Source organism: Ananas comosus, linkage group 18, assembly GCF_001540865.1.
Source record: "Ananas comosus cultivar F153 linkage group 18, ASM154086v1, whole genome shotgun sequence".
NCBI lineage: Eukaryota > Viridiplantae > Streptophyta > Magnoliopsida > Poales > Bromeliaceae > Ananas > Ananas comosus.
This window is the reverse complement of record NC_033638.1, coordinates 7,356,307-7,497,656: the sequence shown is the minus strand read 5'-3', so window position 1 is coordinate 7,497,656 and position 141,350 is coordinate 7,356,307. Positions and strand designations below refer to the sequence as shown.

Sequence of the window (141,350 nt, the reverse complement as noted above, 5' to 3'; positions counted from 1 at the left end):
TTATAATAAGGTATTATTCCCTGTGTAAAAATATCAACTATTACAATCTAAGTATCAACTTCATGAATGTTCATATGAAACCAAAGAGCTAAAAGTAGATAGTAGTCAGAGAACACATTCACCTACCCAACAATACAAAAATGAGAGGGAAAAGGGAAGAAGTATGCAGTAACTTCTACATGGATAAGCAGTGAAGGGTAGATAGGTGCACATAGTGAGAGCAAGCAAAGAGTAAAAACCCTCGATCAGGGCACTAAGCTGGTAGGAAACAAGAAAATTCTGCCTCTTTTATTTATAAGTTGGCTGATGTGATCTTTTTGGAACTTGTCAAAAATTCACTCGGTGTTGTGCGTGCTTGGGGAGCATAAATAGAGAGCAGTGAAAAGAAACAAACATCAAGGATGAAAATATCTGGGAAAGGAACATCACATAAGTAATCTTAAGTGCCAAATAAGAGCGATTACAATGTCAACCAACTGATAAATCACTAACACAACCATGGAAAGCATGATTCAAGGGAACTTCTCGAGTACTATAATGGATGAAAAAGAATGACAAGAAGAAACAGTATTAATTAGATTGAAAATTGAAATTGCATAATAGTAAAGACATGGTAGCCTTGCTAGAACAAAATTTTACTGCACATAAAAATGAGAAGAGAGAGTACCAAGCAGCTGTATGCAAGATCGCACATCTGATTTCCCAAAGTCGACAATTCCCAATCAAGTACACCAATCACTCGATCCTGTAGAAAGAAGTGTCACTCAATTCTTTCTATCTTGTTCTTATGAATTACTTGAATAGCCAGATTGTAGATATTTCAAAACCACCTTTTCAGCTACAAGACTTAATTGCGCAGCAAGTTGAAATAAGCAGGTTATGTCCAAACAAGGAAGGAATATTAAGCATTCCAGAATGGAACAAGGACAAGCCAGTAAGTGTCCTCAGACAAAATGACCAATCAGGTATACAAATGCAAAGGATACAGAAGAACTCTCTGGATACTTTTGATGTGAAAGTTGAAGCATAACATATTATTTAGATACGATAATACATATGCTCCCCTCTTGATTAATCCCACATTTGTTGCCCAGATAAAAAATATATGTTCTTGTGTCATTTAATGTCGTTTAATACCACAAGACTGTTTCATGTTTCAAAGTGATCAAGTCATCTACGAGTCCCGAGATGACTAAGGCTACAAGGGCTTAGCCAATGACAAGGAGGCTAAGCAGTTGTGCAGTTGGAATAAGCAAAATTGTCAATTAAGCTCACATAACTGTTGTTTCGCAATCAGAATGTTATATATTTTATCACGGCAAAATAATTGATTAATAGAATGTACACTTTAAGATATTTAAAAATTGTTGAAAATCTACCTAAGTTCTTTAGAGCTCTCACTTCGACTCTTTCACTATAGTCAACTGCAGAAAAAGTAAACTTTATTTTTTACTGCAGTCAAATCTCATGTCAGACTACTAAACCTAAAGCAGCTTTGCTAGTTCAAAAGAATGCTAGAACAACAAAATTGACGAGAAGGTCCGTAATCAATGTGATTTTGAATTCGAAATTTATATAATACACATAAGCAAATATCAATACCGACCTCTTCCGGATGGAAAACCAGATTATCAACACGGAAATCACCATGAACAAGACCAGTGCCTGATGCTCCTGAAGAATCATCTTTAGGTATATGCTGTTTCAGCCATCCAGCCAGATCAAGCATCGGCTGATAACGATCAGGTTTCCCTTCACCAGTCGAAGCTAGATACTGTCTCTCCCATCTCTCAACCTAGGAGAGGAAAAAGTAATTCATCAAACAACGCTCCATCTTGTTGATGTTACATCTACTAAAAGTACCGCACAAGTATGTTGAGGATCAAAAGAGACAACCTAAACAATGACTGAATCGTAAGCAACAAGTAATGACAACAAACAAAACCTAATCAGAAAAATGCTAGTTGAATCCATTCTAATGTCAGTTGTCATTTATTTTCTCCATAGAAAGGTCTGATAACTTGAGTGATATTATGCCATTTGCAATTTCGTCAAGGGAATAGCAGCCATTTGACAACAATATTCCACATAAGCAGAACAAGCCATTGATCAGATAATATTTAGAGCTGGTAATAAGAGGGGCCAAAAAAAAAAAAAGATTAAACATTTAAACTAGCTCACTGAACTTGTCTCTTGCAATAATTGTCCCTCCGGCCAAACTTTTGCAAACCAATAGAATCTACATCAACACTATGCAATGCAGCTAGTGTTTTCGCGGCAGCAATATATATTGCTTTCCTTTTCTGTGGACTAACCCCCTGTCCAGATAAAAAAAAAATGTAGATTTATCAAATTGTTCACAGAAAAACAAACAATAAAAAGCGTTTCAAGGAAGAACAAGAAATCACATCTGTTCTATTTGATTACTACTAAAGTTCACACAGATTACAATCAAAACATGAGCAATTAAAGTAAAAATATAATTTGGTCCCTCCTCCCTATCAAGTTATGACTCACAAATATTCTTGTAGTTAAAATAGACCAAGCAACGTTGGTCAACCATAAAATGATTGTAGAAGAACCAAAGCAATGCAACATTAAAAGAAAGGACCATATAATGCTCAAATTATATATATCTTACTGGCAGTTTGTTATCTGAATATATCCATCCCTCCAAATACTCCATGATGTAGAATGGTGTTCCAATTATGCTCGCGTCAGTGCACAGGCAAAAGACTCTAGGTACCGGAACATCAGTATGAACACCCAAAGCCTTAAGAACCTGCCCCAAAATAAAACATAATGAAGAGCTAAGATTGATGTGGAAAAGTAATAGAGGCAGAAGGTGCAGAGAAGTTTGTAAAACATAAGCCACTGCAATCAAGTAGCAAAACAAAACTCGTGGTAACCTAATGCACAGAAACACGGAAATAAAAGGGTATATAAGTTGGGGTTGATCATGGTCCTGAAGTGAATCCAACTCAGACACGACGTCCCACTGATTGGGTATGGGTGAAAAATTATAGCCACTTTCTGATACAGGTTCTTGTTATCTCCTTTATTCTCTTAAAAATTTGTCGTCATACAAATTCACACATATATAGCTTCCATAGTTGATCAACCTAGATTCTGGTAGGCTCTCATGTCTTTCCCTTTATTTGATCAGTGACCACTCTCCCTTCAAGCTTCGTAATACAATTCAAAGATTGATTTAGCGACAAATTGTACCACTTTTTCTCTTTCATACAACTGCAAGGTTCTCTTCCTATACTTATCAATGACCATAGGGCCCATTTGGCACCCAGGATCAAATTGGATAGGATAATGACAACACGGATATATGGGAGGGGGAGACTGCGAATCATAGATGTCGAGGGGTCAAACAATTCCACTTGGATGGAATTGTCAAATCCCACACGAGAAATCAGAATTAAATGGATTGAATTCAGAAATATTCCATTGAATCTTACCAAAACCACCTCCTACAAATTGGGACCTTCGGCTCCTTTGAGTCACTTAAACCCTTCTACCTTCCCCAACATCGCCCTCTCTTCTCCGATCCAACCCAATCCTAGGTAGCAAACTGGCCGAACTAGCACTAAAAACTTCAACTTTACCACGATTTCGCATAATGCTACACCATTAAACTCCCAAATTTCGCACTCAAATCCCAAACATAAAACACAAAACCCTAACCAACAATCGATCGGTTAAACTAGGGACCGTAGAAAGTGGGGGGACAAACCTCGAACTCCCTCTCGACGGCGTGGGCGGATTGGAGGATGACCCCGGGGGGCTTCTTCCGCAGCACGTAGCGCTTCACGGCCCCCTGAGCGGCGCACTCGAGGCAAAAGGTGGGGTTGGATTGGCCATGGCCGAACTGGCGCACGGCGAACCCGGCGAGCGGCGCGGGGAAGCCCTCGACGTGCGCCGCGGCGTAGCGGAGCAGCGCCGCCTCGTCGAAGCACTGCGCGGGGTGGACCTCGCGGAGGAGGTGGGAGGTGAGCTTCGCCATGGGCGAGGAAGAAACCCTAGATCGATCAATGGATCGCTTCGATCCAACGAAGACGAAGACGACGACGACGAAGGGGAGCGAGGTTTGGGGGTGAGGGTGAGAGAGTTTGTCCTTCGCAAGGCAAGGTTTCTCTACTTCCTAATGGAGCGGAGTAGGAGAGGTGATTAATGGGGTGGGGCCCAGTGCTGAATTGACAGGTGTCGCGATGTGAGTGGACGTGCAGGGTGTTTTTGCGTGCGTAATCACTTATCTGATTAATTTGAGATTAAGAGCATTACCATGCAGTGTGGATGGAGATGCGTTAGATACGGATGAAAAAGGTCTCGTGGGGGACGTATAATCCAATGGAATAATGCAAAATATCCACTTAAACTTTTATTTGATTAATAATTTTTGGATTAGTTACACCGTTGATCCCAATCTTTTTCTAATTTTTTACTTAAATCCATAATCTTTTCTTTTTACCGGTTGATTCTCCGATCTTCATAATTTATTTCAATAGGACTCACATATTTATTATTTATTATCTATTTTTTTTTCTTTCTGTTTTGAGAGATAGATAGCACGTAACTCGCTTCGTTTATTTTATTTAAAAATAAATTTAGTTAAAAATATGAATCAACTAGAATTTGAAATTGAGTCTCGAATACAAACCGTTAAGCTCTTTGTCATTTGCTCTAGGACGGTCCGTTATTATCTATCTATTAAATATTAAATATTAAATATCATGAATTGAGAGGCGGAGGCCACGTGCCGGGTGGGGCGGGAGCAGGAGGGGGAGCGGGACGGGTGGGGTTGGGGGTATGTGGGGTCCACTAAAAGTGGGCCCATTGTTTAAAATTTTTTATTGTATTTTTTTTTTATTTAGACTATAAAGTTAGACTTATTTTTTAATCCAATTTAATTTTTTCCTCTTTTATTATAAAAAATTAAAATATATAAATATTTAACATTATTAAATATAAATTTTAGTTTGATAATATTAATCAATTACATATAGATTAATATATTGAAAAATAAAAAAAATTGATAAAGTTTAAGTTAATTATTTATTTTAATAAATTTAGTTAAGAAGATTATATGGAGCATAGTAACTAAATCTGTAAAGCTAAAAAAGATATTCAAATTTTAAAGTAAAAGTATAATTCATTAATTTAAATCTAATATTAAAATTTATTAGATAGCTTAACATATTCGTACGCGTGACAAAACCGATCGATACTCAACTCTACCTTCATTTAGAATAAAATTAAAATATAAAAAGAACAAATTACACATTTGATCCTAAAACTATAAAACACGTGACACTTTAGTTCTTGAATTTAATGGATTATATTTTCTTACTAAAATTATAAGGTATGTGACGCTTTGAGCTTATTAAAGTTGCAATTTTTGACTCGAACTATGAGACATATGACATTTTAATCTTCAACTTTTACTGCTATTATAAATATAATTTATTATTCTTATAATTTTTATCCTTTTTATATTTTTATTCTTATGTCTTTATTATAGCAGCTGTTTTTTTTTAGTTTCTTTTATTTTTTGACTTTTTTTTATTCATTTTATTCATTTTCCTTTATTTCTTTTATTTTTTCCTTCTTCCTTTTATCTCATCATCACCATCATCTCCTTCTTCCTCTGCCTTTTTTATCATTTGCTTCCTCTCTTTATTTTCTTTTTTCTTCTTTCTTTTATGATAAAAATGTACAAAGCTTATCCGAATTATTGACCGTCCGTTCTGAATAAGCTACATAATCTTTCAAAATTTTAATTTTATTATCATTATTGCTGTGAGAAATATGAAGTATATATATATACTAACTAAATTTGTAAGGATAAAGGACGCATTCAAATTTTGAAATCAAAGTGCAATTGATTTATTCATATCAAACAAATTGAAAGGTTGAATAGCAAAATTAAAATTTTGAAATTTTGAATAGTCAATTTAAAATAGTTCATAATTCAGATAAGTTCCGTACATTTTTACTTTATTGAATATAAGCCGGGTTGATAGGTTGAGTGCATTGAGTGGACTGATGGGTTTGGATTAAGTTGAGTTGATAAATTAGATTGTCTGGTTGATTTCGGGTATGGACCCGGATAATGGATTGATAGTGGAACCACCCGAACCCAATCTATTTTTCACCAAAAATTTAAATTTACATTTTATGTTCTTAGTCTGAAATACTGACAGATAATTTTTTTTTTCTCATCCTTTAGTATTCGGCATTTTTGGCTACTCAAAAGCTTTGTATTTTAATAAGTTTCAAATTTAATTCGAATTTGATTTTTATAGAGGTACTACGGTTATGACTCGAATTGAATGAGTTTTGAGTAGTGACAGATAGATTAAGTGGAGTTAGGTTCTACAAATTATAAGGTTTAAATGTGTTGGATAATAATCTATCAATTTAGAACTTTTTGATGATTCGACGGTCACCCATGACAAAGCCTAGTTAATTTAGAATTAGTTAATCTTTTAGGCGAAATGAATCAAACTGATTTTAATTTGCCCCGTATAAGCATTACAATATGAAATTAGATTATAATCTATGTTCAAATCTGAACCGACCCATCGCCACCCTAAAATGAAATTCAAACAACTTTTCTCATCATTCTTTAAGGGCCCGTTTGGTTCGAGTTATGTAATATTACAAAGTATCTCGACATATCCAGGTATCTTGGATTTCGACGTGAGATTACTACTGATACTACATTAGAGCATTTGGTTTAATACAGTAATGTAATACTAGATTACAGTGTTTGGTTCAGTTTATAAAATTTAGTAATCCTGACATAAAAGTATCGTTTTTTCTAAAATTGCCCTTATTGTTGTCATTTGAATATTATTTTTTACGAAAATGACGAATGGAGGGAAGGAGATCGTGATGATTACTTGGGAGGACGACGCAATAGAAGATGGTAGGTGTTCGTGCGCGCGCGAGAGAGAGAGAGACGTTGAGAGAGAGAAAGCGAGAGAAAGCGGCGTACGAGAAATAGGGCCAGGGGGAAGGCGAGAGAGATGAAAATAATACTGTTAATTAGATTTTGGGTTGTTGGAGGGTAAAATTGTCATTTTACATAATATGTAGTATTAACGGGTTTCAATAATGCAAGATACACAACCCACCTCCCGTTAATATTTTCGATGTAATCCTGCTCAATTTGTAATACTACATTAACGACTAGATTACATAGCGGATTAACCAAACACAGTTATCCTGGCAGGATTACCTGTAATACTGCCAGGATAAGAACCAAACGCACCCTAAGATTAATATTGTGCTTACAACAAACAATTTCACAAGCTTCTGGCGTTTTTGATCCAATCCAATCATCGGTGTCGAATGAGTAAGCAAAGAGTATATATTCTCCTCCCATGAAAAGAATAGGGGACATATTCCTTTGAAAATATCCACACTTTCTCACATTCTCTCCCCTTTTGTCCAATCCACTCCACTCCACCTGGCTTCCTCCCAAAAAATCAGGAGATTAGATAAGCTCAAAACATGCAACAAAAGAGTCACAAAGAGAACCAAAGACCATTGACTTAGGTCAACAAGTCAACACATTAGCCCCCTATAAAGAGTATCATAATCACCCTTAGCTTCTCATCACAACTTAGTTCATAGCTTCTCCTTACTCTCTTCATCACATAATGGCTCCTCAAAGAGATCTCTACAAGGTGGGTGCAGATGCTTTTGATTTGCTCGAGTATTACAAACCCAAGAACCCGAAAAAACCGCCACCGATCGATAACAAGAATCGTAAGAAAGAATCAGAAGCGATCGATTGCAACGAGGCGGCGAAGGCTTATGGCGGGCTCGTTTACACCGAGTATCCCGCAAAGAAGGTCGGCAAGCGTGCTAATAATAACAATCAAAGAAGCAACTAGTATTGCTTGGTATCTCTTTTTTGGCTTCTGTGAGACCACTCTTTAGTAGTATAAATATGTGTGTGCTTGAGCTTAAGATATGTATCAGGTAGTGTCATATGGTATGGGTTTATGTATCCTTGTAAGTTGTGAGGTTTTAGTCTCATGCTATATGGAGTGTGGTCTATGTAATTAGATATATATGTAGTTAAGTGTTCTCAAAGCAAATAGAAACTAGCAAGCTTAATTACATATGTATATACAAAACTGTCATAATAAGTGTGCTTCTATTTTGATATCAAGAGGTTGATAATGTTAACATACCTATAATTTTGCTCACAAAATCAGGGAAAAACTATAGCCAATTAGCATACTTAAATACATGCAAAAGACTCATCTAAATGAAGGATCAGAAGGTGAAATTTTAGGTGGTAATTGGCTATAGTTTTTCCCTGATTTTGTGAGCAAAATTATAGGTATGTTAACATTATCAACCTCTTGATATCAAAATAGAAGCACACTTAAATACATGCAAAAGACTCATCTAAATGAAGGATCAGAAGGTGAAATTTTAGGTGGTAATTAAATTCCAAAAATCATAATTCAGATCGATCACTATTTAACGAATAAATCATTATTGCTGAAGACACCTTAATTAGCAGTGATTTAAGTACTAAAATATTAGGATCATATACTTTTTGAAAGGTACGGCTCAATATTTGCATACACTATAACAATTTTATTCTATTACATCATTTCAATGGCATCAATAATTAAATTAAATTATTATAAAAAAATATTTTATTGCAACAGCTTATGCTGTTGTGATAATGCAAATCATATTATTTAGTCATTTATTACCACAAGATTTATAGCAACTATTTGCGACGATTCTTATTTGTTGCAAAAATTATTATATATATATTGCAACAATATTTATTGCGGAGAAAGAATGAGTTTTGTCGGGGCATGTTTCAGATCTTTTTTCGGCTTTCTATTTTTCAAAGACATTAAAACAAAAAAAAAAACATAATTAGAAGTTTCTTTTTTTCTTTTTTGCTTACCAGTTTCTATCAAATAATAGTAAAAAAGATATACAAGAAACCCTGCAACTCAACACAATTTCAGTATCAGTTCTTTTTTCAACCACAAATAGCGATGTCAGATAAGACCTTAATTTACTTAAACATTCTGTAGGCATCAAAGTTTAAAGTGGTTTCACCATTTTCGCAAAATTCTCTAACTTTATTTATCTATATCTTATGTTTCTTTATCAATCCACAACCGTCTACGAAAGGGCCAGATCATCGAGATTAGCATGATCTCTTGATTAATGACCGATGCGATTCTTTGCAAAGCATTTCCCTACTCGAATATGTTCCAATGTGTTGCATGGGGCGCTTTTCGACCTAACTTAGACTTGACCATAGACTAATTTGCTTTTCACCTAGTTAATAACACAAGTTTTCTTTACCAGTTTAACAATATAAAGGATTTGGATATGTATATTTGGTTCGCGGTTATTGCAATAAATAAAAGCATTATTAGGTGCTTTTAATGGCATTAGAATTAATCCACCAAAGAATCAAATTAAAGTTCGATCACGAGCTGATTCAAGCTCAGTCGAGACAATTAGCTCGGTTAGTGTCAATTGGTTTCTTTCGCGCTATATATGATATAGGAGAACAATATGAAAAAACTTTGGTATCAAACAAATATGGAGAGATGTGATATTCGATCCAAAGAGCGAGGGAAAGAGAGGAAAAGGGAAAAAAAAAAAGAACTGCTTAATTTCTCTACTACCTAAGTGCTCGGTGAATGAAATGACGAGAACATTTAATATTTGGAAAGCTGAAATAAGCGTCTGAGTACCAGAAAGAAAGCTCGGATTAGCTTCCTATATACTAGACCAAGTAGTATTGATGTTAAATAAAGAAAGCATAATGTTTTTTCTTTTTGTTCACCTCTATTGAAAATAACACTTCATCTAAAAGCTCGATCGATCCGGATTAATCATGCATGTCCTATGACTCAATTGTTGGCTTAAAGAGACCATCATCCTACCCTATGGCAGGAGGCCAAGTTGAGCTGAGTCACATTTGAAATGGCAGAAAGTCGGATTGAGCTGAGTCATATTCGAAATGGCGGGAGGTTAGTTGGACCCTGAGTCACAATAAAAAATCATGAGCGTTATGTTTGTACAACATTAAGTGAATTGATTGTATCTTTCTAGTAGCTCAAATTTTTGGAATTAATGATTAGCGCCAACAATCTTACATCGATAACTAAAATTTATCGAAATTGATTCATGCTTTAAGCTCGAATATAAGCACGTGCGTGGAGCCCCTGCGGACCACCAGGATTTGTGCAAGAAATTAGAGTTTGATGTATGAGAGGTTGCACAACATCCCCTTTTCACCTTCCTCTATTTCATATATGCTTAAAAATATGTAGAATATTTTTTGTCACATAATATTAAGAAGCCATCTACTACTCAGGATTCTAAATAACCTAAACTTTATTAGTAAGCTAATAAATATTGAAAAAGTGTTCAAAGATTCACCACACAAAAGGGTTTATTTGTTTCAGTAAAAGTAGTAGCTTCAAGAGGAAGTGTGATATATAAAAGCAAAAATATCTACTTCATATATGCTTAAAAATATGTAGAATATCTTTTGTCACATAATATTAAGAAGCCATCTACTACTCAAGATTCTAAATAACCTAAACTTTATTAGTAAGCTGATAAATATTGGAAAAGTGTTCAAAGATTTACCACAGAAAGGGTTTATTTGTTTCAGTGAAAGTAGTAGCTTCAAGAGAAAGCGTGATATATAAAAGCAAAAATATCTACTCATATTAATCATGAGATTCTGGTAGAATATAGTGTAGTAGATGCTACATATTACATATATGATTAAAATAGGAGAAATAATATCTTTACACTACTTGGTCCTCTTCAAAGTGAGATAAGAACATATCACCAAAAAGTGAGAACTAATAATCTAAGCTCAATCATTACATATAAAAATTAAAAGAGAATAAGAATTTAAACTAGGAAATATGGGCCCTTTTGGTCTAGCTATTGGAAAAGCGATTTTTATGGTCTAGCTATTGGAAAAACGATTTTTACAGAATTAATTTTGATTATAATTTATAGAGCGTTTGGTTGAGTTTAGATGGAAAACGATTTTTCTGAAATAGTTTATAAAATTGTTTAGCAAAACTTTTTTGTTGTTTGGAATAATAATTTTTTTTACTATATTTATTTTAAAATAAGTTAAAGTTTAAATTTGAATTTGAAATTAAAATTTAAGTTTAAACTTAGAATCAAATTTCAAAAAATAGATTTTAGCTATTTCTGATTTTGAGCCTCTAAAATTAGAAAACTGATTTTATAAATCAGAATCAGATTTTGAAAAACGATTTACGAACCGCCCTATTAAAGAAAAAATTACTTTTGATCCTAAAATCACTTTTCAGAATCTAAGCCAAACACGTGCTATACCCTAAAGTCCACACAAGTAACCCTATAAGAAGGGGTACTGTTTAGTATATCATCTTCTCCTTAAGAACCACCAAATTAACTAACAAATAATTAAGCTCTTTATATAGCTTAATCACCTCCTACATATTCATATATACATATAAGCTTTGACATGGCTTATCATGCAGATCTTGTGAAGGTAGGGAGGGAAGGGTTTGACTTGGTGGAGGAGTACTTAGCCAACAAAAAAAGGAGACCACCACCACCACCACCACCACCAACAACAACAACAACAACAACAACCTCTTCTACTGATCATTCCTACAGAAACAATTCTAAGTACTCTCAGATGAAAAATACTCCTCCAAAGAAAGAAGCAGCAGTGATTGATAGCAACCAAGCTGCTAGGGCTTACGGTGGCGTCCTATTCGTCGGTTATCGTCCTCGGAAACCGAACATCTCGGCTTTTTAGTCCCCAGTAGAGCTTCATTGATGATGATGATGGGCATCCAAAAGGCCAAACTCAATGTGTTTGTTTAATTTCCTAGCTAGTCCACATAATTAGCTTATACATGTCCAAGTGTGTGACTAATTATATGGACCTATGTATATATATTGGCTAGTGAAGTATTAATATGTGTACTAAGTAGTATACTTGCAGGGAGGTAGTTTAATTTGTGTGCTTTTTGTTGTTAGCTTGAATGATGTAANATATATATATATATATATATATATATATATATATATATATATATATATATATATATATATATATATATATATGTAGTTGTCATTTGTAGCAAAGTATCTATATGATGTGTTTTGTGAGTTAATTTCTTGGATTTGTCTTAACCATTAATTGGGGGTGATCCATCCATCATATATATATTTATGGAATGAAATTTGAGGCATGTTTGGTTTAACCGGAACTTAAACAAAGTATTATTTGAATATAACTATTTATATATACAAAAAAAGAATCAAATTTACAAAAAATGGATACCTAGCTATTACACTTTTCCTTTTTATCCAAAAAAAGAAAGAAAAAAAAAAAGACAAAAAGGAGATGCCCAAATTAGAGTTGGAATTGATAGAAATTAGTTGGAAAAGTCATAAGAAATGCGATTTTGAGAGGTTGCTCTATATATTTAGGTTAAGTCAGAAACAACCTCCCAAATCTTGTCATTAACTATAATTAGTAGCAATTAGGTTAATTACATTAATTGGGAGGTATATATGGAGCAAATTTGCTTGAATCTCATCTTTTTTCATCCTCCTCATCGTCGTCGGCCCCATTAAGTCCGGTCGGGGCCTGCGTTTGTTGTCGGAGGGTTCTGAAACCGCCTCGATCCAACTAGGAAATGATTCACAGTTATGGAGTTAGGAATGGGCTAAACCTAGCTTGTTTTACTTGCTTGGTTATGTGCATGGTTGAGTTCAGCCGCGCCGAGGTCGTTTTCGACGTAACCAAGTATTCTGCGTCGCCCAATGGAACCGCCGACATAAATAGCAAGGTAGAGTTTCTCATGAAAACGAACTAAGGGTTTATATGCATAATGTGCCTAATTAAATCATGGTGTATAAGTTTAGTGTTATGTTTATTTCTTGGATTAATGTTTATATATATGCCACAGAAGCTAAAATTTTGAGCTATATATATCATATATATTCTATGATTCTCAAATTAGCTTCATTGGATTGAGTTAAGAGAAATTTCCACTGTTGTTTCATTGTTGCAATATTTATAGCTTTTTTTTCTTTTCTTTTTTGGAGTAGTAACAATGATAGCTAGCGTGTGTATATATATATTTGTATATTTTGAGTTCCATTGCAAATAGGTGAATATAAATTATTAAAACATCAAGCTTTGTTTGAGTATTATAGTTCGTGAGATAGCAAATTCTCATATTTAACATTTAATTAATAGATTAAATTTTTGTATTATATCTCGCATATCTTTTATATGATTGTACTACGTACATAAATTATATTCTATCTGATGTTTTACATGAAGCACATATATACGCACACATATATACAAACGTGTATAGAATACGTATGTATATACGTACATAGACTTATGAGTTAGTATATATATCAGGCCTTTTTAAATGCATGGGACGCAGCATGTGCCCAAAATGGATCTGCAACCTTAGTGATACCCCCAGGGAACTTCCTAGTAGGCCCAATAAGCTTCAAGGGGCCTTGCATGGGCCCGTCGTCGCCGAGGATCCAAATCCACGGAACCCTAAAGGCTCCGGGCCTCGCCGGCGTCCCCGGGCTCTACTGGATCGAGTTCCGCAATTTGCAAAAGTTGGCGGTCGACGGCGGAGGTGTCGTCGACGGCCAGGGCGCCGACGCATGGACGGCCGCAACCGAACTAAAAAGCAAGAACCGTCCCATGGTAAGATTTTCTTGAGAAAATGGATGTAGAGAGATAATTTAACGTTCATCACAGGGTCGAATTCGGGACTTGTAACTTTCATTGTTCTTCAAAACTCTGAAAGCTGGTAGAAAAATATGCTTTTAATATTTATATTTAGCACTCTCACTCACGTTTGGACTTGAGACATTTAGATAGGCCAAAGTCGAGAACTTAAATTAAATGGTAGAAAATTAACAATGCTAGAAGCATGATGAGATTTGATCTCATGTTCTAATATCATATTATATTTTTTAAATTTTACACTCATCTTATCTGGTCTCGAAATTGTGGATGGTAAATGCTAACTAACTATTCTAAAAGTACGTGCTGATAGGAAGCACGCACCCATCACACTTAAAAGCTCAACTACAGCGCTTGCGAACTTTTGACCTGATTTAACTCATCTGGATATTGGGTCTATTATTAAGCCTCTTGTCATTAGATCTCTTGTGGACCACACATCCACTCAACTCAACTTATTAGTCTCCCGAACCTATTGTCACGGGACAGAAAATTGGTGCTATTTTAACCCAATAATAAATAGCCAACAAAAATATTTTGATAAGCCGAAGATGTGGGCTTCAATTAAATGGAAGAAACTTAAATATCTATAAGAGTTTGATAGTATTCGAATTCGAAATCTCGCTACTGTGATATCATATTAAAATTATATAAAATAATTATTTATCTCCAATAACTTTAGATACCGAGATTAGTATTTTTAATATTTATGTTCAGCACTTTCGGACATCCTAGTGGTGAGCACTTCCGCTGTATTACTGTAGTCGCTGCGGTTCATAAATATCAACAGCGGGAGGATCGCCGATCTCGCCGTCCAGAACAGCATGGGATTCCACGTGGCGATCCAGCGCAGCACGTCGATCACCGTCCACCACCTCAACATCTCCGCGCCCGGCGACAGCCCCAACACCGACGGCATCCACGTCAGCCGCTCCAGCCACGTCAACCTCACCAGCCTGACCGTCGGGACCGGCGACGACTGCATCTCTATCGGCCCGGGCTCCACCAACATCACGGTGTTCAACGTCACGTGCGGTCCGGGGCACGGCATCAGGTAAAAAGAAGCAAATCATCAAACACCTTATCATTCCTATACTCAAAACTTACTTTGGCCCTCGAACTTTTAAGTCGGACATTCGACATTCCAAACTTTTATAGTAGTATTTTGATGAAACCAAGCAAAACATCGTGTCGACCGTCAAATTGAGATTCTCAACATCGGCATAAAAATAAAATGTTAAAAAATATGTATGCATATATACAACATTACTCATATTTGTTAATTATATGCGCGCGGGCATATATACTTCAGATGAAGATATTTAATTAGTTTATACATGCAGCTCAATGCGCTATATAGATCCGCCAAAGTTGTGATTGTTCATTGTTATTTCGATCAGTGTCGGGAGCCTCGGGAAGTACGAGAACGAGGAGGACGTGGCAGGGGTGCGGGTGCGGAACTGCACGGTGGTCGGCACCACGAACGGAGTTCGAATCAAGACGTGGCCAGGCTCCCCGCCCAGCGCCGCCTCCGACATCACCTTCGAGGACATAGTCATGCACAACGTCACCCGCCCCATCATCATCGATCAGGTCTACTGTCCGGTCCACAACTGCACCACTCTGGTACTTGCCCTTAACCTTCAGTTCTTTTTTCTCTCTCTCTCTCTCTCTTTTCACATGTCAGTAGGTCACACGTACTCATACATTCACACTTGCTCGTGATATGATTTGAATCAGAGAACGACATTTCGGCAGAAAAGATATAGGACCTGTTTGGCCTGATGGTATGGCTCACAAGCGAGCCGCGCTCTATGGCTTTCTGAGAAAGCTACGGATTCAGAGCTTTATCGAAAGGCCGCATTTTTGCAGTCGCGCCTAGATTTGGCTATTTAGTGTCAATAGCTTATACCTATTGTTTAAATTCTGGCCAAATTTGCATATCCATGGAGACAATTATTAGAGAGGGTAAAATGAAAAGCTCAAACCCTCCCCTCCAAAAATCTCTAATGTGGTTTCACTTGATCATGATCATTTAAACTTGGACAATTTTGAAAAAAAGCTAGAAAACCTTTTTTTTAACTATTTTACTCGATTTTTGTTGTTTCTTTAGGAACATTGTGAAATTCATCAAGAAATTTTTTTAAAAAAATGATAAGATCTGGAGTGTTGGTGAATGTGATTGACAATTTATTTATATAATTTTTTAATAGTTTTTTATACACCGGATTTACCGTGATTTTCATATGGGAGTGTTTGAATTGATGTAATTATAACTCGACTGTAAAATAAGTTTATTAGAATAGAAGTGATACTTTTAACGTCCACAACAATGATTTAATCTTAAATATTGGCTGCCGACCGTCTCTAGAACAAATGACAAAGGACTTGGTGGTTGGTACCCAAGGTTTCAAGTTCGAATCTTAGTTGATTCACATTTTCAGCTAAGTTTATTTTTAAATGAAATAAACGAAGCAGATAGCGTGCTACCTATTTTTTTTAAAAAAAACCTTAAATATTTAATGTACGGTCAAAATACTACGTCAATCCAAACATCTCGTAGGGCACATTTAGTCCGACACCTATCTCTCAAAAAAAAAACCTTAAATATTTAATGTACGGTCAAAATACAACGTCAATCCAAACATCTCTTAGGGCACGTTTAATTCGACGCAATTGTAAATACAGTGTGTATATATGTATATATAACAGTTATGTTACATAAATCTTAGTTAGTTGGATTTAGTAGAAAATGCTACAACTATAACTATTTTGTTTAATTATATACGGTTAAGATGTGTATTTACAAATATCTATTATCTTATAATATGGTGGTGAGATTACCTCCTGTGTAGGAAAGGGGGAAAAATATTATTAGAAAGATAAGCTTATCTCTGTTGAACATTACTGTTTTCAAGTGCTATAGTTGGAACAGTGGCAAATTTTGGCGTAATTTTAATTGCTGCAGTTGAGCCTCTTAATGCAGTTGAATTCAAATCTACCAAAATAAATACCGAATTTAAATTTAGATACAGTTACAACTACGTACAACCAAACATGCCCTTAGTGTAATCTCTGATAATTTTTTGTTGCCTTTCGAATTCAAAACTCGCTGAGAACTAACAAACTTGATGCAGCCCTCCCATGTTAAGATTCGGGACGTGGCGTTCCGACGGATCAGGGGGACGACGAACAGTCCGGTGGCGGTGACCTTCTCGTGCAGCCCGGAGGCGCCGTGTCAGAACGTGCAGCTCCAGGACATCAACCTGGACTCTGCGGGCACGGATTCAGATTTGGGTTCGGGTTTGGATTCGGATTTAGTTTTCGGTGCTTCAACTAACATCACCTCCTCCTGCTCCAATGTTTTAGGGTCAGCTTTTGGAATGCAAAAGCCCCATCCATGCTTTTGATTGATAACGAACCTTAACCACTGAAAAAATAAAAAGGGGGCAAAATTCATGTTGAAAATCGATAATGTGAAATAGGATTATGATTAGGGATGTAAATGGATCCGGGTTGGTGGAGTCCCCGCCTCAATCCGTTCCAAATGAAACGGTAAGGGAGCAGCATTTGGATTGACGAATCTGTAGATCAAATGTAAGTCAAGTACTGACCATCCCTAGCGCAAATGAAAAAGGGATTGGTGGTTGGTACCCGAGGTCCCAAGTTCGAAGCCTAGTTGATTCACATTTCTAACTAAATTTATTTCTAAATGAAATAAACGAAGCGGGTAGCATGCTACCTATCTCAAAAAAAAAAAATTGTAAGTCAAGTGCAGTGGTGTTTGAGTTTTCTTAAAATGTGATTATTTTTTTTTTGTTTGTTTTTATCTAATTAGGTGCTGGTAAAATTAATTTTTTGAGTTTTGTTGTTTGTTTTGATGTAAGTAAGTGGATTCCGTTATCTCCTAAATATAATGATAAATTTACCGCTATAAAATTTAACCTATTATATAATTAAATTTTTTATTATTATTTAAAGGTAATCCTAATTTATTATAAATAAGGTAATTCTAACCTATTATAAAAAAAGTAAAGTTTAGATTTTACTATTTAATAAATTTTTAGAGGAGGTTGAATGTGGCGGAAGTCGAGTTCGGCATTTTAGAGAAGGAAGTAGAGAGTAGGTGAAGTAAAGTTCTAATGTAACTTCAGTTACATTATATTTTTGACTTACACCAAAACAAATAATAGAAGCGATGGAACTTGAGTTCCACCACTCCGCTTACACCAAAACAAATGGACCCTAAATGGAAACAAAAATATCGAAAGATGTAATGGAGCGAGGGGGGGATGATTCGTTTTGATCGAATCAGTTAAAAATTCGCTCCTGCCTCGAATGGATGATAAGTAGAAGTCAAAGATAGAACTAAAATTAACCCACCCCTAATTTGTTCCGATCCGATAACAAACGGAGCGGGAGGTGGTGACCATCCTGACCCCGAATCAGCCCCATTTGCATTCCAAATGACGGTCCATTAATTGCATAATTTTAAAAATAAAAATAAAAAAAAATTATGGAGACTCCAAGTTAAGTACATTTTGAGATATATTCTTCATTTTTTGATTTTTTTTTTTTTTTGAATTGATACTCCTGCAATAATTTACTGAGTTATTTTAAAACTACCATTTTAAGATAAATTAAATTAATAGCCACATTAGCTATTAATTATCATTTTGTAAAATGTAAATTTTCATCGGGTCAAAAATGCTCATGACAATTAAGTCCTTAAAATTGATAGAAATTAATTTAATTAATAAAAATAATGTAAATTAAAAGAACAAAAATTGAGAAGGGTAATAGGCTCCATTATTGGAGAAATTTGCCTGCACCCGCTATATACATGGACTTCATACGCTGCACTTAAAATTTAATAATCAGTATTTTAAAATTTAAAAATAATTTGATATATATGATTTAACCATTTAAAAAAGAAATCCGTGCATGCCCAAATACTTATGATTTTTTATATATACAAAATTTGAATATTTAAATTTAAATAAAAAACTATTATGTTAATAAACATAAGAGTAAGTACAAAATAATATTTTATCATAAAGCAACTATTCTTTAATCATATTATTTTAGAAAAATAATATTTAGAACTCAAATAATGTTTTAAGAAAAAATAAAAATTATTTATAATTTAAATACTTATTCGGAACAGAATCAAAATAACTTGTGACATTCCAATAGTTCTGCATCGGATGGAAATTGGATTGTTATTAGGTTTATAAAAAACTTCATCCTAATAAGAATAACTGGGCTTAAGTATTTTGGGCTAGTGTTTGAGCCCAACGAGTTATTATTGTTAGTGGGTTGGGTCGTTACATTTGATATCAGAGTCAATTTACCAGCCGGAAGTGGGAATCTAAAGACTAGCGGAGATAAGTCTCACAACCCCTGGTGATCTTGGGCTTACAAAGTTCAACTTTTTATATTTATCTCAGCAAAAATTTTAGCATTTTTAAATAATTTTTTAGAGGATATTTCTGTATTATTCTAACAGTTGAAATTTTTTAATGGACATATTTGTGAAGACAAAAATATTATTTCACTTATTTTCTATTAAAAAATAAATAGTGCTCTAACAGTAGCAAACTAAAGAAATATATATGAATATCACTGAACTTTTATAAGGACAAAAATGAAAATTTAAACTTTATATAAATATATTTATTATTCGATAAATTTATAAAGAGCTTTATAAAATTAACCCATAAAAATAACACATAGGTGCAGTGTCATGGAGTGTAATTAAGCCTAATTATAAATCCATTGTGGGCAATAATTTCAAAAGATTTGGTAATTGATATTCAAGATTTTAAATTCAAATTATAATTAATTTATATTTTCAGTTAAATTTATTTAAAAAAATAAATGGCCAATTTGCATAAAAAATCCACTACTTTTGCGCTTTTGCAAAAGTGGGCCACCTTTTTAGTTTTTGCAAATTCGGACCGAATTTTTAAAAGGATGACCAAACTACCCTTCTGTCAAAATGCATAAAAATTATATGCTTTAAATGCCTAGAAAATACAACTGTTAAGTCACTAAGTGTAAAACTTCTTGAAATGACAACTACTAAGTCATAATTACATGTACCTTTCTCGTGAAACGAAAAACCTCATTCAAGAGAAAATAAAAAAAAAGGAATAATTAATAAGACGAAAGAATGCAACATCCTCTCAAATAGTGCAACAAACTCTCCAAAATAGTACAATATTTGTATAAATAGTACAACATATGCATTGTTAATACACATTTTGCATAATTTTTACACTAAATTACGCATAATTTAGTATATTACGAAAAAATAATATATAATATTACAACATACTATAAAAATTATACAATATATGTATAAACGGTGCATATTTTACACTATTTGTACAGATATTTACACAATTTGTGTAAATGTTACACTATTATGAGAGGATATTGCACCATTTAGATGTGTGTTACACTCTTTCTTTTTGAAAATTAAATTTCATTCCATATTAAATAAAGTGTAAAATTTCTTGGAAATGACAACTGCTAAGCCATAATTACATGCATGTACCTTTCTCGTGAAACAAGAAATCTCATTCAAGAGAAAATAAAAAGAATAAAGAATAATTAGTAAAATGAAAGAGTGCAACATCCTCTCAAATAGTGCAACAAGCTCTTCAAAATAGTGCAATATCTGTATAAGTAGTGCAACATATGCATTGTTAATACACATTTTGCATGACTTTTATGCTAAATTACGTACAGTTTAGTATATTACGCAAAAATAATATAATATATTACAATATATTATAAAAATTATACAATATATGTACAAACAGTGCATATTTTATACTATTTATACAGATATTTATACAATTTGTGTAAATGTTGCACTATTATGAGATGATGTTGCACTATTTAGATGTGTGTTGCACTCTTTCTTTTTGAAAATTAAATTTCGTTGCATATTAAATAAAACGTCAAACTTCTTGGAAATGACAACTGCTAAGCCATAATTACATGTTCCTTTCTCGTGAAACGAGAAACCTCATTCAAGAAAAAATAAAAAGAATAAAGAATAATTAATAAGATGAAAGAGTGCAACATCCTCTCAAATAGTGCAACAAGCTTTTCAAAATAGTGTAATATCTGTATAAGTAGTGCAACATATGCATTGTGTATACATTTTGCATGATTTTTACACTAAGTTACATACAGTTTAGTATATTACGCAAAAATAATATAATATATTACAATATATTATAAAAATTATACAATATATGTATAAACAGTGCATATTTTACACTATTTATACATATATTTTCACAATTTGTGTAAATGTTGCACTATTATAAGGGAATGTTGCACCATTTATATGTGTGTTGCACTCTTTCTTTTTGAAAATTAAATTTCATTACATATTAAATAAAGTGTCAAACTTCTTGGAAATGACAACTGCTAAGCCATAATTACATGTACCTTTCTCGTGAAACGAGAAACCTCATTCAAAAGAAAATAAAAAAATAAAGAATAATTAGTAAGATGAAAGAGTGCAACATCCTCTCAAATAGTGCAACAAGCTCTTCAAAATAGTGCAATATCTGTATAAGTAGTGCAACATACGCATTGTTAATACACATTTTACATAATTTTTACACTAAATTACATACAGTTTAATATATTACGCGAAAATAATATGCAACATATAATATAATAAACTGTATGTAATTAATTTAGTGTAAAAATCATACAAAATGTGTATTAACAATTCATATGTTGCACTACTTATACAGATATTGCATTATTTTGAAGAGCTTGTTACACTATTTGAGAGGATGTTGCACTCTTTCATCTTATTAACTATTCTTTATTCTTTTTATTTTCTCTTGAATGAGGCTTCTCGTTTCACGAGAAAGGTACATGCATGTAATTATGGCTTAGCAGTTGTCATTTCCAAGAAGTTTTACACTTTATTTAATATGCAATGAAATTTAATTTTCAAAAAGAAAGAGTGCAACACACATCTAAATGGTGCAACATCCTCTCATAATAGTGCAACATTTACACAAATGGTGTAAATATATGTATAAATAGTGTAAAATATGCACCGTTTGTACATATATTGTATAATTTTTATAGTATGTTGTAATATATTATATTATTTTCGTGTAATATACTAAACTGTGCGTAATTTAGTGTAAAAATCATGCAAAATGTGTATTAACAATGCATATGTTGCACTACTTATACAGATATTGCACTATTTTGAAGAGATTGTTGCACTATTTGAGAGGATATTGCACTCTTTCATCTTATTAATTAATCTTTTTTTTTTTTTATTTTCTCTTGAATGAGGTTTCTCGTTTCACGAGAAAGGTACATGCATGTAATTATGGCTTAGCATTTGTCATTTTCAAGAAGTTTTACACTTTATTTAATATGCAATAAAATTTAATTTTCAAAAAGAAAGAGTGCAACACACATTTAAATGGTGCAACATCCTCTCAAAATCGTGCAATATTTACACAAATGGTGTAAATATATGAATAAATAGTGTAAAATATGCACCGTTTGTACATATATTGTATAATTTTTATAGTATGTTGTAATATATTATATTATTTTCGTGTAATATACTAAACTGTGCGTAATTTAGTGTAAAAATCATGCAAAATGTGTATTAACAATGCATATGTTGCACTACTTATACAGATATTGCACTATTTTGAAGAGATTGTTGCACTATTTAAGAGAATATTGCACTCTTTCATCTTATTAATTAATCTTTATTTTTTTTATTTTCTCTTGAATAAGGTTTCTTGTTTTACAAAAAAGGTACATGCATATAATTATGGCTTAGCAGTTGTCATTTCCAAGAAGTTTTATACATAATGGCTTAGCAGTTGTATTTTTCTAGACATTTAAAGTATATAATTTTTATGAATATTTAAAGAGGGGTAGTTTGGTCATCCTTCTGAAAATTCCGCCCGAATATGCAAAAACTAAAAATGTGGCCCACTTTTGCAAAAGCACAAAATTAGTGAATTTTTTATGCAAATTGGCCAAAAATAAATGATACGGATAATAGTATGTTATTTTAAATAAAAAAAAAAACACTTCTTCAAACTGTACTTTTTGCAGCAGTACATTTCGTACAAGCGCGTTTTTGTGATCCAAGGGGCGTGGTTGGTCCCAATCCAGCCCATAGATTCTTGGGGGGTTAATTTGCAAAAGTCACCATCAGTGTTGGTCCACAACCGTATTTTACAGATTAGTCCCTTGCTTTCCAATTAATTCACTTCATATTTATGGTTTACACATTTGCGCCAATCTTTGTATATCTTTCTATTTAAATTTTATTCTTTTAATTAGGCACAAATCTTCATATATAACTACTTGAATTTTTATTCGCTCTTTTATTTTTATAGATATATAGTTTGAATATATTGTAAAATATATAGACAAAAATTGGCATTAAAATGCGTGTTTAAAGCCATTTTACTTTGAAGATCCCCCGAGTTTTTGGAAAAATAAAATACGTGACTAGTCAAAAAGAGTTTGCTAGAGAGAGAACGGACTTATTCAAAGTGAGAATAATAATAATTTTGATTTCAATATTTGGATCAAAAAATAAATTTTGATAAATTTTAAAAGATAACTGGCAACAACTATTGCTTTGCATAGTCCAAGAAGTTTGTGTTTTTAAAAGAAAATAAATAAAAGAATGACAACGATACGACACAAGATCTAAAATTATTTTGGGCAAATATTCTATTAATCTGCGACTATTGCTGAAAATAAAAAAAATAAATGAGATTAAAAAAAAAGATAAATATATTAGTGGGAGCTGTTCCTAACGTGAGACATTTTTATTCATCGTTCATAAGATTTTGAGATTCGTGTTGTTCACGTAATTGACGACGTACGAAGTGCTCTAAAATTATAGACATTTCGTCTCTATTTTTGTTAAAAAGAGATAAAACTTTCTTAAAATTATCCTGAAGAAAGACACTGATTAAAAAATTTGATGAATACAGTCTCGAACTTGAGACATGCGCTGTATCATAAGACGGTCTCGCTAGGATACATTTTAAAGGGAAAAAAAAAAAGAAGTCGACCGTCTAATTAGTCATTCGCACGGTTTCAAAATTCATACAATTTACATAACAAATGGTAGACGGAACAGTCTCACTATTAAAACCAACCCCCACCAAATTTTTAGTTCAATTTCAGGTCCCTATCAGTAGGCACTCCCTCGTCTTAAGAAGTCGGCGACGACACTCCTCGGCAGGACCCAAAGTCGGCGATGCATCCGCACAAGCCGCAGTCGTACACCCGCGCGGGCCCCACAGGCTATAAAGAAAGTCGTTGACGACACCGGTTTCCTTTCACGCTTCCTTCAATCCCAAGCCGTTGAATCTGTGGACCGGGGGAGTCAAACCAACGGCTATTAAAGAAGGAAAATAAAAACAATGTGCGCGGGAATGTGGTGGTGGTCCACGGGTGCACGTTAGTTGGTGGGCTTTGGTCCACGCGTGGCATCTTATGATTGGTTGGAGTTGGTAAAGACGAGTGGCTTAACCCGCTGGGGTTGGTTCAAACATTTTTTTTTTTTTTTTTTTTTTTCAAAAAAGTCATTTTGGCTACAGCTTATGTTTAGCTGTTAGAAGCGGTTCTAGAAAAAGTAATTAAATTTTAGGGTTAATTTCGTACAGATTTTTATAAATATAGTGAATGATAACTATATTTTTTGTAAAGTTTAACTTTTATATATTGTATCTGCAAAAATTTTAATATTTTAAATATATCTTTCTAATTTGTTATCGTTAAAAAATTATTTATATTTTTAATTTTGTAATCATAAATATATCTCTCTAAAGATCATAAGTCATAACAGCATAATATAAAAAAATAAAAATATCAAAAACTAATCAGGATTAAGTATTTAACCTATGATTAATTAAAATTTTATAACGAATTCTAATAACAGAAATACATTTGAAAATATCACAATTCTTTTAAAAAAATATATAAAAAATTAATCTTTATTGAAATATATTTATCATTTACTAAATTTGCAAGAATACAAATGAAATTAATCAAATTTTATAAGGGCAATTTTCCCGAAATGCCCCTCCAGATTCTAGAACAAGCGGAAAAAAAAAAAAAGGATAATAATAATCACATGGTGGAATCCGAGGTAAAGTTTTCCGTTTTGCAGCGAAGCGCGTTTCCAAAAAAAAACCCGCTATAAATAAGTCCCAACTCTCTCGTCCCTTCCATCTAATATAAGCGCTTTTCTGAAGCAACCACTATAAATTTTACGTTCTTCTATTAGATTCTCTCGCTTCGTATTTTTAAAAAAAGCTCGTTAAATTCGTTCCTTTTTTTTTTTTCATAGAGATAGAGATTAATTATCATTTGAAAAAAAAAAAATTAAAATGTGTGGCGGCGCGATCATCTCCGACCTCATCCCGCCGCGCAAAAACTCTCGCGGCGGCGGCGGCGGCGGCATTTGGCCCGATTCTCTCTTCTCCGGCGGATCCGACGGCTCCGATTTCGCAGAATTCAATCCGGTTTCAACGGAGAAAGGTGTGTAAATTAACTGTTAACATTTCTCTCTCTCTCTCTCTCTCTCTCTCTCTCTCTCTAAAATATTCTTCTATATATATTATCATCTTAAGTTTTACATATGTAGCTTAGATTAAAAAAAAGAAAACGTATATAAAATTGAGTTGAGCTTCTGTTGTGTTTTTATGTGCTCGTGAATTTTTAGCTGCCAAATTATTTTAATATTTGTAAAGATTTATTAACAGTGTATTCTATTAAATTTTTTTATTAATATTTTACAAAATTTAAATAATTTGACGGTTAAAAAATTACAAATAAGAATGTTTTTCTATATTTTAAGAAGGATAAACTTTAAATATTTTCTGTGGTTTCATATTTTTTTATTTTAGTACTATGTGGTTTAACACCCAGTAATTTTATTTTTTATTTTTTATTATCTATTTTACTAATTTTTTTATTAAATCAGCGATAAAGTTAAAACTAAAGAGTATTAAAGTGGATATTCAATAAATCTAGATAAAATATCGAAAAAAAAAAATTTGTANAAATAAAACTTCATAGATGCAAGTTTGAGTACATAAAGTGATATTCATGTAGAAATTTCTTTTGCGGCACATGAGAAACTTCAATGTTTAATTGAGAATATTAAATTAGTATATTTTAAACGACAGAATAATAAAATAAAAAAATACGGTACGACGGGAGTGATATTTGAAGTTCGCCCTTTATTTATTTATTTATTATTATATATGATAATATAATATAAAATGCACGGACGCAGGGGGGCGGAAGAAGAGGGAGAGGGAGAGGGAGAGGGAGCGGAAGACGCAGTACCGGGGGATAAGGCGGCGGCCGTGGGGGAAGTGGGCGGCGGAGATCCGGGACCCGGGGAAGGGCGTGCGCGTCTGGCTCGGCACCTTCGCCACCCCGGAGGACGCCGCCCGCGCCTACGACCGCGCCGCCCGCCGCATCCGCGGCAAAAAGGCCAAGCTCAACTTCCCCACCATTCTTTTTACTAACCAACAACAACAACAACAACAAGAAGATCAACACCACCACCACCACCACCAACCCCCTCCTCCTCCTCCTCCTCCTCCTCCTCCTCAGGATCATTCTTCGATCCCCTGTTGCAGTAGTAGTAGTACTAATACTGCTACTACTACCAACCCTAATAATAATGATGTTAATGGAGGGGGAGGGGAGGTGGAGAGGCTCTGCGAGGAGCTCAGGGAGTACGAGAGCGTGATGAGCTTCTTCCAGATACCGTACATGGAAGGCGGAGTCGTCGTCCTCGACGAGGATGAGAAGGAGGAGGAGCTCCCGCCGGCCCCGCTGCCGCCGCCGCCGCAGTGTACGCAGCAGGCGAACGCCATGGGAGGGCTCTGGAGCTTCGACGACGCCCACATTTCTTCCATTGCGCTGCTGTGAATTGTGAATTGTGAATTGCCCTGTTGGGTTGTATATATCCTCGTAATTTTGGCTAATTTTGCTCTGTTTTGCTTTTTCTAGTCGTGAAATTTTTTAGCCGGTATTTGGTGAACGATTAGGATTTGGTGGTTTTGGGGGTCGCTATTTGATGCTATTTGATCTCTAATGTTTTTGTGATTTTTGTCAGAACATTGAACAACTGTAAGTTTCTTAGTTTCCAAAGAGGAGAAATTGTAATCTTATTATTTATGTGTTTGCCAAGTATTCTTCTATTTTACTCGTGAGACAAAAGAAGCAAAACTATCGTCCCAAAAGGCAAAAGTTTGGCCCTACCTGGCATAGTTGAAGTGTTTTTTTTAGTTTTAAAATACAGCTTAGCTATATAATGATTAATTAACTTAAAATGTATCTGTTATGAAAAAAAAATTACCCACTTAATAACTGTATAAGGAGGTTTCGCACCAACTGAATAGGAATGTTTATATGCCGCACGTCCATTTCACCAACTGTAAAGCCTGCTATGACTTGAGCTTTGCTTTGCCTACTATCAGAATGTTTACAAGCAGTGCTCTTACCAAAAGCAATATATTAAATTTATTTTTTTCCACAGATTCTTTCAACAGCAGAAGTAAAAGCACCAAATTGAAGATTTTGCATTGGTATTTCTGCTTACCCAACGCTTTGCTAGCCATATTACTGCCTGGACAAGATCCACCACATCAGCTGCCGCATGAGTAATCTGCTCTTTATACCATCTCTACTTTCTACCGTCCTACAAATTACATCTTCTTTTTACAAATTTGAAATAAATCCTTTGAAAAAAGGGGTGAAGACCAAATGGAGATGTTATCGCGGGCAGTTCAAATGATATAAGATTGCTACTGCGAAAGATTAAAATACAATACATACTTCACAAGAAAGATATAACCATTGCTTCCTCAAATAAGAGACATAACCACGGTACTTAGCTGCTTCAGTTCCCGGCTAACGGTACATGCATAAAGGGAATAAGATACACAGGGCGGCCCGGCATGAGGGAGGGAGAGAGAGATCAGAAGAATTGGTGTGAGCATCAGCTTCACGGTCACCCAGATTTGAATAACAAGACAGCTTTTGAGTCTATGTAGAAGTAGATGAAGTGATTGGTCTCGTGCGTCACGTACGAGCCTGGCACCACCAAGATATGAAGCTAATGTTAAACGATGATTGCACGAGATATTACAGGTAGATGAAACCATCATCAGTCGTTATGTTCCGTAAAGAAGCCAGATAGAACCATTCCAATTTGTCAGCGGTAATTTTTCTAAAAAATTAAAGAGGGAGCTGATAATGAATGTAAGAAGATCTCTGTGGGAACAATACAGCAACAATAACATTTGCTGAATTTCTGGAAAAGAATAAGATCTGCCGAAGCTACAAGAATACTCGATTCAGAACGTGATTCAGTTGTCTTTTAGCACCTTCAGAAGTGTTTTTGTTTATCTATCTAAGGGTTTATACATATTATGTTTTCTTGCTCCAATTTATTCCATACAAACTAACATAAAAGTTTGCTATAGTTCCTCAAAAAAGTAACAGTCTTACATATCAAAATTTGGCTACTAGTTAACATTTTTCCAATTTTCTAATTTTATGATGGTCCAGAACTTTTCAACAGCTTTTTACCAAGCAACTCTAGCAACCACGGAAGCTAACAAAGTTGAAACTTCAGGAGCTAGTCAAAACCAAACTTTGAAACCAGCATTTCGAGCATTTGATACAACAAAGCATAGGACTATAAATGGAGATATTTTGCTATAAACTGATTATGAAATGAGAGAGGCCATTTGATATAGTCAAACCTTAGACATGATTGAGCAGAAAATTCACTGTTAGGAATTGTCAAATTATTAAAAAAAAGGTTATGCCAGAAAAGTAGAAGGGGGCCGAAAATGAAATGGTCGGAGGCAGTTATGAAAGACAACTAATTTAAGAGAAAAAGCAGCTTAAATTAAATTGGAAGAAAAGGTTCAGAAAACAGATCCAGCTTGATTTCTTTTGATTAATCACATACTTAATCCAACTTTTAGTTGAATTGAGTTGATACACCAAGCAATAAGATCTATGAACTTTCTGCATGAGATAAAAGAAAAACATAACAAACAACGACACATAAGATACATCAGATCAGATACTATTAACAGCTTTTGGAAGTGTTCAAGAGAAATCAAACCGCACATTTTATTTGTAAGTGCTGATACAAGAAAAAAGGTTGGGTTTTAACAGTAAAATGATAAAGAAACTATGCAAAAATTTAGTTAATAACAAACATGCATACGTCAAGCCAGAGAGTCAAAGTAAAAGAGCGGGGAGGAAGTTTAGCAGATATTACAAAAGCCTGGGATTTAACAAGAGAGCCTCAAAGAGAAGACTTCATAGAATGGGTAGAAGAGTATGCCAAACTGGTTTTTCAAAAGACTTTACTATGCCAAACTGATCTATCTTCTTTCAGTAAGCAGGAAAATTATAAACCTTTAATGATTCTCATTCTCAATAGCTCTTTTACACTCTCCTTTTTAATCCAACAAGAATATAAAACAATAAAATTACCAAAAAATATTACATCTTAAATACCCTCAAACTACAGTACCTTACCACAGGAATTTGATTCTATTCTCGTGTATCTAATCTACACCGTGTAGATGAAATTTTGCTAGAGAATTTTAAAATTAATGAAAATAAATTAATTTTTTTAAAAATAAACTTAGTTTTAACTTCAAGTAACTTACCTACATCGAAGTATCTCAAATCCGACATAACATAAGAATAATTGACTCACTTAGGAAAGGAACCATCCAACTCAAATCAACTAGATTGAACTTAATCAAAACTAATCTGATCCAATATATTAAGATTCAATGAAAACAATTTGCTCAAGTTGTGTGAATACCCACATGTTTCATCCATGTTGCCATCGATCTGTATACCAAACAGACACAGTTGCTAAAGGATTCATCCAGTGAAAATGACGTTCTCATGTCAATCTCTAACCCAATCAATTCGAATTGATATCTTGATTCATCATGCCTGTTTTATAGTATTGCTACAGTTCCAAGCCATCCTTCAAACTGTTCTTCATCTCTATCATCATTGTCAACTAAGTTTCATATTGGTTAGAGGGATCGACAGGAGGACTTATTTGATAGCTAGAAAAATTAATTTGACACCATCTGTTTCTTTCATAACCTATTAAATAGGATCACTGATCAATGACTTCCTTGCAAAATTGAGAAACATCACTTTGATTTTCATTGTTTGGTTCCTCATAAACAAAGGTGTGACTTGAGATATTAAATAGCATTACCAAATAAGACAGGATGTGTCATTCTGTCAAATGAATCTATCATAATGAAACCTGCAGATGCAAGGTACATAGAGATCATCACTTGTAGTTTTGTTGAGCTATATGAGATTGATTATTCATAATTGTCAGAAGGAATGGATTAAGAATATCATTTAACATCTTCCATGTAGAATCAGATGCTCTGTTTTGAATTAATTCATTATATTCAGTTGCAATATTCAGAAAAGTGAAAGTTCTACTGCAAATTCTTGTGTTTCTACAACAGCATTCTACAGTTTCTACCCGAGAAAAGAAAAAAGCAAAAAGAACTAAGACTTAAGAGGAACGAAAAGAAAAGAAGAGTTTCCTTTTGTTTAATAGAGCAGAATTCAGTTAGATGTGGGAATTGGGAAATAAGCCTAATCTTATCCCAATTTGTTCAGGATGTGATTCCTTACATCATAACCTCGTCAAGATACAATTTTATATTTAACCAATTCCCTTAAAAACTTCTATAATTCCTGGAATTTACCATTCTTAAATAATCTTTCTTTGAAGGACATTTTTGAAGAATCCTTAATCACTTCCCATTCTAACCCAGGACTCTTTAATGAACAAAATCAAATGGCAAGTTAAAAAATCAGCCATCATAAAAAAAAAAAAAAAAAACAAAAAAAAAAAAACAAAAAAAAAAACATACAATCATAGTGCCAAGTAAGCACAGCAGATTTTTGGTAAGCAAAATATTTTTTAAACTGGTGAAGTACCTAACTACTGCCCATTAACAGATACCTAACCAGCTTAGCAACAATCTATCTACCTAGAATTAATCTTCTTCGAGACATCACATGGCATGGCATCTAAAGATCTAGGGCATGAACTAGCAAGAATAGAACCTTAACCTTAATTTCCTCCAAGTCATTCACATTTCTTCGAATAGCAAATTATAAAATGAGTTCAAATAGAAGAAGAAAAAGAGCAAATACCAAAGTTCCTGCCGACAATGCAGTGCCAGGTTGGGCCATGGTTCTTGTCGAACTCCTTCTTGATGTACTCCGCAATGTCCTTCTCCACTTTATGCACTCCGAACGCCTATAATAGATCGTAGAACACGATTATAGAACACACACAACTAAACCCTAATCAAGAACCAAGATTAAAGCGGAGAGAGAGAGAGAGAGAGAGAGAGAGAGAGAGAGGATCGTTACGGCGCGGGCACAGTCGAAGACCTCCTGGCGCATCTCCTCCTTCATGTCGGCGCTCTTCAAGGTGATCTTCAATGGCGCCGCCGCCGCCGAAGCCATCGCCGTCGCCGTCGCCGGTTTCCGGTCGTCGGAGGATCCCCGGAGGATCGCCGCCACCGCGCCTCCGCCTCGCTTGGTTTCCTCCGCCATTCCCCTCCTCCTCCCCTCCGAGATCGCACCTTCAACGAACCCCTCTCTCTCTCTCTCTCTCTCTCTCTCTCCCCCCCCACACCTCCGCGAACCCTAGGAAGAGGAGAGGAGACGAGAGGTGATCGCTGTTCGAGGTTGCGAGAGAGGTATAGGGAGCCCTAAATTTCGAATTTAGAGAGAGAGGTGAGTATGAGGGGAGGAGAGGGAGGTGATGCTGTGTACATCACTGCGGTGAATTTAAGGCAATGCTCACCGTCCTCGAGGAAAAGGGGAGTGACGTCACCGGAGGGAACGGCTTGGAACAAAATTTTAATTGTCTGTCGGCCCGGGCCGTATCCACCATGTCGCAGTGTGCGTATAAGATACCCGCACGATACAGATTCTCTGCTGATGACATAGCGTAAAAGCTTTCATTCTTTAAATTAGTAAGTAATTTTTTCAATAAATTTCAAAAGATGTGATAAAAAGACATAATAAATAGTTAGAATATTTTATTGCTTAAAAAAAATAAATATTTCATGTTATTATGTATCGGTAGACAAAAAAAATTTTGACCAGCACGCATCGGCATGGCTCGGCACGTACCGTGTTGTGCCATGCCGGCAACTTTCCGGCACGATCTCGTGCCACGGCACTTAAATCCTTACATAATAGAGTAATTTTATATTAAAATAATATTTTCAAAAATTATTTTTTAAAATTTTATGTAATGTACAGATATTTGATTAACTATGAGAGAAAAAAACATTTCTTAAATTGAAAATTAAATATAATTTAAGATGGCCGAAAAATTTACAAATATTTTGATAGAGCAAGTCAAACAATTTTTTCCTTATTTATTTACACATTTTTTGGTTATACCGCCTGTTGATAAACAATATTATTCTACTAAAACAGAATAAAATTACGAAGTGATCTGTACTAGACCAAAAAAAAAAAAAGCCCAATACTTATAGAACCCTTTTGAGAGGCCCAAAGCATTTTTCATGTTACATATCAAACATAATACTTTTTGTTTTAGTAGATTGATTTTTTGGATCATATGATATCAAACTAATTCCAAACTCCCACCCATAAGGTTGTGAGTTCAAACATTACTTTCAACAGTTGAGTTTCTCGAGATTGACAAATGATATTAGAGATTGAGATAAAATATTGAAGGTAGAAACCAAATCCACAGCCTCACGGAATGGTGAAAGTTTAGAATTAGCTCTGATACTGCTTCGGGTTAAACATCCACCAACATTCCCTAGGAACTTCAAAGTAACATTATGTAATTCAAACAATACATAAAATTCTAATTGTTGCATTTCTTTCTTTGCAATCATACGTTCAGTCATGATCTACAGAGATTACCAAAAATCACAACCATCTAATCCTTTTCGCCATCAAAACTTATAGCGTAAGCACCCTACACTGTAAACAAGCATATAATAAATTCACATTTTATCTTTCCTCATCTGAATCTTGAACAATGTTGCTCTTCTTAGCTCTCTTCCTTCTCACTGACACCTCTTCATCTTCTTTCTCATTCTCAGAACCTTCACCAGCAATACTACCGCGCAGTTCATCCGAAAAAACCGGTTTGCATGCGTTTTCTTCGTCTGGGCCTTCGGAATCTCCACTAGACTTGCCCTTGGATGACGCAGAACTGCCCTGGCTTAGCTCAGCTTCTTGCTGTTCTTTCTCTACAGATACATTCTTTGCCTGAAGTATCCTAAAATCCCTCGAAATACTGCGCTTTGCGTGCCTCAGCAGGTTGATCTTTGTAATTTTGCTGAGTTGTATCAGATATTTTTCGTAGTCTTCAATGTGGAATATCAGTTCAGGGATACACCTGTTCTCCCTTTTGATCTTGCTAAGGATTCCTCTAGTCCTCCCGTTCTCTTGCTGGTTCTGCATTGCGATAAAACAGAAGAGTCATAGCAGGGAAATTAGAAGTGAAATTTTGTAGATCTTTCAGTAAAATCCAAAAAAAGTGACGCTTTTTTCCATTTCGAAAATTGTCTACTTCTAAACTTCCAGGAAAAACTGCTCTTCAGTTTCCACTAGAGAACTGTGATGTACAGTTTGAATGATCAATGCACAATTTCAAAACTAGGCAACTGTAGTTCAAAAATGTTCACTGTAGTTCTTTTAGCTGAGAAGCATGCGGTGATTTAGCTAAAGTTGCTAAGAAGAAACATGTCCCTCTTTCACAGATTCACAATAAGTGCATTTGTTGTTTTGCAGAAAGGCCAAATCACCAAGTTAATGTACTAATGGAAGACAAAAGCATACCCTTTGCACAAGAGCAACAAAATTATAGAGCGGAGCTGTAAGCATTGTGCAAGTCACTTCTGCTAGTGTCTGAAATTTACGACCAGGTAATGACTGCTTGTATCCTTTTCGAGCAATCTGAAGCTTTGTCATACGAGCGAGATGCTTGTAAAACTTTGTGGTTATTTTCAAAAACTGTTCTGCTTGAGAATCTGCATTTTTACCATAAAAACATATTCTAAGATGATGAATGAAACAGCAAGATGCTGTCTCAGAAGATGTATAATTAGAAAATTACCTGTAAGGTTCATTTCCGCAAAAGATGAAAGCAGATGCACGATCAACTCCGACCTGGTGAAAAGTGCTTCCTCCAACTCTAGCCCGTTTGGTCTTTCACCGGATTGTTGCGACTTACCAAGGCTAGTGGATTCATTGCTGACGGTGAGGATTGCTTTAATTTTCAGTAAAGTCCAATCCAATTCGATAAGAGAAGATTCAAACACCTGAATGAGAAAAGTAGAAAGTGCATTCTTTGTCGAATGATTAATAATTGGAAATGTCTCAGAAGTCTCTAGTGGTTCTTTATCTTCAGAACCCATAACTTTTCGTAGCTCAGAAGATATTTCTTGTAGAAAAACCATGTCATTTGGGCTTGGTAGAAGATAAAAGGCAAGTGCTACTAAACCACGTGCAGCACTAGGATTTTCAACTGCTTTGTTCTGACAGATACGTGAAGCCCATATTCCATGAGAATTCCTTTGTTTAGGTGGCAGCTTTCTTCCAATGTTTGAAATTAATTCACTTAGGACCTGTAAAATATGAAGAGCTTTAACTCATTTAGATGAGTGGATGCCAGATCAAAAAGAAAATTACCAGAGAAACTTCACACATTTTATTTCATTTTTCACGTACAATGGGAAAATTGATATAACTAATTGTATGCTTCGAAAAATATACAAGAACAAAAAAAAAAGCATGTTCATCTAGTTTTGTTTTCAGAACTCATTATGTTCTTTTTTCAGTCTCATTCTAAGGGTTGTCACCAATTAGGCCATAGAGCTGAATATGAGGAAAAAAACATAGACCATTAACGCTGATAGCAAGAAAGACTCTCATGATGCTATAGTGATTAGTTCAAACTTCAAACACTGAAAGAAGGATTGGAGAAAATATTCTTTACTTTTTTTTCTGAAAAGAAGGTATAGGGGCCCCTGCCCTATATGTTTGTATCAAAACATTACACATTATAATTCATAAGACCCATTTCAACTTATTACACAAAAGAGAGAATAAGAGTTACCTCGGATTCACGGGGGAGTGACAACATAAGAAGCTGGCAATACAACGGCTTCATTTTGTTATCCAAAAACAAATGCAAATTTCTTAGGTCCTGATCATCCACTATCAACTGTTCCTGCCGATTGATACCTTCGGCAGCATTTAATGTATCTTCTTCACCCAGCTCTGAGGTAGACAGAGTAAGCAGATCCTCAATCACTTCTGTAATTTGGCCCTTTGATAAACTTACCATAAATAACTCTTTTAAACACAATAATGCTAAAAAGAGTTGAGTCCCTTTGCTTTCGACATTTCTCTTCCCTTTGGCTTCTTTCTTCTTTGAGTCCTTCTCAAGCTTCGGTAGTGACTTGAGCAGCCACACCAGCTGCATTATTGGTCGTCCGAGCTTTTTTACATCTCCGTAGAAGAATGTCTTAAAAGAATCATCACTTAGTCCACTTCTCATTGTAGCAACAGATTTTAAATGGTGGAGACAAGCCCTCAGTGCAAATGATATTAATATCAAACACTGTTCCATTTTCTTCCAACAAGATGATTGACTATGATTTTGAGATGCTGTAGGTTCATTTGAGTAACAGTCACTATACAAATTGATTGCACTGACTAGAAGTTCATGGAGACTTGAAGTTGTAAAGAAATGCCCCCCTGTTTGATTTAATCTGTGGTATGAAACATGTGAATTTTCTTTGGATTCGGTATTCCTTTTATTCAAAACATCATTTGAAGGCCCTTTTCTTTGGGCAATCTTATTCCTTTTACTTGATTCCTTTTCGAGAAAACTGTGCGAATTAGTGAGCTCCATTATTTCTTTTACAAGCGCAACTTTTGCTTCATCCGTTGCTTTCTCCAGCTCTGAAGCAGCAATAGAAATGAATACCTCAATCATTCCAAGCAAGGCCAGATGACGACAATGTCTAACCTCCACTCCTGAGGCAAGCGAGCTGTTATTCTGGCTCTGTAGTTGTTTATCTGATCAACGAGTAAGTTATCAACTCATATTGTGAAGCAATTTAAGCTATTGTGCATTTTTGACTTGGCTTCTACAATAGTTTCTTTACTCTAGCAGAAGATTCTGGAAAAGCTTCTCTACTCTAGCAAAAGATTCTGGAAAAGCAGACAGGTAGTCTAGTGCTTTTGCAATAGAGGAAAGCTAATATGAGCTTCATAGGTCCAAAAGTAAAAGATCCAATTTAAAGCTTTTACTTTTGGAGTGGATACTATGGAGAAGATATTAATGAAAAATTCATTGCTTCTTTGAATAATTCTACACAATAAGGGGGCATTTGGATTGACGAATCTCTAAATCCAACATAACTAAATTGCAGAGGTGTTTGAGTTTTCCTGAAGTATGATTATTTTTTTGTTGTTTGTTTTTGTGTAACTCGTACAGTTTGAAAGTTGAATTCAGTCACTTTTTCTGTTTGTTTTGGTGTAACTTGATGCTTGTGAAATTAATTTTTTGAGTTTTATTGTTTGTTTTGATATAAGTGGATTATGTTACCTCCTAAATATAGAACTAAATTTATTCCTATAAAATCCAACCTATTAAATAATAAAATCCCTCATTATTGTTTGAAAGTAATTTTAACCCATTGTAAAAAAAAGTAAGTCTAACCCATTCTAAAAGAAGTAGAGTTTAGGTTTTAATATTTAATAATTTTTTTAGAGAAAGTTGAGTGTGGTAAAACTTGAGTTCGGCACTCCAGAAAGGAAAGTTAAGAGTAGGTGAAGTGGAAGTATAACCTAACTTGAGTTACGTTATTTTTTTTTTAACGTACAACAAAATAAACACCGGAAGTGATGGAGCTTGAGTTCCACGCCTTCACTTACACCAAACCAAACAGCCCCTAATTGTTTTTTCAGAAGCTCTGGTCAAGCAATGCAGGCCTTAATTACATAGTAATTAAGCTAATTAAGCTTGAGTCAGTAAGTCAATGAGTGTTGTTACTCAACTAATGTTGAAAGGAATACACACCTTCACTAGTGCATTTTCTCAAGAATTTACGGATCTTGGATAATGCTTTTGAGAATGATTCACTGCATGATACTCTCCCAACCTGCATTTGGAATGAGTAAGAAGTATAAAAGAAAGAATTAAGTCTTTTAACTTCAGTTAGTGCGCAAGAAGGAAATACACAAAAAAAAAAACCTCGTGATTTTGTGAAGGAGAAAAATCGAAGCATGGCCAAGCAAAATTAGATGGATTATCTGATCTGCTTTGCTGCTGAAGTAGAAGAATCCACGATACACAGGACAGGAGGGAATCCAGAGGTTCAACAACGCAAATCTTGTCATTGTCAACCTTAAAACAACCATCCATTTTAAGGGGAGACGCTGCATCCTGCAAAAAACAAAAGCACTCTACTGTTTTTACTAATATTTGGTTTTATAAGACAAATATTATTGGTCAAAAAAATGATTTTAGAGACACAATTGCCTAAAAAAGCATGAACAAGAACAAAAATGAAGTACCTCATTGTAGAAGGGTGAGAAATGAGGCCACAGAAAACTGATGATACTATTAGCGACTAAAGGATCGTACAGAACAATTTTAATGAGCCCCTCATATAAGATCTCTTTTACAGTAGCCTGTCAAAGCAAGGTACCTATCAGGGAACACGCTAAAGTTACAAAGTGAGAAGGGATTGTTGTAAAGATGATTCACTTTTTGTTTGTATTCATTATTTTTCGTTTTTAGCGACTTTGGGATAGGATCTTTTGCAGAGCAAAATTTCCCATTTTTACCAGCTTTGGTCATCTGAAGAATATTTTAGTCCAAAATTGCAGAAAGGGAAAGGCGGAAAATCACTGCGTCAAAGCTGCCAAATCCTCGAACAGAATGCCTACAAAATGGCCAAGCGAAAAAGAGTAGTAGTTTGAAAGGGCAGACAGTTATTAGCCTAAATATCAAACCTGCTGCGATAGACACCTCCGAAGCAATCCACTGAGGTCTTGAAAAAGCTCTCTCCCTGACTTGAAGGTTATCTCAGCTTGCTGGCTGCAACTTGCTTGGCTGGATGACTCTTGCAGGGGACCACTTTTCTTGAACTTACTTTCCATTACAATCAGATCAACAATAGCATTTGCAGCAGCAATTCGAACAGTATCCTCTCTCTTAAACATGGCCTTTCTTACAACCAAAATTATGTAATCCTGCAGAGCTCACTGAACTTAAAACTACAGTAGCAATTCTATCTGCTTGAATTCATACAGAAAGGGCTTGTTTGGCACAGGAGCTTTTGCAAAAGCACTATTTGGGTATAGCTGTTGGGAAAAATACTAACAGCGTTTTCATTTGAAGTCCCCAAGCAGCTGCAACCGGAGCAAAAGTTACGAATTGAAACTTCTACTTTTTGGCTCATAAGCTTATTTAATCGCCCAACACAGTAAAGGCTCCAGATTTTTGTTTGCCAAACACAATTCTACTATTTTTCAGAGTAGAGAAGCTGCTGTCATAGCTAGGGACATCGGGCACAAAGTACAATACAGGAGCCAATACCTGCAAGTCATGGCTGAATTTGACAAGAGGCAAGATGCCATTGATAAGGTCAGTAGCAGTTTTTTCATGCATGAAAGTGAAGTAGTCCAACAACTCCTTTAGGTGTGCAACATGATCTAGCATTGGGTAAGGATAGCTTTGAACTAAACAACTGAGCAACCTTTCAAAATGAATTATAATGGAGAGTATTAGTCAATACCATACCACAAACTAGTCGGAAAGATATTATAGTTTGTGCAATCGTGTTTCTGTGTTACCTGATAACTGGCGTGCTTCGCTGAGGTTTCAATGAAAGAATCCTGAATTTGCACTGCTCAATTATCTGAAGACCGAGGACAGAAAAAGATACAAATCTTTAAGTAAAGAAACTCAAATGCAAAAAGATACAAATCTTTAAGTAAAGAAACTCAAATGCAATTCATTTTTTCATTTAGGAATAAAGCAATTTAGCTAAAAGCCAATCCAAAAAAAAAATCAAATATTACCTACCACGAGAAACATACAAATATAACTAGTTCATTTATCTGAGATAACTAATGCACCAAAAAAAAAAAAAGAAAAAAGATCAAACCTCAGCTCTCGCCATGTCGTGGACCTCAAATAGCATCTTTAGCATTTGAATACCAAGCTCCCCAATTCCCAACAAGCCTCCAGATGAAGATACACCATCTTCTTCTCTATTGTCGCTGTCGACAGACTCAAGTAGAAGAAAGGATAACTGAACAATGCTAGGTACTAGATGCTCCCTCCCACAGTTGCTCTCATTAATCTAAAATATATTACCAATTTAGACTTAAATTCCACCAAATTGAGTGCAAATATTCTTAAGATTGAAAACTCCTCACAGCTTTTATGAAGGCTTTCTCCACACATTTGGCCGTTTCAAGGCATTCTTCTTTCAGGCAATCAGGCAACCACTTGGAGTCCCTACAAATTCGACACTTTAGCTCATTTACCATAACAATCAGATCAAATACAGAGAAAGTTAATGAAGAAAATCTCTCAAAATGATTGCGAAGTAACACCTAGAGAGCTTATAATCCCTGTAAGAAGATACCACCACCGTTCGGAGAACTCCAATCGCACTCTCGTTGAACCGCCGAACCCTCGCGGCAGACAGCAGGACGGCGACGGCAAAGTGATTGACAGCGCCTTGATTAGATCGAACGGTGGCGACGATCTCCTGCCCTAGCGAAGGGTCCTGCTTCACGGCAAAGCTGAAGTGCATCAAAACTGTGCCTTCCACCTGCCTCACGATCGAAGGCAGCCCCTTTAGGGTTTCCCCGAAGAAACCCAACAATCCCGCAATCACCATCCTTTTGCAGATTCCCTTAGAAACCAAAAGCAGTAGCTGGTACACAAGCGACGGCAGATCCTGGAGATCGACCCCCATCATTCCCGCGAAGACCTTCTCGACGAATTCGGGGACGAAAACCCTAATTTTCGGTGGGAGGTCGCGGAGGATCGAGGCGATCTTCACCAGCAGCGCCTTGGACCAATCGGCGGCGAGGATCCGATCGAGGATCGGAGGGGCGATTGCCGCCCCCGAGGCGTCGATCGATAGGGCGAGGAGCGGCGGGAGGAGGTCTAGGGCGAGGGCGGCGTCGGCGGAGGCGAGGTCGGAGGCGAGGAGGTCGAGGAGGGAGAGGAGGAGGGAGGGGTCGAGGTTGGGGAGGAGGGGGAGGAGGCGCGGGGAGCGGAGGAGGGAGCGGAGGAGGGATGGGGAGGGGGAGGGGGAGGAGGAGAGGAGGGAGAGGAGGGAGGAGACGTCCTCGGCGGAGGAGGAGGTCGCCATTGTTGGGGACGATGAAGGTTGGTGGCGCCGTTGTTTTGAGCGTTTGAGGTAGAGGAGGATAAAACATCGCGCGGGAAATGGAGAGGGAACGGGTAGCGGGTTTTCGAATTTCGCGGGTTCGGTTCGACTTTCGAATCGATCGTTAGGATCCGAGTCCAATACAACGGCCCAGATTAATCCTCACCGTCCACGTGGCGTTCCCATTAATCCTGCCTTTAATGAACGGTAAAAATTTGTTTCCGTGCAGAAAAATTTTTGCGCACGAAATTACAGAGAATTACGCCCGTTGGATGAATCATTTCTTTTTTATTTAAATATTAATTCTGTATAATTTGATGTGTTGGATGAATAATTTTTTTTATATTATCATTGATTAGCTTAGAATATATTCTGCTAAGCAATTAATTTTTTAAAAAATTAAAGCAAAAAAATATTTTTAATATTTTATTTTTGTTATCAAATAAATAATTTGAACGAAAGAATTGTAAGCAATTTACTATCCATTCTTATACCTATTTATATATATAAAAAAAATTGTAAATAAAAAATAAACACAACATCAAACAAGGCCTTGGTCTTTATTTTTTTAATACGAAAATATTTAAAAAATTTGTGCATTCTAAGAGGAGAGAGATCTATTCAGCATCTTCGCATTATATATTGAGCAATATAATTAGTTTGTCATATTAAAGAGAATGTTTGGATTGAAATAGATTTCCAAGTAAACTAGAGTACTAGTAAAAACTAACTTTCTTCACAGTTTATTTCGTATAGTTGTGAAACTCAAGTTTTCACGATTCTACGATTTATTTAGTAAAAAATAATTGACATAAAATCACAAATATAAGAGATGAATTAATATTTATTATTGTTTTATATTTTTTTCACACAGGTGAGTTGACGTCAATATGTTATTTTAGAAAGTTTGAATTTTAACTGAAAAGTAAAGTTATAGTGAACTAAACAACAAAAGTGCGCATTTACGGACCAAAATTACTTTTATTTACTTTCGAAAAGACAAACACACCAAGGTGTGAGATGTACAATCTATCTATCCAAAGATTCTACTTCTTTCTCTAATCTTACCAACTTTTTTTTTTTTATGTTGAAACTCATTTGTACTTTTGTAAACTCTAAAATCTCATTTGGTTCAAAAACAAGTGGAAATAACTAAAATTATTTCGGATTTTTTGCCAAATGGAATGATTTTTGGTCGGAATATTTTTATTTCGGTCAAACTTTGCCATTCTCGATTATCTCAGAATAATTGAGATAATCTATTTCACAATTTGGTGAAAAAAATGCTACTTCAAAATTTAATTTCAAGCTTTATTAATATTAGATTGAATTAAAAACTAAATTATACAGATATAACATTTTTTGTATTATATTAAATTATTTTTCTATAAAATTATTAATTGTACTGTACTAAAACATATTATTTATATTTATATATTATAATAAATCATACTTAAATATTATAAAAAATTAATTTGATATTTTTATTAAATTATATTTATATGAAATTTAACTATTATTTTTTTACTGCTTTTTTGTTGTTCTATATAGTTAATCAAATATAATTTAAATTATTTTTGAAAATAACAGTACTACAAACTAATATAATTTTACTTTTGTTTTCGATTATTTTGCAATAATAAACTACCTAAAGAATTTAAAAGTTTTCTCAATATTTATTACCCCCTGACTAACTGGGACCTAGTAATTAATGGGCAAAAATTTTCTGGGCATCGTCCCCAAACAAGTTGTTTGGGGACGATGCCGATGGGCGCGCGGACGACCCTCGAAAACTCAAAAAAAAAAAATAATTTTTTTGCACGCTCCGTTTTTGAGAGAGAGAGAGAGAAGTTGGCGAAGGGGAGAGAAGGGTGAAGATGGGTGCACGCGGGCCACGCGGCACCCATCTGCATCCCTTAATTCGGAGAGGATGCCCATACAATTTTTACCCGTAATTATAAGACAAATTTTATAGGTATAGTTTACAAACTAATTAGTTTGGGACTATACAGATCGGCACAACGTGGCTGATTCGACAGTCACGAATCTCAGTTGCTTTTTCTCTCTTTCCAAAAATACAAAATTTTTTATTTTTTCATCCATGGCTATTGGATTGGCCAGGTGGCGCTGATCCGCATAGTCCCCAAACTATGCCCTTAAATTTTCTGTCCGCAATTATTCTCCTATATATAAATGTTCACGTAGCAATTTTCTCATTTATTTGTGTGGTCTCCATCGCACCAATCTCGGTACAGTTTTGTCGCATCCCAGCTCGCTTTTTAAACCGAGTCGGCGATCAAATTGTCTACAACCCTAGGTGTATCCGATGCTTGAAATTGGCCAATAGAAATGACCCACGTGGCTTCATACATGTGGCGACTAGGGTTGTATGCATCCAAGTTGTAGATAATTCGATACCGTCGTATGCAACTCTCTATCCGAATCCCATGCGACCATGTCCCAACTACCACTCCGCCGAGAATCCGCCACGTGTCCCAATCTCTCCACACGTGCCCCATTTTTTTCATCTATAAAAGTCCCCCATTTTCTAGTCCCCTCTTCTACTCCCCCCTCCTTCTCCCACACGTGCGACAAAACCCTATCGACCCCCTCCACCTCTCCAATGGCGCCCCTCTCCTCCTCCTTTCTCCCCCTCCTCCTCCTCCTCCTCCTCGGCGCCGTCTCCTCCGCGGCGAGCTCACCCCTCTCCTCCTCCTCCTCCTCGTCGTCGTCCAATCTCACCGCGTACGAGGTGCTCGAGTCCTACGATTTCCCCATCGGCCTCCTCCCCAAGGGCGCCCTCGGCTACGACCTCGACCCCAGCACGGGCGAGTTCTCCGCGTACTTCGACGGCACCTGTAGCTTCTCCCTCGAGGGCTCGTACCAGCTCCGGTACCAGTCCACCATCTCCGGCGTCATCTCCCGCGACCGCCTCTACAACCTCCACGGCGTCAGCGTCAAGGTGCTCCTCTTCTGGATCAACATCATCGAGGTCGAGCGCCGCGGCGACGAGCTCGACTTCTCCGTCGGGATTGCCTCCGCCAACTTCCCCATCGAAAACTTCTACGAGTGCCCGCAATGTGGCTGTGGATTGGACTGTGTGAACGCCCTCGCTCTTCCGGGCAGCGGCAGCGGGACTGGCACCGGCCACGGCGTGGGGAGGAAGGGGCTCTGGATGTGAGGCTGTTGGATTGAGGGATTAGGCCTTCGATTCCGTCGTCCTCGTCGGTAAAGTTGGCCCCTTTCACAATCTATTTATCGCTTCTCTGTAGTAGTAGTAGCGGTAGGGAGTCTCTCTGAGTTGCTAAATAAGCACGGATTTACGTTTATTTATGGATTTTTAGGGTGATGTACAAAACCCATCTAATCATTTCTCACTATGTTTATGATGAAATATTTAATATCGGCATCTTTTATCTACGATTATAGTATAGTTAATACCAGGTTTGTGTACTGTGATGCTTATTCAAAGTGCTCTGATCAACCCAAAAGCAGAAGATGATAGGTGGAAAAATTCTTGCATGTCATATACTGGGTAGGATTCTTGTTACTTAACAATGTAGTAAGAAGCCCCTGTTTTAGCTGGTTTTGGTTTTTCCATTTTGATACAATTGGGAGATTGTTAAGTGAAATGGCCGAAACCATCTTGGTTTTTCAGTTTTCTACTCAGACCGGAAATCGATTGGATGGTGGTTGTTGGGAGAAACTATATACTGGATGGTGAAAATGTGCCTAATGTGGTTTTGGGGTTTGTGGCATTCGAGGGGATGGCCATTCCTTTAGGTTAAATTCACAAGGGATCTGTTTTTGGTCATTGGTATTCCGTGCCTCTATACATGTACCCCTTAGTTAACCATTTGCTTACATAAATTTGCACACAATTGGATAAGCAGATAAGACTGGAGCGCATGCTTAGTGGATTTCTCAACTCTAGAATTGGACCATGTTTTTGTTCTTTTTGATTCCAGGAGTCAATTGGGATAGGCTTTCCACCTTTAAGCGAAAAGAACAGGACATTTTGGGGTGGAGATGATGGTTTCGGAGCTCTAAAGAAAGATTTCGGATTGAAAAGATGATATCAATTGACGATATCGATTGATAATTTTTATCGTTAATCTAGTTTAGTACTAGACTACTAGTATGCCTATGAATGCGCATATTGTCATCCTTTTATTTAGTAATAATAATTGTTCAGTGATTAAAAAGCAATTAGCAGCCTCCTGGTGGGATATAGATCAGGCTTCTTGAATGATAGGCTAACCTCCGCAATATTTAATCTCTTGAGGAACATGAAACTCTGACATCTCTTCTGAAGAGACTTAAAAGTCAATACAATTCAATTAAAGTCCACCTAATTTCAAAGCAACAACGTACACCTCTCATTGAATTCAATTAATTGTTCTGAACTAAAACCAATCAAATTCAATTGATACTTGGTTCTTGCAACATTACAAGGACGTTTTCCTTGGAAAGAAAAAGGAATTGATTCTTGCAACATTAAAATGATGTCTTTAAATGAGTTCAAAAAATGTTACGAGTAATACAACTTACATGTCAAGAATCATACTTCAACCAAGGTATGAATAAATATGGGACTTATCTTTTATACTGAATAATTGAAATCTCACTACTGATGCGAATCTAAATTCAAACCTTGTACATGAAATTAATTTCATGTCCAACTGAACTGCAATATGGATGCTAGACTGGAGGGGCAATGTACAGCCAATTTTTGCCCTAGAATAAGCTTTCTTGTCTGTAGATCTGCTGGATGGCTAGGAATAGCATGGTTGATTCTTCTTTTTGGAATTTTCCATTATTTTCCTATTTGGTGGCTGGTAAAATTTCCTGGTTTAAATTCCTTATGAATTTTCCAACACTTATTTCTTCTTTTGGATTTTTCTGTTGCTTTCCTATTTGATGGATGGTAAATTTCCTGGTCCAAATTTCTTTAAGAATTTTTGAATACTTTTCCCCTACCATAGCGACACTTCCTCGGATCAACCTATGCTAATCACCAATATTGCATATGATTGTCATGAATGGTTTTTCAGCTAAGTAGCTCATTTTCATTTTCTATCTAATGCATTGTTTTCTTAGTTACTCTGACATGCTGTATCAATAAAATTTTGTAGATTTGTAACATCTCAAGTTTTACTGGTGATTATTGTTAAGAAACTCCTGAAAGAGCCACTAGTTATGCATATGAAAACTAATTATCTGGTAACAACCTATATAGGAAGGGGTTTTTCCTTCGTGGCCGCAATATAGGTGTTGATTTGTTTAGCGATTCTTCAGTCTTAATAATTTTGATTTTTTTTCGCTAGTAGATTTAATCTACGATCTAAGTCGTGTGAGTTTCAAATTCGCAACGAGATAATCTTGCTCCTGTTCTTATTTACACATAATGAGAGATATGTTTGTGATATTAAATCGGCTTTTAAATGATTTATACGATATTTGGTGTATTAGTACCCTTTTCATTAAAATCCCTGCAGCAGCTTCCTGTTGCAGCAGCAAGGTTCTACTTTATGGGTCCAAAAAGCTCTTTATGGGGTTTCCACTGCAGCAAAGAACTAGTAAGTCATTATTCTAAGATCTTCTAGATGATGCATTGCCTCTTTTGCTTGACCAAATTGAGCCATAATGCTAGCATTGATTGATTTAGTCAAAACTCATGTTCATTACTTTGGTTAAATTAAAAAAAGTGTCTCTTTTCATAGTTGTTTATGAATAATATATAATGTTGCATATTTAAATTAATTAATTAGGTTGGAAAGAGTTTTAAGTTTTGAGAAACTTTTTCTAATGCTGATAATGACCATCGTTAAGTATGTCCTTATTTGCATTATTATTTGGAAAACTTAAATTTATTTGCTACCTTGTTTAGTTAAATACCGATTGTCCGATGCGGCAACACGGATGCTAGTTTTTCTTGTTTCTGAGTAATCTTTCGACGAATTTTACAATATTTCATCATATCGAGGATTTAAGTTGGATGAGTGTTGTATTTTACGAGATAAGCGGTTTAATTTATGGATAAAATGGTAATTTTAATTGACAATAATTAAAAATTGTCCTGTAAAACATGTGAATACTGAATTACTATAGTATTGCATGTGGTAAAGTAAGATTAATGTGGTAAAATAAACAAAGTTATAATTCAAATATGTAACGACCAAACTTGTTGGCAATAATAATTCGTTGAGCTCAAACTATCTGCCTAAAATGTTTATGTAAGACTTGTACTTTCGATTAGCTAATTAGCTCTAGTATTTACTAGTACTAATAATTCGTTAAATTCAAATTACAAATCTAAAATACTGAAGTCTAGTTATTATTAGGAGAACCTTTGGTTCTTACATTTTTATTTATAGCTTTGCGACCATCGAAGCTGGGATTATTCATTATTGGAGCCGCATGAAGTATCTATTTTACGTTTTATAGTTTTTTGACCATTTGATGCGGGATTATTGGAGCTGGGATTATTGGAGCCGCATGAAGTATCTATTTTAAAATACCAATAGTGTATTATAGGTAAGTTTTGTAATATGCTTCTTAGCATATAGAAAAATGATTTTTCGTTTTTGGGTGGGACTGGTGAAAATGTATAATAACTAATTCATTCTTTTTAATGACGCGTAATGCAATATTTCAATGACGCGTAATGCAATATTTTTACAACTCAAAAGGAATCCTAAGAGGGTTTTCCATCTGGGACTTGAATTCCCACGCTCCATTCAGGTACCTTTCCAGTGGAATACTTTTTAAGGTGAAAACATACTGAATTTATGTGAACTATGGGTCATTTTGAGTTAGGCTTAGTTTGGTATTAAGGCCTATCTAAGATAAAATGGAGTTGTGGAAAAAGTATATAGGGATATGTTTCTGCGTTCTCTGGTGGGGCCGCAGAAAATATAGCGTAACCAACTCATCGCAATATGCGGAACGCAATATTACGTACGGAAACAAACAGAGTATTTTTCCAACGTACTTTCTCCCCGCACGTAACGCAATCTCCCCGCAATCTCAAACGAAGTCTTAGCAATTTAATATTTTAAAATTTTAATTTAACTATCACAATTTCGATTTAATTAAGCTAAATGTACTTTATTTTAAAATTTAAGCAAAATTATTTTAATAAATTCATAGTTGCCAGAACAGTATGAAATATGCTAATTCAATCTGTAAAGATGAATAATTTACTTAAAATTTAAAGTTAAAAGTATCGTTAAGTGACTCAAATTAAATAAATTAAAAAATTAGATAATAAATCCAAATATTCGGAAAGTTGGGTAGTCGATTTATAATATTTCACAGTTTAGATAAGTTCTGTACGATTTTACCTTACTATTAAGTCATATATCCTTTGTGTCTTGTTGCGCTCTATAAGTAGTTTCAGAACAATTTAGGGGTGGATTGGGTAGAGAAGCTAGGAAAGCTAATGAGATTTTAGAGAGAAGACCCACTATTAAGGAAATAAAATTCCTAATAATTGTTGAGGCATGTGCTCTTGTTTCCACAATGTACTTGCTCACCTCATAGGATATACATTCATGTATATATCTTCTTGTCACCCCAACAACGATTGATGCCTAAGTAGCTTTTTAAAGCCGAATTTGGTTGGTTCTTGTCACGGGCTAAGCGCTTTTACTCGCAAAGCCCGTGTAATGCCTATCTTTCTGCTCGAAGATGAATAAGTCTAGTTCTTTGTTACTATTTTTGGACCTTCACGTTTTATGACTATATATGTAAAAAAAAAAAAGAAGAAAAAGAAAGAAAGACAGATATTTTTAAAAAACTAAGTATTTTACTACTTAAAAAAATAGAATTATAATTCAATTGTGTCTCGGCATTAAAGATGTCAATGGGTATGGATATCCGAAATTTTATCCGAACCCAAATCCGAATGAAACGGATATATCCGATGCTAAATGAATATGGATTCGAATATGGATATCAAAAATAGAAACCCGATGGATACGAATTCGGATATGGATTTTGACTGTACCCGACCCAAACCCGAATTTATTTGTATTATATATATATATATATATATATATATATATATATACTATATATATTAATATATATATTTGGTGTTATATTTGAATGTGTATTTTAAATTTTAGATTTAATATAATATATTTGAAATATTGAAAAAAAAATTATTATTTCATGTTCAAATTTTCGGGTTCGGGTTCGGTTTCGGATTTTTGGTCGGGTTCGAGTTTGGATATGGATTTTTAAAATCCCGGGTTCGTGATTCGGTCTCGAGTTTGGAGTCGGGTACGGATTCGGATTTTTAAAAATTCGTCCCGAATCCGACCTGTTGACATCTCTACTCAGCATGTGCTCTTGTTTCCGCATTGTCCTTGCTCACCTCATAGGATGTACATTCATGTATCATTTTGCCACCCGAACAATGATTGATGCCTAAGTAGCCTTTTTTAAAGCCGAATTTGGTTGGTACTGCTTTATTAAGTAACTAGTCGTTCACAATATCTGCATTGGATTTTATTATTAGTCACAAAATGGCATTTTGATCCTTAACCCCCCCCCCCCCACCCCCCAAAAAAATGGAGAAATATTGCTGGGGATTCAATTAACATTTAGATTATGTTCTCGCAAACTAATCTTAACTGATACAGCTCGAATTTGAAGTTCGTGCTTCTAACTACCGCCAAATTTCTTGTTTAAAGTATTACCATATTTTTCTTCTGCAACTCTTCTAGAACGATACATCTTTTTCTTCTTCATAATTGAGTTTTCCTTTACTTCTTTGCTTGAGAAGCAGAATGAAGTGTTTAAGTTCTTAAATAATCAAAATGTCTAATTGACCGTCTTTACGCTAGTAAAGAAGTTTCTGATGGTAGGTATCCAAAATTTTAAGGTTGAAAATAATTATTTTATATTTTTAATTAAATTTATTTTTTAAAAATAAATAAAGCCGGTAATATTTTACTATTCTCTTTCTCTCTCTCTCAAAAAAAAAAAGAGTCAAAACATCTAGAGCATTTAATTTTGGCAAAGGATAAAAGAGGTGTAAGTTTTAATTCGAAACTTTTATTTTTCATTTCAAGAAAAGGGGCCAACTTAGAACACCAATGAAATGTTATAACATATGGTAACTAATCAAATTGCTGAATAAAGATTTAAATTCATTTTCTCTTGGTTCCTTTGTTTGAAATAATATTGGTCAAGTTTAGCAATTCAGTGGGGCTTTTTTTCTCTTTCTTTTTTTCAATGTGAATGGTTGGAATTTGGTTATTTGATAGAATTTTTTTTCAATGTGAATGGTTGGAATTTGGTTATTTGATAGAATATTTTACTGTCCACTCGTTCAAAAGCTACTGCCTTTTTATTAGTCTTATCAAATTCCAAAGAGGCTTTTAGTCTCTCATGTAGTGAGTGCCATGTAAGATTTATATTTTTCTTATTTTTTTACTTAAATTTTTTATACTTTATCCTTTCTTATGTTTAGGCGGCGTGACAAATGAAATTGGTATTTTTCGACAAACTGATGCTCTTATGCTTTACAAATCCATACCGCAAAAAAGATCTATTATCCTATTTACCTATACTAAGGTTCTGTTTGTGTGTTAAAATAAATTATTTAGTAATAAATTATTTACCGTGATAGATTTTTTTAAAAAAAATTATTATAAGATTAGTCTAATTTCAACTTCTTGAAAGGATTGAAAACTTATAATTTGATAGAATAATATGTTTTATTTAGTAAATAATTAATTCTATTCTAAAAGAATAATTCGAAAGTTGAATATATTATGTTTTTCTAAATATTTCACTATATTGTATGTCTATTGAATATTACAAGTTTTTATGTAAAAAAGTTAAAAGATAAAAAAGTGCTGTAGGTATAACTCAAGAGCTGTTTTGGCATTATCAATAGAAGAAAAACACAATACCAAAATCTTCAAAGACATGAATGAAAATTAGAAAATGAGAGCTTCTGTTCTTAGAATTCATATGTGGATGATCTCCGAAATAATCTTCTATTTGTAGCACCGGTTTTAGTACACGAACATTTTGCGCTGATAATAGTAAATATTATATTGATAATATATCGTTTCCCACTACTTATCTCTAAAAATCATAATTCCCACCCAAATGTCAATAATCATCTCACTCCAATTACCGGATAAAGTTTGAAAATAAGTTGTCCAAAAAAAGTATCCATTTTAATACTCTAGAGATCACGACAGTTGCAAAGTTGTATCGAAATTTAGTACGAAAATTTTTAATATATTGATATTGATGTGTTTGGAGTTTTGGACAAGGTATTTTCAAACTGGGCCTAACAACCAAAGAAGGCTAATAAAGGATTTTGCGTGGGGATCTATTCGCGGGCCCTTCGAGGGAGAAACATCTCCCTCATCTCCGCCGCATCGACGGCCACCGCCCGGTTCCCGGGCCGGTAGTACCCGGTCACCGGATCCGGCACCCATGCCGCTTCTGCGGCCGCCGACTCCGCCTTCCTCCCTATCACCACCGCCACCGCCTTATCCTCCGCTGCCCTAACTTTCACCCCCGCTTCCGCCGCGGCTGCAGCAGCAGCATATCTGTTGAACATAAAAATATTAAAACACCGTTATCTAACAGCTTAAGCTTTCAGAACTTATCGAATTATACTTAAATTTTGTATACCTGCGCGATACAAGGGCGGCACCCTCGGCGAGGGAAGCGACGACGAGGCGGGGATTGAACAGAGCACGGGCCATCGGATCGATATCGAAACAGCTACGATCGGCGAGTCGATGAATGGCTCCGATTCTTTCTCTTTCTCTCGTGGATTTGGAATCGGAGGTTTTTGTGTTGAGGGGTGGGAGGGGAGGAGTATTTATAGGAAGGAGAGGAAAAAAAAAGAAAAAGAAAGTGGGGGAGGGGGCCGGGGAAGGGGGAAGGAAACGGCGGGGAAAACGGAGTGGGGATTGGAATGTTTTGAACGCGTCTAAAGTTGAGTGGGTCCACGCCGTTAAAGATCGCCGTTTAGTCGCCGACACGTGACAACGGGAAGTAAAACGGTCAAATTGTCCATTATGTGGGGCCCAATCGCAGGAGGGCAAATTCTGTACACGTGCGTAAGATTTTTTTTTTTATCAAATTATAATATGGTTAGACTTATACTAGTAAAATGTACGTGCAAATACACGTAATAATTTTTAGAAAAAGTTATAATTTTTTAAAATTATTTTTAAATTTTAGGCCATATTTTATATGATTGCCAAATATGTATCTGAAAAATTTAAAATAATAAATCACGCTATTAAGAAAGATATGCTTTAAATGATAAATAATTAACAATAATCTTTAATGCAAAAATTACTTTTGAAATTAAATAGAAAAATAAAATCTGTTAGGAAATAAATTTTTGAAATTAAATAGAAAAATAAAATCCGTTATCTTAAAAAGAAAATATATTTTGAAATTAAATAGATAATATCTAAAAAAGATATTTAAAAATAAATAAGAAAATATCTTTTATAGGATTTTCACACCTGTAATCTGTTATAGAGAACTTATTTTTGAAATTAAATAGAAAAATTTATATTTTAGGATTCCACATCAGTAATCTGTTATAGAGAACTTACGTATTCATTGCTGTTTCTATTTTTATTCTTAATTTAAAATTTTTCGTACGGAGAGAGAAAAATGGCGCTAATTTTCCCGCCGAAAAATGGGTCTGTCGACAGACCCAAATTGAATATACGTGCTTTTATATATATATATATATATATATATATATATATATATATATATATAATATATATATATATATAAAAATTAAAGTAGGTTAAATTCTCTACACATAGGCAAGATTTTTTTCATTTTTCATACAATAAATGATTTTTTTATTTTTTGTTGTGCATTGGTGGCGAGAATAAACAACCGCTTGATTTGTTTAGATGTAATTATAAATATAAAATTATTATACTATCGAAAATACAAAAAATTTGGTATTTTTAATTTTTTGACCCTTAAATTAAAAATTGTACGATTAGAATAATTATGGTCCTCCTTGGGATTAAATAGTACTCCTAGAATTAAGTGGTTTCTACCGAATAATAGTATTAATCCAAACGTTAGAAATAATCAAAGGAGTTGATCTAAAGGCCAATAAGTCGGAAGTATTAGATTCTTTATACTTTTGATAGTATAGTAACTCTACTTTTATATATATATATATATATACAGAGATATATAAAATTAAAATATAACTGTTATAATCATATATATCTTATATGTTTGAATATAATTAAATGTATTGTAATTTTAAATAATTCATTTAATTTTTTGCAATTAAAAGGTGTGTTTACATAACAATAGAAGTATCCTTTATGTTAAAAAAAGTACTATCTCAAAGGTCATTAAAGATGTAAGATTATTTTTTGTATAAAGTTATTTTTTTTCTAATTGATGTAGTTAGAATTACGGTTGGATTGTTTCAGCTAGTATAATTGAACTTCTTCATAGAGTTTGAACTACAATAGTTGAATCAAATGAATCAAACTAAATATTAAATTTAAATTTTTATTCACTAACAACTATAACTACATGCATCCAAACAATCTTTATTTAATTACGAAGAGCTCAAATTGATTCTGTTATTCGTGTACCCAAAATAATTCCGTCAAGGAAAAAATTTGCGTATAAAATTATAAAAAAATATTCTCTCCAAGCGGACTCAAATTTTTAAGTGAACCACACTCAAAAGATCTTATCAGTTTTGACTGAAACTGTTACTAATCTCGCCATAATTAATTTTCGTCTGAGACCAAAAAAAATGTATAACCACACAAATTTAATAAATAGGTAAAATAAATAAAAAGCTAATTATGTGATTGCGATAGCTAATTAGTTTAATTATTGAAAATTGGGGGGAAAAAAAAAGAAAGATTGGAACTAATGATGCTATTAACTTTTTATCTATTATATTTATTATATTATATTATATTATATTATATTATATATTTAATAATTTGTGGCGATGGGGTGTCCGACTGTTCGTGAGTGGAAGAAGGGCGGAGAGGTTTCGTGGAATCTGGAAGACTGGAATGGCTTCTGAAGTCGTCTAACGACGGCGCCACGTTTTTTTATTTTTCTTTTTTTTTTTACCGAATTATGCTTCAGGTTCCACAACTTTTAACATTCGTGACTTTTTAGTTCTCAAACTTGATGGAGGAATTCTACACTGTCACGTTTACACCGCGTCGTCAATAACAAGCTAATTAAATTTGATTGGTTTGTTACGCCACGTCACTAATATACCCGTTGCAAGGCACTGAAAAAAAAAATAATGAGGAATTTTCACTGTTGTCATATATTAATTTATTTTTATTTAAAAAATATAATTTTTATTTTTAAAATAAAAAGACTCAACGAATCAGAAGACAATCTTAACACATGGTAGCAGAACGGAACTTTGCGACGAGATGTCGTTGGGAAGCTTCCTGCTGAAATTTTATACATAGTTACAGCACCTTAATAGTTATTATTATATTATTGGTTATGATATTGATCAAAGATTGAAGTGTTCATCGGCACTGGTCATATCCATCGTACCGTATCGTGCCAGCAAGATATTAACACGATAACAGCCTCCGCGCAAATGGCATAACTCAAAACTTTATATTATTGAAATTAATAAGTAATTTTTTCAATAAAATTCAAAAAAAATAATAAAAATGCATAATAAATAATTGACATATTTTGTTGCTAAAATAAATAAATATTTCATACTATTATATAGTGACACACAATTTTTTTTTTTTATCGGCACTCATCGGCACGGCCTAACATGCATTATGTTGTACTGTGCCAATAAATTTTTGACACGATCTCGTACTACAACACTTAAATTCTCGATATTAATATACCATATAAGAAATACTGAATAGAGTTTTAAGTAGCTGTCAAAGGGTTGGATGGAATGATTCTACTACATTTGTACGTCAAGAAGAAGCAGAAGAGAAGAAGAAGCATCTATCGCATAATACGCCTCTCTCTTGACCCGGGAATGCGGGAGAAGGTGCCGTCTCCCACTATACTTCTTCTTTTTTTTAAGAGATAGGTAGCACGCTTCGTTTATTTCATTTAGAAATAAATTTAGCTGAAAATATGAATCAGCTACGATTCGAACTTAAATTTTGGGTACCAACCATCAAGTCCTTTGCTACTTGCTTTAGGGACGGTCGGCCTCCCGCTGTACTTCTCAACCCTAAAAAATCGCTTGTCCCTATTATACACACTACTATGTTCGTATGAACACAAATATAAAAAAATAAAATAATTTTGTGGAATATTTTTTTTTCCTTTCCTTTTTTGAAAAAAGTAATTTACTACTATGAAAAGTCATTTTTCCTGTTTCTTTTTTCTCTCTCTTTCCCTCTTCTCGAGTTTCAATTTAAACGAAATAAATTTTTTTTTTTTCTTGTAACCTTTTTTTTCTCCTCTTAAAATAATATTTTAATTATTTATACTTAACACTTTTCTTTACGTATATGCACAAAATTTTTTTGATAAAACCAAAACGTACGTTAAATTGAATAAAAGAAAAATTAGAGCTCAGAATATAATAGAATTACCATATGAAAAATAATATAATATAATCGATTCTCATCCAAATGATTAAAAGAAGTACTTACAAAGGGAAAGGCATTTTCAAACGTGTACACAAATTAATTAAAAGTGTATACATCATGCATGTCTACGCATCAATAGCATAACTGGATCGTAGTTTTCCTCGAAGAGCTTAAGACTTGGTTCTCGCTTTGCCACCAGAAAGAGTAGATGTGTTCGGAGACCACTTTTATAACATTTAAAAATATTTTTAATTTTCTCTTATTTTACGCTACAAAATTGTAGAGATGCTTTTCCGATGACGATTGCAATATCGCCGCTGTAATTTTATAATATTAAGAGAAGAAAAATTAAAAGAGTTTTTTAGATTTTTTAAGTATTCCAAAATAAAAAAATAACACTTATAGCAACTATATTATCAAACTAGAGATTTTTTAATTTAGTCATAAATTAAAAAAGAAAACAAATACTTAATTGAAACAAAGAAAAAGAGTCGGCTTGGAGCAGAAAATTAAAATGAGCTTCCCCACACACAAATAACAAATGAAAAAATTAAAGGGCGCGGCGCACTTTGGTCCTAAATAGAAAAATAAAATTCATACACAAATTTTTTTGGTTATAAATAATTAACAACAAAAATTATAATTAGGGTATTCTCAGGCAAATGAGAATTTTTTTTTTTTTTGAGGGGGGTGAAGATTACCATGCAACTTTTATAATTTTTATTTTTTGACTTCTTTATTAAAGTCAATGATTTTAATTAACTCGTAGCAAAGCAAATTGAGCAAATTAACAGCGAACAGCTGATTGAGCAGATAACTTTTAATAATCGAAAAACTGGAAAAAAAAATTAAAAAAAATTAAAAGTGTAAGGTGTACGATTAAAAACAAAGAGCTTGGGGACTTCGTACATTTTCTTTTACCAATTGTTGTCTAAGATAGGCCCACAAGAAAATAATAAAATATATATATATATATATATATATATATATATATATATATATATATATATATATATATAAACCAATTAAATTACGCAAGTGTTTGTTCTGATGTAAGTAAAAAAGCATGAGGAAGAGAAGTTCACTTAAACTTGACTTCCACCGACACGCTCCGTGTAAGTCAAAATGCACCCGTTCCACAGAAATTATATTACACTGTAAGTGAGGAATTTCGTAATTTTATTATAATAACCAAACCCAGTAGCTAGGATGGGATAGTACTCGATTCATATTCATATCCATCGGAATACAAATTCGAATAATTGATGAAATTAAAATCCATATCCCATTCAGAGATAGAGATAGAGAGAGAGAGAGAGAGAGAGTAGTGCTAGCTATATATACAGAGAGAGAGAGAGAGTTCCGCTGTTATATTTTTATAAGTCCGATCACTTTTGTACTCATAAATTATCGATTTTCGATAATAAAGCTTTCAAATTGACGATCCATACTTTTAAATATTATTTAAAGCATTTTGAGTTTTTAAAAATTAATTTTCATAATTTTTCGACATCATTTACTTCACGATAAAAAAAATCTCAAAATCGATAATTTTAACGACCGGTATAGAATACTTATTAGTTTAACGGTATACAAAAATCAAGATTAATTAATTTTTTGATAAAAAAAAAACTATTTACTATCTAAATAAAGATTAATAACTCCGATCTTAAATTGAAGTATCCGATCCTCTATTTTTAAGACGTCGTTCAATTTTAACCGTTCATTTTATATCTGCTTAATGAACTTTATTATAATTTTAAAAAAATTACAAAATTTTTTATCCTAAAATTTTAAATGTCCTAAATTATATTTAACGGTATGAATCATAAATTCGGAAGCTATATCATCGAAAATAATTTATTAGTACGAAAGATTCTATACTCATAAGAATACTGTGCCCTACTCTCTCTTTCTCTAGAAGCTTCTTAAGTTTTATTAAAAAATATCAAAATATAAAAAAGACTTGGGAATCCTAAAAAATTATATTATAAATAGATTTAAAGAAGATGCAACCTGTTGAAAATTTCAAAATATATGAAAACCAGTTTCAAATTCAGATAATCTGAATCCAAATCCGACTTTGAAGACCTATACAGATCCTGAATTCAAATCGGAATCCTAGTTCACCATCTAAATCCAAGTAGAATAATAAAATTCCAAACTATATGGTCCATATTCGATAAATTTTCGGATTCAGAGTTGGGTCAGGTCGGATTATTATTCGACCAGTTTTAATCCCTATTACTAGCACTAATAATTTATTAGACCCAAACCACTGGTAAAATATATTCAAGCCTAGTTATCAATATTAGAACCCTTATATTTATATTCCGAATCATAGTCTCAATTTCCATCTAATGCGGACTGTTGGGCCATCACAGACTCGCCTTTTAAAGTCTTATCCTAACGTCCTCGTTATATCTTACTCTCTGACCTAAAATTACTAGACGCTGTGAGATTTATGTCACACTTCTGACAGCCAAGCCACCTCTGTAACACTCCAATAATTCGTCATTGAATGTGAAAAAGGAATACGATTGAAAATGTAAGAACGAAAAATTCTAATACTCATAACTGGACTTAGACATTTCATACAAGCAGTTTAGCCCCATCCTGTTAGTAATGCTAATCATTATATTTATTTTTGACCAAAATGAAACATTATAAATGACAAATCATTTTGTACGTGAATTCATCTCCGATAGTTACGAATTTTACTAATAATCAATCATAACCCACAAAAAAAATTTGAATATTATAAAATATTATATAAAGTTATTGGATTTTGTTTTTTTTTTTCTGTAGTGATTTTTAGCCGAAGAAACAACCAAATAGTTGGTGGCTTCCTCAAATTACTTCTCACATTTACTCTAATGAAACAGATGCTCTTTTACTATCACACTCTTTGCTAAATGTTCGAAAATAGTGCAAAACTAATTCAAGAACTTTTTTTTTTATATAAAAAAAAGTAAATTTAAGAAGTATTTGGACTGATAAAAACAACAGTTTATTAATCTAAGAAGATTGACAAAACAACAGTTTATTAATCAAAGAAACTCACAGTGAAGAAAAATACATAGATAAGTGATTTTAGCAGTAAGATATGAGAACAGAACCTGAGTTGAAAAGGATAACCCAAAGATCACATTAGTTTATTAATTGAGCTTAACAATGACAACCATAATTAAACTCCTAAAAAATTTTGGCGTCAGCTATATGACATGCATAGAACGACAACTATGGATTAATTGAACTTATATAAAGATCTAAAACACTGCTAACAAACATCATGATAAGATATAAATAACACCAAAGTCACAAAGACCACCCACCAACTCCATCCACTTGAATATAAACAAAGAACATATTACAATATATATATATATATACCAAGGATCACATTTTATTAATTGATCTTAACAATGACAACCACAATTAAACTACTAAAATTTTGGCATCAGCTATATGACATGCATAGAACAACAAATATGGATTAATTGAACTTATATAATGATCTAAAACACTGCTAACAAACATCATGATAAGATACAAATAACACCAAAGTTACAAAGATCACCCACCAATTCCATCCACTTGAATATACACAAAGAACATATTACAACATATATATATACACACACCTAACAAGAGCAAACACTACATAACACAACCACAAGTTATTAAAGGCCCAGTCCAACACCTACAATACTCCCCACTAACATACATCTAGGTTTAAACATTTACTTCTACATGATAAGCAAAAAGATCGAAAACTATGCTACTTCGTCCCTCTCTTTTCTTGCTCGCTCTCTTCGATCTTTCGTTCTCTCAATAATGTTTAGTAGAGAGATCAAACTTCAAAAGGAGGAGTAGCGCTCTTAGGCCCAAATCCTCCTCTCTCATATGCATCTGATAAAGATTTCCTCCTAAACCGGCCACCTCCTGAGGATTACGATCATAAGCTTCTTGCTTTAGGTCATAGCAATACTATCAGCAATAAGACATATATCATTCTAAAGGTTAACCGAATATTTATCAAATATAAAAGCATTAAGTAGGGGTCACTTGACAAGGAGATAAAGCTATGCTACTCGAGAAATTTTAGTTTCCAAATGTTCGATAACACTAATCAATTAATACTTTATTAAGTTAATTTGGTATGCTCGAAGTGCTTGCGAGAGAAGGTTGGAAGTTCTTTACATAGTATATTTTACAGGGCAGATATTAGATTCATCGAATCAACCGGATTCAATATATTTAGTTGTCAATATAGTAAAAATAATTCTGTTAATAATACTGCACATTTTAAACATTCACCAACTCCACCCCAGATCAACATTTAACATTTCAATCCCCTTCCTCTTCAACTTACTTAGTAAAAGTAGTTCTGTTAATAATACTGCATATTTTAAACATTCACCGACTCCGCTCTAGATCAACATTTAACATTGCCACAGTAGCAGTCGATATCCTTAGCATTCTTTCCTGTACATTATTGAGTTGGATTTTAAGAGGGGCTCTTTTGTAGCAGTATTCTAAACACGAGATCATCCCGTCACTCATCAGCAGCAAAATGCATCCGAGCTATCCATCGTGGACGCATCGAATGCATCCCACCACCAATAAGCCACGGAATGATTCCGTGCATGGGAAATCGCTGCACACGAAAATGCACCCAACGAGACCGGGCTTGTTTCTAAAAAGGCCTCAAAACAACAATGTAATGACCAAATATGGGCCGTACTTTCCACTAATGGCCCGATTCTTTATCTACATGGACTGGGCCGTTATTGGGCTGTTATTGGGCCGGGCCGTTATCAACCCTATATAATATAAAAAAAAATTGGTGACCTTTCTCTACTATTATACCATCTAACGATCTCCACCGTCCATAGTTGAAATCACGGTCACAATCCACCGACCTAAAATAAAGCCCTCGCAGATCTCGGAAAGGGGTCGCATGTTTCCGAAACGGAAACACGAAATAGCAATAAACCCTAACCCTAATCCTCGCTACTCTTATACTACTGAGAGAACACGACGAATCCGAAACCCTCACCTGCGTACGGCGATAGCGGCGGGGTCGACCCCGCCGGAGACGGCGGCGGCGTCCCGCTCCCCGTCGGCGACGGGCAACCCGTCGGCGATGGGCAACCCGCCGGCCGCTTGATCATGATGCTCCGCGTCACCCTCGGCGCCGCCTCCGCCGCTGCCGAAGCATCTGCGACCACGAACGAAACCCTAGATCAGATCTGACCCGTCCGATCCCCGATCGTCCCGGATGCAACAGCGCAGGACGAGGGAGAAAGTGGGGGCGGGGGGGGGTTTAGGGTTTTGGGGGGAGTTAACGGACCTTTAACGGCGTTAGGGCGTGGGGTGACGGAGGAGGACGGCTTGCGGAGGCGGCTCAGGCCGGTGTCGGGGCGTGGGCCGGCGACGGTGTCGTCCCAGAGCTTGTCGAGAAGGCCCATGGAGTTCGAGTTATTTACGAGAGAGCCCCTGGGGAGGAGAGCTCGGCAATGGCGAGCAGAGAGAGAGAGATGGACGGAGAAGGAGAAGAAGAAGAAGAAGAAGAGGAGTAAGGGAGTGTGGAGAGATATTTATGAGGTGAAAATGTACTGAGACCCCCCAACAATTTGATCTTTTCAAATCTCCCCTTGGCTCCATAAATTCCTCAAGTTAACTGAGTGAAATTAGTAAAGAAAAAAAATTAAAAAAATAAAAACATGTACGTAAAGAGTGTAAAATGTATGGATATATGAAAACTATTATGCATTTTTATTCAACTACTAGTAAAATGTACGTGCAAATACACATAACAATTATTATAATTTATTTCAAATCAATATAAATTTTTACATTATATATATCCAAAATTTTACAATAAAAATTATATTTATAAATTAATATATTATATTTTATTAGAAAATATTTACAATATCCTACGGTATTCTTTTTTTTATATACATCGAATATTTTTAGATACTTTTTTATTTTTGATGAATCAAATTTAAATATGTGTTTTAAATTAAAAGCATCAAAATTTAATTCACATTTATTTTAAAATTTAAAATTTAATTTTGATCCACTATAATAAAAAAATTAAGTGTTAATTCAAATTTGATATTAAAAATTAAATTTAATTCATAATTTAAACTCAAATTTTGATTTTAATATAAAATAGATGAATAGAAATGCTATTTTCTAATAAATTGATCATAACCGTTTATTTTTATTTTAGATATTTTTTAACAAATTGATTATAATCGTTAGTAGGATTGAATTTATAGATAGATAGTAATACTATTTTTTAATAGATTGATCATAACTGATATATTTTTTTAACAAATTGATCATAATCATTTGTAGATTAATTCTAATCGTTCGTTTTTATTTAAAATATTTTTAATAAATTAATCATAACTATTCGTAGGAAATATTATAAATTAATCATAATTATTCGTAGGGAATATTTTTTTTTTTGTTGATATAATAGATATTTAATAGATGGATCATAATCGTTCATTTTTATTTGAGATATTTTTAACAAATTAATCCTAACCATTCGTAAGGAATATTATTTTATTCTTTTTTAGATTCTGTCTGTCATTGTCGGACTTCTTATACGCTTTTATATATATATATATATATATATATATATATATAGTATAGATTGTAATCTTCTAAATTTCTTTATTTTATTATTTATTATTTTATTTTATAATTTGAAGTATTTAATTACGCTTTTATTTTAACGTGCATGACTATAGTGTGTTATATAATTTATAAATAAATTTATAATAAAATGTGATAAGATTTTTATAAAGTAAATAGCATTTTCCATTGAACAAATTAGAATATAAAGTATTCGAATAATAAAATTTAAGACACTAGATAAAAATAGAAATTAATTTAAAAAAAAATTATATAATTTTATTTTTAAAAAGGTTAATTATATACAGCTCTCTATAAACATATCGAATAGCAAATATACTCTTACAAAGTTTAATTTTTTATTTTTATTTCTGTAAAAGTCCTATCGTTTTTAAATATACCAATTCTGTTAGAATTAATTAAAAAAATATAGTTAACCACGATAAAATAATTAATCTTGATTAATAAATGAGTTAAATTAATTTTTTTATTTTTCTTATATTATTAGGTAAAATATTTTTTAGAATGATAGTTCTATATAATTCTAACAGTTAAATTTTTAGAGAGATATATTTATAAATGTAAAATATTATTTTACTTATCTGCTCTTAAAAAAGAGGGGCAAATACGAATATAATTAGACTTTTGCAGAAATTAATATAAAAAATAAATTTTATAGGGATAAATTTATTGTTTGATATGTTTATTGGGAGTTGTATGCAATTAACCTAAAAAAATAATGTATAACTTTGAGGGCTGCAGTTTTGATTATTGCTATTTGTGAGGGGTTTCTGAGACATTTGCAACCTATTAATGGAGTGTAGAACGGGCATACGATGGAGAGATCTCAGCCGTTCATGTGGATCTGAGATAGTGACGTGGCGCAGGTGGGTTGGGCCCATCTGTGCGGATAAGATTGGACATCACAAGAGCGCCGCCTCTGTCGTGGCGCCACGTGGCGAATAACGTACGGGATCACGTGACCCGCGACCAACGTGATAGCTCAGTATACCTATCAACTTATTTTGTCTTACACAATTAAATCTATATCTATATCTATACTTACTACTACATTAAAGAAGAATTTGAGGGGACCATGGGGTGACACGTGTCCCCCCAACCCTCCCCTACTCTCTCCTAATATATAAATAAATAAATAAATAAATAAATAAATATATATATATATATATATGATTTTAAAATTTTATAGTATAAAATTTAAAATTTTCAAAATTAAAATTTAAAATTTGAAATTCCTAAACTCTATAAAATTAATTAATTAATTTTATTAATAATTAATTGTATCTAATATAAATAATTAATATTATTAATAATACACGTAATAAATCGCATAATAAAATCTAATATGATCAATGTATAAAAAAATACATAATTTAAATTTGACGAGTAAAATTTTAGAAATATAGTACGTGTGTGTTTATATATATAATTAAATTTATTAAACAAATTCTTCTATTATTTTATTTCCCTTCTATTTATTAATTTCTTAAATTATTATTTATCTCGAATCTTTTTCACATAAATCTTTATAAAATAAGTTGTTGTTTAAATAATTTTTATTTAAATAAAATTAACTATTAAATTATTTTTATATATCTTTATTTAATTAATAATTAGACATAAAATTATATAAAAAAATAAAAAAATTAAACTTTATTATAAAAATATTTTTATATCCGCAGTATCGCGCGGGTATTTTACTAGTGTGACAATTAAATGTGGAGGAGGTTTTGGATTACTAAGCCTATAAATTTTTTAAAATATAAAATTTTAAATATTTAAATATTTTATTTTATAAAAATAGGTTGATAAAAGTGCTAATATTTTATTTTAATTTATATATTTTTTACATTCAAATTTTAAAAGATGTATAATATTACATTTTAAAAATTAATTTAATCCATAAAAAAAACGGTGTCTAACTTTTCGCATTTAAAAAGCGTTAATTTATTCATCGTATAAGTCTAATTTTGTAAATAAATTTTTAAAAAAATTATTTTTATAATTATAATATTTTTTCAGTTTAAAAAATTCAAATTTGGATCTCTTTGGTCGAGCATAACCTATAAATTTTAGGATAAACTTCAAATACCACTTCTATAGTTTCGTACTTTCTCACTTTAGTACCCTGTAATTTGAAGTGTTTCAATTTTATTACCTTGTGGTTTTATTTTTCTCTTTTTGTCGATCTCTCCGTTAACTTTTCGTTAAATTATATAAAAAATCTTCAAATACCTACATATAATTTATTGAATATTTATTTTAGTACATTTTAGTTTTCACTTTATCACTAATTTAACAAAAAAAATTAATAGAGCGAATAACAAAAAAAATAAAATAAAATCACAGAGTATAAAAATGATACACTTTAAATTATATAATACTAAAATAAAAAAGTGTAAAATTATAGAAGTGATATTTGAAATTTTTTTAAAATTTTATATACAAGATATTCTCACGTATTGCTAAACGCCCACATGGTGTGCATTAATGCACACACAAGTCTATGGTCCAAAAAATGGTAATAATGATTGAAGTTTTTCTAGAGGTACTAATATGTTAAATTCACTCAATTTTTTTTTTTTTTTTTTTTTTTTACATGGGTAATCTTGTATTTTTTTATTTTAATATTTTATAATTTAAAGTGTATTAAGTTAATATTTTGTAATTTTATTTGTATCTTTTCGCCAGCTTTTTTGTTGATGTATCGTTAAATTATATACAAAAACTTTAGATATCTCACCTAACTTTATCGAATATTCACTTTAGTATTCTTTAATTTTAACTTTATCACGAATTTATTGAAAAAAATAGTAAAATCAATAATAAAAAAATAAAAATAAAATTACTGGGCACTAAATTGATCCAATTTAAATTATAGAATACTAAAGTGAAAAATGTGAAACCACATGGATGATATTTGAAGTTTTTTTTTTTTTACATTGCCCGTCAACTATAGACTCTTTTCGAATAAAATTCTCAACTTTTTTTTATTTGATTGAGATCCCTCAATTTATATTTTTTTTCTTTAAATATTTTATACACAGTTAACTTAAAAATTTTATCATATATAATATCATATTAGTTATTGACTAGTTGTTTAGTTTGGAATTTTTTTTTTGTAATTAATTATAAAAAATGAAAAAATTATGGAACCTCGATTAAAAGAAATAAAAGTGAAGGGGGGTGATTCCAAAATGTCAGATCGTTGAGGGGGTCTCTCTCCACTTTTACCCTTCGTTGCCGAGTTCAGTTTTTTTTAGTAGAGTCGGCACCGGGAGATTTATCGTCGCCGAGTCCGCCTAATTTTACCGACCTAGCCCGTTCGCTTGGGTCTAAACCCGTAGACCCAAACCAGGTTCGTTACATCGAGCTCGAACACATCGTTCTCAACAAAAACCCCGCACCCGAACTCGACCACCCCACAAATCCGAAACTCTCTCTCTCTCTCTCTCTCTCTCTCTCTCTCTTTCACCATGGCGGCGGAGAAGAAGCGGAAGAGCAACAAGAAGAAGAACCCTAGCGTCTCCAAAACCCTAACTCTAGATCGGGCGATGAAGACGAAGGGCGGGGCGAAGAGGGCGAAGGGGGGAGATAGGAAGAAGAAGAGGCACGGCCCCCGCCTCCCCGCTGCGCTCCTCAAGGAGCTCGCGGTCCAAAACCCTAGCCCTAGCCGTTCCTCCGACGAGGAGGTGGATGATGATTATGCGGGGGGTGATCGCGGGGCGGACGTGTACGAGTACGATGAGCCGGTGCCGGAGGAGGAGGCGAGGAAGAACCGCCGATTCGACGAGGTGGAGAATTACGAGTATGAGCTCCCTGAGGATTTTGAGGTGCGATTTTGATCTAACCTTCTATCTTCGTAGAAATTGTGAAGAAATTTGGATTTGCTTTTGAGTTTTATGGCGTTTTATGTGCTATTTGATTGTAGGATGAGGATGTGCCCTCCGATGAAGGCGAGGAGGATGAGGAGATCACCTCCAACCGATCGGATGATGATGGCGAAGAAGGGGAGAAGCATCTGAGGATGCTTCAGGAGGTTACTGGCATGCCTGCAGAAGCTTTTGATGGTAACTGTTTTTTCTTTTTTCCAAGCTTTTTTAGAGCAAAAGTATAGGTGATTTTATCAGAATTGATTAACATTATCCTTTTTAACTTCATAGATAAGAAAAAGAAGAAGAAGGTTACTTTATCAGATTTTCAAGGGGACGACGGTGATCAGCGGATCAGTATTCATGATCTTTTGGATAGTATTCGTGGAATGACTGGGTATAGTGAGCTGAGGAAGAGAGTAGAGCAGCAGGAGAGTAAGCCCATGGCAGTTCAGGTCCCACTTCCCAAAGTGGAGAGGGAGAAGTTGGAGAGGAAGTTCGCGTACGAGCACGCTAAAAAGGACATCACAAAGTGGGAGCCATTGGTAAAGAGGAACCGAGAGGCCCCAACTCTACTTTTTGAGCAGGATGTGGACTTGGGTTTCTCGACGGTTGGGGCGATTGCTTCTCAGTTTGAGCCTAGGACGGAGTTCGAGAGGAAGATGGCTAAGCTAGTCCGTGATCCGGAAATGGTGGAAGCCTATAATAAAGATGGCGCAAGACTCCTGGAGCTTAATGAGGTATAATTAAATCAATTATCTTTCCAAAAAATAAGCAAAGTAGTAGGCAAAAAACAAGTAAATTGTCCATTGTGCATTACTTGCGAAAATTTTGCGGGTCATGTTTTGGCATTAACGTTGATGAACCTAGTTATAGTTTATTAAGCTTTTATTCTTAGTTATAACGGTTTTACTTTGGAATGTGGACGTTATCTGATTTAGTTTCCAGCAGCAATAAGTCCTGGATCTACAACCAGTTTAGTTTCCAGCAGCTACTTCTTATGAATGAATACGAGCTATATCTTATGGACACTTGCCTCTGTAAGGTTTACTTAGCTAAGGATAATGTCAATCAAGTTTGTGATACATGATCATCACTTAGCAAATGAAGATTGTTAAACTACTTGTACGGAATGCTATGTAATACAATGCTTAAACTACACTAGCATTGAATTTGATTAATAGCCCTATAGTAATTAGTTGATATCCATAGTATGTCATCTTTTGTTCCTTGGTGCATACATTGTGTTAAATGGCTTTTAATAACGCTCTTGCAAGACTAACTGTGCTGATGTCTCTATAGGTCTCTGTTGAGGATGTCAAAGAACGTCAAAACCGTCTTGCTAAAATGCGTAGCCTCCTTTTTCGTCACGAGATGAAGGCAAAGCATATTAAGAAAATCAAGTCCAAGACATATCACCGAATATTGAAGAAAGAAAAGCTGAAGGCAGCGTCAGCTGAACTGCAGGTGGATCCCGAAGTCGCTAAAGAATATGCTATGAAGCAGGAGTTCAAACGTGCTGAGGTGATTGACAACTGTTTGTTCATTTTGGTGTCTATTACTTAAAAAACATATTGATGCTATGTCAATATAGTGCATTTGCCCTGGACACTTGAATTTTGGAAGTTTCAATTTTACTACCTCAACATTCATATTTTTGGTTTCACTACCTCTCGGTCAGAATTTACTGGTATTTGAACTTTCTTGATCAAATAATTTGTTATGTAGGGAAATATTCTGTTACTTTCTGGAATACTCTATATGACTTATTTGACCGAAATCATCAAGTTTTGACAGTAACTGATCAAGAAGTATCCAAATCGAAATAATGAAAGCTAAGTAGTGCATAAAAATGAAGATAAGGTACCCATATGCACTAGTTCAGATAGTATCTTATACATTCTTAGCTTTAGATCAATTGGAAGCTGTTCATATATCTGGATAATAATCATTGTTCCTTAATTTTCTAACTTGTAATAAATCTATGCAGGAAAGAATGACTTTGAAGCACAAGAACAGTTCGAAATGGGCAAAACGAATCTTACAGCGTGGATTAAATGTACAAGATGAAGGCACTCGTGCTGCTATAGCAGAGCAACTTCATCAGCACGCACTGTTGACAAGAAAAATGAATTCCATGAAGGACGATACCAGTAGCAGTGATGAAAGTACTGATAATGAGGATCTTGATGAAGAACTTTCACCTGGGAAAGACGATGAAAGGGTTTCCAAGCTTCTAAATAGAGCCAAAGACAAAACGGTTAAGGTCCTTGAAGAGGAGGACAAGATACCAAAATCAGGAGTCCTCGCATTGCCCTTCATGGTAAGCTTTTGTAATGAACTTGATTCTCATTTAATCGGCGGGGACATTGAATTGTTTGCTTATTAGGGTGGTGATGTCCTGCATTGCATAGATAAGTATATATCTTTTTTATATGTGTCCTCATGTTTTGACACTTACCAACTCCTGTACTGGAAAAGCTTTTCTATCACTTTTTTAAATCATTTACAGGAGCGTGGTTTAAAAAAGCGGCAAGAGGCAGCTTATGAAGAAGCTCGGCTAGCTCTTCAAGAATATGATGCATCCTTGAGGCAGTTTGAGGATGGTGATGTGGAAGAATCCCAAAGATCATTGAAAATAAAGGGGAAGAGAGCCTTTGGTCCTAAGAATCAGCCTCAAGAGTCTAATAAGAGGACGAAGTTAGATGATGTTGAGAGAAGTAGCGATAGTGAAGACGAGTACGAGGCCGCTGAACAAGCTCGTGTTGGTTCTGAATTAAATAACAAGTCAGATGAGGTCCATCTTGGAACTGCTCTGCTTGATGATGAACCGGAAACAGCGCAGGGTGCTGTATTCAAGGTAATTCCAAAATTACATCAAACAGACCATCCATTTTTATTTTTTGGTTTTTGTATATCCTGATCCCTCATAGATATTGCTACTTGTTAATTATGCAGAGTATGGATGACATTGTTAACAATCCAGGGCCCAAAACAACATATGAAGTTGCACTTTTCACTGATAATTCCTGGAAAAAGGTAATATATTTAATGGTTGATATTTCTTTACTCCTCTTTTCTAGCTAACTCATTGGCTCATTAGTTAGTTAATCTCCTGATTTCTTTGTCCCTCCTTTCCCTCCAGATGAAAAGCAAGGGAGTAAGCGGCAATAACACCGAGTCTACAGCAGCTAAGGATCCTCCTAAGCCTAATAATGATATGAAGGTATGTCGCACTGGCGCCATTAAATTCGATTTGATTACCAGGTTTTATATTGCTTATCGTTTGGATTCACTGCTTACTAGGAAATGGATGAAAACGATGATTCGGACTCTGAGGAGGAGATGGTGGAGGGGTTCCTGTCTACTTCTGACGGAAAAGCCAATTATGAGCTCCCATCACAAGCTGTTCTCATACATCAGGCGTTCGCTGGTGATGATGTCGAAGCAGAGTTTGAGAAGGACAAGATGGAGGCCCTTAACGAGGAGGTCCCTGAACCCGAAAAGCCAGTTCTACTCCCCGGGTGGGGCCAGTGGACCCACATCCAACAGAAGAAAGGATTGCCTTCTTGGATGATCAAGGAGCACGAAAATGCTGAAAGGAAGAGGGAAGAGGCCCTTAAGAAGAGGAAGGATGCGAAGCTCAAGCATGTTATTATTTCAGAAAATATAGATAAAAAGGTAAATTATTCTGCCAAAGTATTCTCGATTCTTCTCCTCCAAAAAAATTTTCTTTTTCAACTGGATAATTGCCTGCTTTTGCCATCGTTGAAATACAATATAAGCTTGCATACTATTCCGAAATCTGCATGCATTTCGACATCTACTATGTAACTGTGATGAAGCGGAGAACATTTGCCATGATATTAAATTGATTACATCATGCCTTCATTAGTCTGTTGTAGCTGACCAGGGGAATCATCTGCAGTTTTTCTACTTTCCTTGTCGATGATTGTTGGCATCTTCATTAATTGGATGGCTGCTTGATTTTCTCTTGCAGGCTGAGAAGCTTCTGGCGACGACCTTGCCTTTCCCTTACAAATCTAAGGAGGTTTATGAGCAGAGTATTCGAATGCCCATAGGACCCGAGTTCAATCCAGCAATATCGGTCCAAGCGCTCAATCGACCTGCTGTAAGCATTCTGCCTTTTTATTTTTCGCGAACCAAACCAATGATAGTGATTGATAAATGCAATATTTACTGCCATTGATCTTCAGAAAATTATGTACTTAGTACTCTATCGTTTTATTTTCTTTCCAGATTGTGAAAAAGGCCGGTGTTATCATCAAGCCGATACAGTACGAGGAGGTGGATCCTCATGAAAAACCGGACGAGCCGAAACGGATTATTCAGAAAGCTGAGCCAAATCGAAAAGGAAAGAAATCAAAGAAATCAAAGCCGGCCGGCGGAAAGAAACCCCAGAAACCATCAGCAGAAAAGAGGATCAGGTGACGTCTTCATCTTCTTCACATTATTTGTTAGTTGATTAATAATTTGAGGTTCATGGAGAACAAGCATGAGCAAAGAGAGAATGCGAGTAGTAAGTCTTTGCCTGGCAGAGATTATGTTCTACTCAACTATTTTCTAGCAGACGGCAGCAGGTGAGGATTGCGTTTTAATTTAAAACCCCGGAAGTTGTCGGTCGGGGAGGAAGAGAGTTTTTTTTTTTTGAAAAAAAAAAGGGGAAAACTTCAAAAACCCCCCCTGTGGTTTCGTGCATTCTCACTTTGCTATCCTGTGGTTTAAAACGTATCAATTTGCCCCCCTGTGGTTTCGTTTTTATCTTTTCGGAAGCTTTTTCGTTAATATTTCGTTAAATTATATACAAAAAACTTCAGATAACCATCTATATTTATCGAATAGTCACTTTAGTATCCTTTAATTTTAACTTTGTCACTGATTTAAAAAAATAATAATAATAAAATTGATAACAAAAAGATAAAAACGAAACCACAGGGGGCAAATTGATACGTTTTAAACCACAGGGTAGCAAAGTGAGAATGCACGAAACCACGGGGGGTTTTTGAAGTTTTCCCAAAAAAAAAAATTAACACCGCGAGTTGCCAGTTCAACAGGAAGAAGAGAGGTTTTGCCAGATCACGGAATTATAGTATTATTATTAGCGGGCGACTACTTGTTGTAATTTATTTACATTTTTGTTTTCAATGAAATTTTGAGAATGAATTTGTTTCTATTTTTGATTTTGTTCTTGGGCTATCTGGAACCAACTACGTTAGAGAGTTTAGTCGAGTCAGAGGTAATATGATAATTTCATATTACAATTGATATTTTAAAAGATATGTTTTGTATTTTAATACTATGTTGAGATATATGTGATTAAATGTTATTATTTTAGCGTGGAACTGTTGTTATAACAGAGATTTTCTCCAAACCTGAGGGCCTCTACCACCGTCTGATCTTATTATAGTTTCGGAGCATAATTGATTGATATTTATTATTATTAGATGGTAAATAATTACGTCCACCCATTGTACTTGTACTCTTTTTTTCTTTTTTTTTTTGTAAATCATGCATTTATGAACAAAATTTTCCACCGTATTATTATTTTAATTTGATAATTTTTAAGACGGTAGTAGTAAAAGAAACCATTTTGATAATGCTGCCACTACATTCGGAGAACCAGAACCGTACACAGATCCAAAATTGATCGATTATCATATCGAGACATTTTTTAAGCCACGACAAAAATTCTTTCCATAGTGAGACATAGTGAATCTGTTTTCCAACATGCAGCAGCAAAATAACACATTCCGGAAACGAAAACTTATCCATAATGTATAAAAATAATAAAAGGGTGTTCGAACAAAGCTACAGCACTTATTCCGGGGGCGATAAATCGCAAAATGAGAATGAAAAGGTGCACTTCTTGAATCCTCTAATCTGAACATCCATACTCAGTTGTTCTCAAGGCCCAAAGATTCATGGAACTATAAACCTGGATATGTTGTCCGGATTCGGACTCTTATCACTTCAAGCAAGAGCACCAGTGCAAGCTGTGGCGGGTTCAACTTCGGCATTCTTCCCAGTGCTGTATTTCTTGGTGATAAACCTAAAACACATTGCAGATGTTAATTTAATGGCAAATTTATCAGACGACAAATGATAGATGAGGGAATTCCAAATTTCTGGGAATATAAAATGTTTAAGTCTATTTGAGGACACAAGAAAACAGAACTCTATTATATTTTCTTGTTAATTTTGGAGGTATTAAACTGTTAACGGTTTGTTGCGTGTGATGAGACTCCTGCAATATACTTGATATCCGTTGCATCTTCTTTACCAGCAAAAAGAGGGGGAAATCAAAAAAGAAAAGAACGAGATGATGAATGAAGGAAACATTTAAAGGTTGATTACCGGAAGAAATCTCTCCATAGTAATTCAAACATCAGCCAGTTCATTCCGTTATCCGATCCAGCAGCACCATTCTTCTGATTTGTTGCAGCCGAAATTGCCCTAAAATCAAAACCGAATCTCCATCATATACAACGAAAAAAAGTCATGGTTCTAAGCAGAAAATCCACAAAATGAGAAAGTCCCTTTCCTAATGGTAAAATAATACAGATAGTAACCAAACGTAAAATTGCATTGATATGTCCCCCAACATCAGGCAATTTTGCAATAGACCCCGTAAACTGAAAGGAAGTGAAGCCCCTCAGTTGAGGGGGGATTCAATCAAAAAATAAAGTTTATGGTTCAATTTTGAGATGGCCTATAATTACTGTTGAGAAGAAATAGAGGCCTACATTGAGGGGATCCTGTACATTTTTGAGAAAAGAGAAAAGAGTTAAGAGCGATATAATGGGATAGGGAACATCACATACTTAGTCGCAGTCTTCTTCAGCTCCTCATACATGAAGCGTGGAGAAAGGCATCCCGTAGCAAGCCACGGCGAGATTTTGCAGGAGAAGTTTGCACCATAGATGCTGTCTCGAGTACTATCTTTGTCCCCCTTTTTAGGTTGCATACTGCATTCAGCTGCGAACTTCTTCAGCCTTTCCAGTGCTTCAGTCTCGCCGCCAACGAGAGAAGAAGTAACGGCGGCAGGTTTCCCATCCTGAACAAAAGGATTATTCACACTTTACAATCTTCAAAAGGATATGTCACAACAAACTTTGCCCCTAAGACCATAAGGAGATATTTTTATTCATTTGAAACCGAAGACTTGGTTAATCAGCCTGCGATTCCTCAAACAATGAATGATCCAAAGCATATGATTCCCTTGGCTAATAATTCTGAATTCTTGAAAAAATCTGAGATATGGTAGCTTTGACTATTCGTAAACGGAAATCACATTCTATTCTTGATGCCACTATTGAATTGTTTGCTAATAATCCATTTAATGGGACATTTGATAAGTCAGCATCACAAATATTAGACATTCTCAGAGGACTTCACGCACAACAATTAGGTAACATATAGATATGACCCGATATTTGTTTTGAAGCAACATTTAATAGTGTGATCAAGTAAAAACCCTTTATTTGGAATGAACTTATAGATAATACAAACACAAATCATGCTTCAACATCCAAAATAGTCTCCACTATTTACTATCGTAAATGTCGAAGCACTACTCGGCACCTGTAATATCAGTAAGCTCACTCCATTTAATCCGACAATACTGCACAACACGATGAAGAGCTACTTCAAAGTAAACATTATGTCAAAGCCATACATACATAGCCTAGTTCTCGTGCCTTATATGGTAATGCTGGCATGAGAAATTCCCATATCAACAAATAAACCAATAATGACATCAAGAATATAATATAGTTTTCCTTTCTAGAGGGCAGGTACTGCGACATCTCTAAGGTTTTGATGCAATTCAGACTTATTAGCCAGCAAATCATATAACTTTCAAGCATTTGATATAACATAAAGTTAATAATTTTCAGATTCATGTAAAGAAATATTTCAAAAATTCTCATATAAGCCACTGATATTTCCAAGTAAGAGCAACTTTAGAGGGATTCTTTTAACTTCACAAACTTGAGCATTTCAGGCATTCTCGCGAACCAACAAAGAATTCGTTTTATTGTGTCTCATCTCACTAACCTTAAACAATCAATATATAACTTATACCTCCTTAAAGCATAGGTTTTAGTAAAATGCTTCAATCAAAGATTAATGAAAAGATCTCCTTTTCCATGTATGAAAAGGCAATATATCTCTTTCTGAAAGAGAATGGAGAGCATTTTTGCAATAGAGTATCGAAAATTAGGGCGAACCTGCGACATGGCGGGGGCCGGATTGAGCCCGAGCTCTGCCAACGTCGGGATCTCGCCGGGCTCGACGCCGCCCCGCTTCGGGAGCCCCTTGATCTGGTCCAGGGCCTCGATCGTCCTCCGCACCGCCACCCCCTGCACCTTTTCCCTGAAGCTGCCGTAGGTCGAGGGCATCCGATCGAGATCGAAGGGGAGATCGTCGACGTGGTACAGGGTGCTCCCCCAGAAGTACTTCACCTCCACCCCTTCCTTCTCCATGGCCTTCGCCACCCTCTCCTCGGCCCTGACCTCGGGGAGGACGACCTCGGGGCGCCCGATCCGGACGACGAGGTCGGAGCCGCGCGCGCGGAGGCGGCGGCGGAGGTCGGCGACGGAGTCGCGGAGGAACGCGGCGCGGTAGGGCCCGGTGCGGTCGAAGCCGGAGGAGGAGCGGCCGTAGTCGCGCGGGTCGAAGAGGTAGACGGGGAGGAGGGAGAGGGAGGCGTCGGAGGCCGCGGCGAGGGCCTCGTTGTCGTGGACGCGGAGGTCGGCGCGGAACCACACGAGGCCGCAGCGGCGCCCCGCGGCGGCGCCGGCGCGGGGGTCGGCGGGCGGGCGGCGGAGCAGCTGCGACGGCGCGCGGAGGAGGGAGGCTGCGGCGGCGCTGGAGCTCCGGCGAGGGGGCTTGGGCGAGGAGGAGGAGAGGTGGGCGAGGGAGGTGATCTGGGAGGGGATCTTGATGCGGGTCTTGAAGGAGGAGAGGGTCGGGGGGGAGGGTTTCGAGGCGAGGGAAAGGAGCGAGGAGAGGGAGAGGGAGAGGGAGGCGATGGGGAGGGGTTTGAGGTGCTCTTCCTCCTGCGACGGGGATTGGGATTCTAGGGTTTCGAGGGTTTCTAGGGTTTGGGGGGAGGTGAGAGGAGGGAGAAGGGGCTTGGTTTGCTCCATGTTTAGGAGAGAGAGAGAGAGAGAGAGAGAGAGAGAGATGAGGATGGAGAGTGGAGAGTGGAGAAGGTGAGGTGGGTTTTATTTTTAATTCTAATTTTTTTAAATTCCTAATTTTAAAATATTCAATTTTCTGTGATTGGCTTTATTTTGCAAAATTTAATTTATAGTTTTGTTTTTATTTATCGCAAAAACTCTATAGTTTAAATATGTTCAAATAATTATACTTTTTTGTTATATAATTTTATTTTTATTCTATCATAAAAATGTATAATTTAACAGGTTGAATAGGTTGTATTTAACTATCTTATGATTTTTTTTTATTTCTCCCATCTGTGGTTAAATAGGCTATAAAAATATTATAATATAGTATTTTTTTCTCATATAATTAGTACTTTATCATTTTCTAGTCTATAAAAATGCCACTTTGCTATTATATTTAATAATAAATTATTACATTTAAATTAAATATATAAAATAATTAAGAATAATAAATTTGAACTATGTGGTGAGAAAACATAAACTGTAGGGATTAAATTTGATTTTTTTTTAAATTTTTAATTTTTTCTTTTTTTTTTGGTACTCTAGTGTTTGGTGGGGTGCGGTTGGTGGAGATTTAAAAAGGGGGTGTATTTTATCTACTTGGTTTGGTTTCTTGTAATTAGGTAGAGTAGGATTTGTGTGCACCAACCAAAGTATGAATAGTACGAGAGATTAAGGCTTTGTTTGAGATTGCGGAGAGATTGCATTACGAGTAGTAAAAAAGTATGATGAAATAATATCATATTTATTTTCGTATGTAATATTACGTTTCGCATATCGCGATTAATTAATTACTATATATTTTCTGCAGTTTTACTGGAGAACGTAAAAACATATTTCTATATGCTTTTACCTAAACTTTATTTTATCTAATAGCGCCAGATAAGTCTTAATACCAAACTAAGCCTAAATAAAATTTTCATAATAATAAAAAAATGTTGAGTAATTTTTAGTTAAATAAGTTTAAGTTGTTGTTAAGGTATCAAAATTTTATTATATTTAATATTTTAATTATTTGTCAGCGATAAAATTGAAATCATTAACCGTAAGCAACAGACGGATAGAATTTAACTAAAATTTCAATGTAACCAGGTAAAATTATTTAAATAAAATAATATGAATGAGAAAATATAAAATTGAGGAGTGTATTTCAAAATAGACTATAGTTGAGGGGCCCCTCATAAATTTTTTAACTAAATGGCGTTGAACCTCTTTGGAGATTGGAGAATGGAGACTCACCTACCATATTCTCCACCAACCCCTGATCTGGATATTTTATTTTATTTTATATTAATTAATAATACAGGGAATATCCAAAAGAAATTTTAAATATATTTAGAAAAATTTTGAGAATATCTAGTTGAAAATAAAAAAAAAATAAAAAAAATAATAACAGCTTTTGAGTAAAGCTGAATCCAACAACTTTTCATTACAATAATAATAGCAAAGTTCAAATTCAGTGTGCCAAATCTAAATCTTAGAACAGATGCTTCAATGCATAATAATTTCTATTTTTATTCACTTGTTATTTTACACTCCAATCATTTTAGTTTTAATAATTAAAATCCTAACATTTAGTATTTGGATTAGTTAGATGGTTGTTGTTGAAAACTCTATTAATTCTAATAAATATTATCATATCAGTATCAATCAAATTTTATCACATCAGCACTAAGTTGTCTCATTGGACAATTTTTTTTAAAAAATTTTTAATGACAGGACTTAATTAAAATAAATAATTAATATTAAAAACATAATTATAGAGATTTTTGGATTGAAGTAAAGAAAAATAATAATTTAAAAAAAAAAAACATCAAAGTTGAGAGGGACCTGCACCTTCCAAGGGAGGGGATATTTCAGAATAAAAATAATATACTAAGCAACTGGATTAGTTTTGGCATTATAAATTATTAATCTGTTAGTCCTAAATGTAATTAATCTAATACATGAGATCTTCTTTTTCCCTATTAGAAACTTTTTATTTTTTTTTAATGAGAAATTATTAACTATGCATTAGTGCAATCGAAAGTAAGCTAAGCAAAACTAAGCTAAAGCTTAAGCTTGGACTCAGCTTGTTTATGAGCGAGCCGAACTTGCGCTGGCTCATTTAATTTTGTGACGTAGTCATATGCTACTCAAGAATAACTTATTTAAGAGTTTGGTTTTTTTAAAAAAATGTTTAAAACTTTTATAGCGCGGAACTTATTTACAGGATTAAAATTTTTAAAAAATAAAAATAAAAAAAGCTATAGATAATAGTATATAAAAATATACTTCTCTACATTCTACTGATATTGTAGATTTCATAATATGTTGGGACAAATGTAATCTAAGAGAGATTCCATTTTTTATGAAAATAGACGGNCAACCTGATTTTATGGTAGATGCAATATGAAGGCTTTGTTTAGAATTATAAAGAGTATATGTGTTTACATGTAATAAGAAAATGTGATGAAAAAATATACTTCTCTACATTCTACTGATATTGTAGATTTCATAATATGTTGGGACAAATGTAATCTAAGAGAGATTCCATTTTTTATGAAAATAGACGGAATATTTTTTCATCACATTTTCTTATTACATGTAAACACATATACTCTTTATAATTCTAAACAAAGCCTTCATATTGCATCTACCATAAAATCAGGTTGTAATAAATTTCGACAACTGGGGTTGTATAGAATTCAAATGTGGCTTTAGTGACAATCTTAATGCAATATAATAATAATTCAATGTCATTGTGCTTGATGTTTCAAAATTCAAAATAACAGAGTCACCTGGACCCAACAACTTAGCTACTAACTGTACACTCCTAAACTGGTTGTAGATTTTACTTTTGACTAGTTCAGGAAAAAGTCTAGGATGTACCAGTTATATTGTTGATGTACGTACCTAATCAATCAGATAATTTTCTTTGGGTTCACCAATCCAATCATGATTATTAGAAAAAAAGTGTTACTGTACTTTTTTCTCAAATAGAGAGATATAATTATTGACTGATTATTAATGGTGTGGTGTAAGTATTATATAATAGACTTCCTCCTCATCCAGAGGCGCACGACACTTTGGTCCTTAATTTTAAATTTATTGTAATTTCTAATTTAAACTTTTAAATTGTTGCAGTTAAATTCCACGACTCAAATTTAGTTAACTAAAATTAGACATATCGCTGATGGAGAAATGATGTCCCAGCATAATCATTATTGTGTCGCCAATAATAACACTGTTATATTATTACAAAAATGCAGAACCAGAAATTACGACAAATTAAAAATTGAAGACTAAAATGTCACATCTCTCATAGTTTGACAACCAAAAATATAATTTAGCCCAAGGAAATATGATTTTGTTTTCTTATTTCTTTTTTTCACCACCCTACTAATCTTCTAAGCACTGACTAGGATTCTACTAATCTTCTCTAAGCACTGACTAGGATTAGGTTCCTGGTCCTAATGGAGTTTGGTTGGTGATGCCTACTAAGTTTGACTAACAATGGAAAAAAAAACATATCACTAAGATATACACATAACAACAATGGGGTAGGTGGCCATATATGGAAAATACTACATATATACCTCTACATAGATATAAATCTTATAAATCTATATCATCCTAGGGTTTACAAATATTTAAATAAATTTTCAGTAAAAAAATAAAATAAAAAAATTGGGTAAATTACAATTTTGGTCTTCAAACTATGAAAGACGCGACACTTTAGTCCTCAAATTTTAATTTATTATAATTTTTAATTTAAACTTTCTAAATAGTTGCAATTAAACCCTACAATCTAATTTAGTCTACATAAAATGCTCATGCACCAGCTATGTACCAACATTATGATTAAGAGCGTGATAACAACAAAAATATCATATCATTACCACATCAGCAACACGTTAATAACTAATCAACTAAGTAAGATTATAGAACTGAAATTATAATAATTTTTAAAATTTGAACAAAAATGTATAATAAATTAAAGTTCGGAAATTAAAGTAGTACTGCTTGGTAGTTAGTTATGCACGAGCCATCACAGAATCTGGGCTTGTGTTGTTTGCAGCATACAAGAGTTCATCCTTTTAATCACTACAGTTATATGTATAATCTAAAACAAAGTTAAAAATTGGATTTTAGACCTAATCATTCTTGGAATAACAAATCCTAAGAACTCAACATTTCATGATTGTAGTTTGATTGTGTGCAGGTGCATTACCAGAGACAAGCTGAGTATCTAACAAAATTGTGGGAAATGATTTCAAAGGTTTCAAATTCAAATCGACTGGCACCAAATGGAATTTCTCTCTTGGGAATAAAAACAAAGAAAAAAAAAATTAAAGAGTAACCAAATTCTAATCTCTACTCTTCCTCCTCGCCCTCGTTTTCTGCAATGTTGAAGTACCGCAACTCGTAAATGCTGTGGTCCTTGTTGGAGGCGATCACACGCAGCCAATCCCGCACGTTGTGTTTCTTAAGGTACTTCTTGGTAAGATACTTCAAGTACCTGAGAAGTATAAAACGTTAATACCGGATCAGATCAAAACACAAAGCGAGGGCACATATCGTCATCAATTAGTTCCCCTAAATTATGCCATTGCGTTGATTTTCTTCTTTTTACTACATGCTAGATAATATGTAGTTTTAGGAAGAGTCTTGCTATGAGAACAGCTCACAGGAGTTCCCCTCAACCACATTTACGAGTTAGAACCCAAATAGTTTTGCTGCAGACTATTTAACAGTTTACAATTCCATCATATATCTAACCCAAAAAACTCTACCAACTTTTCAGACAAAAAACTTATATTTCAACTCTCTCAAACTATACAATCAAAGCCAAAACCCCCTAAATAGTTAGCAATCAAATAAGTTGCTAAATATGGAACAAGTTTAGTTGACTTTTTTTCCCTTGGAAAGCTTCCAAAGCTGCATCATTTCTACGAAAACATCTCACTTAGATGAAACATATAAATCAAGCGTTTGGAGAGTCCTTAACACACCAAAAAAAAGAGGGGAAAGTTAAACATTAAACAGCAAATAGTTCTATTAGCAAAATGCAATAAACACTATTACAGAATACAAGTTAAATATCCAAGCCAACTTATAGAAGATAAGTCATTCTCGACAACAAAATGCCAAATATTATAAATTTTCCATCATGATATAATAATACGCAAAGTGATCAATAACCTAAATTATCCGCTGGTTATTCAGTCGTCTTTCTCCTAAAACAAATTCAATAGCAACACTAGTTAGAACCAATCTAAAAAATTATTCTTCTTCGATTCACCATCATGTGGTCAGGATCCAGATCAGATGCTTCTTCAAGTTTGTCTCATTCCTAGTTCTAGCGTAACAGGGCTATGTTATTGATTGAGCTTCTCCTCAAGGTGATCCATCTCATGGTGCGAAACAAATATCACATGAGTAGTTCCAACCATCTAATTTAACATGCCAAGTATCACGATTACAAATCTACAGCAGTTGTTCTTCTTCTCGATGTAACATAAGAGCATGTTTGATTGAAATTTGTTCTTAGGACTGGGAATGCGAATGAGAATCTCATTCCCATTCCCATCCCAAGGAGGAATGAAAATCCTCTAATCCCCCAATTATAAGTCCGGCCTCGAAGACCAGAATCGAATCACATCTTACGGGGAGGGGCAATTATCATTTCCATTTCCTACTCTATCTGTTAACCAAACAAATTAACAGAAGTAGTCACTTCTATTCTGATTCCAACCCATTCCTAATACATTTTCCAAACACGATTCCATTCGCAAACCAAACATGTCCCGAATTTGCAATTCCATATTTCTCAAACCAGAAGGAAAAAAGAACCTTATGGAGAAAATAAACTAGATTCTGCCAGATAATACAAGCAACCAGAAATTCTCATCTACTCATATTGGCTAATGAAATCCACCAACAACGACTTTTATACTAAAACATCCTAACACTTAAACGATACAGCACATCACCAAATTATTAATCAACAAAGCAAAAGTAAGAAGATATTCAAATCAACCACAACCATTGTCGCGAACCAAACTTACTCTCAATTTGTAATCCTATATTTCTCAAGCCTGTTATGGAATCGTAATTTACGATTCGCCACACAACACATCACCAAACTAATCAACAAATCGTAAGTAACAAACAATCCAAATCATACTCTACGTGAAAGATGCCAAAAGGAGGAGAGGAGAAAGAGGGGGAGGGACCTCTTAGAGAAGGGTCCATCGGAGGTGACGGTGATCCGGGACTTGTCGCGGGCGACGGCGACGGCGTCGCCTAGGGCACCGGCCTTGCCCCCGGCGACCTTGATCCGCTCCTGGAGAAACTTCTCGAGGGACGCGATCTCCATGATCTTGTCCTCCACCGGCTTCGAGCAGTCGATCACGAACGTCGTCGTCCCCTTCCTCTTCCCCCACGCCTTCGTCGCCATGCCCGTGCTCGCCCTCATCTTCGCGGCGCCTTTCTCGCTCGCTCTCCTCCGAGGAAGAAGAAGAAGAAGAAGAAGAAGAAGAAGCGGCTAGGGCAAGTGTTAGGGTTAGGGTTTTAGTGGGCCTGGGAAGCGGGAGATGTGGTAAGGTGGGGGCTTATATTTATGCTTTTTTTTTTTTTAAAGAGTAAATTACATTTTGGTCCCCAAACTATGCGGTGCGGACATTTTAATTTCCAAACTTTGATTTATTATATTTTTTTGACACAAATTATCAGTTGCGTGACCATTTGAACTTTAATTAGTTGTAATTTTTATATAAGCTGGAAAGCATACGACACTTTAGCTTTCGAACTTATCAAATTATTACAAAAAAATTTACTATGCAATTTTTTAAAATAAGTATTTGATGAATTATTTATATTGAATTATATTTTAATTATTGCTGTACTATCTAGTATCACATTATTATGATTTGGAAAGTCTAGCCAATGAGAACTAAAATATCACGCGATTTATATTTCGAGTCAGAAATTATAACGAATTAAAGTTTGAGATAGCCAATGAGAACTAAAATATCACGCGATTTATATTTCGAGTCAGAAATTATAACGAATTAAAGTTTGAGAAATAAAATGTTCGGATAACCATAGTTTGAGAACCAAAGTGTAAAATCATTTTGTACGAGGTGTTAATTGATGTGGTAAATCGAACGGTGGAGCGTAGCGGTGGAGTGTGACGGAGTGCGTGATCCACCGTCAAATTTTGTTTTTGTGTCAATTGATGGTAAATACGGAAACGATCCAACGGTTGATAGCCTAGGACTTTAGTGCGAAGGAAAATTCTGTAGAAGCGCTCGATGAAGTCTCAAATTACAACTTAGTTCTCAACATTCTAATTGATCTATATATTTTAATTTTAAATTGTGACTCAAAATTACTATCTCATTTAATTGACAATTTCATTTTGATACAAATTAGCCGCTCGGATAGAGCTGTAATTCGTAAATTTTGTTACTACATGATTCATATAAATTTTCACTCGCTTTGAACAATTGCAAAGTGTGAACCATTTAATCACCCATATAATTGCATGGAATTTAAATCTAATTTTTTTGTGAAAAAGCACACACAAATCATATAGAAGATGAGAAATTAGATATTTAAAAAAAAAAAAAAGAGACAAAGTTATTGAATGAACAAAATAAACAGTATCAGACTCTGTTACAAAGAATATAACATCCATAGCAGATAGAACAAAGCAAAGAACACCAATTTTAATAATCCAAAAAGGGAAAGGGGGAAAAAAAATTGCTAAAAGAAAAAAAAGGTAATAAAATAGGACTAGCTAAAACTACTGCTATGTTTGGCATCTAACTCTTCAATTTGCAGTAGCAGTAGCAGCTAAAGTAGTTCCTAACATAAAACTGAATCAACTGGTCCATACAAGGAACCCAAATTGTGCCCTCTCTCTTCTTGATTTGCTTCTCGATCCTTCGTATGTCGAAAAAAAAAATGCATGGTTTTGATTTGTTAGAGATTAAGAAGAGCCTGCGCCGCCGCTGGCGGAGGCGGTGGTGGCGGCGTCGGTGTGGTCGCCGAAGACGCGCTTGCGGAAGTCGGAGACCATGAGGGGGAGGCCCTGGCGGAGCGAGATCTTGGGCTCCCAGCCCAGCAGCTCCTTGGCGCGGGTGATGTCGGGCTTGCGCTTGTGCGGGTCGTCCTCCGTGTTGGCCCGGAACTCGATACGGGCGTTCGGGTCGATCGTGTCCTGCACCACTTTGGCGAGCTCCAGCATCGTGAACTCGCCCGGGTTGCCCAGGTTGAACGGGCCGACGTGCTCGCCTTCCATCAACCGCATCAGCCCTTCAACCTACAAAACCATTCGCGGTTTGACAACCTACTAGTATTAGCAATTACGCGAAACGAATCTTTAACTCTGCTCTAGTTCAAATGCAGCAGATATGAAATTACTGAGGCCAGTCTGCAAAAATTAGATAATTTTGATGCGAAACTTCTCACATCAGAAGACAGCATAGCATGGCCAACACCATGCATTGAAATTTGAAACAATGAGAGCCCGCCTAGTACCGTCGAAAGGTGCAATGCTGTTCAATGAAGTGCTATTTGGAGCCCGCCTAGTACCGTCGAAAGGTGCAATGCTGTTCAATGAAGTGCTATTTGCATAACATTACATGGAAAAGCACTTCACTGCAACTGTTTCTCACTTCGGGTCTCATAATCTCATTTACAGTAATAACTATACCGAAAACTCCTCAGAAGGAGAAATTAAGCCGAACAGAATCAAATACTTTTCCAGCCAAAAAACTGTTTTATGAAATATTTTCCGCGAAACCAAACACCCTCTAAAGCAAATTTTTAGCAGTGAAAACAAAAGGTCTACTACATGGGAGCGACCAAGTGCCTGCTGCTACCTCTACAAACGTGGCCCTCAATGCGACTGTAAATGGGACAGGTATGTAGTAGAACCAAAACAAAACATGGTACTATGTAACAAAGTAGCAATTAGAGTTGCATGTGCCTTGAACATATATACACACACAAAAGTCGGAAAGCAAATGGGCCCCTGCTACTAAACATATATGTATGTTTAGGACCACGGGTTATTAATGCACCAATTTTCCTCGTACAACTACTATATGTACAATTTGGCCCCCCACATGGTATAATTAAACTTACGAATAAGCGGTAAGATATAAAAAGTTGCGATTTTACGAGTATATGTATGCAAAAGATATCTATTTGGAAATATACCATCACCTTAAACCTAGCCTTTGAATAACATAAACAAAATTTGAAGCTTCTTTGAGCCCTCATCTAAAGGCCATTTTGAACTCTTCCCCTTTTAACTTCTCATTATTTTAATTTGGGTTATTTTTCTATAATGCGCCGGAAACTTACTAAAAAGTAACGGCTCCATTAGCTATTCGTAATAGACGGTTGAACAAGATCCGCAGTTTCTCAGTGTTCAGAACAGTTAAATTTTCATTTTTTTCATACATTTTCATCTTAAATAAAATTTTTGATTTCACAGGGATAAATATGTCAATAGACAATTAGGTAGGAAAATTGAGGAGGGGAAGAAGGCCCACCAGGTCGGAAACGTATTGGAAGCTCCTCGTTTGCTTCCCGTCACCATAAACCGTCAAAGGCTCCTTTCTTAGTGCCTGCACCATTTGAACAAATTAACTAACTGGTTGTATTAAATATTAACGGTTAGTTTCGCTAAAAAAATAATCAAAATCCTAAAATATATTAAAACCGCTAAAAAATTTTGATATAATTCTCAATTCAGAGCGGCTTGCGGACAGGACATAAGATATATTTCAAACCAATTATACTGAGCCAGGTAAGCGGGCGAGTCTAACTAGGGGTAATATAGTAATTTTACAGTCGATTTCGATTTCGTCCAAATTAATTTAATAAAAAATGAAGTAGGTAGGCGTAAATAAGTAAAATAAATTAGTGAGTAAAATAAGGACCAGAAAATAAATATGCGAAAATGAAGGGGGGGGNGAGAGGTGTACCTGGGCGACAAAGTTGCTGACGACGCGGCCGTCGTCGATGCACATGCGCGGGCCGTAGGTGTTGAAGATCCGCGCGATCCGGACCTGAAACCACGGCGATTAATTTGATTAGGCTAATTAATTAATCACTTAATTAGTTAAGAGTCGGCGATTCGAATTGATCAACGGGAGGGGTAAAAACGTAAAAAAAGGGAAACCAGGAAGGGTAAAAGAGGAAAAAGGACCTCGAGGTTTGCGCCGCGGTGGTAGTCCATGGTCAGCGTCTCCGCCGTGCGCTTGCCCTCGTCGTAGCAGCTCCGCACACCTGCGTTTAGGGGCCCCACCGCCACGTGTCGGCATTAGATACGCTCGAAGGACGCTGCTAACAAGCGTACGGTGTTCTTAACCCCCCGAACGTTGAAGGGGGGGGACCGTGTTGAAAATTTCCTATTGTTGAAGGGTCTCCATACAACTTTACCCCCGTAGGTTTACGGGTTCAATCTCAAACTTAATGAACGAACTTTTCGATGGACCAGGTCTACCACGTCGGGGACAAAAGTCAATGCCCTACTGAGAGAGTTGAGATAAGTGAGGTGCTGACGTGGTGGACCCGGTCCAAAGAGCAAATTTTTTTCAGTTTCAGATGCGACACACCGGGAACGGGTCGTAAGTCCCAAGTACCGGATCTTTTTGTTTCTTTGCGCATGATATTCGGCAACGCAGATCCCCCCAAAGACTAAAATTTTAACAGTAATTTGTCCCATCCCATGGCATTTAATTCTCAACCACCGAGCTGTTTTCCTTGTCCTAGATTCCTAACTCCGTATCAACATCTTTCCTGAGCTGCATCTCTAAAATTTTCTTAATTATGTAAGAAGTTAAATCCTCCTCAATTCCTATCTGATCTATCAACTCAAGGTGTCTTTCATATTTATCATATACGTGAAAATATTAATGTATATATAAATTTATTTTTAGCAAATTAATATTTATCAAATTAGAAAAAAAAGATCTTTTAGGAGAGAGAGAGAGAGAGAGAGAGAGAGAGTATACCAATGGGATTAACATTTCCCCAGTAGGTCTCAACCTGGGGATGTTGGAGGGGATCACCATAGACCTCACTTGTGCTCGTAAGGAGGAACCGTGCGCCCACCCTTTTAGCCAATCCCAGCATGTTGAGAGTGCCCACCACATTGGTCTTGTGTTACCGAGAAGCTACCCAGAGTTAAGGAAATTTCAATCTAAAAAAAATAATAATAATAAACAAAAAAAAGTTCGCACCTTTTTCGCATTTGGGACCTTTTTAGGTCCTGTGTTGTTTGGTAATTACCCACCAAACATTAATTGTGTGTTAATAATTTTGTAAAGTGGTGGTAGTAGCAGTAGTAGTAGATCTATGGGGGAAAAAAAAAGAGAGAGAGAATTTGGAGTTGCCTAAAATTTAAGCAATTTGGTACAAAAAGGAATAAAATGAAAAAGTTTGATTCAGGAAGGATTGGATTACCCCATCGACACGGGAAGAAGAGATCCATCCTCTTTTTATTTTACCGAAAAGAAAACGAAAGAAAAAAAAATCAAGTGAATAAAAAATGGGTTTTTAAAGATAATTTATGAGAAATTGGGAGTTTATAAGTACCCAATTTTATAAGATCACCCACGAAAGTTGAAAGATCTCAACAACTACCCAATTACGAAAAATCTAAAATTTTAGATCCGATGAAAAAATTTAGAAGAAAAACCAAAAATTCGCTGAAAAAATTCGGAAAAATTCGTCCAAAAAATGCAGTAAAAAGGGGAAAGAAAAAGGATATGATGGTCTTAACGGGATTGAACTTGTAGTGGACGGGGGAGGCGGGGCAGGCGAGGTGGTAGATCTGGTCGACTTCTAGAAGGATCGGCTCGACGACGTCGTGGCGGATGAGCTCGAAATTAGGGTTTCCGAAGTGGTGCACCACGTTCTCCTTCCGCCCCGTGAAGAAGTTGTCGACGACGATCACGCTGTCCCCCCGCTCCATGAGCCGGTCCACGAGGTGGCTCCCCACGAACCCCGCGCCCCCCGTCACCACGATCCTCAGCCCCTTCCTCCGCAACCCTAGCGGCACCTTCCCCCCCACCGACCCCGGCCTCATCACCACCGCCCCCGCGCCCCCCATCCCCGATCGGTGCGGCGACACCAGCGCGCCGCCGCCGGAGACGACGATCGCGACGACGCCGAAGCTGCCATGTACGTGGTGGACGAGGGCGCGGGGGCGCTCCGGGCCTACGACTGGGGCGGGGACCGNGCCGCCTCGGCGGCCGCGCCGGATCCGGCGGGGCGCGGCGGCGGGGCGAGGAGGAAGAGGGCGGAGGCGAGGGCCATGCCGACGAGGGCGAAGAGGAGGCGGTGCTCGCCGAGGAGGTACCGCGCCGAGCGCGAGAGCCATGGGAGCCGCTTCGAGGGCTTCGGCGAGTACCCCGTCGTCTCCGCCGGCGCCGCCTCGTGACCGCGGTAGATGAGCTCCGAACCCGCCATGGTCCCGACCCCCTCTCAGGAAGAAGGAGAAGAAGAAGAAGAAGAAGAAGAAGGACCTAAACGCAAAGTTTTTCGAATCCTTTCAGGGGCCTCTTTGCGAAATGGGAAACTCGCAGGTGGTTTCGTGCAAAAAGGGGAGATTCCTGCGGAGATGGTGGAGAATAAGTAAGCATAAGCTGTGTCGGGGTCGGGGAAGGAGAAATTGGGGGAGGTATTTATGAAGCGGAGGGGGAGGAACGAGTCGTGTGTTACGATGCTCCGCGGGATCACCCTATCTCTCCGTGTTCCGCATCTATCCACCGTCCGATCAATCACCCCAACTAATCACCCGCCACGTGGATTCCTTCCCTTTTGCGGTCAAATTTCGTTAATATATTTTTAATTTTAATTTATATTCTCGATTAGATTACTGTTTAATTAGTTTATCTTTTCCTTAATTGTAACATAAACTCAGTGCCTTAATTTTTTTTTTTTTTAAAAAAAAAATTCGAATTTTAGTTAATATTTAGTAATTTTTGTTGTGCGAAACCATGAATTTACCCCTATTTTTTTTTGGGTTTAAGAGGTGAAAAGCGCTTTTGTAGCAAGTACTTAAGAATAATAAGGGCTGTTTGGTAATTTCGCAGAGGAATCCCGCGGAATCCAGTAATTTACCAAAATACCCCGAAAGAATCTGAAAATTAGCGAAAATACCCCTGATAGATCCACTGCAATAACAATAGCGGTGGCCCCAAATTGCGTGGTTCTGCTAAATTACACTATATAAGAAAAAATTAGTGTTAGTTATAGATTTGTGGGGTTCTTTTTTTTGTTTTTGTTTTATTTTTTCTCTCTTTTGGTGGCTTGTGGACACTCTCTCATTCATAACTCGTTTGAAACGAGTCCAGTTTTTCCGTAACTCCGTTTCCATTGTTTGGCTTAACAAATTATTCTACGTTTCGAGCCATTTCAGCATACGTCAGTAAAATAATACATTCAACATATTGAATGATTCAATTTTATCCCGCTGCTTATAAACAACGGTATTATTTTTCGTGCTGTACATGAAACTCTAGAAAATAAATATACATGTTTTTAGTGAATGATTTTTTTGTAATTTTAAAATTTTTTAATTAACAAATTATTAAGTTTTTCATATTTAAACGGTAGAATAGTTTTAGTCAACAAAACTAAAATATTTCAAATTTATTCCTCAATATTTAAATTTTTTTTTAAAAAAAATCAATAAAAATATTTTCGGCATCCAAAAATAAATAAGATATATTAGATATTAACTTTTAGTAATAATTAACTCTTTTTTTAATCAATTTTCTGAAAAAATCCCTCAATTTTTTTTAAGAAATAATTCGCGGAGCTCGCACATGAGGAAGGCCTTTTATATATATATATATTTTTTATTTTAACAACTTATTATTGTTATATTATTATTATTATTATTATTATACAAATGATAATAATAATAATAATAATAATTATTGAAGAATCACGTCGCCTTTTGTTGACTTGGAAATCCAACGGCTGGGACGCGGCCTGGGAGGTGGGCCCGGGTTGAGTTGGTGAGTGCCCCATTCTGTGTGGGGCCCACACAGACATTGGCTGTCACCCAGTTTATGGCATAAAAATTTTTTGTTTTTGTGAGAAGCTCTGCAGCACATCTTAGTGTGATTCGCTGAAACAGAACTTTAGATTAAAATAAAAATCGATAAAAATTATTTTATTTATTATTTTGTTTTATAGTTATGGAAGTAAATTTTTTTTTTAATTCTATTATTTGTTTAGTAAAGAGTGAATAATATAAAACTATAATTTATATATAAATAATAAATAACTTAATAAATAATAAATTATAATATAATAAATAAAAATAATATAATTATATTTCTATGTAATTTAAAAAATTTAATATAAAATAACTAAATTATTTNTATATATATATAGAGCAGGGCTGCTGTGCTCTCAGGAGCACGGAGGCCTCCGTGCTCCTGAGCCGTTTTCGATGATGGAATTTTCGAATCGACGATCGGCTCCGTTAGACTTGATCTAGCGCATTTGAAGTTTCTAGAAAATAATTTTTGCGATTTTTCGATATCATTTACCTAGTGATCGAAAGGATTCAAAATCTGTAATTTTTAATGGTTAATATCTGCCGTTTTCAAGTTTAACGGTGTAGAAGTATTCAAATCAGATGAAATTTTGATAGAAAATTCTTTATACTATCTATAACAAGATCTATATTTCTGATCGAAAATTTTAGTGCTATATCACCACGTTTTATAGGATTTTTATTTTCAGCCGTTAACAATTATTGATTTTGAATCCTTTCGATTGCTAGGTAAATGATATCGAAAAATCGCAAAAATTATTTTCTAGAAACTTTAAATACGCTAGATCAAGTTTAACGGAGCCGATCGTCGATTCGAAAACTCCATCATCGAAAATGGCTCAGGAGCACGGAGGCCTCCGTGCTCCTGAGAGCACAGCAGCCCTGCTCTCTCTATATATATATATATATATATATATACACACACACTTAACTAATTAATTTTTCATCATATTTTAGATGTACAAATTAAATGAAGGAAATAATAAAACTTACCTAATCAAATTTTATCATATTTTTAATATACAAACTAAATAAAAGAGTAATTAATATCATAATTTAATATATTTAAATATAACTAGCATTGCTTGTTGTATTATTTTATTATCTTTTTCTTTACTTTCTTCACCGTAATTGACATCGGCCCAACGTTGTTTTTGGATAACTCGAGTTTCGACCGTATATTTATTACAGCAAAACAAACAACAGAAGTAATTATTTACGGCCGAAAGCTACTTCACCCCTCTCCACCTTCACCTAAACAAACAAGCCTAACTGACGAGCATCGAATTCGTTGTCACATGTCAGTTTTGTCTCTATCCAAATATTACATTTTTTTCTTTATAGATTTATTTTTTTAAAAAAAAATCAGTATTAAAGAATACGAAACGAATTCTTGAACTACAACAAAAATAATACGCGACAGCAGATCGAAAACTCCCCCAAGAGCCCACTAAAGTTTTATCTGAATGTATATTCGATCAAGAACTGTTTGGAAGGAGAAAGTCAGAGAGCGAAAAATTCATGAAATTTGTATACTAGTCTACTTTTAAGTGACTCGGCTTAAAAAACTCGTCGAAATTTAAATATAAAACTGAAAATATATAACATTTTTCCACGCTGAATATGCTCTATCTTTTTTTTTAGTATTTTTATTACTTAGAAGAATTTTTAAGATATAATATCGTAAATTAATCAGTGAATAAAATTTCCAGTAACTCGGCTAAATTAGCTGAGTTTGATGGAATTTAACCTCTGAGTTTGGGACTACCGAGTTTTCCTGTCGACTCGGCCGAGTTTCGAGTCAATTTGCAGAGTTTTACCGCACTGTTCAAAATAAATCTTATTTCAAAAATTTATGTTATACAAATTTGCGTGTAAGTCGCTATAGAATTTAAGTTCATAAATATAAATTTAATAATTGCTTTATTTACATGTATACTTCTTTTCGCTGGTAAATCTATAATAAAGTAATCTTAAAATTTCACCAAAAATTACAAATTACATGATATTTAGCTATTATGAGGTATAGATAGGTAATTTTGTATTCTAACGTCAATAAAATTCAAATAATTAAAAATTAACAAAAAGAATATTTATGATATAATTTATCAATTTATAGGAATAATATTAATATTGTCTATTTTAAAAGAATATTTGTGATATTTTATAAATTTTAGGGTCACGATTAAAACTATCCCTTAGTTTTATATCACAGGAAAATTTTAATTATTTATTTATTTATTTATGAGCTACTCTAGTTAGCTTTTTCTTTTCGTTTTTTTTAATAATCATGGTGAATATATAAAAATAAGGAGAGGACATAATCTATATGCCACGTGTTTTTTTGTCCTATGTGGACTTATTTATGCAAGTACTACTAAAGTAATATAAGTGTGACTAAATTACTTTAATATTATTATTAGAGGTATCTACAGTACATAATACAGTTTATTTAGAATCCGATGGTTAGTATACGAAGTTTAAAATTCAGGTATAGTTTTTTTTTTTGAGAGAAAGGTAGCAAGCTACCTGCTTCATTCATTAAGAAAAATGAATTTAGCGTACAAAATGAAGGCAGCTAGGGCCTTCTAAGCGGGCGAGGAACCAGGAAAGAAAACAAACAAAACAAAGGACAGAAAAGAAGAAAACGAAAAACCACACCGACTGGATTGTACCGAAGAGTAACCCAAAAGGCGAGGTAAAAGGTGACTATTCCTACTACTCCTAAAGTCAAAATTCAGGTATAGTTGCTTCATAATTTTAGCTGAGTTTGTCTTTTTCTGTGTTTTCATTTTACTTTTGTTTTTGTTTTTTCTTTTATTTTCTGAACGACGAAAATTTTAAATTAATGATCGGCTATATCATATAAAAATTTTAATAGTATTAATTATTTTGTAGTATAAAATTTTAGTATGAACGTCTGAAAATAAAATTTTTATTAAAAGCGACGGAAAAATTCTTGGACTGCAGATGAGAAGTGCTCCTTCTACCTCAACTCTATTATTTGTAATAATGTTATAAAACAGAAGAAGACTCAAATGTGGGAAAGATAACTGGCTTGAAAATGACTTTGAAAATTATGTCCCATTTTGGAGCTTTTAGGAGAAGAAGTGCTTCTTCCAGCTGTTATATATATATATATAAAAAAAGGCATTTTCCACAGTAGTGGAGCTAGATCTTATATATGTAACACCTAGATATGTACAGCTAATGAAATATAATAAAATTACAATAAGTTCCCTACACCTAACTAGTATATCCAATTGAGTTTTGAAAGAAAGGGAAAAAAATTTAAAAATAAATGTTTAAATCAGTGAAATTGAAATTTAAGTCAATTCATGTTGAGATTGTGAAGTAGGGTTCATATGTCCTCATATTATATAGCTTGTTCTTTTTATAGGAAGTTTCCTTGTAGTTGTAGAGACTTAAACTGTTGAATATATATAATATTTAAATAATATTTAAGAGTGAAAAATAGTTATTTCTCACCATTTCATTTATGATTTACCTTTATTGTATTTTTTTTTTTTTCCCCACATGGGAACAAATTAACTAGGGATCTCTTAATAATTCTCACCTCATGGGAGACAAAAAGAAAAAAAAACCCAAAAAAAGAGTCCATTATTATTCTTGGAAGATTCTTTTCTATTGCAAAGAATAATTTCATATTCTTCTACAACTAACTTTGTAACATTCACCAATGCATCTAACAATGCATCTAACATAGTAACATGCATGAGTTTCTATGTCCTTTTATTCCACCATAATTTGGAGACTACATGCATATGCCAAAACATGGGTACTTTAATGAGTCCTACAATTGCATAAAAATATTGATGAATAGTAACTTTGAGCAATGCAAAACATAGGTCTAAATAAAAGTCAGAGATAGAAGAACAAAAGGAGAAAAAGAAAAACGAAGGGGCTTTGTGAAATTAATGAGTGCAAGAATCTCAATAACTACTTAGAAGTAGCATGTGAGTACTTCTCCTATGTAAGTCCATTACATATTCAAAATATATTATAGATCAATCACACAACGCTGCTCAGAAGAGGATCCTAGTTTCAGCGAACTATCGACGCTACAAACAAGTTGTTAGGCTCGTACCAAGGAATCCACACAAACCAAAAGCTTAAGCTAATAGATTTGTATTCGAGGGCGAATATTAACCATTTACTCTTCTGATGATTATTTCATATTGAAATATTTTTTCACATGTAAATTACTAATACTAGACCCCATCCTAGATGCAGGAAAAGAATGTTATGTAGACTCCTTTTAAGTACAAGGCTACAAGCAACTGAGCAAGAAGAATTTCTCTCTTCGTGTGTGTGTGTGTGTGTGTGTGTGTGTGTGTGTGTGTGTGTGTGTGTGTGTGATTTTCAATTTTTTATTTTATTTTGGTGCATCTTCCCTTTCTGCTATAGCTTAAAGAAATGCTAATTTAATAGGGGAAAGTGACAGGGGTCTAATGGGCTGTTAGGGTTTGTACTTAGGGTGACACTTTCCCCATTTTAATTGTTTAAATCATGGGTTTGTTGATAGATTAGGGCATTGCATCTAACCCACATGCCTTTGGTAGTTTGAATCTTTCTTTCCTCCTCTACAATAATTGGGAGATGAATAAATCTCTCTCCACATGTCCTTTTCCTTTGATCATCACATTTTTTACTCCTAATGTAATAAGAAAGAGAGAGAGGGAGAATCCAAAGTAGAGTGCAAAATCCTCCAATAAATGTTGATTTTTGTGGCATCATCATTGACACACAGAAAAAAAAACCCTAGGATGAGAGGATTGGTTAACAGTTTTTGCTGCCTAAACCTTGCAATTATATTCAAGAAAATACAAAAAAAAGACTGCTTAAAAACTATGCATATTTGTATGACAACCTCTTGTTTTCATTGACTAGTTTCTAAGCTCATAATGCAGACAAGGACTTCTTCTACAAACTGAACCAACTAAAACAAACTCCGATTTCTTTCGAACCCGAGAGCCTTCTCTTGCAGCGCTTCATCGAACAATTCGATACCGCGGTTCCCCCGCAAAACCACAATGAATTAGTCCACCAAACCCTAACTACACCTTGAAGCCTATTATTGAAAGTTCCAAGCAACACTGATGTTCCACCATCATTGTATGGCATGTGCTCTAGTTGACACCTCCAGGTGTTAGAAAACTATTTGTCCACAGAAATAGAATCTCTTAGCTTAAGGAAAAGTTGATTTTGATGGAGCCCTAAATTTAGAATAGTTTGTGTTTGTTGGAGCAGGCCATGGGATCCAACTGGATTAATTGGTGGCATTAATCTTTCTTATTTGTCACACAATGTGAACAAGGAAACAATAACAACCTTTGACAGGTTTATTTGAGCTGTTAGTGTACCAAGCAATATAAATTTCTCTTTGTCCAAATGGAACCTCATTAAAGTTTCATGGGAACAAACACTGCCTTTGAGATTGTTTAATTCCTATGAAGGTTCCCACCTTTGATTAGCTCTGACCTTTTTAGAGAGAAAGAGAGCCAACACCATTTCAGTCAAAGTTGGCATCTCAATTTATTGATAAATATATTATGAATATAATTAATGAAGTTTTATAATTAAGAAGGAAATTATAAATAAAAGTGAGCTCTAATAGCATGCTTATAAGTTGAGTTCTACTCATTTAAGTCAATTTGGATGTAAGAACAAGTTATCTAATCATACTAATTCACTGTAAAAATGTCTTCCAAAGTTAGGAATTAAAATTTTGCTCTATCTAAGATCTGAAACACTATGTATTGTTAAAGGCAGCATATTTTACACATAAGGTGATTTACTTTATTCTGAAGAAATAATTTAGAGGCTGAATATTATATGCTGTTCTAGACCACTGATCTGCCAGATGTTACGAGTTTATTTGGGAAAATAAAAAAATACACTAAATAAAAATATACTGAATATGACATACCTTTCTAGATATCTGATCAGACTATTCATCTATCAAATCTCATAATTCTTTTAACAAAATTAAAAAAAAAAAATTATGCTGAACAAAATATTCATACACCCAGATAAAGCCTAAAATTCCTATGGTGGATGAGCCCTTACTCATTTGTACTAAGCTTATGTGCCTGCAGAATCTACCTTACTATCCAAAAGATCGAACAAATCTTAAAAGAGATCAGAAATAATCATATAAATATGAAGCACTATCAATCTTAATCAACAGAAAGATAGGATCTTTAGGATTTTTTTTTTCTTTTTTTCTTTTCTTGAATACACATTAATGCTAAAACAGAAAATTATAACCAGTGTTTTCCTAAAGTTATATCACTGACGGGTTAAAAAGGGATAAAAAAAAATGTTGACCTATGATACCAAATAAATATTTTCAACTCTCTACCTGTAACTCAGAATAATCAAATCCCTAGATGAAATTACAAGTTTCATCATATGCTAAATGAAAAATCAGAAAGGAGAAGTAGAGAAGGAAAACAAACAAGATGTGGTTTTGTATTCTTCGAAAGAGGAACATAGTGCAAATATGATGTAATGTGGATCTTAATAACCGCTAATACATATGCATAAAAATTTTTGGAAGGTATATATATATACTAGTATGAATAAGTTTGGTGTCAGGCTCTTCACTACAGGAGAGAATCTTAGAAGAAAGCCAAAAAATATATTTGGTAGTTGGCTCTTCTAAACTACTCTGATGGAAACTGAAAGCAAAGTTTCACTAAGGTCAGGGAACTCCAATTTGTTGCATTTAATGCACTTAGCTTCTTCTCGTTTCTATCAGGTCGTTGAATGGAACTCTGTGTTTATTTACCTAAATGAGGGATAGTGCAACAGCTGGTTCAATTACGACATCATCTCTAGAAATTTATGTGGCGATAATGTGTGCCACCCATGTCGTCTCAATACTGCTGTGAATAGCTATAATCATCTCTCGAAGATACCAAAATAGCTTAATCAACTGCTAGGACATCCTTTCAATTCGGCAATTAAACTTGCTATTGACAGAGGAACCTGGTTCCAACAGAAGTTCCGGTTCCACTGATTGCAGTGAATTCAAGTTCAATGATAAGTGAAAGTTGTGATAATTTCAGTAACGAATCTATCCGAAACAAACATCTTGCTGGCAATAAGCATAATAACAGTTAAAGAAAAGTCATATTGGAAAAAATGTGTACATGACTACATTCTTGTTTTTTTTAATCTTAATCAACTCATACAGCTAGGACAAGCCTAAAATTTCTACGAATTTTGCATTTATCTTCACATAACATAGAACAATCTCCCAGGTAACCCCAACAGAACATTTCATACACAGCTTTCAAAATCGACCAAAAGAACCATCAGGAAGTACTAACCTAGCTATCGTCAGTATCTGCGGAATTCCTTCGGTGGCTTGAAGTTGAGTGGGTGGGTTTCTGGCGTCGCATTCGGGTCTTCCTTCCACATCTTAATAGTTTTATCCGCTTCACACGTGACGAGCCTCGTGCCACTAACATCGTATGAAAGAGCATAAATACATGCTTCGCTATCCAGTGATCCTGAGATTAGAGAGGAAAAAGTGAACTCCATACAATTTTCACTGTACTACATTCCAATATGTACTTAGAGAGAAGTAGCACTGACCTGGTTGGACAATTGTCTGAGCTTGCTGGAAATTATGGCCGCTCTTCCAATCCCAGAACCAGAGGCTCCCATTGTCACCTTAAAATGTGGAAAAAATGATTTAATTCTATAAAGAGAAATTGCTAGCTTCAGTATCATTACAGATTAATTAGGATAAAGGGGAAAAGCAAAAGTGGCCTGATGAGCTTGCGATGATTAATTCAGTTGCCAACATAAACATGCGAGGTTGACTACATGCTACAAACTAAATCATTTTATCTGGTCCAAAGTCATTGGTAGATCATCCGAACTGATGATCTGTTCTGTTGCTTCTGTCTATACAAGTGGAAATGTCTAGAGTATCAAAATATTTAGAGGTCGCTCATCCACTAAATCAAACTGATACAGAAAGGATGCAAATGCATCAAGATATAGAAACTATATCACAAACCAGATGTATATCTTGATGCTATTAAATTATAATTCTCAACAAAATGTTATGTTAAACCATGACATATAGTCCAAAATTTGAGCACCAATGCAAAAGCAAGAGACCAGCAACTCAATTTTTTTTTTTTTTATTATCCATCTGCGGTGTAAACAAGTTGGATCATAATGAACGATGACGACCTTATCTCCATTCATAGAACAGACATTTAGGAACTTTAGATGGTCTTCAGCTTATTTTTTTTTATTGTAGACGTGTTCATTTTGCAAAACCTTGAAAGTGAAGCATATAAACATTGAAAGTGAAGTATACAGTCCAAATTTGCAATACCTCCAGTAGCCAAGACGCCCTCCTCGTTAACAGCCATTGAATTTATTATAGTTTTCTGCTGAGACCTGAAAAATAAAAGAAATTAAGTTTGTAAGGGCATGCAAGGTACTGACAAACAATTCTTTGCCCTGTCACAGTCGTCATCCAAACAAAGAAACATCATATAATTCTTGAAAACATTGTATTTCTCTCATCCGAATGTATCATTATCTTTTTAAAAAAATCAAACTTCTATTCTTACTGGTCGAATTAGTACTATTTTGGACACTAAACAAGTGATATATGTTAAGGAGAGAACAAAAAAAATTACAGAATACTTACAGCATATTGTGCAGAAATTCGCCTTTCGGAAGGCTAAACTTTTTTATGTTATCTGCTGATGCTGAAGTAAAAGATTGCCTACATAGAAGAAGAGGAAAAATCAAATTTTCTTCATTCAAAAGAAGAAAATTTTGAGAATGAGTTAGTGTACATACTCTCTTGGATGCAATGCCATGGCCCTGACAGATTTTTTATGGTGTGTGAGAGTTGTCATTGTTTTCCCTGCAGAAAGTTACTCTGATGATACACTGAAATAGATGTGACCGTTTTTGGTAGAAGTTGTAATTGCAAACAATAAATTACCAGCTACAAGATCCCAGAACTTAATAGTTGTGTCGTGAGAGCCAGTTACGACTTGTGGGTCCTGAAAAAGAAGAGGAATTGATAAACTACACAACATAAAATTTCTTCCACACCATACGCAAAAATTATAACTGAATTGAAAAACACAAAGCATGCCAAGATACAAAAAACAGATATTACAAAATGTTTGTCTCCTTAATTACAGCATCATCTTTGATACTTCATAATATGCAATAATTGTCGGTTGATCAAAAGATATAATTCAGTCAAAATGGCTCAAAAACCATTTTCCAGCACAAATTGTTATAGCACAAAAAAATAAAGGGTTCTTTTGCACAATTTGTTCTCCAGCACAAGATGTCCATCAAACTCGTTGCCCTAAAATCTCTCATCATTTGTCCTAAAATATTCTCCTTAATACATTATCTTTCTGCATATTCCCTCAAATGTCTTTGAAAATCAAATCAAATCAAATCAAATCTTCATTTGAGAAAGAATGTCAACCACCAAGATAGAAACTATATAGAAAACACCCAGCAGCCTTTCTACCTGGGATAAACTCAAGAAGCATATTATGTTCAACAACAATACCCAAAATTCTTAACCAAGTAATGCTATGAATTAAATCTCTGCTTACCGTAGGACGAGCGAAAACCGAACAAACAGTGTTATCATGCCCAGTTAAAGCACTAATCATTGCTTTCGTCCGAATGTCCCACACCTAAGGTGAAAGTCATAGAAATTTAAGAACAATTCAAAGTATGAAGTGTACCTAAAAATTACTGAAAGTTAAAAAATTAAAACAGCATAACTACTAAAATTCATGTGTATTCCCTTCCAAAACCCCACTTTTACTTGGGATCATAACAAGTTAACAACAGTAACCAAACATAATTGCAAAGTTGAAGAGGAAGCTTCATACACGGCATACGGAATCTCGACCGCCTGTTAGCAAAATATCAATTGTTGGATGAATGGCTAAGCAATACACACCACTGAGATGCCCGTGGTAAGACCTGATAACCTTAAAAGACATTAGAAGAAAGATTAGGACAATGTCAATAGAATATAGCAGATAAGACATAGCAGACATCCTCCTAAAAATAAGAAAATAACTCCACTATATCTAACCTTATTCTGTTCAAGGTCCCAACATTTAACTTGTTTGTCATCACCAGCAGAAAACAAATAAGTGTGCCGTTGACTAACAGCGAGTCCTAGATATTCGAGTAAAGAACATATTAGTACTTTTCTAGCTAGCACTAGATAATTCTCAAAGAGAAATAGTAGAGCACATCCATCAACACTATCAAATTACATGAATTATATACAAAAATGCAACTGACCTCGTATTTGCTCAATATGTCCTGTAAGTGTAAGCTTCAACTTTCCAGTTGCGACATCCCATATCTACAGAAAGGAAAAAAGAGGAAAAGACAAAAAGCTGAATTAATATGATATTCTAATCATAGTCAAGGAAAGAGAAGCTCAAAAGATAGATAATCACAGAAAAAATTATTATTAACAGCTCATTTACCCGCATACTTACTGTTACTGCAGTAAAACTACAAACTAGCAAAGAAGCAGAATACAGCTTAAACTCTTCATGGGTAATCTTACAGACCAAAGATAACAAGTGCTTCAAATTGTGGGGTTAACCTTTATTGTACGGTCAGCTGAACCAGTACAAAACCATTGGTTGCCAGGATCAAACGCAATAGACCTCACCCATCCCAAGTGACCACTGATGACCTGCATATATTTGCCACAAGATAACATTACAAGCTGAGAAGTGGAAAAATTAAAAATATAAAAATATAAACAAGACACTTCTTCAAAACAAGGTGCCTCTTCAGATTTCTAACAAATTAACAGAACAAATCTCCTCTCTTAAACTAATCATTGCTGCTTACCTCACTTACGAATTAGCGAATGGCGAATTTTTTTTTTGATTTTGTACTATCAACATGTAACAAATGTGAAAAACTTTTTTTTCCCCACCCAAAGATAAGAGTACACACTGAGCTAAATAAAATCTTTTACTCTAATCAGCATAGGAAAATGCACGGAGGCAGCGTCTATTGTTGTTTAGTATCATTAGGCATGCACAAAAATATATCCTTATTGGCACAACTTAGTTCACCACAAGTTACATGATTGGTCAACCGCAAAGTTACATGATTGGAAAGAGTACAACAAATATGCTGAAAAGCAAACATCAAATTGTAGAATCGAGGGTGTTATATGGTATAAGAATGTTTTTCTTTTAAGTCTTTGAGAATCACTTCCAGGAGCAAGATAAAAAAAGAGCTAACTACAAAGGGCAACTATGTTAAAAAGGAAAAGGGAGTACGCGATAGTTTTTCCAAGGTGGGTGCCATATAGGTCGAGGCCATCTACTTGGAATCCTCTCCATCAATGCAGACGTCGAGAACCTGACAAGCAACACACAAATCTTAAACTAGATTGATAAGACATTTTGGCAGATAAATGAGATCAGACAGGATGATTTGACAAACAAGTTTCATAATAATATAACTATATGATGTGATTGTATTTTTCCACATCATAAACAACTAAATTCAATGCAAAGCAACTAATCTAGGCTCAACAAAGCCAGAAAAGCATGATAGCCTCCTTTGAACTCCTACAAGAACTCATAGCTTAGTTGAAAACCATTATTGAAAGTTAATTATCTTCCTTGCAAACTTTGAAAGTAGTTGCTCACATTGTAACTAAACTAGAATGACACTACCCAATAAAAGGGAGCAAATTCTCTATAACCTGGGTATAGAAAATTCCTCCAGCCCCACTAAGTGGTGTCAACCTATTAGTGGATCTAAACTGGAGAAGTCATCCAATGCATCAAGTTATTGATGTTATATTATACATGTGAAAGCCACTCATAAAGAACAACATTTTTCAACTTACTAATAGGTTGTCCGGCTTGTGCGCGATCTTACAAGAAATCATCCCTAAAAAACTTCTGGCAAAGTTCTCAGCCTACTGCATTACTAATCTTTCGTGGCATCAGTAGGCCCACAAAACCATAATTCTAGGATTATCCACCATACTATTTTATAGGTTTCTTCTGGTGTGGAACTGCGTTTGACTTTGACTTATTATAATATAGTAACTGATGAAGAAAATTTTCCCACTGAATGCAGCACTAATGTTCCTGCGAGCCTTTTACCAAGACAATTGTCAACTAATCTGGATACTATTCTTAAAATTTTCAGCAAATGGACTATTCTTTGACACATTGCTCTAACCAATGGAAAAAGCTTCGGAAGTAGAGCCTGATACCATGTCAGAAAGCTTCTAAAGCTAACATTATAAACTCAAACATATCATAGATAAGCAAAATACCTCTCAGAGGACCCAGGAATTGATACAACAGTGCTTGGATTCCGGCTGGGAAATGTTGGCTCACTGTATAAAAGAATTCTATTAAGTACACTAAAATAGCTGCAAAGTTTGTTCTCATAAATTGTAAAGACATTAAGATTGCAAACGTACGGTCCCTTTGGAAGCATAGGTGTAGCAGGAACAATAGCACCTTGAGTCCCATCTTTCTGTAAAACTCTGCTGTCCGCAGTTCCTGCAAGCATGATTTTAGGCCAACCTTCAGAAATTAACCTAAAAAAATGTGTTTGCCATAGCATTAAGAACTTAATAAGGTTTCTAGAGATTTCCACCAGAGAATGCTACAAGAAGTGTTGATTTCTTAATTAGAAAGCCACTTAAAACCCAATAAAAACAAATAGAGTTTTAAAAAGGAGAATCCAGGGTAAAAATGCCATAACATTCCACTGTACTCCTCCATAAATGTTAACAGGTTAGCACGAACTAAATTCTTTACAAATACTACAAACAACATAACCAAAAGTATGTTAATTCTAAGGAGATAATCCTAGTATACGTTAAAAGAATGATGATTAAAAAATGCATTCGCCTTACAACAAAGCTACTTTTTTTTTCTCCAATACTGCTATAAATAAAACATAGAAGACACATACTTGAAAAGAATAATAAGAGGTGAAGTTTTCAAAGCATAAAATTCCTAGCTCAAGAAAGAATATTTTGCCAGTAATCTAGAGCATCCTTCCAATGGTAAGAGCCACATACACATTAAAAGCACAAAATTCTTAAACCCACACAATTCAGAAACTAATGAAAATGGAAAGATAATTATTTAGGCAAAACAACTCAAGAGTCATTGGTGCAGGGAATAAAACATTTAACAAACCTGGGAGAGCTAATATGTTAGAGTTTGTGGCCTGATCCGTTTTACCCTCTGCACCAGATTTTCCCTTCTCATGCATTTGTTCGCTTGGCATATTCTTCACAGCCCCATATTCAGCATGCAGCTTTAAACCAGACCACATGAAAAGCATTGAATAATATGAAAAATTAACTCTGATATCACTCCCAACTATCCACTAAAAACCATAATGAATTGATTGTGGTGTAAATTCTTGAATCAAGAAACCACCTTCCAATCTAAAAAATTAGATCTAAAAACAGCTAATGTGCCGGATGACCCTTTGTAGATCAAATTCTAGCCCCAATTTAGTCCTTTCATACGCATAATAATAATTCAGTCCAAAAAGCACTCTCAACTATCTGTTTAAATTATAAAACCATACCGAGTAAATTGTGGCGCAAAAAACAGTTACTCAAAAAAAGAACTTTGAAAAGATATCTTTTTTGATTCAAAATTTTAGTTCCTCCCTATTATATCTCGACTAACCTTTCATAAATGGAGCTTTGAACCTAAATTTAGTATTTTTATCATCCGCCCCTCTTCTGGAGACCTCCGAAAGCTACAAGAACCTTGTAAACAGCCCTAAACCTCCTCTTCTCTCTAAAACCCACACCACGCTCTCAAAACAAGCGAAAAAAAATAAAATGGAAAAAGAAAAGAGCAGGGATGAAGCAAACCTTGTAGCTGATCCGAATCCGCTTGCTGCAACCCAAAAAAAAAAAAAAAAAAAAAAAAAAAAAAAAAAAAAAAAAAAATCAAAACAGCAGCAAAAGATTCGAAACCGCAGGGTAAGAAAAAGAATGGGAAGAGATCAAGAGTTAGGGTTGAGGGTTTCGGGAGGGGGTCGAGGATTTAGGGTTTAGGAACCTTTCCGGGTCGGGGGGAGTGTGGTGGGCGGCGGCGCGAGAGGGGGAGAAGAGGTCGAGGGCTCGCTTGAGGGATTTGAGGCTCAGCTTCTTCAGAGACTGCGGCTCCACCGGCTCCATCGCCGCCGCATCCGCCGCCGCCGCCGCCGCCGCCGCCGCTCCGGGCATCGCCTCGCGCACGAGATAGAGAGAGAGAGAGAGAGGGAGAAAGGGAAAACAGAGAGAGAAAAGAAGAAAGAGGCCACGATCTTTAGGCTAATATGCAAATAACCCCATATAAATATTCTATTTTGTATTTTACCCTCTATCTTTTAAAAACTTCTTTTTAACCCTTTAAATCCTTACAGGTTCTATGTTTATGAACATAGTAGATTATTATAAATATATCCCTACAAAGTTCAATTTTTATATGTTATTTCTGTAAAAGTTCTGATATTTTCAAATATGTCCCTACCGTTAGGATCAGTTAGAAAATATTAGTTAACTATAGATAAAATACTTAACCCTAATTAGTTAATGAGGTGAATTGACTTTTTACTCCTCTTTAATTAATAATTTGGACATTTTGAAGAGACATATTTATGATAGTAAAAAGGTAATTTTACTTATAAAATAAATAATATTTTTAACGGCAACAAATTAGATAGTCATTCTTGAAAATATTAAGACTTTTATAGTGACAATATATAAAAATTAAATTTTATAAAAATATATTTATAATTTATTATATTTACAAGGAAATGTATGAAATTAACCCAAATTTAAAATTATAGCACTTATCGGTGCCGTTGCTCACATAAGTTTTATGGCTTAACTCTATAAAACAAAATTAATTATCATGAACTTACCTAATTTGAGATAATATAAAAAAAATTACATTTTTGCTATTTTAAGATTATGATGAATATTTTAGTAAGTAATTTAATTATACGATAATTATGTATAGAATAATGACGGAATAGTAATCGCAATGAATTAAGCGTTACAGTTTTAAATTTAAAAATAATTTTTTTTAAAAAAAGAGATAAAGTGTAAATTTCACTATTTCTATAATCTTGATGAGATGGACCCAAGATTTATACTCAAAAATTTAGTGTACAAATAGCATTCTCTTTTTTTTCTTAAGACTTCTCAACTTGTAATTAAAATTTGAGTTTTTTTAAAAAATTAGAGATTTTATCTAATTTACTAATAATATTGTCAAATTTAATAATTTTGATTATTTTTAAATAAACATAATTAAGTTATTTAATAGTTAATAACAAATTAAGTGTTTAAATCTGATAAAAATTTTAACTTCAAAACAAAGAAAGTCAAATAAAAAAAAAAGTTCAGTGTCTCAATCCCGAAAAAAGGTAAAAGTTGAGGGATCAATGTCAAAATATCTAACAGGTGAGGGGTCTCCATACAATTTTACCTAAATAAGTAGTACGTCCCTAAAACCTCACAATCTCGTCGTCGTTCCCCAAACTCACAAAACCCTAACCCCCTCCTCTTCGACACCTCCGTGATCCTCCGAGAGAGATCAATGGCTCGCTTCAAGCACGTAATCCCCCGATTCCTCTCCAAAATCGCTCCTTATTTTGCTCCGATTTCGTTTCTCCAATCTTTCTCTATCTTTTTTTTCTTTAGATTTTGTATTTCTGAATTTTTTTTCGGATTTTTTTGACGAAGAACGCGAGGAGGAATAAGAAGTGGGGGAGCGCGAAGCCCCCGGTGTTGAAGAAGCAGCCGCCGAGCGTGGATCACGTCACCGGGAGTAAGATCCCGAAGAGCTTCGTCTTCGCGAGGGGGAAGCTCCCGGGCCCGCTCAAGCAGTTGGAATTGGATCTTCGCAAGATGATGCTTCCGTACACCGCTCTCAAATTGAAGGTATTTCTCTTTTTTTTTTTGTTTTGAGCAAATTTCTGTAATTTGATGTATTTAATCCTTTGTGCCCTGTTCCGATGCATGAGCACATAACTTTTATTTAGTTAAGAATTTTGTGGAATTTGGTAGATGAGGAGTACGATCAAATGTCTAGAACTGCATGTCATTAATTTTTTTCACAATAAAATAAATTATTTCGTAAACAGAATGCGCTATCCTAATAGGTCATGGATGCCAAAATCTTCCAAGAAACTAAAATCAAACTTTAGATTCATGCTGCATAAGCCATTACCAATAACTTGTTCCGGCATCCAAACAGGGCCTTAATCTGTTTCTGATTCTTGGATCATTGAATCTACTTGATTGGCAAAACCTTAGATTTATCTATTTATCTTTTTTGGTAGGGAACTCATTGTTATCTTTCTGTTGAACGCATGTAAATTTAAATTTTTGCTTTAGGTTTTTATCCATTGTATTTTTTTTAAAGAAAAATCTGCTCCGTCACAGTTTTTCTATGTGGGAGTAACAGAATTCAATGACAGGCCTACAATATTGCACACAAGTACTATAAAAATATTCTTTTAATGCATCATATGAATACGAAATTACCATGTCACTCCTGATAAAATTGTATACCATTTTATATGGCACAATAGGATTGTTTGGATGTGAATCCTATGTGGTATAACTATTAGAAAGAAGACTTTTTCCTATTCTTTAACAGGCCCCTTACCTTTGCTTTTTTTGATTGATTCCCTTCAGCTTTTAACTTTTTTAAATTCAAGTTATTCTAGTTAGTTAAGTTGAGAAAATTTCATCAGATTTAATGGCTTTATTAATGATTAGCTGCTAATTGCTCCAGTTTACTTGCTAAATAAATTATTAAAATCATTAAATGTGATGAGATCATTAATGAGTTCAATAAATCCCCAATTGAATTGATTTAAGCACTAAACTGAAAGTTAAAGAGTGCCGTGTGGTAATCTGTGACCTATTTTGCAAATTTTTTAACAGTTAAGATTTTACACTGTTTGAATCTTATATTTGTCTCAAGTGAAACTAATTAAGGTGGCTTGCAACATGGGGATTCAACATAAATGCCGCAGATGAAACCTCTTAACAACAAAAACCAAATTCTAGTTCTTACATCTTACTCTTCCAACGATTGATATGTTGATTGATGCATATTTAGATGTCAAATTTCTTTTCATCTAATTCTGCTTTATGCTGATTCTAGACATTTTTATAGAAACAAATGTATGCTGACTGCTAATTTTCTTCCTTTTAACAGGAGAAGAAACGGAATACTCTCAAGGACTTTCTGAATGTCGCAGGGCCTATGGGTGTAACTCATTTTCTAATTTTGTCAAATCCAAAGAGTGTTCCCCATTTGCGTGTCGCAAGGACACCTCAAGGCCCAACCCTTACCTTTGAAATACATGAATATGCATTGGCAGCAGACATTGCTCGATCCCAGTCACGCCCAAGGTGTCCTCAAGATCTTTTCAAAAACTCGCCCTTGGTAAGCTTTTAGCATTGAGTACTTGAAATGGCATAATTGCTGTTCTACTTATGCCAAGCATTAATAAGCTATATAAGTTTTTCAGTAAATTGCTCTGTTGATCTCCGAACTTCTTAAAACTTGCTTTCATTGCGAATTTCTTATTATGGACATTCTACACCATAAACTCTAAGGAGTTCCCTAAACTAGCTCTTTCTGTCATTACTAGTTTAGTAGGCATTTCGCTTTAAGGGACATCGGCTGTTGTGATCAAAGTTCAGGGATCAACCACGTAATTTACATATTTCTTGTTATGAGATATAGCCTGTGTCCCTTCAAATAATGTTGTTTTCTTTAATATCAATTTTTTTTCCTGACAGATCGTACTTTCTGGCTTTGGAGCTGGAGGTCAACATTTGAAACATTTGGAGCTAATGACAATTATGTTCCAGAATATATTTCCTACAATCGATATAAACACTGTAAGTGTTAGTGCAACATCTCACCAAATCTAATCTCTCCAGTCCTTTATCAAATCCATTTACTGAATTTGTCAAAAACTTTTGAAACATGTCCTTCTACTTTGTTGCATTGCAGGTGAAGCTTGCTTCTTGTCAAAGGATTGTACTGTTAAATTACAACTCCGAAGAGAAACTTATTGATTTTAGGCATTACTCAGTCAGGTTGCAGCCGGTAGGTGTCTCGCGTAGAATTAGGAAACTTGTGCAGAATCATCAAGTGCCAGATTTGAGGAACCTTCAAGATGTTAGCGACTTTGTCACCAAGTAAGAGCTGCCCATTCTACAAGTAAACTTTGCATATTTGTGTTATGGAAAAATGGATGGGCGTATGTTAGGGTTCCTAGCAAGTCGTTCTTTGCTATATTATCTATCACTATATGCAACTCAAAGAACACATGCAATGTATTTTTCTAGGGAAGTACACATTAATATCCTTTATGAACAATGCTGACATCCCACCTATCCAACGTGTGGGAGTTACTCACTAGTCACTTGATATGACTAATGAAAACACCCCGTCTATTGGATGGGTGGGGTGTACGGACGGGGTGTACGATATACACTCTAATTGGGGTGTACAAGTAGCATTTACCATCCTTCATTTTGTTGCTGTTGATACATTTTATGTGGACCATACTAATGTGGTAAAGTGTTAATCATATTTGCCATTATCGCCGCGGTTATGTTTGTCTGTTTTCTTTCAACCTAAATTAATGAAACCAGTTATTCATTTACTAGTGCTTTTTTAATCATCTGCACAGGGCTGGTTATGGATCGGAAAGTGAACCAGATGAAGAAGCAGCAACTGTAAGTCTGGCGAGTGATTTGGATAGAGTCAACCGAGCATCGACAAAGAGTGCTGTCAGACTTCAGGAGATTGGACCTAGGATGAGTCTCCGTTTAGTCAAGATCGAAGAAGGGTTATGCTCTGGAGGTGTCATATTCACTGAATTTGGTTAGTGTTCTATCGACAAACTTCTAAATCACATCACATTATGTTTATATCATTCCTTCTTCTTACTTTTCCAGTTTCAGTCATATTATTATTGTCTTTATATGTCGGGATTTTCTTATTCTAAATTCTTTTATTTTTTCCTAGCACAGGCTTATTAAATTACTTTGTCTCACAACCTTACTGTAGACTTGAATAAATCTCCTAAGTTCCAATAATAAAAGGAAATCAGCATACCGCAATAGTAAATCCAGTGATAACTCGTGCAGTGTGGTGATTATCTTTCAGAATGCAATCTGTGAATTTGATTTTACCCCATTGCTAGGTCCTCATAAACTTAATAGTTATGATTAATTACGAGTATTCACTCCACCTTCAATGGTGATTTATTTACGAGTATTCACTCCACCTTCAATGGTGATTTATCATGCTTCAGGAAAGATGACTTAGACAGTTTTTTGTGACTATTTGCTTGTTGACATGTTTTCATACTTTGTATCAACCAATGACTACATACTCCTTGAATAAAGATGTTCACGCATCCATATCAGCCCTATGCTGTCGAAAGGATGCGAGCGTTCATCATTCTGAACAATTGTTGGAAAGAATTTATTATCTTCATGATTCATCATCCTCGTTTATTGGTATATATTAAGTCGTCCGTGTTCTTTTCTTCGTTCGCCTTTTGATGTTGAAGGAAAAGGTGATGGCGAAGCTAATACAGCAGAGGGGGAAGAAGATTAGTCTTCTAGCCAGCTCTCTCTGTAGATCAACTGCAAAAAAAGGAACCCAGAAGCCAAACCGAAGTATCGATTGAAGAAACGATATGTTCCATTTCTCGGGGTTAATTTGCAGGGCTAATGGAAGAAGTTTTGTAAGCAGGGTTCGCGATTTCTTCAAAATAGATTTCCTCCCTTTACCAAGAAACAGGAAGAGAGAACCTCTCTCATGATTCGCCAATGCTTTTGCGAGTGAATTTTGTAGTATTAATATGAACATTTTATAATGTTTGTATACTGCGCTGGTAATTTAGTTGTAATTGGTGATCCGTATTGGTTTACGACGATATAAATGCCAAATGGAGAAAGTGGATAATCAAATAATTTGTTTGTTCTTGATGCTATACAAGTGACTAATCGTTTTTTTTTTTCTTTTCTTACTAGTTCATACTTTTAGGCTGATATAAGTGCGAATTTTTTTTCCTTAGATAACATTATAAGTAAGACACAATAGGTGCCTGTGACAGGATACTTTATTCAATATTAGATACATCAGTGGCAAATTTTGTACCTGTTCTTTTCTTGCTTTTATCTTTTCCTTTTTTATGTTTTTTTTGTACGCAGACCTAGTGTGCTCAAATACCCAACAAATATATATATTTTTTCTTTTTTTGGATGAGCAATCCTATTTGTATGCTCCTAAACTGAGTGTAAATTTTACTTCTCTTTCATTCAAAGATTATTATTTTCTTACTAGTTTTATTATTATTTTTTAATATTAAAAATCTAAAAGGATTTGTAATTTTTTGGGTGAGAGAGGTGTAAAATATACCCCTATATATAGGATGTATAGACTAAAGTGAGTATTTTTGTTGCCAGATTGTGCAAGAGAATTTCTATAAAATTTCTCCTCTAGAAGTTGATCCAAATTCTTCTTTTGCAAGGACAACATTACACTATCTGAAGTGAAGATCCAAGTAATAGCAAACAGCAATAAGTGATCTGTGGTACTTGCAGTTACTAACAGCAAAACCCATGGTTATCTAGTACAGTTTCCCAGTAAATCAAGTGGAGTCAAAAATGAAGGAATAAGTTAAAAAACTTACTAAACATAGTACAACTCATTCGGAAAGCAGAGAATAAGTTATGAAGAACAAAATCAGAGTGCAAAAATAGGATGAAACTCAAATACTGCACAGAAAATTCGTGACGAAGAACAATAAGGAGCAGTTATTACAAGTTCAATTGCCTCATATTTTTCTTTTCAAGCTATTTCATAGAAAGATACTCCAAATTTGCAGACCCGCAGAGAATCAGTTTATTGGCTTCTTGTGAAAGCTCTAAACCAGCACAAAAATATTGTTCTTCTCTAGTTAACCAAAATCCAAAGACACAACTCACTAGCTAACTAAAACTTACAACAAATATTTGCCCACCAATGTTGACGATGATCACCTCCGCCATTTTCAAACTTTATTATGATGGTTTAGAGAGAACATCCTCTGAAGGGATATCCAATGTTGCTCCAGCATGTTCTTTCCCAGGCTTTACAACTGCAATTACAGAAATAGGCAGTCGCCGTGAGAGAGATGAGAAGCAGAAAAATTCATGCAGATTATACATTGGTGACATGCGATCCTATACAAATGCTGAAAAGGGAGTCTGACGCTAATATTGGCGATGCTCATTGCTACAAAGATATCCATGCTCAGTAACGAAAAAAAGTTGATTCAAATTTGATCCGCATCAAGCAAATGTCACTATGTCTAAAAACATCAATCTGATGGGATTATTGTAGCTAAGATCACAAAACATTCCTCATGTTAACACTTAAATCTTTGAATTTGTCTACTTTTAGAATTTGACTTATCTGCTATAAAACAAGCACTACCTATGAAGCAAATACTATTAACAATGTTCGCAATAAACGAGCTCGTATCCATAATCTCATAAATTATAGAGCAAAAAAAAAAACAAAATTAGAAGGTCCCAAAACAAACTGTGTGCATAAACAGTGTCTTGATTTTGCAATGGCTGTGCTTATACGTAGATAGATATTGCGGCAGTTGCATACGAATTGATTAAATAAGATAGGGATAAAGATTTAACTGTTAGTAAGAGAGCTAATGAGTTAAAAAGAGACGAATAAATTTGCAAACTTTTATAATCAGAAGGGCACATTTTATCACCATAAGCTCCGAGGGACAAACGCGCAATTCAACTAATTTCTAGGGATATATTGGGAACTTCCCTTTTCTACAACATTAGGGCAATACCCAACTTCATCTTCATCTCAACATGAGATGCATCAAACTCGGTGAATTCAAATGAATTGGATTTGGAGTTAAATTCCTTCGTTTGGAATGAGAGAGAAAAAAAAAAGGCTAAAATACAAAAACTCTCCTTGTAAACACCTACTTTTATTACTTTTTTCTCCCGTCGTAAATACCTACTTTTATTACTTTTTTCTCCCAACTTTTAAAAATCTATATTTTGCCCCCACAAAATTTCAAGATGGTGCACTTAGTGGATTCCATCAATGTTTCGTCTATTTCTTATACTAAAAAATCTTTTAAAAATTACAAAAATATATTAAAATATATATTTTACTCTAGAATAAGCAAGGATAATTTCATCATTTCGTCATCTCTATTAACACCGTAACCTCCGAAAACATTTCTGGAATTTTGAGGAGGCGGCAAAATGTGGGTTTTGCTATGTATAGATATGATTTCAATTTCTATTATTCATTTTTTCTCTTTTCAAGGAATTTTTGAATTGATTTGATTTTGTTTATGTTTAGAAAACACAGATCATGGCAAATCCGACCTCAAACCATGAACTACTACTCCTGAAAAATCATCAGAACTCGGTCGAAATCGCAGCCAACAATGATGCCTCCTTGTTATCTATCAGGGACGAATTTGCTAAAACTCCGTTTCGATGAAGAGAAAATGAGAGGGAAGGGGGAAAAAGAAAGAATTAGGACATAGTTTTCTTTCATTTGGCGCAGAATTTAAAAAGAGAGAGAAAATTAAATTACTTGTGTTTTTCTTATTTTTCTTCTCTCCTTATCTCAATCTCTTCATCCAAATGAAGCATCAATCAAAACAACACGAGAGAAAATTACTTTCCTTGCTCTCTCACTCTCTCTCTCTCTCAAACATTCCTTTTCGCGTCCGCTTTGAAACCCTAACCCTAAAACACACCAAAAAGAAAGAGAGGGAGAGGGAGAGGGAGAGGGGGAGAGGGACGAACCGAAGGTGCCGGAGGGGGAGCGGTGGGCCTGGACGATCATGTGGGAGATGAAGTGGGCGGCCTCGCGAGCCTCCTCCAGACGCCGCCGCACCTCCTCCTCCGGCGCCGGCGAGGCCTCCTCGAAGCGCCGCCGGATCTCCGCCGCCGACTCCGCCAGCATCAGCTTGTCTCCGGCGAACGTCCGCCGCGTCGCCCGCAGCAGCGCCCGGTACGCCGCCAACCCCTCCCTCCTCCCCGCCATTGTCGTACGTATGCGTACTACCCTTCTCTCTCTTCCCCCCCTCTCTCTCTCTCTCTCTCTCTCTAGAGCTCGAGCTCAAGAGGGAGANAAAAAAAAAAAAAAAAAAAAAAAAAACGAAGGAGACGTGTAGGGATGCAACGGATCCGGGTTGGTGGAGCTCCTGCTCCGATCCGCCCCGATGGGACAGTAAATGGGAGAAAATAAACGAATTTGGGGCAGGAAAGGGGTAAATTTTACGATCCGAGACGGATTCGGGGCAGAAATCGGGAGAAATTTTGACTCGCAAGCCCCGAATCCGCCCCGAAAATTATTTATATTTTAAAAAAATATTCCTAAAAAAATAATATATTTACAAAAAAGTTCAAAATACAAATAACTTAGTATTCTCATTTCTAATGTATTTGAAACTTTTGAATTTTGTTTTGAATTATGATTGATATTTTTTATTTTTATAATTAATATTGTTAAATTATATATATAATATTATTAAAAATTATTAATTTATATTTTACAAAATATTAATAATATTATAATTTTATAAAAAATATTAGTTGGCGGGGCGGATGCGGGGCGCCGGTGGAAAGCGGGTTACGAGGCGGGGCGGATTATGGGATGTATCTTTTAACCCGTCACGGATTTGGAGCGAGAGGCGGGACGGAATTTTGCTAGTCGGGGCGGGAGGCGGGACGGGGCTCCCGCCCCCAGATCCGCACCGTTTGCATCCCTGGAGACGTGGGACTTTGGATGGATCGCTCCATTTTATCGTTTACACAACATGATCGATTTGTATATTTGTAAATAAAATCGACTAAATATATATATGAAATGATTAGATTTTTAATTTAAAATCTCGAATATCAGTCATTAATTTTTATTGATATAAGCATATATTATGTGTTTTACCGTAAGTGTTGATTTGTATTGTTAATAACTTCTTTCGATTTTGAAAGATATAAAAAGAAAAATCAAAAGCATTTTGAAACTCCTCTCTCTTGGTGCAGGTTTTTTTTTCTTTTTTTCTTTTTTTAAATATCAGTGGCAATTCTCACTATTATTTTATAGCTGCGTAGGAAGAAAAATTATTAGATATTTTTAAAATTTTGAAACTTTTCAAAGCACTCCGTAGTACAGGTGTAAAGCAAACCCTATAAGTTTCCTATAGTTCATATTTTTTTACTAATTTTGTAGGAGTTTATAAACCTTTGAATCTAAAATTATAAGATTTAAACCCTTAAAAAAAATAAAAAAATAAAAAAACAACGCATATTTTATTTTCTTAGAATTGGATCCATTGGATCCAAGAATTGAACTCCTTTGAGGTTTCAGTATAATAATAATAATAATAATAATAATAATAAGACAAGCAAATTAATAGGAATCACAACTCACAGGCCTGCTATGAACGGGAACGAAATCAGAATTCAATCACAAGGGGGGCCAAAATATATACAAATAAAAATTTTAACAGATAAATAAAATTTTAACTACTCAAATTTTTAATAAAAAAAAATTAGTGATTAGATAATTAATGTTAAAGAATATTAAATTTATTTCGTTAATTTACAGTCGCTTAACTTCTAATTATTTTATTTATATTATTCTAATCAAATAACTTTAAGAATTTTATTAAATCTAATAGTAATTTAGTTAGAATTTAATTTTTTAATTTTTGTTAATAAAATAATAACAACCAATTACTAATATTCAACAGAACTATTAAATTTAGCATACTATTTTATTTAGTTAAATAAATTAGCTTATCAAAAATAATTAGAAAGTTAAGAACATATAAATAAAATATTTAAAGTTGAAAGGATTTATTTTAAAATACACTGTAAATAAAAGGTTCTTAGCGTATTTTTACCTATAAAACACAAGAAAAGAGAGTGTTCTGTACTAGCACTAAAAATTTTTTACAAGATAGATCTCATAGGCCCATATATTTAAAAAATTAACTAAAAATTTATAAACTACCAAAGGACTATAAAGTAAATATTGAAAGTTGAGAGGGCCGTGGCCCCTTTGGGTCTATTAATAGACCCATCCCTGGCTATGAATATAAACATTTATAGGATGTATGGATAGTATTGCTCACTAAGTTTTTCGCTGCCCATACCAGTCTACAGATAGTGTAATATAGAGGCTCGCGCAAAAGGCGACAGGATCATCTTCTTCATCAAAAAGATCCAGAGATACCATGAATTGTCCAGAGATTGATCTCTCCACTTTACTAAAGCCACAAGTGAATGCCAAAAAGAAAAAGAGAAAAAAAAGCTAGAATTTTTTTTTTTTTTTTTTTTTTTTAAAGAGCTGAGTTTCTCTTTGATATCAGTCTACTGAATACACATACACAAACAAAAAAAAAGTGTGTGCAAGAACATAAATATAAATTTGAGCACACAATACAATAGCCATCAAAATAGGTTATGTGTTTACTAGAGTGCTATTTTATATAACAAGCACTTCATAAATATCTATCTATTGCCGGTATGTACACCACAACAAGAAAAAGAAAAACTTACTGCATTTTGCGATGCAACCTCAACACAGAAACAAAATATACAAAAAAAAGTAAAAAAGAAAAAGAAAAAAAAGCAAGCCAAAAATACTACTAAGATTGCGAGAAGTTGTCACCGCAAAGGAGCCGTCATTCTCCAGTCGTGCTTCCGGCGTCTGCATCTGTGATGACTCTTTTGCTCGGCAAATTCATTCTCACCTATGATCTCCATCCGATCTATATCTGGCAATAGATAACAGCATCAGTAAACGAAGAGGCGTAAAATCAAATTGAGAAATTTGAATTGCACCGGAACATTGGTTAAATAAGCATTGAAACTAGAATTTACTCTTTTGCTCTAATATCTTCATTACATAGGGTTAAATTGGGAATTCCCTGAAAGGCGAAAGGAGTTATACAAATTATAGAGTTGTTATGAATACACAGATATAGAGTTGATTAACTAAACCCACATTCATGTCCAGTTAAGTATTATACCAGACTACACAACGGATGTCAATGTTAACCAGCAAAAGCAAATCTAAGTGCAAGTCCTGTGATTCAGGTTTAGAAGCTCTAAAGTGATAAAAAATGGAGGATTTTGAAAAGAGTCAGGAAAACATATGTTAAGAACCCTTAGAAAATCAATTGTTTTGCTATGGCTGTGCATGTAACTCTATTCTATTCTCCAACAACATTCAAATACACAATATTCCCAGGATTACAGATTAGTTACCATTATTCTTACGAGAAAACACTAAAAATTTCATTATTCGATCCTCTTCACATCTACCTTTCTCCGTTCTTTTTGGATCACATATTTGACCAATTGCTCCAAATTCTTAAATCCAACACTTCAATTGAAAATTGTTATCTAAATTCCCACCAAGATTTATTTTCCTCCATATTGTTTCAACTTTAGAAACTGAAACTTATGGCTAATACCTCTAAAATCACAGAAATACACATAAATGGGATATGAACTATCATATAACATCAAAAACATGAAACTTAATCCACATTACCATACTTGCTCCAAGGGGCCGTTTGGTAGGATGTAATTGTAAATGCAGACTAGTTCGAGACGCATGCATTTGTAAATACGACAGTTACAACAGTTATAATTACATATATCTTATGTGGTTGGTTGTAGTAGAAAGCGCAATAAATATAAATATATGTGCGGCTGACAAACGTATTTATAAAATTTTATCATTTTATATGTGCGGTGGAGAGATTACCTCCTCTATGGGGGGAAATCTATTTGAAAGATTATTAGGAAGATAAGCTTACCTCTATTTAATATTATTTTCTCCAACTGCTGCAGTTGAAAATGTTGAAAATGTGGTCAATTTGGACATAGTTCCAATTGGTGCAGTTCGAATTGTGGCCAATTTTTGTATAGTTTCAACTGTTGTAGTTGAGCCTCTTAGTGCAGTTTCAACTATAGCAGTTGAATTCAAATGCATAAAATCAAACGACAAATTTGAATTTATATTTAGTTATAACTGCAATGCAGCTGCAACTACGTGCAACCAAACAACAGCTCCTAAGTTCTCTTCCTAATCCACATAACTTCTAGCCACTAAAACTCAAACTCCCTTTACCACCTTCTGTGCAAGCAGTAACTTAACAGCTAACATAAATTCATATGGAGCAAAATATCGCAGCAGAAAACTTCAAAAATAGGAAGATCAATTTCATGACTTATACCGTCGCAGATAATCTTCATGTTTTCTTATGTAGGAAATCTGAGAGAAATAGAGATTCAAAGTTCCTCAAGACTAAAGTAATCCAAGGCTTAGATACAATAATATCTTCAAATTGCATCTATTCATCTTCCTAATGTAAACAACTAGCAGTTTAGCATATTGCCTACATGCTATCAAAGCTACCGCATCACAATGGTTAGCAAATATTGAAGCAAAAAAGGTTTGTTATACCTTCAATGTGTTCCCCCCAGAAGAGGAGGCGGCCGTCGTCCTCCTCCTCGTCGAGCTCATCGCCGTACCCTAATTCGCCATCGCCCCTGTACCCCGGCTCGCTCCCGTACCCGGACTCGTTACCCTGCGACTCGGAAGCCGCAGCTCCTCCTCCTACTCCGACGACCAGCTGAATCGCCGCGAACGCCGAGGCCTCCCTCTCCAGCGCCCCTTCGCCTCCGCCTCCGCCTCCGAGCTCCTTACCCTCCCCCCTCCGGGGGATCCGCGCCTCGCTCACGTCCGAGCACCAGCTCCCCCCGTCGCCGTTCGCGAAGAGCTCGCCGCTCGAGTCCGTGCCCCCCGCCGGGAGGGGGAAGTCCGAGCACGTGGCGTACGCCGCCGACGCACCGCCGCCGCCGCAGCCGAGGCGCCGGGGAGCGCTCCGGTCGCTGCTCCGCCCCGACACCGACCGCGACCCGCGCCGCCGCCGCTTCCGCGCCGTGAGCCACCGGAGCCGCTCATCCCTCGGCTTGTGATGCGGCGGCGGGGGCGGCGGCGTGGGATCTTCGAGGAGGGTGAGCTTGGAGAGGTCGAGCGCGTCGGCGGCGGCGCGGGGAGCGGTGGAGCGGTCGGATCGGCAGGGCTTCTTGGCGTGGAAGGGGCAGGATTTGGAGGGATCGACGCCTAGGGTTTGGATCTGGAAGGGCTTCCACGAGTGGAGCTGGAGCGCCACGGACTCCACGAGGCTGTGGCGCGAGTTCATGGCTCGCGGCTTCATCGTCGCCTCGCGGGATCCCGCATGCCCACTCCTCTCTCCCTCTCCCCCTCCCCCTCTTGGATCGGGCAATTAGGGTTAGGGTTAGAGTTTGGGAGAGGAAGACGAGGGCGGAGGAAGAAGAGGACGAGGCGGGGACTAGGCGGGGGTGCTCAAGCGGCTTTTCCCTTCTCTTTTTTATTATTTTTTTTTTTTTTTTTCTTCANTTTTTAACGCTTTAAAATTTTATAATTAGCTACATAGTCCGAAAAAAAAAAAATCATTTACAGCCTACTAATTTTATCGGATTAATTGCATACATACACGTCCCTGCAAGTGCAAACATGGTGAATTACTGATATATCCCTACAAAACTCAACTTTCATAAGTTATTCCTACAAAAGTCCTAATATATTCAGATATGTAGAGTTGTGACTAGTTGTGAATGACAATTTTGTCCTTGCCCTCTTCCTCTTCCTCCTCTTTCTCTTCAGGCTGCGAGAGCGGACGGCGGCTGCGGCGACGGCGACCTATTCAAATAAGCAATTGGTTTCTCGTCTTGAGACAATACTGCTCCTATTCCGGCGCCACATGCATCAACTTCTAAGGTAAAAGATCGATCAAAGTTGGGCATAGCTAATACCAGAGCGGTAGTCATAGAAGTTTTCAACAAGGGCTAATTGGGATTCCTCGCTCCACCGAAACTGATCCTTTTTTAATAAGTCGGTTAAGGGCTTACTAATCTTTCCATATCCTCGAATGAACTTCCGTTAGTAACCCGTTAGCCCTAAAAATCCCCGAAGCTCTTTAATCGACTTCAGAGTAGGATGAAACAACAGGTCGACCGGCATCGAAAGGAGAAGGAATATGCCATAGGAGATTGGGTATACCTCAAATTACAACCCTATAGGCAAACCACTGTGGCTATAAGGAGGAACCTATAATTAGCTGCGAGGTATTACGGACCTTTCCAAATTGTGGAGCGCATCGGTCCAGTCGCATATAAATTGCAACTACCTGAGGGTTCAAGGGTGCACCTAGTGTTTCATGTGTCTCTGCTGAAAAAAAGTCCCCCAACAGCTGTTCCAACTTTACCGCACGTGCCGACTATAGGAGAAGATGATGAGTTACTGACAGAGCCTGAGAAGATCCTGGAGAGGAGGATGGTAAAAAAGGATAATAAGACTGTGATCGAAGTGCTGGTGAAATGGGTGAACCTTTTCGAGGAGCACGCTACATGGGAGGATTACGGGGTTCTCAAGAGTCAGTTCCCTTCTTTTGATCCTTGAGGACAAGGATTAGATTAAGGGAAGGGGAGTGTTACATCTGCCAAGTAGGAGAGGAGTTAGGGTTAGATGTAGAAACAGAGTAATTAGGGAATGAATAAAGGAGAAGAAATAATGGAAGCTTAGCTTTTCCTTGTGGGGAGCCTGGGAGCACGAACAGGTCAACCATGGTGATCGAAGGAGCAAGGAGTTCATGGGGGAGTGGTGCCAGCAAAGGGCGATGTGATGGGGTAGAAGCTCAGAGCAGGGCGGAGCTTCGGGTCGGAGCCAGAGGATGGTGGAGCGGATAAAAGGGGCGAGCCCAAGACCTGGCGGATTGTGGATATTGGGAGGAGAAGGACCCGGAGACCACTTACCCGGCAACAGGCTATCCTTGGGCCAGATCGGTTTCTTTACAGGCCCACGTTCCATCGAACTCGACCCACAAGGAGGCAGAGCAGCCCAATTTATAATTCGATTCTCAATTAGCACTGTCTAGTTTTATTAATCGCATTTTAGTCCATTATATAGGGGAACAAATAGGCAGATTGTAACCTAACTAGATTTTTATGGAAAATTGTTAAGTCTCTGCTTTTTCTTATCATTTTCTTCCTTCCTCTCTTCTCGCCTCCATATCTTCATCTATCTATCTCTCTCTTCATCTTTCTTTCTTGCTCAATCCCATCCTCTCCCTCTTATCCTTGATCTAGCTACGAGTATTTGGGCAGGTAATCGTCGAGATACCGATTTGATTAGACCATCATCCTTCACGCCGTCCTCGTCTCAGCGAATTATTATCATTGACGGGTTGCGTAGAGTCAGGTACGTAACATCGGGGTTGCGACTAACGAGGACGATGAAGAGGCGGAAGGCGAAGGCACGGCCAATGCCGTTGGAGGCGCCCGTGACGACGGCCCACGCAGGCACCACGACGGCAACGACGATCGGATCATCGACGATAACAATAAGGAAGAAGAAGAAGAAGAAGGAGGAGAAAAGGAGGAGGAAAAGGAGGATATGGAGAAAAAAAGGAAGAAGAAGAAGCAGGAGAGGAAGAGGAAGAAGAAAAAGAGTTAAATTGTCAATTCACATTATTAATTAACCATGATTAAGTATTTTAACTGTGGTTAACGAAATTGCTCTAACGGACCCTAACGGCAGGAATATATCTGAATATATTAGAACTTTTTCAGAAATAATTTATGAAAGTTGAGTTTTACAGGAATATATTTATAATTCACCATATTTGCAAGGACATGTATGCAATTAACCCAATTTTATTTATCCAACTCAATACAATTTAAAAGACAATAAATAATTCATCGACTTTCGTTATTCTTTTATTTATTATTTTTTTAAAAGAAAGAAATAGAATCATTTCTAGTAAATGATTCACCGTATTTTTTTAATTAGTTGTTCAAATAAAATTTTAAAATAATTATCTGATAAATTAAAAATTTTTATAAAATCATCTCTCTTTGGAGGCTTTTTTTTAATAATAAATATTAAGTTATTGTTAAAAAAACCCCTCAAAAGAGAGACCGGAGAGAGAAGGACGGTGAAGTGATGAGACGAAAATGCCCCTACTAAATTTCAGAATTACATGACTACGGAAAAAGACTCGGGAAAGGGGCCAAAGGGTAATTTGCAGTGTTTTCGGGTATTATTTCTTTTTTTTTAATCAATTTCAACCATGCCCCTATAAAATTAAAAATATAACAAAACCCTTATAAATTTAATAATACCATATTTTTTTAAATATCTACTTTGAAATTTTCAAACATGCCCAAACTGTTAAGGCCTCTCTTTCTATTAGTTGGGTTAAAATTAAAATAAAATTAAAAATTAAAAATTAAAAATTAAAATGCCTATTTTATCCTTGACTATTATAAATTTTTTAAAGAGCAAAAGCATGGGTTCAAAATAAAAGGGATTTCAAAGCCATCCCCAACTTTTTAAATTTCTTTGTTTATATAAAGATAAATATTTAATAAATAGTTTAAATAAATAAACTAATATTTAATTCAGATCAGTTAAATATTTAACTGTAATAAGCTTTATTAATATCTTTTTATAACATGTATTGGATCAGTTAGCTTGGATATTTACGTTAGTTTAGTTTAAATAGTTAAATTTGTATTATGCAAAATTTTACTCGGTTTTAGATTATAAACTGTTCGAGCTAATTATTTTAGATTAATTTAAATTCTATAGAATCTTTTAGTTCAATGATTAGTCTAAATTTTCAAATTTCTTTTACTTCAATTTATTTTAGAATGCAAAATTTTAAATTTATAAAAGCTTATTTACATGCTAGTTTGTACACTATTCCAATTGATTTTCTTAACTTACATTATTTTTATAGTTGTATCAATTTTTTTTTTGTTGCTTCTTTCTAATCTTATACATAATATTAAATCATTTTATTGTTACTTCAAATTTGGTAAGTAATTTTGTACTGCATAATTGATGATAAAACTTTGTAATTGTTCAGTTGTTCTATTCTTCATTCTCTCTCCCTTTATAAAAAATTTAAAAAAAATTAGGAGCATAGAACAAGATTTAATAAGATAAAAATACTATTCTTTTAGATTAGACTATACAAATTTTATAAAAATCAATATGAGAATCTAACTAAATAACTTACACAGATTTCATAAGTAGGTCTAAATAAGTATATTAAAGGCTTTTTTTAATTAAATATCTTAGACAATAAAGGTGCTACCTAATTATAAATTTTTAAATTCAAAGGGTATTTAAAGAAGTTATAACTTATTAGTGAGAGGTGGAAAATTTAAAAGGGCAATTATGAAAAGGCTAAAATTGGTATTTGATTGGCATTAGTGTAGATTTGAACGAAAGTTATTTTGAAGGATAATTTTGAAAGTTTGCGGTATTTAGAGGAGTATCTAGAATATTTTAATTTTTATAGGGGTACCTATCTAAATATATGGTTTTGGAGGAGTACATAGGAAATTTTTCCTTTTTTTTTTTTGCGGGGGGTGGGCCCGGGGGGTGCTAAGTTACAATTTGTCCTCAAACTATTACGCCGTAAACATTTTGGTCATCCAACTTTTTATTTTGATTAAAATATAATTTTTTTTTATTTTTTTTGTTGATTAAAATATAAAATTTATATTTTATCCTCTTAAAATTCAAGTTGATATATTAATTCCCCCACCATCAAGATTTTTTTATTATTTCATTTATTTTTTATAATTTATATTAAAAATATTCTTCAAAATAATAAAAATATATTAAAAATTATTTTTTTAATAAAATAAGTAAGAATAATTTGGTCATTTTGCTCTTCATTAACGCCAGCACACTTGAAAATATTTTTAAAATGTTAAGGGGGCAAAATATATATTTTTGAAAGTCAACAAAAAAATTACAAAATGGGTATTTACAATTACACGAGATTTCCTGTATTTTAGCCTTTTATTTATTATAATTTCTAATTCGAAGTCTATAAATTATTGCAATAAAGTTTGACAACTCAATTGAATTGACTAAATATTGATATGACATTGTTATGAAAGTGATATGATATCTTAATTATTATCACATTATTAAACAGAACATTATTACATCACATTTACATTAACGAATATTAATATTTAATCGGTTAAAATTAAATTGTGAGATTTAATTGTAATAATTCAAAAAATTCCATCAAAAAATTATAAAAATTAAAATTTATGAACTAAAATATAACATATTATAAAAAAAACAAAAATTGTAAAAAAAAAAAAATTAAAGGACTAGTAGGTGAAATTATTACAATCCAAAAGGCCAAAAGTGAGTTGAAGCTTTGTATTGGTCTTTGTTTATTTTATTTCAAAGATTTTGGAATGATTTAGATATCTATGTAGAGTCTATTAAAAAACTAGTTATTTTTGACATATTAAAACTCTATCACAATTATCCGTCACATCTCATAATTTAAATTATCCTAAGTAATTGTCTGCATCTAACTAAGAATTCTAGTTACGAAGAGATTTTATATATATATAGTTGATATTCTACAACTTCTAAATTTTTAATTTTAATTTTTGCAATTAAATAATTTTTTAATTAGATTTTATGTCTAAATTAGATATTAGCACTTAATTAATAAAATTTTATTCGCTATAAACTAAATTTAAACTATTAAATTTGGGGGAAAAAACTATTAATAATCTGGCGAAATTGCTAAATTTTTTTTTTTCCTGAAATTACTTAATTTTCAAAAATTAGGAGTAGAAGGAGTTTCAACCTTTGTTAGTTAATTTGTGAATTATTCGCGAATTATTGAAAATCCGAATTAAACGGTTCGTTTATAAATTTTTACCAAAGAAAAAAAATTATTCGCAAATTTTTAGGCCAGCCGAATAATTCGCTAATTATTTCCAAATTATTGAAAATCTAAATAAAAAACTTATAATTTTTATGTTTAAATATAGATTATTTTATATTTTATATCTTATATTTTATAATTTATACCAAATTCATTTTTTAAGCCAAATTTTTCAACGAATTTAAAAATTAAAAAATAAATTTTATATGTATTATACCCGTACCGATTTATTGCTGAATCCGAATTAACTAACTATGATTTCAACCACAAAAAAAAAAAAAAAATAACTTGAGGGGTTCCTTTCAAAATAGCATGTCGTTGAGGGGGGCTTCTACATATTTACCGACACTTATCCCTGCCACATACATTTAAATATTATCTCAATAGAAAAAGAGGGGGTTGAGGTTAATACTCATTTATGTGTGTGTTTGTGTGTGTGTGAGAGAGAGAGAGAGAGAGAGAGAGGATGAAGAGAAGCAGTGGAGCCTTATTGTTACTGCTACAACTTGTTTTGTTCTCTTTACAAGAGGTGGGTTTGAGCCTGCATATTGGGGAAGTGGACTTCAGCAAAGATCAGTTCCCACAGGATTTTGTTTTCGGAGCAGGAACCTCAGCTTACCAGGTGAGTTTACTTCTTATCTATCTATCTATCTATCTATATATATATATATATATATATATATATATATATAGAGAGAGAGAGAGAGAGAGAGAGAGAGAATTAAGCTCTTGTACTTTTAAAAATATGATTTGTACATCACTATTAACGGTGTGTCCCATTCAGTTCTCTTTATTAGTATTATATGAATTTTAAGACGATCTAATGATTAAAAAAATAAGTATATATGTATGTATATATATCTTTTTTTGAGAAATTTTTTTTTAATGCTTTTTTATTCTGTTTGGAGAGATGTGCTTTTGCTTTTGATGATTTGATAGCAAGTAGAAGAGATGATGATATTTAATTAATGTTGCATGCATTTGATTTTATGTGTGTGTGTGTGTTGTAGGTTGAGGGAGCTGCTAATGAGGATGGGAGGAGCCCAAGTATTTGGGATACTTTCACTCATGCAGGTGATCTCTCTCTCTCTCTCTCTCTCTCTCTATTTATGTGAAAGGACATGCCTCTCAACACTTGTTTGGGGGGAAAAATGGACAAAAATTTGGTGGGCACCGTCCCTAAACTAATTTGGGGACAATGCGGATGGACGCCATGTGGCCCGGTCCTGCATGGAAGGAAAGAAAAAAAAAAAAAATTTGATGCCCTGTGTTTTTAGAGAGAGACAAAGCAGCATAGAGAGAGAAAGGAGGGGGACAGTCGGATGGGCCACATGGCGCCCATCCGCATCGTCCCCAAACTATTTCCGAACTAATAGTTTGGGGACAGTGCCCACCAAATTTTTGTCCGAGAAAAATCTTCTTCATAACAATTATTAGGCATAAAAGATGCCCCAAACTAATTATATGGATAAATTGCACGGTTGGTCCTCAAACTATGAGACGGAGATAATATTTTATTTTCTAAACTTTAATTTGTTATAATTTTTAGCTCGAACTTTACAAATGAGATAAAAGGGGCCCAATCAGGGAGAATATGATAATTGAATATCAAAATGCATGATATTTCTTCTTGTACTTCAATACAATGTGAAGACAATTGATTGAATGTTGTAATTCTATGTGGATTAATAACTCTAACAGAGAAGACTTTCTCTTGTTAAGGGGATAATGGTGAGATGTTGCTGAATATATAAATAAAAATATCATTATTCGACGGCTTAAGTTTTTTTTTAAGGTACATGCATGATTATTATTCAGCATTATTTCACATGTATCAGAGTTGGAGGTCCCAAATTTATTTCTCGTAGATTCGGGCTTCTTCCATTTATACAATGTTGTCTTTATTTCACCGATGGAGAGGAATGAAGTGGTTTTAGGTTGTAAATGTCTACTTCCTTTGTCTGGTTTACCGTAACTTTACCTTCGATTGAACGAAGCCAATTACGAAAAATAAAAACGAGAAAACATAATAAAATATTAACATATCTCTCACACCTCCAACTTTTTCTCGTTATTCACATCTTGCCAAACAAATAGCATAATAGAAAACCTTCAGTTCCACGACTATACGAATTAACAATGAAAAGAAAATAATTTTTACATGAACTTTAATCTATCTGAATATGTATTTCAATCTGAACTTTACCTTCCATATTTGATGAGCAATTTGAACATGACAAGGGGGGATGCCAGATAACAGTACAGGAGATGTGGCTTCTGATGGCTACCACAAATACAAGGTATATATGGCATATATAATTATTCCAAATCATGTTTTGATATTTTATTCCAATTATCATATCTATAAATAATTCGAATGCTAACGCTGAGCACATATCGCACTGGCTCAATCTTTCGAATAATATGATATCAGAACTAATTCTAAACCATTCGTTTTACGAGGCTGTAGGTTTGATCCCCCACCTTCAATATTAATAGCTTAGCTTTCTGCCAGAAGTGTTCTTTTGAGTCTGATATAGATGGGAACCAATCTTAAATGGCCGAAATTAGAAATTTGTTTTATGAATTATCTCTCTTATGCAGACAAATAACATTTGCATTGTGAATTCATGGATGACAAAATTCATAACACTTGATGCATAAAGTTTAGTATTTGGTGAGAGAGTAGTACCTGCATAATTAATAGGTAAAAATATATAAAGCTTACATGAACTACGAATCATTTTGAATTGACTACTCGGCCTTTCAAGATTTTGATTTTACTAGTCAACCTTTCAATTTATTTGATTTAATTCAGTCAATGATACTTGGACTTTAAAATTTAAACTAATTATTTACTTTAATGAGTATATAGTAGTAAAAATTGCATAAAGTATGCTAACTAAATCTGTAAAGATACATGACGCATTTAAATTTTGAAGTTAAACTGCGGCTGGCTGATTGAAATCAAATAAATTGATGGTTTAGGCAGTAAAATCAAATTTTTGAAAGATTGGATAGCGAAATCAAAATGATCTATAGCTCAGATAAGTTCTATACATTTTATCTGTTGGAAATAATAGGCAGCGGAAACTTACAAACCGGATAGCCAACGTATCCGGGAACCGAAATCGAATCGGGTTGCTCGTTTTACAAGCCTTCTTGGATCGTCCTTGTCTCGATGCTTCTGGATCTCCCACGTTTCTCGCCTTCTTCCACGCGTACGCTTTACGTCACGTAACGGATCGCCTTACGTCACGGATGCCAATCGGAGAGGGCTACCAGAGTCCTCTCCTATGTCCACACCCTAAAACCCCGGGAACGTAGGTGGAAATCCCAGAGAGGAAGATGAGAGAAAAGAAGGAAGATTTTGTGGATTCTCTAATTAGATCGTATTATTTTTCTCGTCGTTCCCACGGGAGAAAACGGGGACGTATATATAGAATAACGGAACCCCTAAATATCCTGAATCTCATTAGGATTAGGATTGAGATATTTATTAACATATAATAAATATCCATTATAAGATATGTTTCTTAACTGATAAGAAACATATAATTTATACTTATCCTAAACTTATTAGGATAAATCATGATCCACAACTTATGTGGATCGGGTCAAATCATAACCCGCCAATGTGGACACACCATATGGCAACATTATCTAATTACAATTATCTTTTTAACTTCTTTTAGAATTGGGAGTTTTACTCCCTAAACCTGATCCTGACTCAAACCTGCCCCTACACCCCTCCCCTCTTCATGTCTTATCACTAATCAAGCTTAGGGGTTCAATTTTTCCATTGGAGCCCTTCGATTATAGAAGAATAACAAAAATGCCACTTAGCATGCACTAGTTTTCCTATTTGTGATTATTTTTCAGGAAGATGTGAAGTTGATGGCAGAAACAGGACTAGAGGCCTACAGATTCTCCATTTCCTGGTCAAGACTCATCCCAAGTACAGCATCTTAAACTTTTTCTTTGAACATATCAGATTTGATGGTGTAATAAAAGAAAGGGGTTAATTTCATACAGATATCTGCAAACATAGTGCATGACAAATATATCACTACAAAGTTCAACTTTCATATGTTGTTCCTGCAAAAGTCTTGATGTTTTCAAATATATTCCTGCCGTTAGAATCCGTTAGAAAAATTAAGTTAACCATAGGTTAAATACTTAACCGTAGTTAGTTTTTGATATTTTTACCCTTCTTATATTATACTATTATGGCTTTTGGAGGGACATATTTGTGATGGTAAAATTGAAAATATAAATAGTTCTCTAACGGTTCTTTAATGGTAACAAACCAGAGGAATATATTTGAAAACATCAGAACTTTTGTAGGGATAACATATGAAAGTTGAAATTTGTAGGGATATATTTTTTATTCACTATGTTTGTAGGACATGTATGAAATTAACTCTAAAAAGAAAACTAGTTCTAATTAATGATACACAATTTGTTTGTAGATGGGAGAGGAGATGTTAACCCTAAAGGAGTGGAGTACTACAACAATGTCATTGATGAGCTTGTAAAACATGGTAAGTTTATCTAATTTTATTGTCACTAGAGTAAACACATATGCTTGTGTTACATGAATGCTCTTACTTCATGGACATTTGAGTTTTAGTAATGCAAAAAAATTTCGTGTTCTCTCGAATACATAACATTAAAACACGGTTTTTTGGCAACTAAAGCTTGTAGAGACAAATAATTGTTTCATATAATTTTATACAATATCAGAGCAGGAGATCCAAAGTGGCTCAAGCTTGTATACGAATGGCTTAGTAAATAAGAAAAACAATATTAGGAGATACCCTGAAATTGTGTACTTTTAGGTCTTAGCAGATCTAACTGGTAAGCATCAGCATATCAATACCCTATATTTGTACAACTATAATTAAGCACATTGTAATCCTTCCTAAGAAAAGAGAAATTCTCTCATGAGGCCAACTAATAAGCGTCGATATTTTAATTTGAATGTTCACTGTTTGTTAAATCAAACATTCTGATTCCACTTAATCCCAACAATTAATGTACATAATTCACAAGTGCAATCCTATGTACATTTCATGTGAAACTTAGTGCAACACAAACATTGTATACTGTACTTTTTACTGTAAACTTATTTCAGTATTATATGCACTAAGGTTGATGCTCACATCAAGGTATAATTACTAACTTATTTTTGTTTTTGCAAAAATAGGAATCGAGCCACATGTTTCCCTCTACCATTTGGATCTTCCGCAAATACTAGAAGATGAGTATGGAGGATGGTTGAGCCCTAAGATTGTGTAATATTTCATAACATCTCAAAAATTTCCTTTCCTTTTACCTGAAAGATTAGACCTTTAAATGCTAACTACAATGATCAGGGACGATTTCACGGCGTATGCCGACGTCTGCTTTAAAGAATTTGGCGACAGAGTTCGGCATTGGACTACTCTCGTGGAGCCCAATGTAATCGGGATGGCGTGTTACGACACCGGAATTTGGCCGCCAAATCGATGTTCCTATCCGTTTGGGTTGTTGAACTGCTCGATCGGTGATTCGACCGTTGAGCCATATATTGCAGTTCACAACCTGTTATTAGCACATGCTTCAGCCGTCGAGCTATACAGGACAAAGTACCAAGTGAGTCATTATATTTTACTTAGTTATTAGTTTGCTCAATTCGACATGATCAGCTCCAATTTTTTGGATCTTGTTGGTTTGGCTTTTGGATGTAGGCTGTACAAAATGGATTAATAGGCGTAAATGTGTACACTTTTTGGTGCTATCCATTTTCGAATTCTACGGCGGATAAGGAAGCAACCAAAAGAACAATTGATTTCAATGTGGGCTGGTGAGTCTAATGCTTTTAAGCTAAGTGCAACAATATTATGATTATGGTTATAGGGTCTGAGGATTAGGTTCCATCCGCGCACGCACGTAGTGCGGTGACAAGGTTTTGGCACAGTACGACCCCCTGTGCTGATGGCACGGCCCGAAACTCTCCTTTTCTTAAATTTAATGAAGTTTAGTGCATAATTTTCAATAGATTTTGTCGACATTAGAAGCAATTCACTCAATTAGTCAAAATAGAGTTGGCGCTGACGGAGTATGCTATCTGCATGGAGCAGCGTGACAAGGTCCGAGTGTCACCGTACCGTGCCAAGATACTTAAATCCTCGACGTAGTCCTATATGATTCACTACATTACATATTTCCTGTCACTATTCGTATTCGAATGCAACAACAAGGTGTCTATAATCAGGATTTTGAATCCTTTGGTTTTCGGAGACTACCCAAAAGTCATGAAGACGAACGCCGGCTCGCGAATTCCGTCCTTCACCAAGGCCCAATCTAAAAAACTGCAGGGTTCATTCGATTTTATCGGGATAAATCACTATACTTCCGTTTTCGTCGTCGACACCTCTAACGGCACAGGAGAAGGCCCTCGTGACTTCATGGCAGATATGTTCTCGGCGCTGACAGGTACAGTTTTCTCTCTTTTCTGAAGCCGGTAATAGAAAGTTTGCAGAAATTCACGGTTCATTTTAAGCATAATCGGTGGCTGATAAGTTCATAATGATGCAGTTTCTAGGAACGCGACGCCTGGTCAGGTAAATTCGCAATCGTTCGTTTGCTAGCTTTTGTTTTCATACTTGGTAGAGATTGCTTACATTGGTTTCTGAAATCAGTTTGATCCGAATAAGAGAATAGTCGATCCGGACGGTTTGCAGCATATGCTAGAGTATTTCAAGGATGTCTATGGAAACCCTCCTGTTTACATCCAGGAAAATGGTTAGTGTGTTATCAGTTTACTTGGTGTGCATATTTTTTTAGTAGTTGTTGTTGAAAGAATTACAACCTAAGGATAGTTATCTAGATATAACTAGTTTAGATTTCAGCATCTAAGTTTCGTGAAAAGAGTTTTCGATTACATAACGGTGTAAATGAGCTGAACACAAGCGACTTAGGGTTAAGCCTAAGCGCATTAGATGAGTTGTCAAAATTTGTGCTATATAAAACCTTAATCAGGATTACATTTGCTGCGACACTTTTTTTAACTAGGGTATGGATACAAAAATGAAACTCTCCACGACACGCCGAGGATCGACTTCTTGAGCAGTTTCATGAAAAGCACACTCAATGCTATCAGGTAACAAATGCTGGTAAACTAAGCACAATTTAGAGAATGTTTGATCACATTTGAACTAATTTGTTTCTGTTTTGATTTAAAAGGAATGGAGCAAATGTGAGAGGATACTTCGTGTGGTCGTTCATCGATGTTTTCGAGTTTTTGAGTGGGTATGAAGCACCCTGCGGTCTCTACCATGTCGATTTTCAGGACGAGGATCGTAAAAGGCGACCGAAGCTTTCCGCCAAATGGTACTCCGATTTCCTGAGAAATAATGGAACAAATTTTCTAAAGACACCTTCTCCACATACTACATCCCGCGCGGAACAATAGTTTGATTGAATGTAAAAAAGGCACCATAGTTTGAAATGCATGCGGTCGAAAACGCGGCGTTTTATATAGTTATCTGCCACAGCTATATTTCCAACTTGGGTGTAATTTCAACTACAACAGTTACGCCACCTCATGCAATTCCAACTGTAACAGTTGGACACAAATGTAGTGATTCAAACACTTGTATTTAGATTTGCATGCAATTAAAACTACAATACAATAGTAATTGCGCACAACTGTAACTGTACTACCTTTTATATGCAATTTCAAAATGTTGCTTGAACAAAAAATAATAATAATAATAATGCTTCTTATTAGATATATATATTCAACTGCACCTAACAAAGCAAATTTATTTATACAATCATTTGTCTGAGACGACCACCGAGCAAAAGTAAACGGGCGCATGGTTCGAAAGCCGACTAACAAGTTTGATGCTTGACAAGAACAACAGACTGGCACATTACCCCATTCAGCTGTCAACTGAGGAGAATTTCATTCACAACAACATCAAACTATACAATTCACAACCTAGTTCTCTATTTTGCGCTCGATGTACGATGGCGTGGTGGAGATTTTGTTCAGTGCTTCGACTTGGGTTTCTTCACGATCATGACGGTGCAGTGCGCGTGGTGAGCGCAGTAGTCACTCACGCTGCCCAGAACAGCTCTACAGCAATATTCAAGAGAAATGTAATGTTTAAACACAGCAATAAGAAAAAAAATGCAAAACCCAAAATAATGTGCAGATATTGAGATGACAACATTCTTAAGGAGCGTTCTTACGGAGCTTAACCCCGAATTGCTTAATTTGAAAGAGTATATTGTTTTAACTTTCGCATAGGCGAATAACATAAGTAAACAAACTAAGAGAAGAACAAAAAAATTAATTGTGATATCTAATAAAATGCTTGAGACCATAAAGAAAACAGAGTTTGGGAAATGATACAGCAAAAATAATCTAACATTAATCTATTACTGATCAAGCTGAAATAGTGCAAATGAGATTGCAATGGAGAATGTTCCAGACCTTTTAATTGCTCCATAGCCATGGCTTCCCACAACAAGTATATCTGCCTGGTGTTTTTCAACTGCTTCACAAAGAACATACCTCGCATCCCCCTCCACAACTTCGACAAGAGCACTAACCTGTGATGATTCAACAAAATCCCAATACAAAAATTATAGACATTGGAAATTTATCTACTTACATATACAAACATATATCCCTGCAAAATTTGAATTTTCAAATATGCCTTTTAGAAACTTAATTTCTGTCATAGGTACCCCTGTCCTAGCAAAAAAAGTCTCCTTTTAGCCAAAAAAAAGTCTCCTTTTTTATTGATAGAAAACCAACTTCCAACCATGAATTAGATGTCTCTCTCAACTAAAGGGTATTTTTGATAGAAATTGTAGATTTTAGAGTTAAATATCAAAAATCCAGATTTTACACGGGCATATATGTGGCAGTTTTATTGGGTTAATACATAAGTATAAGCCTCTTCAAACTTTTACTGAATGAAATGTTGCCTACCGATCCATTGTACAACCAGATAGACATCAAGAGCATGAGAAACTGCTAATACATGCATGAATCTAGAAGAAAGGGCCATATGTTTCACTGATGAAGAGCATTTTTCTGCAACTTATCTTGTCTATTACTCGATAGATAGTTATTGCGACTTGTGCCCTGAATCTACTAAACTTAACATATCTAGACAATGTTCAAATGGTGAGGTTTGTCAGTTCAGATGCTTTGTCATTGAAAATGAAGTGGAAGTTCAAAGGGCTCCATTGTCATAAAAGCATAGTACTTCTACTTGACAAAGGATGAGCAAATTGAAACCTCTTTCCTATAAAAACGCGTAGGGCCATATGCTAAAACTAAACGAATTGGACTCGCTGTCCAATATCTCCTAAAGTTGCAACTTATAGAAGAGCTGCTGCGAAAGAGGGCATCTCCCATCACATTGTAGGACGAAAGATAATTGTCGATGGGATGTCAAAATCCCCAGCAATCCTGCTTCTCTGATATAACCAAGATGGAGAAGCTGCAAAAACAAAAAAAGAGTTGGCTTTTCCTGTGGCTCCTGTATACTCAGTTCTCCCAGTTTTTAAGATATCTTCTCTGTTCAAAGTTTGCACCAGTACATCTTATGTATTGCGCTAAACATACACTCTGAGAAACCACCAAAGAGGATTAAACTGGGTTACACCCATGTTGTTCTGCAACTGAACCTATTTTACATTTGAAATCAGGATCTATTACTGCCACAAAACACAACAAAATTCTCCAAAATCTTAAGACTGTAGCAAGTAGTAAGATCTCATGGGCCTATTGGCCCTGTGAAGCTATTGGCCTTATGCAAAGTTCCTCTTGAGTAGTTCTGTAAGAACCAGTGCAAATAATGATTTTCTCCCTGAAAATCCTCTAGTAGCTTGTTGCTAAAGCTATAAGCAGTTCGCAGGCTTCTGATTTTGGGAATGAGAAGCTTATTTTAGTTTTCTTTTTTTTTTTCTTTTTTTTTTTGCTTTGGCGAGAACTTAAGATTTTCTTGCTTGCCAAACGCCCACGAACCTGTAAATTCTTTTAGGGTAAATTCCACCATAGGTCGCCGCACTTTTAATTGAGTTACAACTTTCCATAAGCCAACTATAACTTGAACTTTCAACACCCCTCTCATCCTCTCTACTATCAGAGGAAAAAAAACACTGCATGTGCCCGGTGCATACATATATTTGTGCACCGTGCATCTGTCGACCCTTGGTCCTCTCTCATATCAATTATTATCATCCATCAAGTTGTAACCTTTTCTTACTTAAATATTGTATGGTTGCACTGGAAGTATGAGGCAGAAAAAAGGCTGATAGATTCGCGGTGCACAGTTAGAGAATGCAGCAGGTGGAGCCAATAACTTTTTCCCTAAAAGTAGGCAGCGAAAAGGACTAAAGTGAAACATTTCCAGGTACATGGGTATCTTGAATTTCCAATTAAAAGCACAGGGATCAAAGTGCAAGTTAGACCTAAAGTTCCTGGATCATTACAACCTCTCTGTTCAAAACAAGATCTAACTCATATTCGGCACCTAAAATCCCTTTAAACAACTAAATATGCCAACAATTTACCAATCTAAAACCTAAAGTAAAGTCCTCTTATATCAACATCAAAACAAATAACGAGAAAATAGGATAAATTACTGAATTGGTGGCGCAGAGCTCCCTCGCCTTCGCCACGACACCCGCTGCGATCGCCCTCAGATCCGACTCCACAAACGGCAACACATCCGGAGCCCCTGCACTCCCGCAATACCCACCCAATTTAATCTCGCGTAACCGCATTACTCATAAAGAAATCCCAACCCTAACCCTAACCCTAACCCTAACTCTAACCCTAATGAGATCGAAATGGTTACCGGGACCGGCGAGGTTGACGACGTTGGCCGGCGAGGGCTTGGCGTGGACGATTACGAGGTCGATCCCTGACGCGGCTGCGCCGCCGCCGAAGAAGCGGCGGAGGGTCCACCCGAGAGCGTAGTAGCTGTGCTCGCTATCCTCGATCCCCACCACCATCACCGTCCTCCTCTTCGTCGTCTCCTCCGCCGCCGCCGTGGCCATTTTCGCGATCGGAATCGAAGAGGTCGCGAATCCCGAGACACGGAATGCGTATTCGCTTTTAGGACAAGTATATATATATAGAGAGAGAGAGAGAGAGAGAGAGCGAGCGAGGAATTTTTTTTATAAATAATCTTATTAATTTTTATAATTATAAAAATAATTTTGTTAAAAAAATAATTATAAAAATAGTCCTATAAATGCGGTGAATGATTCATCGCATTTATAACTTCTCATTAGGAGTAAAAAAAAAATAAAAGCGGTAAAATATTCACCGCTTTTATCATTATAAAAATATAGAAAAAAATGAAAAAAATAAAGAAAGCGATGAATGGTTCACCGCTTTTAAAAACGGTGAATGATTCACCGCTTTTATTAGACTATATTTATAAATAAAAATTTAATAAACTTATTTTTAGAATAAATGTTTAGGAAAAGACTATTACACTAAAAAACCCGCGAGCGAGCGTATGTTTAGGAATTAGGACTTGAAAAAGGTTGGTGAGGATGATCGCATGAATATTTCTATGCGGTGTTTAGGAACGACCGTTCGATTTGGGGAACCGAGTGCTAAGGACCGTTCGTATGTCGCGTGATAGTTACGAAGCCAATGTTCATTTTACTTCTCAAAACTATTTAAATTCGCTGTTTGGGGCCTCAATCACGTTGAAGTATTTTTATATTGGCTAAATTACACTTTTGATCCTCAAACTATAACCGGATGACATTTCCGTTCTCCAACTTAATTTATAATAACTTCTAACTCGAATTTTTTAAATTATTAAAACCATTCGATTATGAATTTAAATGGAGTCAAGAGAACATAAAATTTGAATTTTAGATCAAAATCCAATGTATAGTATACAAATTGAAAACATCCACAAAATTGATTACAACAAAGTGCAGTTAAACCCTCATTGTTGTTAATTAATAGAAATTAATCCACAAAAGTCTATGTTTTAAAAAACTAAGGGCCTGGTTTAGCATTAAGGGTAAGGGCTACCTAATGTTATTGAATTAAATAGAATTTGGGCCAAAACACACAAAATATGCTATTTATTTTTCACTAAAATTAGAAAATTTATCTTACTATCGAATCAGCCAATCAGCACGACGGATAATCATTTAGGCACATAATTTTTTTTTAAATTTTAGGATAACACGTTAAGAGGGTAAAACTGTTACTTCACCCCAAATAATTCCTCCCCATCTACCTATATTAATTAATAAAAAAATTGTTACTAATTAATATATTATTTATTACTACTAATAATTAACCACTTGATTTTTTACTCTAATAAATATTTACTTAGCTATTAGAGTAATTAATTTACTATTTATAATTAATTAGCTAATTAAAAATTTTGTTATTTTATGTGTTTATACAATAACTAATATTGTATATTGATTAACCAACTAATATTTTAACCAATCTAACTAAATTAAACAATTAACTAATTATGTTATTCATTTATTAATCAATTAATTTATTTACCTAATTCATTAATTTATTAAATTATTTATGGTTAGTTAGTTTATTAATTAGCAGTACTAGTCATGGTTAATTAATTAGCAGTTAATTAATATATAAATTAATTAACTAATTAATTTTATAGTTATCTAACCATATTTATAATTAATTAAGTTATTAAATTATATTTTTAATTAATATTTTCACGTTTCCAAACAATTTTTTTTCTCGAAAATAATCATTTTTTTTTCAAACACAAGTTTGGACTAGTTTCTGTTTATTTCAGGAGCTGTACTTATATAAAAAATAATCAAAAATAGCTTATTTTTGAACCAAATGATATCCTTTATTAGGATACATAATAAAATATATTTAATCACACTTTTTTCTGTATATAATACATAATATCTGGGGTAAACTTCAAATACCACCCTTGTGGTTTCACACTCTCTCTCTTTAGTACCCTATGGTTTAAAGTGTATCAAGTTAGTACCATATAGTTTCATTTTTCTCTTTTTATTATTCATTTCACTAATTTTTTTTCATTCAATCAGTGACAAAGTTAAAATTAAAGGGTACTAAAGTAAATACTTGATAAATCTAGGTAGGGTATCTAAAGTTTTTTTTGTATATAATTTAACGAAATATTAACAGAGAAAGAAAAATCAGTGACAAAGTTAAAACTAAAGGGTACTAAAATAAATATTCGATAAACCTAGGTAGGGTATCTGAAGTTTTTTTTTATATAATTTAACAAAATATTAACAGAAGAACTGACGAAAAAAAAAAATCACAGAGCACTAAATTGATGCACTTTAAACCACATAGTACTAAAATGAAAAAGTGCGAAACTATAGGGTACTAAATTGATACAGTTTAAACCACAGAGTAAATTTCAAACAGAATCTAAATTATTTTTCTAAATAAATAATTGTCCACATTAGGGATGTCAATGGGTATGAATATCCGAAATTTTATCCGAATTCGAACCCGAATGAAACCGATATATCCGATGCTAAATGGATATAGATTCGGATGTGGATATCAAAAATAAAAATCCGATGGATATGGATTCGGATATGGATTTTGACTGTACCCGACCCGAACCCGAACCCGACTCGAACCCGACCCGAACCCGAATTTATATTGTATTATATATAATATATGTATAAAAATTTAATGTTATATTTGAATTTGTATTTTAAAACATTTAGATTTAATATAATATATTTTGAAATATTGAACAAAAAAATAATTATTTCGGGTTCAATTTTTCGGGCTCGGATTCGGATTTCGAATTTTTTGTCGGGTTCGGGTTTGGATATGAATTTTTAAAATCCGTCGGGTTCGGGTTCGAATTCAGGTCTCGGGTTTGGAATTAGGGATGCAAATGGATCCGGGTTGGTGGAGCTCCGCCCCGATCCGCCCCGAATGGGGTGGTAAGTGGGAACAAAAAATATAAAAAAATATAACCCGCCCCGATCCGCCAAGTAAATGGAGCGGGAGGTGGGAGACTCTTTTCTTCCTTCAATCCGCCCCGATCCGTCAAAAATCTGGCTCCCGCCCCGATCCGCCCGGAATGGAGCGGTAAGTGGGAGCCAAAAATAAAATAAAAAGTAACTCGTCCCGAATCCGCCCCGCCCCGATAAGAAATGGAGCGGGAGGTGGGAAAACTCTCCCGTCCCCGGATCCGCCTCGTTTGCATCCCTATTTGGAATCAGGTTCGGGTTCGGATTCAAATTTTTAAAAATCCACCCCAAATCCGACCCGTTGACGTCTCCAGTCCACATCAACAATTTTGTTGGTGGGCAGCGTACAAAAAAGAAATGGCCAGCAGATGCTTGTGGATGACTCAGATGGCCACTACCCATTCTAGTTCTAGATCATAATGTAAGTATGTAACACAAAAGCCACTTTATTCTTTAAAAATTGGTCCTAATAATTACTAGGTGATGTTTCTTTATAGGCCCTACTTGTTAAATATAAAATACTAAAAAGATCCCAATTTACGCTTTAAAAAAAATAATTATTATTTTATATAATTTAATAGAATATCAGAACAAGAAATTTGAAGTTCAAATCTTGCTCCTAATATAATTTATTTTCTTTCATTCAATTTACCAAAAAGTCTCCGGTCTAAGTATGAAAAAAAAATATTAAATATAAAATATTAACACAGTTTTTTACTAGTTTAAATTTCTAAAAATAATAATTATTTCATATAATTTAACACCGCTAACAATCAGATCTCGATAGCAATTAGAACCAAACATATATAAATGAGATTTATAAGTTGCTGTTAAATTTAGTTTTTAATTATTAAAAATACTTCTAATTATAAACAAAAAGTACCAAATGGTATGATTCGTTGTTGACGTGACACTAATCTCAGTTTCCAATAACAAAACTTAATTAAACTAAATAGTAAAAATTATAAATCTGATTAAAAAATTGGTAGAGAGTCAAAATTAAAAAAAAAAATCAGATAAATATATATTGTGACTAATGGTGCGACTAATCTAAATAACTTTATTGGTCAGTAGTAATTTTTTTATATCTTTTCTTATATCTTAATTAATACATACAACACATGCTTATGAACAAGTTGGAATTTTATAAGTGCACTTCAAAATCAAAACAATAATAACTAACAAAACAATTGATTTTTTTTTTTTTCTTTCTCAAACTGCGTTTTTGTTAGCTGGATCCAGTAAAGGAATTTACAAGCACGAAAACTTCAATTTACGTCCCTGTGGTTTAACACATTTTTAATTTTGGATGTATCGTTTGAAACATTTTATTTTATTATCCTATAATTTTATTTTTATCTTACTGTTAAGATATGTCATTAAGTAGGATATTAAAATGATAAAAGTTATACATCACAGGGTAGTAAATTAATATATCTTGCAAACGACACGATGACAAATTATAGTATTTTACCAACTTATATTTTTATATAGTTATTCTGTGATTTATAAAATATATCAATTTACTATCTACTTAACAGCATATCTTAATGATGAAATAAAAATAAAAACATAGGATAGTAAAGCGATCGAACACTTTTAATCACAAGGTACCAAGCTAAAATGCTCTAAATCACAGGGGTTAATTTGAAGTTTTTCCAATTTAGAAGGACCAACATATAATTTTTCCCTCCCTCTTATTTAATCTTTCATCTTTTTTATTTTAAAATCATATAAATTAAAATTTTAGAATAATCATTTGTCATAAATGCTAAAAATAAATAATAAGAGAAAAGAAAAGAAATTGTGAGAGAAAATTATTTTTATCATTTAGAGTAAAATTAGAAAACATAAATAAATAATTTTTTAATTTTTTTTTTCTTTCCTGCATGTAATCTCATCTAATTAAATCATGCTTTAACCGTAAAAAAAAAGTAAAATATTGCCCTTATACCTTATTAATATATTAATAAACTTGTTATGTACTTAAAAAAATGAACAAATAAATTAATCAAAAACTTTAACATTATATTGTCCGCGGTTACTAATGTTACCATACACAAATATAAATCAATCGTAAGTTTCTGCATTACGGGTGTATTTGTTTACCGAAAATGAAAAAGAATAAAGTGATTTTTGAGCATTAAATGTGCATTTTAATTATTTGATTCATTATAATTTTGCCTTCCGTTGAAATTCAAATCCTCGAAAATAGTGTAATTGATTTCGACCCACACAAAAAAGAGTGAGAAAAAAATAAATAAAATACTAATGACGAGAAATTTTAATTTTTACGCTATTGACTTTCGGTCAAATAAATAGTAAAACTAAAAAATTTTTCAATTTCATAGCTGTAAAAAAGACAAATGAATTTTCACCGAATACTCTATAACTTATTGGAAAATTAATCTTAATCTGAAATTCACTTACAGTGAAACTAATGACTACTGCTACAAATAATTCACAATTAATATAATTGATGTGCTTATACGTGAACAAAACGCTCAAAAAATATTAAACGAAATTAAAATGTTTTTTTAAACACATTAACTGTATATAAAAAAGTCAAATATTACTTAAATTTTTACTTTTCCACGTAACGTCACGTGTTTATACGTTACAAGTAACGCCCACTTTTCCAACCACATCACTCCTTATCACGTGACACGTGATCTCTTCTTTAATGGCCACCCACATCCAACGGCCCAAAATCGACGACCCAACGATAACGACCGTTGAAATTTAAAAGTCTATTTTATTCAAAAAATTGATTTTTTTAAAAAAAAACTGTTGCATTTGACTCGCCCGTTATCTTCTCTCGGCTCCTCCACCGTCCGATCCTCCTTCGGTGGGCTCGAACTTTCGCGTCCTGATCGTCGGATCACGCGCTTCGGTAGAGCTCTAGAATTAGTCCCCTTCCCATTATAAAAAGGTGAAAAATGTACATGACCCCCTTAAGTATACACTATTTCGAAAGAAGGCCCTCAACTATTTTTTTTCAGATTAATCACAAAAATTAATATTGTTGAGATAAGTTATTCTTTGACAATAATTATACGAAATTTAAACTTTTTTAAATTCTTTTCAACTCATCTTTTAATTGTTAATGATTAATACAAACTTTTAAATTTAATTAAGTGATTTATAAATTTGATAAATAACAGAAGAATAAAGCTAAAAATAAAAGAGTCTATTTCAAAATAGTGGTAGGTACTACGAGTCTTCTAAAATATACTGTAATTGCGAACTCCTTTTAAATATTGCTTTTATAAGTTCCTGATTTATTAATATATTATATAGGCTAAATTACACTTTTGTCCTCAAGCTAAGCGGTGGGTGACACTTTTGTCCTCCAAGTTAATATGTCGCTAATCAATTTTTATAATATAATTTATTTGGTTGAACAATAGTGTGCCACCCATCCGATAATAATATCGTATATATATATATATTTTTTTGAAAGAGAAAGATAGTATGTTTTACGTTTTGTTTATTTCTTTTATAAATAAATTTAACTGAAGATGTGAATTAGTTGGGATTCGAATTTGAAATCTTGAATACCAATCACTAAGCCCTTTGTCATTTGTGCTAAAGACCGTTGGTAATATCATATATTAGTTATTTTCATGTCATCAACTATGATACTATTATATTAATGAATGAAGCAGGTAGCTTTGCTACCTTATTCTCAAAAAAAAACTATGATACTATTATATTATTATCACATCGGCAATACAATACTATTTAGTCAACTATATCACATGTCTCTTACTTTAACACCGCATAATTTAGCTTGTTATATAGTATAAAAAATTTTGATTGATTCGCATGTGTGTGTGCGCGCTTGTGTCTGTACATGTATATATAGAGTGAGGCCCGTATACTTCTAAAAGCACAGAACCTTTCGTACTTTCAAGTCATTTTCGATATTGGAACTTCCGAATCGATGATCAGCTCTGTTAGATTTGATCTAGAATATTTAAAGTATTTAGAAAATAAAATTCGTGATTTTTTTATATCATTACCTAGTGATCGAAGGGCTCAAAATTAATAATTTTAATGGTCATGGTGAGCCGTTTGTAAGTTTAACGGTATAAAAATATTCAAATCATGTAAAATTTTGATAAAAATTTTTTATACTATATAAAACAAGATCAATATCTCTGATCTAACCAAACGTCCCTAGCGCAAGTGGCAACGGGCTTGGTAGTTGGTACATGAGGTCCCAAATTCGAATTCTAGTTGATTCACATTTCCAGATAAGTTTATTTCTAAAATAAAATAAATGAAGCGGGTAGCATACTATTTATCTCTAAAAAAGAAATTTCGATCTAAAATTTTAATGTCATATCATCATATTTTGTAAGATTTTTACTTTCAGCCGTCGATTTTGAGTCATTTTGATAACTAGGCAAATGATATAAAAAATTATAAAATTTATTTTCTAGTATTTCAAATATTTTACATCAAGTCTAACGATCATCAATTCGAAAGTTCCAATGTCGAAAATGATTTGAAA

General features: G+C 34.7%; 18 protein-coding genes across 25 annotated transcripts in view; 6 read left to right on the top strand and 12 right to left on the bottom strand.

Annotated features, from left to right (window-relative positions):
- LOC109724088 (probable acyl-CoA dehydrogenase IBR3) overlaps positions 1–4,155 on the bottom strand; it is a 7,895-nt gene extending 3,740 nt beyond the window's left edge. For 3 of the 4 annotated variants that reach the window (XM_020252755.1, XM_020252756.1, XM_020252757.1), the window contains exons 1-5: positions 3,746–4,155; positions 2,642–2,782; positions 2,187–2,318; positions 1,607–1,795; positions 668–745 (exon numbers count right to left, since the gene is read on the bottom strand). In XM_020252755.1, coding sequence (XP_020108344.1) covers positions 668–745; positions 1,607–1,795; positions 2,187–2,318; positions 2,642–2,782; positions 3,746–4,015 — 810 coding nt within the window. In that variant the 5' untranslated portion in view covers positions 4,016–4,155. The remainder of the gene's footprint in view (positions 1–667; positions 746–1,606; positions 1,796–2,186; positions 2,319–2,641; positions 2,783–3,745) is intronic. The other variant, XM_020252758.1, reaches the window with a different exon arrangement.
- Positions 12,646–17,509, top strand: LOC109724390 (exopolygalacturonase-like). The gene is made up of 5 exons (XM_020253202.1): positions 12,646–12,893; positions 13,481–13,783; positions 14,590–14,879; positions 15,226–15,451; positions 16,963–17,509. Exons 1-5 carry the CDS (start codon positions 12,741–12,743, stop codon positions 17,233–17,235), a joined length of 1,245 nt encoding a protein of 414 aa, XP_020108791.1. The 5' UTR covers positions 12,646–12,740; the 3' UTR covers positions 17,236–17,509.
- On the top strand, positions 25,072–27,076 carry LOC109724369 (ethylene-responsive transcription factor ERF071). The gene is made up of 2 exons (XM_020253163.1): positions 25,072–25,408; positions 26,169–27,076. Exons 1-2 carry the CDS (start codon positions 25,258–25,260, stop codon positions 26,813–26,815), a joined length of 798 nt encoding a protein of 265 aa, XP_020108752.1. The 5' UTR covers positions 25,072–25,257; the 3' UTR covers positions 26,816–27,076.
- On the bottom strand, positions 27,547–31,729 carry LOC109724370 (dynein light chain 1, cytoplasmic). Its single transcript, XM_020253164.1, has 3 exons — positions 31,346–31,729; positions 31,124–31,229; positions 27,547–27,982 (listed from the first exon to the last, which is right to left on the bottom strand). Exons 1-3 carry the CDS (start codon positions 31,529–31,531, stop codon positions 27,900–27,902), a joined length of 375 nt encoding a protein of 124 aa, XP_020108753.1. The 5' UTR covers positions 31,532–31,729; the 3' UTR covers positions 27,547–27,899.
- LOC109723790 (Fanconi anemia group I protein) lies at positions 32,806–40,206 on the bottom strand (the record flags this gene model as incomplete). The annotated part of the gene is made up of 13 exons (XM_020252276.1): positions 32,806–33,427; positions 33,812–34,002; positions 34,089–34,599; positions 35,091–36,058; positions 37,065–37,146; positions 37,239–37,430; positions 37,562–37,678; positions 38,003–38,242; positions 38,589–38,748; positions 38,846–38,910; positions 39,160–39,357; positions 39,434–39,515; positions 39,614–40,206. Coding segments are annotated over 13 exons (3,849 nt in total), but the record flags the coding sequence as incomplete, so codon positions are not given.
- On the top strand, positions 42,952–43,839 carry LOC109724464. The gene has a single exon (XM_020253301.1). The coding sequence runs from the start codon at positions 43,025–43,027 to the stop codon at positions 43,580–43,582; it is 558 nt and encodes a 185-aa protein (XP_020108890.1). The 5' UTR covers positions 42,952–43,024; the 3' UTR covers positions 43,583–43,839.
- Positions 50,352–51,236, bottom strand: LOC109723742 (late embryogenesis abundant protein Lea5-like). Its single transcript, XM_020252220.1, has 2 exons — positions 51,070–51,236; positions 50,352–50,984 (listed from the first exon to the last, which is right to left on the bottom strand). The coding sequence occupies exons 1-2, from the start codon at positions 51,141–51,143 to the stop codon at positions 50,762–50,764; spliced, it is 297 nt and encodes a 98-aa protein (XP_020107809.1). The 5' UTR covers positions 51,144–51,236; the 3' UTR covers positions 50,352–50,761.
- LOC109724360 (dormancy-associated protein homolog 3-like) lies at positions 58,499–60,583 on the bottom strand. Its single transcript, XM_020253156.1, has 3 exons — positions 60,361–60,583; positions 60,067–60,228; positions 58,499–58,949 (listed from the first exon to the last, which is right to left on the bottom strand). Exons 1-3 carry the CDS (start codon positions 60,476–60,478, stop codon positions 58,858–58,860), a joined length of 372 nt encoding a protein of 123 aa, XP_020108745.1. The 5' UTR covers positions 60,479–60,583; the 3' UTR covers positions 58,499–58,857.
- Positions 65,115–70,235, top strand: LOC109724181 (uncharacterized protein C57A7.06). Its single transcript, XM_020252911.1, has 11 exons — positions 65,115–65,515; positions 65,614–65,752; positions 65,846–66,294; positions 66,857–67,078; positions 67,545–67,877; positions 68,067–68,414; positions 68,513–68,593; positions 68,700–68,780; positions 68,861–69,235; positions 69,555–69,686; positions 69,815–70,235. The coding sequence occupies exons 1-11, from the start codon at positions 65,159–65,161 to the stop codon at positions 70,004–70,006; spliced, it is 2,709 nt and encodes a 902-aa protein (XP_020108500.1). The 5' UTR covers positions 65,115–65,158; the 3' UTR covers positions 70,007–70,235.
- Positions 71,317–74,783, bottom strand: LOC109724252 (blue-light photoreceptor PHR2). Its single transcript, XM_020253011.1, has 4 exons — positions 73,804–74,783; positions 72,397–72,629; positions 71,930–72,028; positions 71,317–71,624 (listed from the first exon to the last, which is right to left on the bottom strand). The coding sequence occupies exons 1-4, from the start codon at positions 74,722–74,724 to the stop codon at positions 71,546–71,548; spliced, it is 1,332 nt and encodes a 443-aa protein (XP_020108600.1). The 5' UTR covers positions 74,725–74,783; the 3' UTR covers positions 71,317–71,545.
- LOC109723707 (60S ribosomal protein L22-2-like) lies at positions 78,907–81,349 on the bottom strand. The gene is made up of 2 exons (XM_020252169.1): positions 80,982–81,349; positions 78,907–79,264 (listed from the first exon to the last, which is right to left on the bottom strand). Exons 1-2 carry the CDS (start codon positions 81,221–81,223, stop codon positions 79,120–79,122), a joined length of 387 nt encoding a protein of 128 aa, XP_020107758.1. The 5' UTR covers positions 81,224–81,349; the 3' UTR covers positions 78,907–79,119.
- On the bottom strand, positions 82,393–87,443 carry LOC109724180 (UDP-glucuronic acid decarboxylase 2-like). Its single transcript, XM_020252910.1, has 7 exons — positions 87,008–87,443; positions 86,540–86,945; positions 85,782–85,929; positions 84,974–85,053; positions 84,750–84,833; positions 84,315–84,389; positions 82,393–83,074 (listed from the first exon to the last, which is right to left on the bottom strand). The coding sequence occupies exons 1-7, from the start codon at positions 87,238–87,240 to the stop codon at positions 82,742–82,744; spliced, it is 1,359 nt and encodes a 452-aa protein (XP_020108499.1). The 5' UTR covers positions 87,241–87,443; the 3' UTR covers positions 82,393–82,741.
- LOC109724358 (protein pleiotropic regulatory locus 1) lies at positions 95,974–103,181 on the bottom strand. The gene is made up of 17 exons (XM_020253152.1): positions 102,985–103,181; positions 102,795–102,819; positions 102,100–102,220; positions 101,370–101,451; positions 101,220–101,282; positions 100,204–100,285; positions 99,510–99,602; positions 99,197–99,260; positions 98,982–99,067; positions 98,773–98,874; positions 98,488–98,571; positions 97,851–97,911; positions 97,703–97,769; positions 97,548–97,625; positions 97,227–97,291; positions 96,470–96,547; positions 95,974–96,384 (listed from the first exon to the last, which is right to left on the bottom strand). The coding sequence occupies exons 1-17, from the start codon at positions 103,149–103,151 to the stop codon at positions 96,212–96,214; spliced, it is 1,491 nt and encodes a 496-aa protein (XP_020108741.1). The 5' UTR covers positions 103,152–103,181; the 3' UTR covers positions 95,974–96,211.
- Positions 104,426–108,976, top strand: LOC109724254 (peter Pan-like protein). 2 transcript variants are annotated; one of them, XM_020253015.1, is made up of 7 exons: positions 104,426–104,529; positions 104,658–104,855; positions 106,144–106,374; positions 106,734–106,835; positions 106,951–107,138; positions 107,636–107,829; positions 108,524–108,976. In XM_020253015.1, exons 1-7 carry the CDS (start codon positions 104,512–104,514, stop codon positions 108,568–108,570), a joined length of 978 nt encoding a protein of 325 aa, XP_020108604.1. In that variant the 5' UTR covers positions 104,426–104,511; the 3' UTR covers positions 108,571–108,976. The 2 variants fall into 2 exon arrangements, with proteins under 2 accessions (XP_020108604.1, XP_020108605.1); XM_020253016.1 differs by lacking the exon at positions 108,524–108,976 and having other exon boundaries at positions 107,636–107,834.
- On the bottom strand, positions 109,705–112,124 carry LOC109724255 (mitochondrial zinc maintenance protein 1, mitochondrial). Its single transcript, XM_020253017.1, has 2 exons — positions 111,804–112,124; positions 109,705–110,098 (listed from the first exon to the last, which is right to left on the bottom strand). Exons 1-2 carry the CDS (start codon positions 112,042–112,044, stop codon positions 110,022–110,024), a joined length of 318 nt encoding a protein of 105 aa, XP_020108606.1. The 5' UTR covers positions 112,045–112,124; the 3' UTR covers positions 109,705–110,021.
- On the bottom strand, positions 114,413–117,381 carry LOC109724524. Its single transcript, XM_020253386.1, has 2 exons — positions 116,485–117,381; positions 114,413–114,784 (listed from the first exon to the last, which is right to left on the bottom strand). Exons 1-2 carry the CDS (start codon positions 117,239–117,241, stop codon positions 114,675–114,677), a joined length of 867 nt encoding a protein of 288 aa, XP_020108975.1. The 5' UTR covers positions 117,242–117,381; the 3' UTR covers positions 114,413–114,674.
- On the top strand, positions 123,212–130,513 carry LOC109723962 (beta-glucosidase 22-like). 4 transcript variants are annotated; one of them, XM_020252513.1, is made up of 13 exons: positions 123,212–123,443; positions 123,832–123,895; positions 125,075–125,121; positions 126,704–126,779; positions 127,294–127,365; positions 128,031–128,118; positions 128,200–128,458; positions 128,554–128,669; positions 129,081–129,301; positions 129,404–129,429; positions 129,508–129,610; positions 129,881–129,968; positions 130,052–130,513. In XM_020252513.1, the coding sequence occupies exons 1-13, from the start codon at positions 123,288–123,290 to the stop codon at positions 130,278–130,280; spliced, it is 1,545 nt and encodes a 514-aa protein (XP_020108102.1). In that variant the 5' UTR covers positions 123,212–123,287; the 3' UTR covers positions 130,281–130,513. The 4 variants fall into 4 exon arrangements, with proteins under 4 accessions (XP_020108102.1, XP_020108101.1, XP_020108103.1 ...); XM_020252512.1 differs by having other exon boundaries at positions 123,213–123,443; positions 125,063–125,121; XM_020252514.1 differs by lacking the exon at positions 123,212–123,443 and having other exon boundaries at positions 124,371–125,121.
- On the bottom strand, positions 130,574–133,909 carry LOC109723964 (universal stress protein PHOS34-like). The gene is made up of 4 exons (XM_020252517.1): positions 133,693–133,909; positions 133,478–133,572; positions 131,310–131,428; positions 130,574–130,949 (listed from the first exon to the last, which is right to left on the bottom strand). Exons 1-4 carry the CDS (start codon positions 133,892–133,894, stop codon positions 130,862–130,864), a joined length of 504 nt encoding a protein of 167 aa, XP_020108106.1. The 5' UTR covers positions 133,895–133,909; the 3' UTR covers positions 130,574–130,861.

Bases quoted from the DNA above. Each gene is read 5' to 3' on its own strand.
- LOC109724390 (XM_020253202.1), top strand. From the start codon at position 12,741: ATGATTCACAGTTATGGAGTTAGGAATGGGCTAAACCTAGCTTGTTTT. The intron at 12,894-13,480 runs GTAGAGTTTCTC...TATATATATCAG, and splicing joins CCGCCGACATAAATAGCAAG to GCCTTTTTAAATGCATGGGA. The intron at 13,784-14,589 runs GTAAGATTTTCT...GTATTACTGTAG, and splicing joins AAAGCAAGAACCGTCCCATG to TCGCTGCGGTTCATAAATAT.
- LOC109724369 (XM_020253163.1), top strand. From the start codon at position 25,258: ATGTGTGGCGGCGCGATCATCTCCGACCTCATCCCGCCGCGCAAAAAC. The intron at 25,409-26,168 runs GTGTGTAAATTA...GCACGGACGCAG, and splicing joins TCCGGTTTCAACGGAGAAAG to GGGGGCGGAAGAAGAGGGAG.
- LOC109724370 (XM_020253164.1), bottom strand. From the start codon at position 31,531: ATGGCGGAGGAAACCAAGCGAGGCGGAGGCGCGGTGGCGGCGATCCTC. The intron at 31,230-31,345 runs GTAACGATCCTC...GATCTATTATAG, and splicing joins TCTTCGACTGTGCCCGCGCC to GCGTTCGGAGTGCATAAAGT. The intron at 27,983-31,123 runs GTATTTGCTCTT...TGGTGGTGCCAG, and splicing joins CATTGTCGGCAGGAACTTTG to GCTCGTACGTGACGCACGAG.
- LOC109724464 (XM_020253301.1), top strand. From the start codon at position 43,025: ATGGCGCCCCTCTCCTCCTCCTTTCTCCCCCTCCTCCTCCTCCTCCTC.
- LOC109723742 (XM_020252220.1), bottom strand. From the start codon at position 51,143: ATGGCCCGTGCTCTGTTCAATCCCCGCCTCGTCGTCGCTTCCCTCGCC. The intron at 50,985-51,069 runs GTATACAAAATT...TATGTTCAACAG, and splicing joins GCCGCCCTTGTATCGCGCAG to ATATGCTGCTGCTGCAGCCG.
- LOC109724360 (XM_020253156.1), bottom strand. From the start codon at position 60,478: ATGGGCCTTCTCGACAAGCTCTGGGACGACACCGTCGCCGGCCCACGC. The intron at 60,229-60,360 runs GTCCGTTAACTC...TCGTGGTCGCAG, and splicing joins ACGCCCTAACGCCGTTAAAG to ATGCTTCGGCAGCGGCGGAG. The intron at 58,950-60,066 runs GTGAGGGTTTCG...CGTAATCCTCAG, and splicing joins GCCGCTATCGCCGTACGCAG to GAGGTGGCCGGTTTAGGAGG.
- LOC109724181 (XM_020252911.1), top strand. From the start codon at position 65,159: ATGGCGGCGGAGAAGAAGCGGAAGAGCAACAAGAAGAAGAACCCTAGC. The intron at 67,079-67,544 runs GTGATTGACAAC...AAATCTATGCAG, and splicing joins AGGAGTTCAAACGTGCTGAG to GAAAGAATGACTTTGAAGCA. The intron at 68,781-68,860 runs GTATGTCGCACT...ACTGCTTACTAG, and splicing joins AGCCTAATAATGATATGAAG to GAAATGGATGAAAACGATGA.
- LOC109724252 (XM_020253011.1), bottom strand. From the start codon at position 74,724: ATGGAGCAAACCAAGCCCCTTCTCCCTCCTCTCACCTCCCCCCAAACC. The intron at 72,029-72,396 runs GTATGTGATGTT...TTTTGATTTTAG, and splicing joins CTGAAGAAGACTGCGACTAA to GGCAATTTCGGCTGCAACAA. The intron at 71,625-71,929 runs GTAATCAACCTT...AATGTGTTTTAG, and splicing joins CTATGGAGAGATTTCTTCCG to GTTTATCACCAAGAAATACA.
- LOC109723707 (XM_020252169.1), bottom strand. From the start codon at position 81,223: ATGAGGGCGAGCACGGGCATGGCGACGAAGGCGTGGGGGAAGAGGAAG. The intron at 79,265-80,981 runs GTCCCTCCCCCT...TATACTTCTCAG, and splicing joins GATGGACCCTTCTCTAAGAG to GTACTTGAAGTATCTTACCA.
- LOC109724358 (XM_020253152.1), bottom strand. From the start codon at position 103,151: ATGCCCGGAGCGGCGGCGGCGGCGGCGGCGGCGGCGGATGCGGCGGCG. The intron at 102,820-102,984 runs GTTCCTAAACCC...TTTGGGTTGCAG, and splicing joins ACTCCCCCCGACCCGGAAAG to CAAGCGGATTCGGATCAGCT. The intron at 96,548-97,226 runs GTATTGCAAATT...CCACATTTTAAG, and splicing joins GGGCGTCTTGGCTACTGGAG to GTGACAATGGGAGCCTCTGG.
- LOC109724254 (XM_020253015.1), top strand. The intron at 106,836-106,950 runs GTAAGTGTTAGT...GTTGCATTGCAG, and splicing joins CTACAATCGATATAAACACT to GTGAAGCTTGCTTCTTGTCA. The intron at 107,830-108,523 runs GTTAGTGTTCTA...TTGATGTTGAAG, and splicing joins TGTCATATTCACTGAATTTG to GAAAAGGTGATGGCGAAGCT.
- LOC109724255 (XM_020253017.1), bottom strand. From the start codon at position 112,044: ATGGCGGGGAGGAGGGAGGGGTTGGCGGCGTACCGGGCGCTGCTGCGG. The intron at 110,099-111,803 runs GTTCGTCCCTCT...CTGTAATTGCAG, and splicing joins CTCCCCCTCCGGCACCTTCG to TTGTAAAGCCTGGGAAAGAA.
- LOC109724524 (XM_020253386.1), bottom strand. From the start codon at position 117,241: ATGAAGCCGCGAGCCATGAACTCGCGCCACAGCCTCGTGGAGTCCGTG. The intron at 114,785-116,484 runs GTATAACAAACC...ATCTATTGCCAG, and splicing joins CTGGGGGGAACACATTGAAG to ATATAGATCGGATGGAGATC.
- LOC109723962 (XM_020252512.1), top strand. From the start codon at position 123,288: ATGAAGAGAAGCAGTGGAGCCTTATTGTTACTGCTACAACTTGTTTTG. The intron at 125,122-126,703 runs GTATATATGGCA...ATTATTTTTCAG, and splicing joins ATGGCTACCACAAATACAAG to GAAGATGTGAAGTTGATGGC. The intron at 128,459-128,553 runs GTGAGTCATTAT...TTTTGGATGTAG, and splicing joins TATACAGGACAAAGTACCAA to GCTGTACAAAATGGATTAAT.
- LOC109723964 (XM_020252517.1), bottom strand. From the start codon at position 133,894: ATGGCCACGGCGGCGGCGGAGGAGACGACGAAGAGGAGGACGGTGATG. The intron at 133,573-133,692 runs GTAACCATTTCG...GCGGGAGTGCAG, and splicing joins CGTCAACCTCGCCGGTCCCG to GGGCTCCGGATGTGTTGCCG. The intron at 131,429-133,477 runs GTAATTTATCCT...GAATCATCACAG, and splicing joins AGCTCTGCGCCACCAATTCA to GTTAGTGCTCTTGTCGAAGT.